This window comes from Oryctolagus cuniculus, chromosome 2 (assembly GCF_964237555.1).
Source record: "Oryctolagus cuniculus chromosome 2, mOryCun1.1, whole genome shotgun sequence".
NCBI lineage: Eukaryota > Metazoa > Chordata > Mammalia > Lagomorpha > Leporidae > Oryctolagus > Oryctolagus cuniculus.
In genome coordinates this window covers 140,987,232-141,124,601 of record NC_091433.1, presented here as the reverse complement: position 1 = coordinate 141,124,601, position 137,370 = coordinate 140,987,232, and the positions used below count along the sequence as shown (strand labels likewise).

At 45.4% G+C, this 137,370-nt stretch overlaps 3 long non-coding RNA genes and 1 pseudogene across 5 annotated transcripts; 1 reads left to right on the top strand and 3 right to left on the bottom strand.

Annotated features, from left to right (window-relative positions):
- Positions 1-17,443: 17,443 nt before the first annotated feature.
- LOC100353505 (translationally-controlled tumor protein pseudogene) lies at positions 17,444-19,328 on the bottom strand (annotated as a pseudogene).
- A 16,718-nt stretch (positions 19,329-36,046) lies between these two features.
- LOC138848612 (uncharacterized) lies at positions 36,047-37,371 on the bottom strand. 2 transcript variants are annotated; one of them, XR_011386627.1, is made up of 2 exons: positions 37,210-37,371; positions 36,047-36,373 (listed from the first exon to the last, which is right to left on the bottom strand). It is a non-coding gene; the product is annotated as an uncharacterized lncRNA (long non-coding RNA). The 2 variants fall into 2 exon arrangements; XR_011386626.1 differs by having other exon boundaries at positions 36,047-36,468; positions 37,210-37,345.
- A 22,132-nt stretch (positions 37,372-59,503) lies between these two features.
- Positions 59,504-127,278, bottom strand: LOC138848611 (uncharacterized). 2 transcript variants are annotated; one of them, XR_011386624.1, is made up of 3 exons: positions 127,143-127,278; positions 126,887-126,988; positions 59,504-59,609 (listed from the first exon to the last, which is right to left on the bottom strand). It is a non-coding gene; the product is annotated as an uncharacterized lncRNA (long non-coding RNA). The 2 variants fall into 2 exon arrangements; XR_011386625.1 differs by lacking the exon at positions 59,504-59,609 and adding an exon at positions 123,371-124,284.
- Positions 127,279-127,372: 94 nt separating this feature from the next.
- On the top strand, positions 127,373-136,010 carry LOC138848610 (uncharacterized). Its single transcript, XR_011386623.1, has 3 exons — positions 127,373-127,508; positions 131,871-131,996; positions 135,497-136,010. It is a non-coding gene; the product is annotated as an uncharacterized lncRNA (long non-coding RNA).
- The last annotated feature ends 1,360 nt before the right edge of the window (positions 136,011-137,370 follow it).

Sequence of the window (137,370 nt, the reverse complement as noted above, 5' to 3'; positions counted from 1 at the left end):
TTCTCTCTCATATCCTTGCTTTAAACAGAAGGCCCAACTTAGCAATGTTTTTTTAAAAATTTTCTTTAATAAAGCTTATCCTGGTATGCCAAGAATGTGTAGTTGAAAAACCTTTACCAGATAAGAGAGGTTGACTTATCATTGGGATGTTATACATTGCAACAGTTAATTTAGTCTTGTGCCTCCTGACTTGTGATTATTTTATAGCAAAAGTTCCCGGGGGGGGGGGGGGGGGGAGAACTTACTGAGTGATTTGTAGCAGGATTAGATCTGGTACTTAGTCCTCTGCACAGCTGTAGAGTTTGTAACGCAAGGCCCCTGGCGGAGTTTGGGGCCTATGACCCTACATGCATACTTAAGATGATATTAAAAATTAGGCCTTGAAATCTCCAGATAACTTTGCGGGAAAAAGTTTACTAGGGCCTAGTGACCCAAAACTTGATGCTATTGTCACTGTACCCTCCTTTCTGCCACCATGCAAAGGCAGAGGGACTTGGGCACAATAAAGAGCCCAAGCAGTGGCTATGGAGAGAACATAGAAGGATGGCACTTTTCTTCCTCCTCCTCCTCCTCTCTGCCTGTGGTGTGCAGAGGTCACTCTTTTTTCTTTCTTCTTCTTTTTTTTTTTTTTTAGTTAAAAAAAAAGAATTAATGTATTTGAAAGGATGAGTGACACAAACATCTTCCACTCACTTCTTCAGTCCCCAGATGCCCACAGCAGGAACTCCATCCAGGTCTCCCACATGGTGGCAGACACAAGTATTTGAGCCATCATCTGCTGCCTCTACGGTGCACATTAACAGGAACCTGGATCAGATGGGGAGTGGGACTTGACCCCAGGCACTCTGATGTGGGAAGCAGGTCAAGTGGGCTTAACTTGCCGCACCACAACACCTGCTCCCGAACGTCGCTTTTTCATTTGTTTTGTTTTGCTTTGTGATACTGATGACAACTTCTTTTACTCACCAGTAATTTCTATTTAGATATTACAAGTATGATACTTTGTAGCATTTTAAAAATATTCTGGGTCACCAATGTGTTTGTATATCATCTGATGTCTCTAAACATATTTAATTACAATTTATTCATGAACAGAACTTTGGGGCTGCTTCCAAAAAGGCTCAAATGCAGTGACCATTTATACTGTTAAACTCAGCAATACAAACCACATTTCCCCTTCAGGTACATTGGTGTATAAGTATATTACATCTAATTTACTTGAGTTAATTTCTAATTCTGAGCTGTGAAGAAATACAACCTAAGAGAGGACAATTGATGCAGAGATGTAGGATGTTCCTTCATGTACTAACGCCAAGACAAATACAAGGATGCAGACATTCAGATATTTGAAAATATCTGGAAGATTGCAATTTTCAGTTTTCAGTTAAGATCTTTGTCACTGTGTGTAGAGAACATTAAAAGGCAGCTTGTTCTCTCAGGAGGGAACTCACATTTGCTGAGCTCATCAGACTGATGTATAAAAACCAAACTCCAATATACTGATCTACGATGAGAAACATTGGTGCTCAGACCTGAGACCTTGCATTAGCATAATAATGACAGCATTTTCTCTCAGTAGCTATACCACATGTGTAACCATTTTCTGGGTCATAAAACATAAATTTAAGAAGAAGTAAGTCATACAAAGTGTTTTCTTTGTCTAAAATAGAATTAAATGACAAATAAATAACAGAAAGATCTCTGGAAAATTTTCAAATACTTAGAAACATACTTTATGTAACTTGTGGATCCAAAAAATAAAAGGGAAATTATAAAGTATTTTAAACTGAATATAAAGACAACATATCAACATTTGTGGATATGACTAAGGTGATGTTTAAAGGAAAATGTGTAGCACTAAACACCTATAGTAGAAAAGAAGAAAGGTCTCAAATCAATGACATTAGCTTCCACCTTCAGAAACCATAAACAAAAGAGGAAATTAAAACTAAAGTAGAGGGGCGGGTGTTGTGGTGCAATCATTAAGCCTTTGGGACATTTACATCCCATATTGAAGTGTGGTTCAAGTTCCCCTACTCTCCTTTTTCCTCTTTTTAAAGATGTATTTATTTATTTGGCTGGGTGATGGAGAGGGAGATACACACACACACACACACACACAGATCTTCCATCCAATGGTCTACTCCCCAAAAGGCTGTCACAGCCAGGGCTGGGCCAGGCTAAACCTAAGAGGCAAGAACTCCATCCTGTTCTCCAATATGGATAGTAGAAGCTTAAGTACTTGAGCCATCATCTGCTATCTCCCCAGGCACATTAACAAGAAGCTGGATTAGAAGTGGAATAGCCGGGACTCAAACCAGCATTCCAATTTGGGAATCTGGTGTTGCCAGCTTTAGCCGCTGTGCCATAGCACTGGCTCCATCCTGCTTCTCTGTTTCTGATCCAGTTTCTGCTTATGTGCCCGGAAGACAGAAAATGATGGCTCAATTCTGTGAGTCCCTGTCACCCACAAGGAACACCTGGATGGAGTTCCAGGTTCCAGACTTTGGCCTGGCCCAGACCTGACTATTGCAGCTATTTGGGAAGTGAACAAGCAGCTGAAAGATAACCCCTACCCCATCTCTCCCTCTCTCTCTGTTGTTCTGCTTTTCAAATAAATAATCTTTTTTTAAAAACCCACTAAAATACACAGTAGAAAGGAAATAATACAGATAAGAGCAGAGATGAAACAAGAAAATAGAAAGCAATACAGAAAATCATAAAACCACAAAACCTCTAGCCAAATTAATCAGGTAAAAAACAGAGCAGAAGAGAGCGGGATGACCCAAATTACCAAAATCAAGAATGAAAAAGAGACATCATTACAGACCTTACAAACATTAAGAGTATTATTAAGTAGTGTTCAAAACAATGTTTTTGCCTATAAATTTAAACTCCAAGTAGAAGGATGCTTCCCAAGCTTGGTGAAGGGAATCTGTGATAAACCTACAGCCACCATCTTGCTTGATGGCATAAAAGGAATACTTTCCCCGAAGATCAAGAATAAAGCGAGGATGCCCACTCAGCCCAGTGCTACTGAGCACCGTGCTTGACAATCCAGTAAGGTAAAATTTTAAAAAAGAAATTAAAGAAAAATAAAGTGAAAGAGAAAAAATGAAAATACTTTTATTCATATAATACATCATTATCTACATAGAAAATGTTTTAAAATTTAGAAAAAAGATATGACAAGTAATAAATGAGTTTATCAAGTTCGCAGGACATAAGGCCAACATGCAAAGTTATTGTATTTCTATGTATTATGTACTAGCAACAATGATCAAAATATTAAAAATTTAAAAATATTGTTAGGCATCAAAAATATCTATTCTTTAGTGAAAGATTTAATATAAAGTATATAAAACTTTACACGAAATTATCAGCATATTACTGAGAAGGAAAGAAGACATAAATGAACATCTTATGTTGATGGATTGGAAGACTTATATCATTAAGAAGGTAATATTATTTAAAGAAATCTGGAGCCAGTGCTGTGGCATAGTGGGTAAAGCCTCTGCCTGTAGTGCTGGCATCCCATATGGGCGCTAGTTCAATTCCTGGCTGCTCCACTTCCAATCCAGCTCTCTGCTATGGCCTGGGGAAACAGTAGAAGATGGCCCAAGTCCTTGGGCCCCTGCACCCACATGGGAGACCCCAAGGAAGCTCTTGGCTCCTGGCTTGGGATCAGCACAGCTCTGGCCATTACAGCCAATTGGGGAGTGATCCAGTGGATGGAGGACCTCTCTCTCTCTTTCTCTCTCTCTCTCTCTCTCTCTCTGCCTCTCCTTCTCTCTCTGTGTAACTCTGACTTTCAAATAAATAAATAATAAAATTTAAAAAAAAAGAAAGCATCCCATTAAAAAAAATCTACAGACACATGCAATCCCTTTTAAAATCTTAATGGCTATTTTTGTAGAAGTGGGAAGCTAATTCTAAAATTCATGTGGAATTGAAAGAGATTCCAAAAAGGCAAAACAATCTTGATAACTTCTTCTACAGGCAGATGTTTGGAGCAGCGGTTACAGACACCACGTGGGATGTTGGCATCCCACCAGTGGAGTGAATGGATTCAGGTACAGGCTACACTTCCCTTTCCAGCGTCCTCTAATGCATACCCTAGGGGGTAGCAGGTGATGGCTCAAGTGCTTGGGTCCCTGCCACCCTTGTGGAAAATCCAGACTAAATTCCTGGTTCCTGGCTTCAGCTTGACTTAGCCCTGTCAGTTGTGAGCATGTAGGGATTGAACCAGTGATGGAAGATCTGTTTCTCTTTTCAAAAAAATAGAAAAGAAATTTTAAGTTTTTTTTACAAAAGCCTATTCTAAAGCTACAATAATCAAAAGAGTGTAAAAATGGCATAAAGACAACTTACAAGTTAATGGAATAGAATTGATATCCAGAAACAAAACTTGTATGGTCAATAGTTTTGTTGTTGTTGTTTAGGGCTGAGAGAGACAGAGATCTCCATCCACTGTTTGATTCCATAAAAGCCTACAACAGCCAAGGCTGGGCCAGGTTGAATAAAGGAATCCAGAACCCAGTCTGTGTTTCCTACGTGGTTGGCAGAGACCCAAGTACTTGAGACATCACCTGCTGCCTCCCAAGGTGAGCATTAGCAGGAAGCTGGAGACAGAAGTAGGGGTGGGACCTCGACCCATAAGCTCCAGATATGGGATTTAGGCATCTCAAATGGCGCCTTAACCTCTGTACCAACTGCCCACCCCAGATCAAGTGATTTTTGACATGGGCATCAAGAGAATTCAACAGGGAAAGAATATTCTTTTCAACAAATGGTGCTAGACATCTGGATCTACACATACAAAATAATGAAGATGGACAATTTCGTCAAACCATAGACTAAAATTGACCCAAAATAGATCAAAGACCTAAACATCAGAGCTAAAATCATAACATTCATAAAAAAGTAAACAAAAATAAATCTTTATGACCCTAGAATTGCAGTTTCTTACACATCAAAAGTAAAAAGAATAAATTAAACTTCATTAAAATTTAAAATTGTGTGGTACCAAAGGACACCATCAACAGTGAAAAGATTTACCATAAAGCAGGAGACAAGGTTTGCAAATGATAAGGTAAAGGTCAGATAAAGGTCTCTTAGCGTTCATAAAAACTCTTAGAATTCAAAATGAAAGGATAGCCCAGTGTAAAAACGGGCAAAGAATTTGAATAGACATTTCTCAGAAAAGAGCTGTACAAATGGCCACTATGCACAGAGAAGGTGTCAAGCAGTACTAGACAGCAGATAAATGCAAGCTCAAGCCCAAGTGGTAAAGGAACCACTTTACACCCACCAGCCGAGCTATAACTAAAAACAAAACAAAGTGGAAATTCAAAAGGGTTGGTAAGGATGTGGAGAAAATGGAGATTTTGCACATTGCATGTGAGAGTGTAAAATGGTGCCACCTTCCTAAGCCCCGCCTGGCTTACTAGAAGTCAGGTGACCCAATAGCCCAATCACAAGTTCAGCTCCACCCTGTCCCTACTGGGATTTGCCGCTCCCACTTCCTACTCTGCAAAGCTATATAAGCCTGTTCTCCCTGTACCGGCTGCGTTCTCTCTGTGCACGGGGAAGCAGCCTGTTGGGTTTCCCCCACCAGACAATAAACTTTCTCCCTTCTTCCGGTGTTTGGTGTGTTCTGCGGTGGCCTTTCCTTTCAGAGTGAACCAGCAGATGGAAGATCTCTCTCTCTCTCTGTGTCCCTCCCTCTCTCTCTGTCACTCCACCTTTCAAATAAATAAATAAATAGTTTTTTAAAAAATGGCTTGTATCCAGATTATATAGAGAATATTTTTAAACCCATAGCAGTAAGACAAACAATCCAATAAAAATAGGGCAAAGATTTGGACAGAGAGTAGTGTTTGGCCTAGTGATTGAGGTGCCTGTAACCCACATCAGAATGCCCAATCTAATTTCTGACTCCAGCTTTCTTTTTTTTTAGGATTTTTTTTTGACAGGCAGAGTTAGACAGAGAGAGAGAAACAGAGAGAAAGGTCTTCCTTCTGTTGGTTCACCCCCCAAATGGTTGCTATGGCCGGCGCGCTACGCTGATCCGAAGCCAGGAGCCAGGTGCTTCCTCCTGGTCTCCCATGGGGTGCAGGGCCCAAGCACTTGGGCCATCCTCCACTGCCTTCCTGGGCCACAGCAGAGAGCTGGACTGGAAGAGGAACAACCGGGACAGAACCTGGTGCCCCAACTGGGACTAGAACCGGGGGTGCTGGCGCCGCAGGCGGAGGATTAGCCTAGTGAGCCACAGCACCAGCCCAGCTTTCTTCTAACGCAGATCCGGGGAGGCAGCAGTGATGACTGAAGTATGTGGGTGCTTGCCACCCAGGTGGGAGGTATGGATTAGTTCTTGAGTCCCAGCTTTGAAGCCTCGCCCCAACTTGAAACCAATGTATGCATTTGGGAAATGAACCAGAGGACGGGACACTGTCTCTGTCTCTCAAATTAAAAAAAAAAAAAAAATTAGACGGTAAATGCTACTCCTACCACTCCATCATTAAAAGAGAGATTTGAATATTTTATAAAAAATATACAAATGACAAATATGTTCATGAAAAGCTACTTGACAGTGTTAGTCATTAGAGAAATGCAAATGAATGTCTTAATGTGAGATATCACTGCACATCAGTGGCAGATTCAAAATACTCAGAAAAAAATGCCTCAGTACTAGACACATACAGATTCTTTTCTTGTCATTCCCTAAGCAGTGCAGTATGACAACTATTTTTATAGCATTTACATTGCATTAGATATAATCTAGAAATGTTTTCAAAATATATAGGAGGATATATGTAATTTAAATGTAAATACTGCAGCCAGCGCTGTAGCATAGCGGGTAAAGCCGCTGCCCGCAGCGCCAGCTTCCCATATCAACACCGGTTCAAGTCCCAGCTGCTCCACTTCTGATCCAGCTCTCTGCTATGGCCTGGGAAAGCCGTAGAAGATGGCCCAAGTCCTTGGGCCCTGCACCCGTGTGGGAGACCAGGAGGAAACTCCTGGCTCCTGGCTTGGGATCAGCTCAGCTCCAACCATTGGTGGCCATCTGGGGAATGAAACAGCAGATGGAAGATCTCTCTCTCTCTCTCTCTCTCTCTCTCTGCCTCTGCCTCTCAGTAACTCTGCCTTTCAAATAAATAAATGAATCTTTTAAAAAAAGCCATTTAATTTTAATAGTCTAAATTGGAAACACTTAAAATGCCTATCTCTGGTAAATGAATAGTGTGGGGTATTTGTGTCAATAAAATGAAAGGAACTACATAAATGTACAATAACATGAATAGTTCTCAAAAGAATGAATGCCAAAATAAAATGTCAGACATTAAAAAAAAAAAAAAAAAAAAAGAGTACCTATGGGGTGGTGCTATGGTGCAGTGGGTTAATGACCTGGCCTGAAGCGCCAGCATCCCATATGGGCACTGGTTCTAGCCCTGGCTGCTCCACTTCCTGTCCAGCTCTCTGCTATGGCCTGGGAAAACAGTAGAAGATGGCCCAAGTCCTTGGGCCCCTGCACCCACATGGGAGACCCGGAAGAAGCTCCTGGCTCCTGGCTTCAGATCAGTGCAGCTCTGGCCATTGCAGCCAGTTGGGAGTGAACCATCAGATGGAAGACCTCTCTCTCTCTGCCTCTCCTCTCTCTGTGTATTTCTGACTTTCAAATAAAAATTTTAAAAAAAGCTGCTTTTAAAAAAAAGAAAAAAAAAGAGTACCTACTGTATTATTCTATTATTCTATTTATATGGAATCCTGTAAAAGGCAAAGTTACAGTGATGGGAAGTCAGTCCCGGGGTTCCCAGTACCAGGGTTTGGGAGCAGAGTGTTAACTACAAGGGGCCCTTTTGTGAGATGCTGGAAATATTTTACATCATGATGTGGTGGAGAGTATATGACTATATACAAGCATCAACAGTCATCTAATTGTATACCTAGGAAGGAAGATTTAATAATATTTAAATTATATCTCAATAAAGAAGACCTGGGCCGGCGCCGTGGTTCAATAGGCTAATCCTCCGCCTTGTGGCGCCGGCACACCGCATTCTAGTCCCGGTTGGGGCACTGGATTCTGTCCTGGTTGCCCCTCTTCCAGGCCAGCTCTCTGCTGTGGCCCGGGAGTGCAGTGGAAGATGGCCCAAGTCCTTGGGCCCTGCACCCGCATGGGAGACCAGGAAAAGCACCTGGCTCCTGGCTTCGGATCAGTGCAATGTGCTGGCCGCAGCACACCGGCCACGGTGGCCTTTGGAGGGTGAACCAAAGGCAAAAAGAAGACCTTTCTGTCTGTCTCTCTCTCACTGTCCACTCTCCTGTCAAAAAAAATAAAAATAAATAAATAAAGAAGACCCGTCATGCTGAAACTTCAGAACTCTGAAGCTCCCACAGAGAGAAACAGGTACACTTATAGGTTTGGGCATCAGGACGACATTCTACTTCTCAGTAGCAATGCTGGAATCTAGAAGGGAAATAAGAAAATTCTTCAATATTCTGAAGAGCTTGAAGCCAGCTAAACTATTAAAAAAGTTTGAGAGTAGAATATAGCTATTTTCAAACATATGCAAGAATTTCAAAAAAGTGAATGAAAAACAGAATTGAAAGACAAGTTTATTCAGGTACAAAAAAGTGAAATTCATATATACTTTTTTCATAATATGCATTTCTTTATGAACTTTTAAAAGATCCCTTATAGGCATGGATTTCAAAAATTTCTTACACCAAAATAAGCTTCTTCTAATGCCATTTTCCCTGAAATTTTGAAGAACCATATTTAATGTTGACAGCTCTGTATAAACATCTGTTTTAATTAAGCCAACAAACTTGAACTAGCTTTCATATTTACCAAAAATTATCATATTTACCAGGTCATATGTACTTGAAAAACACTTAGGTTCATTTCAATTGTTCTGAGAAAAATGCCTTAAGTACTTATTTTCAACTTTTTAAAAATTTTTTCAATCTTCTCATAGATACAAAAAGGACAGTGTTGAGGTTGAGAGCACTCTACAAAACAAACACTTTTTTTTTTTTTTGGACAGGCAGAGTTAGTGAGAGAGAGAAAGAGAGAGAGAGAAAGGTCTTCCTTCCGTTGGTTCACCCCACAAATGGCTGCTAAGGCCAGTGTTGCGCTGATCCGAAGCCAGGAGCCAGGTGCTTCTCCTGGTCTCCCACGCGGGTGCAGGGCCCAAGCACTTGGACCATCCTCCACTGCCTTCCTGGGTCACAGCAGAGAGCTGGACTGGAAGAGGAGCAACTGGCACAGAACCGACGCCCTGACTGGGAATAGAACCTGGAGTACTGGTGCCACAGGCAGAGGATTAGCCAAGTGAGCCGTGGCGCCGGTCCAAACACTTTTTGATACAAAAGTTCAAATCTCCAAAGGCATACATGCTTCAGTACGAAAACTAATAAGCTTTCTTATGGCTTGACAAATGATGGATCAAGTATCCCCAAAGAGGATGCAAAAGATGCAGTCCCCTTCCAGATCCAAAGTTCCTCCCCAAGATAGTCCAAGAAAGCAAAGAACTTCTCTGTTAAGAAGGCAACAAAAGTTGGGACAATTAAACAAACTCCCCTGAGGGCTGGCTGGTCAAAGAGATACTTTCAGGACTTGGACTTCCAGCCAGCTGGCTAGCTGCCTGCCACCAGCCTGAGGACTTGTCCCCTCCCACCTACCCCAGCTGGCTGAGACCACAGAGAAAATCCTCACTGGTGAGACATAAAATTCAATGAAAGGAGAATCTTGGGATTTTTCCTTCTTATGACAAAGCACACAAAAGAGACAAGGAAAACAGGACTATTCCTGGAAGGCATAGGTCAATAACCAATGTGTACCCAGAACCCAGTTTGTGTCACAATTCACAGAACCAGTGCTTCCGAACCTTTTTCTCCCACCAACCCCAATGGAGAAAGAAAGGACAAAGGTGAAGCCTTTCACATTCTCTGCCTAACCGTGCTCTGTAGGCAGAGATCCAGGCGAGCTGACTTTGGTAAGATTCCTTACCTTCTGGCGGCTTTTGTGGGTCTCTCAGGATGCCATGGGCAAGCCCTGGGAGCGGGGTGGGATCCCAAGTTTGCAGGCAGAAAAAAACCACCTCCATCCTCGTTGGGTCTGGTGGATCTGCAAATTAAATGATCAGCACACAGATTAGCAGGAGAAAAACAGAGCACCAATTTTATGGGGTGGAGACCTTCATAAAGAAATGAAACCCTAAGGAAGCAGGCAGGCAGAAACAGTTATTTATATATTAATTGGACAAGAGTAGTAAACTGAAAATGTGATAAGGTGAGGGGCCTGTGGCTGGGGTAGAGAAGTGGCTCCCGAGATAAGGATTAACAAAGCATTTTGTGTACAGAATTCTTCAGCCTCAACTTTCCTGTCCTTGATGATAAGGATGTTGCTTCTTTCTAGTACAGGGAGGGGTCTTTCCCATGGGAATTTCATCTTCTGCTTTTAAGAAACAGTCTGAAGGTCACAGTGACCTTTTTGCACCTGGTGGTTTTTGTGTATCTCTTACTTAAACAGTCAACATGCCAGAATAGCATACTTGAATCTCTTCAGTGAGAATATATGAAGAATAACTGGTCTACGCTTTTTTTTTTTTTTTTTTTTACTTATTTATTTGAAAGGCATAGTTACAGAGATTACAGAGAGAAATGGAGAGAATGTCCATCTCTGGTTTACTCTCCAAAAGGCACCAACAAGTAGGTCTGGGCTAGTACAAAATCAGGAGCCAGAAACTCCCTCTGGGTCTCCCACGTGGATGCAGGGGCCCAAGCACTCGGGGCATCTTCCATTGCTTTCCTAGGTGCATTTACAGAGAGTTGGATTGGAAGTGGAGCATCGGGGTCTTGAATCAGCACTCCAATAGAGAACAGCAACACCTCAAATCTGCAGCTTAATTCACTGAGCTAGCATATTGACCTCATTGCTTAAATTTTCTTTTCTTTTTTTGACAGGCCGAATTAGACAGTGAGAGAGACAGACAGAGAGAAAGGTCTTCCTTCCGTTGGTTCACCCCCCAAATGGTCGCTATGGCCGGCATGCTGCGCTGATCCGAAGCCAGGAGCCAGGTGCTTCCTCCTGGTCTCCCATGGGGTGCAGGGCCCAAGTACTTGGGCCATCCTCCACTGCACTCCCGGGCCACAGCAGAGAGCTGGACTGGAAGAGGAGCAACCAGGACTAGTACCCGGCACCCCAACCGGGACTAGAACCTGGAGTACCGGCGCCGCAGGCGGAGGATTAGCCAAGTGAGCCGTGGCATCGGCCTTCTTTTCTTTATTTTTTTTTTTTTAATTTTATTTATTTATTTGAAAGGTAGAGTTACAGAGAAACAGAGAGAGAGAGAGAGATCCATCCACTGGTTCCCTCCCCAAATGGCAGCAGTGGCCAGAGCTGTAACATACAATTGTGTTTTTATTTGTGGGAAATAGATAATATTAAATAAAATATAATAATGGACTAATATTGAAACAAATATTGTCATCTGATTTGATATAAATATTTTATATATCTTATTCAATAACAACACATTTGAACGAGATTATGCAAAAGCTTTTTAGGTTTGTTTTAGCTAGTGTGTCATGAAAAACTCAGTGATCCTAAAATATTTTATTTAAGTTTAAACCACTCAATTGGGCTGGCGCTGCCGCTCACTTGGTTAATCTTCCGCCTGTGGCACCGGAACCCCGGGTTCTAGTCCCGGCTGAGGCACCGGTTCTGTCCTGGTTGCTCCTCTTCCAGTCCAGCTCTCTGTGGCCTGGGAAGGCAGTGGAGGATGGCCCAAGTGCTTGGGCCCTGCACCCACATGGGAGACCAGGAGGAAGCACCTGGCTCCTGGCTTCGGATCGGCGCAGTGCCGGCCGTAGCGGCCATTTGGGGGGTGAACCAACGGAAGGAAGATCTTTCTCTCTGTCTCTCTCTCTCTAACTCTGCCTGTCAAAAAACAAAACAAAACAAAACAAAACACTCAATTGCTTTGGCCATTTCAACATATTTCTTTCCTCTCAAAGACATGATTATGGGTTGAAAATTGAGAATAGCTGAAAATAGCTATATTTAGGCATGTGAAAGAAACTACTGATAGGAATTTTAAAAGACACTCTGTGTGTTTTGTTCCTTTAAGATCAGTGCTTTTGGATAATTCTTGGGGAATGAAAAAAGCTATATTCCCACCAGGCCACTGCAGTCATATATTTTATTCAGACCATTAGAATATGATCCCAACTACCTCCTTAATGTAGTCAAGTTTCCCTCTTAACCAAAGTATATAAAAGAGGGAAACGCTGGTTCCTTCTTAACCATTGCGGGAGATTTCTCCTTTGACTGATGCCTCAGTGGACATTATTTATGGCGCCATAAAATCAGACTGGGGTTGAATCAATGGGAACGCTTTTGTTTTTGAAAAGCTGGAGAAGGGCTGTTGTGAATATGGGTCCCTTCCCAAGCGGCTTAGCGTTAGGAAACGGGAAGCACAGAAGTTGAGGGTTGGAGCACTGATTTCCTCAAAGCTACCCGTAACTGAGCACCTCTTGGAAAGCATTTTGTAGTCCTGCTGGTATGAGAACCCCCGTTTGAAGACCACTAGGGGAGACTCAAAGATGGCTTAATGTGCCTTAAGAAAATATTGCCATCTAGTGGCAACTACTCAAGTCATAGACACAAGGACCTCAAGGTTTCCTTGACCCTTTGAGGGGCACCTCTGTTGGATTCAGCCCCAGGTAGAATACTGTGGGCTTATGTTGCATGTCATGTTTAGCATGGTGCTTTCTACATATATTATGTTTTTAACAATCCAAGCAAGCCCTTGGGGTGGTGGTGCTACTTTCTTCTCCAGATGAGATCCCTGAAGAGCAAAGAGGATAACTTATCTAAGATCACATATTCATTTATTCAATCCACACCTGCTTCTCAAGCACTATTGCATGACTGTCATTGTCCTAGGCTTGGAGGAGGGGCATGGGTTAGGGGTGAATTCAGATGACAAAGTCCCACATCCTTCGGTGATCCACAATCTAACAAGGACACAGAATTATGAATGGCGGACTCTGGATTTGCAGGTAGGACTGCTAATGTGGGTCAGTGTTCTCTCTACTCTCCAGTGGAACAGGCAGCAGAGGTGTCAGCAAGGTGCTTGGGTGAGCCCCGGAGTCCTTGCGGTATCAGATGAGGTCACTCACAGAGGAAGGTGGTTTCCAAGCAGAATGACTCACTGAAATAAAATGTCAACCAAGCAGAGGGCCTTCCCTTCCCCCCTCCCCCTTCTAATCTGTCCTGGGCTTGGAAGCCAGATAAGGACGTTTATTAAAAGGATATTTAATATGAAAGTAAATGAAAATCCCTGAAGCTTCTGCAGAGTGCCGTGCAAGAGCTCTAGAGCGCGGACCTCACCTCGTCTGTCTGGGGCACTCTTAGGTCTTTCTTCCGCCATCTGCGCTGAGGCTGGGCGGCCGAGTTAGCCAGGGAGCGTGAGTGGGCGGAGTGCCAGCAGAATGGGCAACCGTGCCACCGTGGGCATGGCGGGGGGGTCGGGGAGCGCCCCCAGCCTTCTCCTGGCCGCCTGCCTGTGTAGGTGCTCGGACACGGTGCGGGGCAGACGTGGACCTGCTTCCTGCTTTTGAGTATCCCACCTCCTTGCCTCACTGCGGCCTTTGTCACAGTTCTCCCTCTCCCCTGTTCTTCCCATGGCTGGCTCCTTATGTTCCAACGTAGGGTCCACTACCTTATCTACACCCTCTACCAACACCTCCTTTGTGTCCTAAAATGTCCTAACTGAAACTCCAGCTGTTACCACTTCCTAACGACTACCACGACTTTGTCTGTTCCCCACCTCTCTCCCCCTCCTAGAACGTGAGTTGTGTGGGGGCAGCCATTGTGCCTGCTTGGCACATTTCTCCAATCAGGCTTGGCATGTTGTAGGAGCTCACTAAATATCGGTAAATGAATGGAATTGAAACACTTGCCCTCTTTGTCTCAAATGGCCATTCTCAACAAACACAGCCAGGCTGGCCTGGTTTCCAAAATAGATCTCAACAGCTTCTCTTGGCAGCTCCGGCAGCGTCACTGCTGTGTGCCTTTGTTCCAGGGAAGGTGCTTCAAGTCACCGTCCCAGGCTCCAGGCCGTGGGACGTGATGTCAGCGGCAAGTAAGGGCACTAAATCCGGGCTTCCTTGGTCTACAGTGCCGTATCATTTGCTAACTCTGTTGGGCAGGATTAGCTTTTCACGGATCCTGACCACAGAGCGCACCCTGTGCAGAGCTGGCTTTCTGGCCCTGGAGAAATTGGAGCTTCCCTCCCTCACCCTGCTCACCCCTGAATAAAAAATGCCGAGTTCATCTCCCGCTGCTGTAGGTCAAGAGTGGGCGTGTATATATATATATATGTATATATTTTTTATTTTTTGACAGGCAGAGTGGACAGTGAGAGAGAGAGACAGAGAGAAAGGTCTTCCTTTTCCGGTGGTTCAGCCCCCAGTGGCCGCTGCGGCTGGCGCGCTGCAGCCGGCGCACCACGCTGATCCAAAGCCAGGAGCCAGGTGCTTCTCTTGGTCCCAAGTGGGCGTATCTTGTGAACAGTACCCATCTATCCTGCAAAGAGCGGAAAATGTATGGTGGAGTCTCCAACTTCCAGTGAGCGCCTCCCGAGCCAGGAAGGAGCCATGGGGTCTTGGAGGACAGTCACAAGGGTCCAGTTTGCCCTGGAGGAAGGGCCCATGGGAGGGAGGCAGGCTGGGGCCCAAGACTTCCCTCACTAAGGAAACGCTGGCTGGCGCCCCATTCCCATGGCCAGAGCCGCCGGTCTTCCTGACAGTGCTGGCTGCACCCCCAGCTTCTGAACTCACTGCCCTCGCAGGTTCACACCTCCCACGCCTTCCTTGCTTCCCACAGTCCACCTTTTGGTTCTGGGACCCGTGAGCAGCTCCCACCCCAGATCTGTCTCTGCCTCACAAAACCTCACTTCCCCTCAGCTACTATTCTCCAACTGCCTCCTGGCTTGGGCTGTCCCCAAGTGACTCAAACTACATTTTGCTCATGTAATCAAAGGTGTATCTGTTTCTAAATATGTAGCTTAAAGCAGGGAGAGTCAATGTCTTTACACATTTCTTGGCAAGTTTGTCCCTGAGAATTTGTCTTTTTTCTTGCCATTATAAATAGTGTCTTTTCTTCACTATACCTGATAAGAATTTGCATACATAAAAACTAGTTTAGCCGGCGCCGCGGCTCAATAGGCTAATCCTCTGCCTTGTGGCGCCGGCATACCGGGTTCTAGTCCCGGTCGGGGCACCGGATTCTGTCCCGGTTTCCCCTCTTCCAGGCCAGCTCTCTGCTGTGGTCCGGGAGTGCAGTGGAGGATGGCCCAAGTCCTTGGGCCCTGCACCCCATGGGAGACCAGGATAAGTACCTGACTCCTGGCTGTGGATCAGCGCGGTGCGCCGGCCGCTGTGGCCATTGGAGGGTGAACCAACGGCAAAGGAAGACCTTTCTGTCTCTCTCACTGTCCACTCTGCCTGTAAAAAACAAAAAACAAAAAAACCCTAGTTTTATATTTTATATCTATTAATTAAATTCTTTTTATTTATAGTGGATTTTTCCCTTTGATTCTTTCTGGCTTTCCACATACAGAATCATATCATCTATAAATAGTTACACTGTATAACTCCATCTTGCTGGTTTTGACACCATGAATTCCCTCCTCTTACCAACTGCAGTGACAAAGACATCGAGAACCACATGCAGTAACACTGGTGAGAGCAGACAGCCTTGTCTTGTTCCTGAGACACTGTTTCTCTGCCTCCCCACTAAGCAGGAAGCTGGGTTTTGGTTGTCCTTGAATCCCTCCACATCTTCCTTCCCCTTGGCTCTAGACACCACGGTCATTCACCTGGGCTACTGTAATTGCTCCCTAACTTCCACTTTCATTCTTGCCGCTTCCAATTCAGTCACCGTATAACAGCTGGAGTGGCCTCAGAAAAATGAAAATCTTATCATATTTCTCTCGAAAAACACATTCTGGTGCCTCCCACTTCTTTTAGGGAAAAGTATAAAATTCCAAAGGTGAGCCGCAGGCCCTGCATGATTCCGTTTCTGTGTGATTGCCAGCTTCGTCGTTTACCTCTCTGCCTCACCACAGTCTGGCTCGCAATTCCTTTTGTGTGATACGTATCTCCCACCTCCAGACTTTGTGTGTGCAAAGGTTCTGTCTCCATCTCTTTGCTTAGTTAACTTCATCCGACTCATTCTGCCCATTTCGGCTGCTCACGCCTCACAGCAGGTGTAACAGACATTCCCGCTGCCACTCTCTGTTCTTTGACAGTCCTCTTCCCTACAGCATGCTTTCACGCAACTTCGGATGTCATTTTTTTATTGTCAGGGCTTCCTGCTGGTCTGCAAAGTGTATGAGTGCCTGAAATATTGTCAGTTCTACTGCAAAGTATTTGGTACCTAAATCAATGAATGTAAATTATTCATACTGTGTTACAGACATAAGGCTGCATTACTGTGTTCTTATATAGGAACCTCTCAAGTTGAGTCTGCTGTCACCATGAATGAGCAGTGTCCTTGGAGAGGAAATATGGGATGACATCAAAGCAGACAGATCAGAAGGAAGGCAAGGAAACGATCAGCGACTTCTGCGGTCATGAAAAGAACCCCAGGGCAACCTGAAGAAAAGCCACTGCAGTAGATTGAAACGCATCACACACATTTGCCTCTGAGAACGACATTAAGCAAATAAAAACTCGCAGCAGTCAGGCGTTGTGCGGCAGCAGGTTAAGCTGCCGCTTGGGATGCCCACACCCCTGTCAGAGTGCCTGGGTCAGGTCCTGGCCAGGCTGCTTCCTTTCCAGCGTCCTGCTCATGCGCTTGAGACGCAGCACACGCTGGCTCTGAGGACTTGATGCACTTCCACCCGTGACTGAGACCCGGATGCAGTTCCCAGCTCCTGCCTCAGAGTTACACAGAGAGAGAAGCAGAAGCAGAAGCAAGAAAGAGAGAGAGAGAGAGAGAGGTCTTCCATCTGGTGGTTCACACCCCAAATGGCCACAACGGCCGGAGCTGCGCCGATTCAAAGCCAGGAGCTTCTTCTGGATCTCCCACGTGGGTGCAGGGGCCCAAGCACTTGGGCCATCGTCTACTGCTTTCCCAGGCCACAGCAGAGAGCTGGATTGGAAGAGGAGCAACCAGGACTAGAACCGGCGCTCATATGGGATGCCAGCTCTTCAGGCCAGGGCATTAACCCGCTGCGCCACAGCGCTGGCCCTGACCATGTTTTTTTCCTTAAAAACAACACTCCACTCCAAGTACATCACAGTCCAAATAAGTGAGGAGCACAAGATAACATCAGCCCCACTTCCTGTAACTCCTGGTGTTGTGTGGATGACAAGCAGCAGCCAGCTAGGATGAGCAGTGATAGACCCAAAGTAATTGCCAATTTTGTTAACAGTTTTCCATTTCTAAACCATCCCTAAAGAAAATCATGAATGGGGTCAGACCATCCTCACGGCAGTCCAGCAGAGCAACCATGCCATCTGGATTCACGTTTTCACCAATATAGAACTGGTCGTGTTTGAAATTAGCAAGGATGTGCTTGATTTGTTCTGCAGCCCCTGTTATTAGAGGTTTTACTCTTACTGGCCTCTGTTCTTCAAGGTTGCCTTTGACTGATTTCATGTAATCTTTGATGTACTTCTTGTAGGCTTCTCTTGTGAAGCTGTTTGCCTGCAGTTGATGGTTCATGACAATATCAACGCCAGCGATCACTGTGCGTTCAGTACCTTTGCCCTCGCGGCCTTCAGTGCAGGCATTTGCACCAACGAGCAAATCATCAATGTGACTCTCTGTCCTACTGATCTCCCCCTACCTCCAGGCACAGGTCGCCCGCGATCTCCCGAATCCTGTAAACGTCGGAGGACATCTCATCGTGGCTGATGAGACCCTGGTAGATAATCACGAAGGCGGCTGGCAGGAGACGACCTCGGCAGGGCTAGCTTGGCAGGAGCCTGGCGCTGGGAGCAGGCGCGGTACAGCCAGAGCAGCCCTTGGGGTAGGGGGAGCAGGCGGAGAAAGTGAATTTATAATTGTTAAGACTGCTTGAAGGGCCGGCGCTGTGGCATAGAAGGCTAAATCTCCACCTTCAGCTCTGGTTCGAGTCCTGGCTGCTCCACTTCCGATCCAGCTTCCTGCTTATGGCCTGGGAAAGCAGCGGAATATGATGGTCCAAGTGCTTGGGCCCCCGGAAGAAGCTCCTGGCTCCTGGCTTTTGGATAGGCCCGGCTCTGGCTGTTGCAGCCATGTGGGGAGTGATCCAGCTCTGTAACTCTACTTCGCAAATAAATAAATAAATCTTAAAAAGAAAGAAAGAAAGAAAAAGACTGCTTGATAGAGTACTTTGAAATTCATTATCTGAAGCCGGCGCCGCGGCTCACTAGGCTAATCCTCCGCCTAGCGGCACCAGCACACCAGGTTCTAGTCCCGGTTGGGGCACCGGATTCTGTCCCGGTTGCCCCTCTTCCAGGCCAGCTCTCTGCTGTGGCCAGGGAGTGCAGTGGAGGATGGCCCAGGTGCTTGGGCCCTGCACCCCATGGGATACCAGGAAAAGCACCTGGCTCCTGGCTCCTGCCATCGGATCAGCGTGGTGCACCGGCCGCAGCGCGCCGGCCGCGGCGGCCATTGGAGGGTGAACCAACGGCAAAGGAAGACCTTTCTCTCTGTCTCTCTCTCTCACTGTCCACTCTGCCTGTCAAACAAACAAACAAACAAACAATAAATAAATAAATAAACCTAACCTTCCTTAAAAAAAAAAAAGAAATTCATTATCTGAATCCATTCCTTTTATACAGGCTCAAAAATTTCAATATAACAGATCAAAATAATAATATTAATAGAAAAGAAAAGAACAGCATTTCCTCTGGTCTCTGACTCAGGTCTAATGCCTACATGCTAGGGGGTTTTTAAAAAGAACATAAATTTGGCGCTGAATGAGTAAAACTTGGACAGTTTGGGGTTTGAAGAGCAATTGCTCCTCAGTGCTGTGGGGAGCCCCACGGAGCCTCTCAGAAGCCCAGGGCCTTTCGTCCTGGCTCCATCCAGACAATCCAGATGGCAGAAACAGGGTGACAGCAAAGACTCACTCCACTTCAGCCTTGTCCTCTACTACTTACTACTTGGATTTCCAAGAAGAAACTTGGATTCAGGGTAATCCTTTCTGCCTAAGCCTTTTTAAGTTTCTGCCTTCAGTTCTAGCATTCTCACAACAATGAGCAGCAGAATTCATGAGAGTCAGGTTTTTACTGAATGGAGGTAAAGAACACAACCATTCCATGTAGACCAGTGCCAGTGACCGGAACTTCCTGCGATGCCGAAGAAGGTTGGTGTGTCTGCGCTGTTTGGTACAGCAGCTAACAGCCACATATGGCAACTTGGGACGTGAAATGTGTCAGAGTGATTAAGGAACTGAAGTTTAAATTTTATTTAATTCTAATACCTTTAAATGAACTAGTCTGTTGTGGCTGCAGCTCTCTGCTGCAAGCACAGTTTAATTCTAGGTAATACCTCTAGCAATTGCTTCCTTATACTTTTTATTTAACTCAACCTCAAGGAATGCCGCCTTTTTTTTTTTTTTAAGTTCTTTATTTGAAAGTCAGAGTGACACAGAGATAGGAGAAGCAGGCAGGCAGGCAGAGAGAGAGAGAAAGAGTGGTCTTCCATCCAATGGTTCACTCCCCAATTGGCCCCAATGGCCAGAGCTGCGCTGATCCGAAGCCAAGAGCCAGGAACTTCTTACGGGTCTCCCACGTGTGTGCTGGGGCCCAAGGACTTGGGCCATCTTCTACTGCTCTCCCAGGCCATAGCAGAGAGCTGGACAGGAAGTGGAGCAGCAGGGTCTCAAACCAGCCCCTACGTGGGGTGCCGGGCGCTTCAGGCCAGGATGTTAACCCGCTGCACCACAGCTCCGGCCCTGGAACGCCTTATTCTTTTCTAAGCAAATATTAATTCTTGTAAACATGTTCCCCTTATTCCTATCCCCTCTCCTTTATTTTAAACAACCTCAAACATCAAAAAACATCAAGGACCTTCACACATCACCTTCCCCACATACCCTCCAGGGAACAGATAAGTGCAATCTTGTGGCAAGGGACTACCTAACTCATCCTCTCCATTCTGATGCTCATTTGCGGATATTTCATGAGCCCCTGCCTTGTGTGGCACCGCAGTGACTATAGTGGAGGCCACAGTGAGCTGCCCAGGTCGTCTCCTTCAAAGTCAAGGTGCTCATTCTCTCAGTGCTGGGCCCATCTGCAGGGCCACCAGCTGGCAACTGAATCCCTCCGCAGGAATCACCTCACCCAAGCTGAAGGCGCCTTCCAGAAACTGATCGCTTGCTGAAATCAGTGACAACTCTGAAGAGCCACCCTGGTGATTCTAAGGGCCGGGGGCGCTTGTCACTGCGGCTTCAGCCCGGTTCCTGGTTTTCATCAAAGAAACACATCAGGGTCAGGAGCTGTGGCGTGGGAGGTTAAAGCCCAGCCTGTAGCACCGGCATCCCATATGGGCGCCATTTCAAGTCCCGGCTGCTCCTCTTCCGATCCAGCTCTCTGCTGTGGCCTGGGAAAGCAGAAGATGGCCCAAGCCCTTGGGCCCCTGCACCCACATGGGAGACCTGGAAGAAGCTCCTGGCTTCGGATCAGCTCAGCTCTGGCCGCTTCAGTCATTTGGGGAATGAACCAGTGGATGGAAGACCTCTCTCTCTCTCTGCTCTACCTCTCTCTGTAATGCTTTCAAATAAAATATAAATCTTAAAAAAAAAAAAAAAAGAAAGAAAGAAAGAAAGAAATCAGTGGCAAGCAAGGAAAGCCACAGCAAGAGAGTTTCCTTAAAGAAAGTGGCAAGCAGCAGCCCTGGGGTTGTTTCTCTTTTATGGAGTTTGACACGTGTATTTGAATATTTGGGCAGAATATTCTTTTTTTCTGGAAAAGAGGCAATGATTTTTTAGGAATAGGAATCCACCACTTTTCTGGCCTTATGTGGTCACTTCCATAGGTTTTCATAGCAATTATAAATTGCCTTAGTGGGAGGGGAAGTGATTTTTACTATGCTAATGCATTACAATGAGAGTATAGAGAGGTTGGAGGTCAGGTAGTGATTAATCTGGACACCATGTTGGGTCCAACTGATTTGCCTCCTATTATCCTGCAGTCTTTGCTAGACCTTGGTCTTGTGTGGTTTCTAGCAGTTTCGGGCTGGGGCTTGCCACATACTTTCTCACTACTGTGTAGTATTTGCAAGATTTTGGTCTGGCTTCTGATTTGTAGCAGATGGGGCTGGGGCTTGCCACATACCATCTCACTAGACCCAAAGCTCCCCATGGGACCCACTTAAGCTTTTGTTGCAACTGGGTCACAATTCAACTTGTTCTTTGCCCAACCCACCCTCTAAGGTTGTTCCCAAATGAGGATCAAATCTCTATTGCAAACAGCCCTGCTTCCTGTCCGCAGGGAGATTAGAGTATTCTGAAAGGGATGAAGAAGCTGAAATCCAGAGTTTTAAGAACTAGCCCAAGGGCTGGAGTTGTGGTGCCGCATGTTAAGCTCTGTCTAGTGTACCATATCAGAGCACTGGTTCAAGTCCTGGCTGCTCTATTTCTGATCCACCTCCAAGTTAATGCACTTGGGAAAGCAGCAAAAGGTGGCCCAAGGCTCCTGTCTTTGTCCAGACCTGGCTGTTGTGGCCATGTGAGGAGTGAACCAGTGGATGGAAGATCTATCGCCACCACCACATCCCTCCCCTGTCACTCTGCCTCTCAAATAAATAACTTAAACACAAAACAAAGCAAAGCAAAGCTGGGACTCGTCCAAGTCACATAGTTTATTCATAGCAGAGCCAGGACTCGAACTGACCTTCCTGGCATTCAGTGTAGTGCTCTTTCCCTATATGTTGCATCTGGAAATCTCAATCTAGCAGGAGTAGTGCTAAGTTTTCTAAAATGTTACATTAGATGATAGATTAATTTCAACTGGGAAATGCTTCCCTCCTCCTCTACACATAGGATCCCAATGGAAGTTAATGTCTTATATAGTCCAGATCTCTTGACAAGAGATTGGCTTGGTTGAGAGCCAAGTGCCAATTCCAGTGTTTATCAATGGTCCAGGGATGGGCATGTAACTCAGATCTGCAACCTTTCCCCCAGAGTTATGGTTTTGTTTGTTTTTAGAAAAGGGTTTTATAAGATATCCCTACTGTCTGCTTGTTCACTCATCAAATGACAACAGCCAGGGTTGGGCCAAGCTGAAGTCAAGAACCAGGAATTCCATCTGGGTCTCCCACATGGGTGGCAAGGACCCAAGTACTTTAGCCATCAGCTGCTGCCTCCCAGTGTGTGCATTACCAGGAAGCTGGATCAGAAGCAGAAGCAGGACTTGAGCCCAAGCACTCTGGTATGGGGATGTAGGTGTTCCGAGCAATGGTTTAACCAACTATGCTACAATACTCCTCCTCCAGAATTATCCTTAACCTGGAGCTGAGAGGTAAGCAGTTACCTTCATGGTTGGAAGACTTAGGAATGTGAGTTTAGAGCGAAGTGGAAAGAGAGGGGTAGGTGTGGGGCCCCATGGGCTGGCCAGCCATGGGGCCCCCACGTCAAGGTTTGGCCTGGCAGCTGTTGCTGTGTCGGCGGATGTTTTTTAGTTTTAGTTACCAGGTGCTTTCCAATGGGCAGGGCTTTTCCGGAGGAGCTAAGAGTGCTGTAAACAACAAGATGGCACCTGCTGTGTGATACCTCATTTGATTGGCCCAAGGATGCGTGTACACTGCGTGAACAAGTATTGGATTGGAGGACTCCGTGCATGGACTTTAGCCCGCTTGTGATTGGTTGGATTTTGTATATAAGCCGTATGCAGAGGAAGGAAGCCCTTTATTTTCTTCTTCTTCCTTCCTTTCTCTCTACCTCTGTCGCTGTTATTTTCTCTCTCATAATAAAAGTCTACGGAAGACCGATTAGCTGCGAGTAGCGTTGTTCCTTTGCGGGCAAGGGAGTGACCATAGGAGGTTCTGATGGCAATTTATATCCCTCTTTTGAGGCATCCTTTAGCCAATGCCACCCCTGGCCTGTATAAGGCTTGGTTTTCCAGCCAGATGCATTTGATCCCTTCTGATTAATCCAATTCAAGCTAGGCTTTCTGTCTTGTTGGCTTATCACTGTAAATATTGATTTCATTCTTCCATCTTGCCTTGTCATCTGTGGTTTGTATACCCATTTTTATGTAACTCTGTTTATTAGCATACAATGTTGTATTCTGCTTTCTCACATGCCATTCTTTCATTCATATTTTCCCACAGTTGACACAATGGCTACAAGTCAATAATTCCAGCGAGTTAATAATGTACCACAACTTACTTCACTATTTCCCAGCTGTAGACTATTTAGTTTGATTGCTTTTTTCTCTTTAATATTTTATTGGGCAACTGAGAGTATGTTAGTTTTTTCTTCTGTTGAATTCTTTTCCCTGATTATGTATTTATTTATTTGAGAGGAAGAGAGAGAGACACACACAGAGAGCACTCCCATCTGCGAGTTCACTCCCCAAATGCCTATGATGGCAGAAGCTAAGCCGGGGCAGAAGCCAGGATCCAGGAACTCAATCCAGGTCTTCCACATAGGAGGAACCACCACTGTCTCCCCAGGTCTGCAAGAACAGTCAGCTGGAGGGAGGAGCAGAGCTGCATCGAGCCTAGGCATTCTGATGTAGGACTTAATTACTATATGAAATGCCCAGCCCTGTTGGATTGACTGAGAGTGGCATTGCTGAGTTAAAGGGTATGAATGTTTTCATAGGTCTTGATGTGAAAGTATTTTTTTTAAAGATTTATTTATTTATTGAGAGGCACACAGACAGAGAGCAGGAGAGAGAGAAAGAGAGAGAAAGAAACTTCCGCCCACTGGTTCATTCCCCAAATGGCTGCAATGGACAGAAGGAGGCTGCTCTGAAGCCAGGAACCAGGAGCCTCTTCCAGGTCTCCCACACGGGTACAGGAGCCCAAGGACTTGGACCATCTTCTACTGCTTTCCCAGGCCATTAGCAGGAAGCTGGATAGGAAGTGAAGCAGTTGGGACTTGAACCAGCTCCCATATGGGAATGCTGGTGCCACAGATGCTTAACCTATTACGCCACAGCATGGGCCCCAAAAGTGAGTATTTTTTACATTTTGGAAAAATTGGAATCCTCAGAGCCTCTAACGATGAGCCATGCCCAGCTTTCAGTCCTGGAATAGCTGCTGGTGGTTGCTTATCCAGAACACATGCTGGTGGAAAGAAGTGCCCGAGGCCACAGTGGCTGGCTGCACTGGCTTTCTGCAGTGCCTGGGAATGGCGCTGCAGACTAGGGTGGAGGGTTCTCATAAAGGAAAGGGAGACTGGGAAGGTGGCCAGTAGCACCAGGAGGGGTTTCATAATACCCTGATGTGCCTACCCACAGCCAGATTCACAATCTCCTGAAAGTCAACAGCCCCTGCTCGAGAGAATCTGGTAACAAGTCCCTAATAAAGCCTTCTCTTGTTCTTATTTTTAACTTTAAGGATATTTATTATTTATTTGAATGGCAGAGTAATAGATGAGACAGAGATCTTCCATCCACTGGTTCATTCCCCAAATGGCTGCAATAGCTAGGGCTGGGCCAGGCTGAAGCCAGGAGCTTCATCCAAGTCTTCCACTTGTATGGCAGGGACCCAAGGACTTGAGCCATCTTCTGCTGCTTTCCCTGGCTCATTAGCAGGAAGCTGGATTGGAAGTGGAGCAGCCAGGACTTGAACCAGTGATAAAACTTCTTACAGGGCCGGCGCCGCGGCTCACTAGGCTAATCCTCCGCCTAGCGGCGCCGGCACACCGGGTTCTAGTCCCGGTCGGGGCGCCGGATTCTGTCCCGGTTGCCCCTCTTCCAGGCCAGCTCTCTGCTGTGGCCAGGGAGTGCAGTGGAGGATGGCCCAGGTGCTTGGGCCCTGCACCCCATGGGAGACCAGGAAAAGCACCTGGCTCCTGGCTCCTGCCATCGGATCAGCGCGGTGCGCCGGCCGCAGTGCGCCGGCTGCGGCGGCCATTGGAGGGTGAACCAACGGCAAAAGGAAGACCTTTCTCTCTGTCTCTCTCTCACTGTCCACTCTGCCTGTCAAAAAAAAAAAAAAAAAAAAAACAAAAAACAAAAAAAACTTCGTACAAGTGTCTCCTCATACCACCCTGGATTTCTGCTTTATAGCCTTTATTATTGTTATTGCAAATTATATTAATAATTATACTTAGATGCAATTCCTGGTCTTATTTCTGCTATTTAACTTAAGAGTCAATCTTTGGCCAGTGCCATGGCTCACTAGGCTAATCCTCCACCTGCGGCGCCAGCACGCCGGGTTGTAGTCCCGGTCGGGGCACCGGATTCTGGCCAGTTGCCCCTCTTCCAGTCCAGCTCTCTGCTGTGGCCTGGGAGTGCAGTGGAGGATGGTCCAAGTGCCTGGGCCCTGCCCCCACATGGGAGACCAGGAGAAGCACCTGACTCCTGGCTTCGGATCAGCATGGCACGCCGGTCGCAGTGGCCATTGGGGGGTGAACCAATGGAAAAGGAAGACCTTTCTCTCTGTCTGTCTCTCTCACTGTCCACTCTGCCTGTCCAAAAAAAAAAAGAGTCAATCTTTAAGAGGGCGTGAATATAAGAATTAGTTCAATAAAAGGAAAACACTTTGCACATCACTTTGTCAGCATGCATGCTCCAAGAGTTCAGGGTCTGTGTCCTGTTTGTTCATCCCTATACCCTAAGCAACCCAGTGCTTGACACACAATAGGTACTGAATAAATATTTCTTGAATGATCAAGCAGTTTAGCATAATAAAAGAAATGAAGAAGTTAACCATGTTTCTTAAATTTGTTTGATGATGGAAGCATTTTTTTAAAAAATATTTATTTATTTGAAAGAGTTACAGAGAGAGAGAGTGCTTCCATCTATTGGTTCATTCCCCAGTGGCTAGGGCTGGGCCATGCCAGGCCTAAGCCAGGAGCCTGGAACTCTAACTGGGTCTCCCACATGGGTGACAGGGGCCCCATTGAGGCCACCTTCTGCTGTTTTCCCAAGCACCTTAGTAGGTAGCTGGATTGGAAGTGAAACAGCTGGGACTCAAGACAGATTTTTTTTTTTAAAGAGTTATTTATTTATTTGAAAGGCAGAGTTACAGAGAGGCAGAGGCAGAGACAGAGAGAGGTCTTCTATCCACTGGTTCATTCCCCAGATGGCCACAATGGCTGGAGCTATGCTGATCCAAAGCCAGGAGCCAAGAACTTCTTCCAGGTCTCCCACGTGGGTGCAGGGGCCCAAGGACTTGTGCCATCTTCTACTGCTTTCCAAGGCCATAGCAGAGAGCTGGATTGGAAGTGGAGCAGCTGGGACTTGAACAAGCATATGGGATGCTGGTGCTGCAGACCAAGGTTTTAACCTGCTGTGCCACAGTGCCAACCCCTCAAGCTGTACTTGAATTTGTGCTCTTGTGGGATGCTGGTGGCACAGATGGCAGCTTAACCAACTGTGCCACAATACCTGCCCTGATGGGAGCATTTTTTAAAAACTGTTAACATTCTAAGAAACACCCAAGGAAATGCCAAGTCCAATATATTATGGAAAAATAGCAAAAGGAAGCGAGGGGGCCGGTGCTTTGGCACAGGGGGTAAAGCTGGTGCCTGCAATGCCGGCATCCCATCTGGGCATTGGTTTGAGTCCCGGCTGCTCCACTTCTGATCCAGCTCTCTCCTATGGCCTGGGAAAGCAGTAGAAGATGGCCCAAGTCCTTGGATCCCTGCACGCACATGGGAGACTGGGAAGAAGCTCCTGGCGTCTGGCTTCGAATCCCCCCACTTACAGCTGTTGTGGCCATTTGTGAAGTAAACCAGCAGATGGAAGGCCCCTCTCTTTGTCTCTGCCTCTCTGTAATAAATAAATCTGCCTTTCAAATAAATAAATAAATCTTAAAAAAAAAATAGGAAGCAAGCATACGTATCCTTGTGTGCTCCATGGAATATCCATGAGGATCTGCCTGTGGAGCTGTGGCACCCGTGTGGAGCACAGGGGGGAAGAGCTTGACGGGATCTGAGTAACGGGAGGGGGCTTTTGCTCAGCACTTTGACAGTTGGGTGGAAGACGGATGGCCCTCTTAAGTGTTTTCTTGAAAAATGGTCATTTGTGGAGCACAGAGTAGTAATACAGGCCAGTTCCAGTAAGTGCATGAGGGCTGGTGTTGTAGCACAGTGGGTTAACCTGCTGCACTGCTTTTATCACCGGCATCCCATATCGGAGCGCCAGGTCAGGTCCTGGCTGCCTCACTTCTGATCCAGGTCCCTGCTAATGTGCTTGGGAAGGCAGCAGAGGATGGTCCTGCCACCTCCCGCAGGAGACCTGGATTGAGACCCTTAGCTCTTGGCTTCAGCCTGGCCCAGCCCTGGATGTTGTGGCCACTTGGGGAGCGAAGCAGTGGATGGAAGCTCTCTCTCTCTCTCTGCCTTTCAAACCAACCAACCAACCAACCTTGAAAAAAAGAAAAAGCTCATGATGGGTCTTCAGGAAGCTCCTAGAAAATGCACATTATGAAAAACAATGCATAGATTTCAAATTGTTTTGCACCAGAATAAACTTATCATTGATCCCATTTTCCACGAAAGTTTTGAAGGCCTCTGTAATTTGTGAGCATTTTCCCAATGTGACATACGTTGAAGTGAAGTGAGGCTTTTGCCTATTTTACAAAACCAACATATCCAAAATAAAAAGATGAATTCATTCACAGAGACTTCTCCGACTGTGTAAGTGAAAAATTATTCTAGCGTCTAGTCACACTCTGAGTCTACAGGGCTCTGGATTAGGAACCTAGACCAGCTGAGATTCTTGGTTCTAATTCTAGCTCAGCCCCAGCAGCCTCTTCACTAAAGCAAGGGGACTGAATGGAAAAGAATGCAGTGTTCCTTCTGGCTGGGGTAGCCACTGGTGTACTAAAAACAGCACAAGGAGCTGCGAACGGGACGCGCTGGGTAGCGTGCTCACTGCGGAAGCTAACACCGTCTTAGAGACCATTACGGGGAAGTGGATGTGAAAATACAAAGTTCAAATTTCATGAACTTAAATCATGATTGCTCTAGGGCTGAGCGATTCAAACGGCTCTCCCGGAGCAGGCAGGGTAAAGCCCACTTCTGCGAATGCTGGGGAGGAGGAAGTGGAATGTGATGAAGAGGCACTGCGGCCACCCTGGGCAGACCCTGGCCACGCGCTGGGCTCTGGGAGGAGGCTTCTCACTGGCTTTGTTCTGTGACCTTCCAAGTGTCTCCTGAGCTTCAGCACTGCATGTCCCTCAGATCCATTTCCCCTGTGCTGCTTATCTCGTACAATTAATGACTGGGTAACAGATGTAGGAGCCAAAGCTAATTTTATATGAAATTTGAGTGAGAGGAAATCAATCTTTCAAGGTCCCTGAGATCATATAGAAAAGACTAAAGAAGAAATTTCTAGTTTTTTGCTTCTCATTTCCTTCTTGTTTTTTGGTTAATTTCCCAGATCTCCCTCCCCAGAACTTCCAGGGCTTACATAGATGCTCCTCAACAAAACAGTGGGTACCAGGCTGTCAGGAAGGTCCCAGCTGGCTGCTCGCAGACAGGGGGCATCTCCTTAGTGGAAATTCACAAAGGACGGGGGGACTGCCACGTTTGCTTTAAGAGCGACTCCCCTTTGGGGACCTGAAACTTGTGTGGTCACCAAATCTGCAAAAGTGGCTCCCTCTTTGAGTTACTGGAAGGAGCCCTATTGATCAAGATCATTTAAGGCTGCTAGTTCACGCTACACATTATCACAACTTATTTTTGGCAACCACAGACACTAACAGGGACCAAATTTAGTTATTGTTGAGTCTTATAAAAGCATGGGCTATGCCCATTACCGTAAGCCCAGGCTTAACTCATGTACAAGTTTAAAATTCTAAGAATTGTTTTCAGTTCTTCTGGTTATAAGATGTGTGTGTGTGTGTGCATGTTACGTAAAACGCAAATCTAATGCCTGTTTTGAAAAGATCTAGGCCAAGGGTCATGACAACAATTCAGCTATTTAGCACAACTCTCTGTAAACAAATCACCAGGGAAAGGCTTAAAGTGAGGTAATAATTCCGGCTCATTGTCAGTGAATAAACACCAGGCAACCACAGACATGTTTAATTAATTCCTGCACTGGCCTCAAATACAAATTAATACAAAATAGCATTTTGTGACTTGCAGGTAATTGCTCGCATGGCTGAGCTGTGTATCAACATGAGCTGTGCCATTTAAGTGTGGATTTAGGTGTGGGACATGTAAGACTCTGAATAAATATTTTCAAATGAACATTTCTTGCGCAGAAAAGACCAAAAGGTGGAGAGTAAGTGTGGGCAAAGGAGAAGCCAGACACAAGTAACAACAAAGCAAGGCCAAGCGTGCTCTCAAGAAGAGCTGTAAACAAAGCAGTCCCTCAGCGCCGAGGGGGGCCCTGTAGGGGTGTGTGTGTGTGTGTGTGTGTGTGTGCAGCTTCATCCCACAAGGAAGACTCCTGAGCTGGCCAGGTCCACACACACAGGAGGAGAGGAGGAAGGCAGTCCAGTTAAAGGGACTGAGAATAGGTGGGGGAGATATGGGAGGGAGTGATGGCAGGTGGAGCTGGAAATGTGAGGCTAGTGGTTCTTTTCTTAAAAAAAAAAAAAAAAAAAAAAAAAAAAAAAAAAGTATGTATTTATTTATCTGAAAGACACAGATACAGAGAGAAATCTTCCACCTGTTTGTTCACTCCCCAAATGCCAGCAACAGCTGGGGCTGGGCCAGGCCTAAGCCAAGAGCTAGAAACTCCACCTGATCTCCCAGGGTCCCAGGTACTTGAGAAGTCAGCTGCCTCCTCCCAGCATGCACAGAGGCTGGAATGGAAAGCAGGGCCAGGCTGGTGCCATGGCTCACTAGGTTAATCCTCCGCCTGCTGCGCCGGCACCCCGGGTTCTAGTCCCGGTCAGGACACCGGATTCTGTCCCGGTTGCTCCTCTTCCAGTCCAGCTCTCTGCTGTGGCCCAGGAGTGCAGTGGAGGATGGCCCAGGTCCTTGGGCCCTGCACCCACATGGGAGACCAGGAGAAGCACCTGGCTCCTGGCTTCGGATCAGTGTGGTGTGCCAGCCGCAGTGGCCATTGTGGGGGTGAACCAATGGAAAAAGAAAGACTTTTCTCTCTGCCTCTCTCACTGTCCACTCTGCCTATCAAAAAAAAAAAAAAAAAAAAAAGGCAGGGCCAGGACAAACCCAAGCACTCTCAGGTGGCATGTAAGTGTCCAAAGTGGTGTCTTAAAGGCCCCTCGAGGTTGACTTTGAAGGGCCTTAAATGGTGACATTAAAAAGAAAGTGACTCCATTAAAGAAAAAGAATTTCTTCCATTTGTGTGTCTTCATTTTTTTTTCTTTAAAGATTTATCTATTTACTTGAAAGGCCACAACAGTCTTTTATACTTCTACAATCTATTGTTAGGGCAAATGGATATTATTAACTTGTTACAGATACTACTAAATTACTCTCTAAAAAGTTTTTATCTGTTAAACCCCAACCAACAGTGGATGAAGTTGCTTGATTTCTGTCTTAATTTTTTTAAAGATTCATTTATTTATTTGAAAGTCAGAGTTACAGAGAGAGAGAGAAAGGCAGGGAGAGAGAGAAAAGTATCTTCTATTTACTGGTTCACTCCCTTGATGACTGCAACTGCCCAGGGCTGGGCCAGGCCAAAGCCAGGAGCTTCTTCCAGGACTCTCACATGGGTAGTGGGGCCCAGGCAGTTGGGCCATCTTCTGCAGCTTTTCACAGGCCCTTTAGCGGGGGAGCTGGATCGAACAGTCTCTTCTTTCTTAATTTGAAATGTCCCTTTTATCATAACTAACCACTGCATCCCCAGCAGCTAGCACAATGCAGATACCTCAAAGCCTACATGGAAAAGCAATTAAAAGCTAAGTTTAGTTTGGTGCAAAAACTTTTGAAATCCATGTATATAAGGATCTTTAAAAAATCCATGGAGGAAGTAGGAGGTGGGACAGGGGTCGGGGTGGGAGGGCAGGTATGGGGGAAAGAACCACTATATTCCTAAAGTTGTACCTATGAAAAATGCATTCATTAAAAAAAAAAAAAAAGCTTTAAAAAAAAGTCCATGGGAGGGGCCAGCACTGTGGCAAAGTAGGTTAAGCCTATTCCTGCAGTGCCAGCATCCCATATGGGTGCTGGTTTGAGTCCCAGCTGCTCCTCTTCTAGTCCAGCTCTCTACTAATGGCCTGGGAAAGCAGTGGAGGATGGCCCAACTGCTTGGGCCCATGCACCCATGTGGGAGACCCAGAAGAAGCTCCTGTCTCCTGTCTCTGGATTGGCCCAGCTCTGGCCATTTGGGAAGTGAACCAGTAGATGGAAGACCAATTTCTTCATGTAATTCTGCCTCTCAAATAAATACATCTTAAAAAAAAAGAAGAAGAAGGAAAAAGATACCTTATAAAAAAAAGTAGATATGTAATGGGAGTGAGAGGTATTATGTAGACAGAGAGAGAGAAGGTACCGGGCTGTCTTTACCACAACCCACTTTTGTGGTAATGAGTTCAGTCCCTTGAGAAAAACATCAATACCTCTTACTGCCTTAATCACTTTTTTTAAAAGATTTATTTATTTGAAAAGCAGAGCTACAGAAAGAGGTAGAGCAGAGAGAGAGTGGTCTCTCACCCGCTGGTTCATTCCCCAAATTGCCTCAACTACTGAGGCTGGGCCAGGCCAAAGCCAGAAGCCAGGAGCCTCTTCTGTGTCTCCCATGCAGATAAAGGGGCCCAAGCACACATCCTCCACTGCTTTCCCAGGCCATTAACAGGGAGCTGGACTGGAAGTGGAGAAGCTGGGACTTAAACCGGCACCTCTATGGGGTGCTGGTGCTGGTGCTGCAGGCCGCTGCACCACAATGCTGCCCTGATCCAATCCCCTCTTAAATCTGTCTTTCTTAAACTCTGCATTTCAAATAAATACATGCTTAAAATAATTAACAAAACAATACATTAACAATATCACCAAAAATATTTAGGGACAAATGTAACAGAAGAAGTGTGAAACTTACGCTCTGAAAACTATGAAATATTATTGAAAGAAATTACAGGTGATCTTTAGAAATGGAAAAACATGTTCTTCAATCACAAGACTTAACATTGCTGAGAAGGCAATACTCTTGAAACTGATCTGCCAGTACAATGCAATTCTTGACAGAATCTCTTCTGCCTTCGCTGTGGAAATCAACAAGCTGATTCTAAAGTATATAGAGGGGCCAGCGCCATGGTGCAGTAGGTTAATCCTCCGTCTGCAGTGCCGGCATCCCATACGGGTGCCAGTTCTAGTCCTGGCTGCTCCTCTTCCAATTCGGCTCTCTGCTATGGCCTGGGAAAGCAGTAGAAGATGGCTCAAGTCCTTGGGTCCCTGCACCCTGGCTCCTGTCTCCTGGCTTCGGATCAGCGCAGTTCCGGCCATTGTGGCCATTTGGGGAGTGAACCAATGGAGACCTTTCTCTCTGTCTCTCCCTCTCACTGTCTGTAACTCTGTCTCTCAAATAAATAAAATCTTAAAAAAATAAAAAATAAAGTGTATATAGAATGTCAAGGGGCCCAAAATAACCAAAGTAATCCTTAAAAAGACAACAAAGTTGGAAACTCACATTTTCTGATTTCAAAACTTACTACAGACCAAGATATAATGGTACTGGCACAAAGACAGACCTAGAGATCAATGAGAACAGAATTGATCGTCCATCAATAAACCCATACGGCTAAAGGAAGGTCAACTGATTTTTGACAAGGGGACCAAGACAATTGAGTGGAGAAAGAATATTCTTTTCCACAAATGGTGCCAGGACAACTAGATACCCATAGGCAAAAGAATGAAGTTGGACCCTTGTCTCACACCATAGATGGAAAAATCAGCTTAAAATGGATCACAGACCTAAAACTATAAAACACTTCAACAAAAACATAGAAAATCTTCATGATCTTTCACCAAAGGATTTTTTTTTTAGATTTTATTTATGGGGCTGGCTCTGTGGCATAGTGGGTAAAGCTGCCGCCTGCTGTGCTGGCATCAATATGGGCGACGGTTCGAGTCCTGGCTGTTCCACTTCTGATCCAGCTCTCTGTTATGACCTGGGAAAGCAGTAGAAGATGGCCCAAGTCCTTGGGCCCCTGCACCTGCCTGGGAGATCCAGAAGAAGCTCCTGGCTCCTGGCTTCAGATTGGACCAGCTCTGGTTGTTGAAGCCATTTGGGGAGATAACCAGTGGATGGAAGAGTTCTGTCTCTCTGCCTTTCAAATAAATACACCTTAAAAATGATTTTATTTATTTGAGAGATACAGTTACAGAGAGAAGGAGACACAGAGAGAAAAGTCTTCTCTCCACTGGGTCACTCCCCAGATGGCCACAATAGCTAAATCTAGGCCTATCTGGCTTCAGCCAGAAGCGAGGAGGTTCATCCAGGTCTCCCATGTGGGTGTAGGGGCCCAAGCACTTGGGGCATCTTTCACTGCTTTACCAGGCCATATGCAGAGGCCCCTTGGCAAAAGATTCTTAGATATGATACCAAAAGCATGAGCAACAACAACAAAAGAAAAAAATAGATAAACCGTGTTCACAATAAGAAACTTTTGTGTTACACAGGACATCACATGGATCTTCGAACTGGCTTCTCTGGACACTGCTCCAGCAAGAAAGGGTTGGGGAGGGAGTCTCGCAGCCTCCATGCAGCCTCTGGCCAGGCCCAGTACTGGAGGAGCTCTTCAGTACTTGTGGGTGGAGACGGGAGTTCCAGCTCTCCGTTAGGCTTCCACCGACTCTCGCCTGGCAGGGAGAGGCGAGAGGCCCTCCCTTGGCTCCCCACATGGACTCCACTGATATCACAGGGGTGGAGATGGGGCCCTGGTCTCATTACTGCTGGGTGGCCCCTTGGTTTCCTCTGACACTACACTGGTGGTGGCAGCGGGGAGACTGGGAGATGTCACCTCAGTCTGGCCAGGGTGGCTCCCCTTATTCCAGCTTTCTGCTAATGCGAACCTCGAGAGGTAGCATGTGATGGCTGAAGTACTCAGATTGCCCAGACCCGGCTGCTGCGTGTATTTGCTGTGTGAGAACTGTTTATGCCTCTCCAAAAAAATTAAGTATATAAATAAAAAGATGCATTAACATCTCTTCATGATTGCTACTGAGGAAATATTCTCTTGGAAAATATGTTTGTGAAGAATTCATAATAGTGAAATCTTCATCAGTCATAGTCTATTGAGGACCTGTGGAGTTTGTCATTATTGGAGAGCTGTTCAAGTGGCCAACACAGACATCGTATCTGCACCATGTAGGTGTGACATCAATTCAAGCACCCTAAAGTCAGTTGTGTCACTTAGAAGATTGAGTTATTTTGTGTCCTATTTCTACATGCATATGCATAACCATGATTGCTCACAAATCACAAAATATTTGATTTATACATTTTCACTAAAGCTTTTTTTTTTTTTTTTGACAGGCAGAGTTAGTGAGAGAGAGAGAGACAGAGAGAAAGGTCTTCCTTCTGTTGGTTCACCCCCCAAATGGCTGCTACGGCCAGCACTGTGCCAATCCGAAGCCAGGAGCCAGGTACTTATCCTGGTCTCCCATGTGGGTGCAGGGCCCAAGCACTTGGGCCATCCTCCACTGCACTCCCGGGTCACAGCAGAGAGCTGGACTGGAAGAGGAGCAACCGGGACAGAATCCGGCGCCCCGACCGGGACTAGAACCCAGTGTTCCGGCGCCGCTAGGTGGAGGATTAGCCTAGTGAGCTGCGGCACTGGCCTTCACTAAAGCTTTAAATTCAAATTATTTCTGCAACTGTTGAAACTTCAAAGTACAACATCATAAAATGAAAAACAGTAAATATATTGTTTTTGTATAAACATCCTTCAAACACAAAAGTGCTAACAACTGGTGCCTTGATTGTTTCAACAAACCTCATATAAATTTTCATTGAAAAACCTGTATGTTCTGCTGCACAGCTAAAAAGCACAGTGTCTACCATCATACAAAATGTAGGATGTGCAAAAAATGAGACTTTAATGTATGTCCAACAGCAACACTACCTGATCCTTTTAGTGTCCTACACTTTGAAGGTAAGTGTTAGATAGGTATCATATCACCTATACTAGATTGTCTTTTCCATTTATTTTTTAAAAGATTTACTTGAAAGGTAAAGAGACAGAGAAACACAGAGAGATCTTCCATCAGCTAGCTCACTCCCTAAATGGCCACACTGGCCGGGGATGGCCGAGGCAAAGCCAGGAGCCAGGCACTCCATCCTGTCTCCCATGTGAGTAGCAGAGGCCTAAGGTCTTGGGTGTCCTCCAGTGCCTTCCCAGGTGATCAGCAGGAAGCTGGATTGGAAGTGCAGCAACAGCACTGTGGCAGTTTGACAAGGGATGCCAGTGTCACAAGCAGTGGCATAACCCAGTGTGTCACATCACCAGTCCCTCTGCATGATTTTTAATTTGGTGACACGGGTGATTTTTGAGTTCTATCCAAAATTGCTAATTTACTAGCCATGTGACCTTGGCCATGACCCTACATCCTCAATGCCCCGGTTTTTCTGAGGGTAATGGAGACATCACAGAGTTTGGGGAGGTCAGTGAAATAACGAGCTACGTGTGTCCGGCTCACAGCCTGTGGCCAACACACCTTTTATTACTAAGTGGGATAAAAATAGGCTTCCTATTTCCAAATTCCCTCTGGGGGTTTCTCAAATAGAAACCCATGGACTCCTTCTTCTACTCATCATTTCTTCTTCAGTTGTTCAGCATCTTCATTCTCCTTGACACCAGAGGCAGAAGGAACACTGGACAAAGCGCAAGCTCCCGTATCCTGTTTGCCCGCAACTCTTGGGATTTTCACGGCATCCTTCACAGTGTGACAAGTACACACAGTTAAACCTGTATAAACCCCCTGTAACCAACTACTGCTGAATTTTTAAAAAAGATTTATTTTTATTTATTTGAAAGACAGAGTTACAGAGAGAGGTAGAGACACAGAGAGAGGTCCTCCATCTGATGGTTCACTCCCCAGTTGGCCGCAACAGCCAGAGCTGTGCCAATCTGAAGCCTGGAGCCAGGAGCTTCTTCCAGGTCTCCCACGAAGGTGCAAGGGCCCAAGGACTTGGGCCATCTTCTACTGCTATCCCAGGCCATCGCAGAGAACTGGATCGGAAGAGGAGCAGCCAGGACTGAAACCGGCATCCAGGCTGGCACTTCAGGCCAGGGCTTTAACCTGCTGCACCACAGCGCCAGCCCCTGAATTATTTTTGAAGGAAGAGAATGACTAGGAATAGCTAGTTATGAAATAAGTCTCATAACTACACATTTCCTTAGGTAAATATTCACAGCATCTGAAAAAAAAAAGCTTCTGTAATCACTCCAACTCAATGCCAAGCACTTGAAGCAGGCAAGTATCACCCCCCCCCCCCCGCCCCTCTTTAAACTCCCGAGGAAAAACGGGAAGGCAACACTCAGCTTAGGAGGAAACAGGCTAACAGCTGTGTGTGCTAAATCTTGACTTCATTTTGACCACAGGGACCTGACCCATCAATACTTGCTGTAAATACAACCACTTCCGATGCAAAGAAACTCGGATGATGGTGGGTCCGTGTCTTTTACTATTTCTGATACACATTGGTTGGAGCATTTCCCCTCAGAATCTCAAGGTACTGGAAATACCGATACCCCACTTTCCTGCCTCAAGTCTGCACTTCTGTGTAGACTGTCATCGGAACTCGGAATACAAGTATTAGGTGCTGTGACTCACAGGCACCCCAGAGCACCCTGCCATAATTCACGGCACTGCGAAATCAGGGACGCCTAGATGATGCTTCAGCCATCTGAATTTTCTGACAATGAATTCGCTTTAGTATTCTCATGTCCTTGCTCCCAGATTTTCTTCCGACGTAATTCGAAGACCACCCCCTTCCCATCACTTCCTCTTGGGTCTGTCAGGCAAGCCAACATGAAACAAGCGAATGCATCTCACGGAGGAGAAGGCGACTCAAGCCCCAGACCACCAGCCGCCACCCGACCCGCAGGCCTGGAGGAGACTCTGGGTTCAATCTGCCGCGCCCTCTTGATCCGGGTACCTGCGGAACAGCCCGATAACTCCAAGGACAGAGCGGAAGGAGAGGAGGAGGAGGATGAAGAGTAGGAGGAAAAGGAAGCGCGCTCGCGAGGCCCCGCCCGCGTAGCTGGGAGCCGGTGGAAGTATTGAGTGAGGCTGGGCTGGGCTGGGCTGGGCTGGGTCCAGGGGGCGTGGCCTCAGGGGCGGAAGCAAAGGGCAAGGCAGCGGCGCGGCTGCTGGGCGGAGCCTCGTGGGGGAGGAGCATCGTGAGGGCGGAGTAGACGAGAGCCGGGGCGGGGCCTCAGGGGAAAGGAACTCCCAAACGGAAGGCGGAGACAAAGCCCGGGCCCCTTGCCAACTCGGAAGCGCCTGGTTTTCTCTTCTCTCATCTGCCTTAAGGGACTGAAGGGACCCGTGTGGGTCGCCAACCTGAGGGGTTGTCATTCTTCTGTCATTCTCAGGGTCCGGTCCTGGCCGCCGACTTGGTGGCGCGGGGGTGGTGGTGTGCGGGCAGGTGGTCCATAGCTGCACCTTCACCATGCCACCAGACCCCGAAATTTCCACCAGGCAGCGGTCCGGTAGCAAATACAGATACACTGGGGTGATGATAAGTAACTGAAGTGTTGCCAGGCTCCGACTGCCTTTCTGGATAAGTGGTTAACTGCCAAATTGGGGCTATTATATTTGTTTTTTTTCTTTCACGTAGAAAGCCCCTGCTTGGGAAATAGCTAGCAGCTGTGGTGGCCAACAGGCCGTGGAACAATTTGGGGAGCAGACAGAATTCTTTCTCTGCTGGTGGTTACATGCGGCAGGGCTCCACTCAGAACTTCTCCATGCAAACGAGCTGTGCTTTCAGAATGAAAGTTCTGTGACAACTATTAACTGAATTCTTCACACTTCTGGTTCAACCTATGTCTTAATCGTGTCATCAAGCCCATTGCAGCCGAGTTAAGACTTGGAGAGAAGCAGCCTTTCAAGGAATGAAACATCCATGTGATGGCCAATACAGAGTGTGCTCAGCTTCCAATGACTGAAAATATATTTGGTTTAACCAATCACCTTGTGTGCTAGATTCTGGAAAAACAAATATGACCCAGAAAGTAATGGGGAAGATAGACAGATATGAACATGACCATCACTCAGTATTTCAAGTTTTATAATAAAACCTCATACTAGATGCAAAGGAAACCAGATGAAGGAGCGGCTGATTCTACGGCATTTGGGAAGTGGTTGCCCAAGTAGAGAAGCCATCTAGGACTGATGCTCACAAACAGGACCATAAGGAAAGAAAGGCCATGAGGTAGATAATACTAAATAACTACAGAAGGCTAACTGACAACACAGACAAAAAAGTGAAATGTAGAGGTGCAGAGTTCCTTAAAATTGTTAATAATTAATTGGAAGAAAGGGGTGAAGAGGTTGAGAATCCTTTCACTCAAATCATAAACATAGAAATAAAATAATAGCCCTCCATCATTCCTACTCAGGAAAAGACCAGTGTTGTCGTATTGGTATATATTGCTTCAGGTTCTGTACTTATAGCCAACACTGTTATGTACAGAAATGGAATTTTCATTCATGGCAGGGTGGGGGGTATGGAAAAATGGTCATGTGTGCTGGCGTTGGCACTCTGGTGTCGCCTGGGCTGGCCTGCCAGGTCCCCTGCTTCCTAATTGTATCACTGTGGGAAGTGAGTCCCTTTGCCCCCATTTCTTCCTCTGCGGGGCAGGGCTGTACCTGTACCAATTATAAGTAGAGACCTTAAATGTGGGAGGGCTTGTTGTGCATGGGCAGGAACTTATAAAGCTGTTTGTGTTTTGATATCTGTATGTTTCAGGGCCAATTGTTATTATGCATTTAACCACATTTCTCAATTTTATTTCTAAATCTATCAATTTCATGTTAAAATAAATCACCTTCACTTGTTCTCTGATTAATGTTCAGTGAGCTTATTGAGATATTAAACTTCCCATTTAAGCACTAAATAGTAATAGCATCTTCTTAAGCTATGCATATTAAAAGTCACAAAAGCATACAGATCTAACAAATCAAATTTGCTCTTAACATACTTGAACACGGTTTATGAATTTCATTTCTTAAATTCCCTTAAGTATGTCAAATAGCCACATGGCTGTATTGGTTGTCTCGGTACTTCACGGCCCTAACAAGGGTGACTTCGCGGTCTGTGCGTTGCCGTGGCCTGGTCCTGAGTACTCGAGTATCCTATGGGGCTCATTCTGAGCTCTAAGAGGGCATTGATCAAGAGCCTGTGCTCCCAGCCTCACTGCTGCGCTTTAGATTCTGGCCCTGCCGCTAATTGCTGTGGGACTTCGGGCAAGTCAGTGAGTCTCTGTGCCTCTGTCTGACCATCTGGAAAGGGGACAGACAGCAGCGGTAAGCATCCCACGGAGTTACTGCGACCCAGGGACTTCTGAACCTCAGAAGCAGGAAGACTCCTACAGAAAAGCTCTAATTGATCAAATCCTCAAGATTTCAATTAAAAATAAGTCTGTCAGATATTTTTCCAATCTGTGAAATTCTCTAAGACATCTAAAATATCTTCAACACAGAGAATGCAAACACAGGCAGCACAGTGAGATTATAGCTTTGCCATTACATCTGAGTAAATATAACTCGTGAATGGTATCATTAAAATTACGTGAGTTTCTTCTTTGTGGTCATTAGGGGTTGCAATGATTTTCTAATGGAAGAGAACAGATTTCTTTTGGGACTGTCACTCTGCTGTTGTATGTTCAAGCTTGTTGGTCACAGATTTGAGACTGGGGTTATGGATGTAGAGTTGTTGATCAATGATTCCAGGTAGCGGTGGGGAGGGGGAAGAAGGGGCTCACTCCTGGGGATTTCACCTGGGATGCAAGTAATCATTGGGATCTGTCTACCATTTAGTGGCAGCTCAAAGCCCAGGCATTTCCACTGGGATTTATTTTCACAACCTAAGGCATTGCCTAGCCTTAGGAATCCTACAAGTGTCACCTTTTCCTAATTCTTACAGTAAGTGCTTTCAATTTTTTCCTATTTGATTTGAGAGGCTGGAATTCTGCACCTTTCCACTGGAGAGTTCAGCTAATCTCCTTGCTTATTAAACTTAATTAAATTCTTTAATTCTTATTAAAGTTAATTAAATTCTTTAATATAAATCTCTTTTATATTTTACTTTCTCATCTCTCTAATAAAGAGATTAATGACACAGGATTGTGATAAGCCTTAAATGAAATTTTATAAATAATAATGCGTGATATATTCTAAGTGCTTGAGAAAGGTTAACTGGAGACGGCGCTGTGGTGTAGTAAGCTAAGCCTCTGCCTGTGGCACCAGCATCCCATATGGGCACCAATTCTAGTCCCGGCGCCTCCTTTTCTGATCCAGCTCTCTGCTATGGCCTGGGAAAGCAGTGGAAGATGGCCCAAGTCCTTGGGCCCCTGCACCCATGTGGGGAACCTGGAAGAGGCTCCTGGCTTTGGATCAGCTCAGCTCCGGCTACTGTGGCCATTTGGAGAGAACCAGCAGATGGAAAACCTCTCTCTCTGTCTCTGCCTCTTTCTGTCTGTAACTCTACCTATCAAATAAATAAATACAATCTTTTTTTTTTTTTTAAATGGGGTCGGTGCTGTGGCATAGTGGGTAAAGCAGCTGCCTGCAGTACCCACATCCCATATGGGCACTGGTTCAAGTCCCAGCTGCTCCACTTCCGATCTAGCTCTCTGCTATGGCCTGGGAAAGCAGTGGAAGATGGTCCAAGTCCTGGTGCCCCTGCATCCACGTGGGAGACCTGGAAGAAGATCCTGGCTCCTGGGTTTGGATCGAACTAGCTGGGAAATAAATCAGTGGATGGAAGATCTCCCTCTCTCTGCCTCTCTGTAACTCTGCCTTTCAAATAAATAAATAAATATATAAAAAAAGTTAACTATTATTGTCAGGTGTTACTTTTTTCAGCTTTTTTTCCCTTTAAACATTTTGGATTGTTTTTTTGTGTTAGTATGTAGGAAAGGACTTCAAAAGGTCCATTGAAGGGCCGGTGTTGTGGAGCAGTGGGTTAAGCTACATGTGTAACAACAGCATCCCATAAGGCACCACTTCTGATGCGGCTCCTGCTAATGACCCTGGAAAGGCAGTGGATGATGGCCAACCTGATGGAGTTCCTGGTTCCTGGCTTCGACGTGGCCCAGCACTCGCTGTTGTGGCCATTTGGGAAGTGAACCAGTGGAAGGAAATTCTCTCTCTCTCCTGTGTCTTTTAAATAACAATTTTTAGACAGTTCATGGAAAATGGGTATTAAAAATATATACGCATTTCTTTTTCTTTTCTTTAATTTTGGCACAGACATAAACCTCTTTTTTAACTTTTTTAATTTTTTTTTAAATTTATTTGACAGGTAGAGTTAGTAAGAGAGAGAAAGAAAAAAAGGTCTTTTTCCATTGGTTCACCCCACAAATGGCCGCTACGGCTGGTGTGCTGCGCCGATCTGAAGCCAGGAGCCAGGAGCTTCTTCTGGGTCTCCCATGTGGGTTCAGGGGCCCAAGCACTTGGGCCATCCTCCACTGCCCTCCCGGGCCACAGCAGAGAGCTGGACTGGAAGAGGAGCAGCTGGGACTAGAACCCGGCGCCTATATGGGATACTGGTGCCACAGGCGGAAGATTAACCAAGTAAGCCATGGTGCCAGCCCCCAACTTTTTCTTAAACTTTCTGAGGTGCCCCCATAGAGAGATTTCTTATTTTGTCCACTTAGCATTTCATTGGCTGTACCATCATTTACTTAATCTAAATCCTCTTTATTGGTATGTAGTTTCTAATTTTTTTGCTCATTTAAAAATATTTATTTTATTTATTTCAAAGAGAGTTACCAAGAGAGGGATAGAGTGAGAATCTTTGATCTGCTGATTCACTCTGCAAAAGGCTGCAATAGCCAGGGTTGGGCCAGGTTGAAACCAGGAGCCTGAAGCTCCATCTGGGTCTCCGACCTGGGTGCAGGGGCCCAAGGACTTGGGCCATCTTTTGCTGCTTTTTGTGGCCATTAGCAGGGCGCCGGATTGGAAGTGGAGCAGCCAGGACTTGAACCAGTGCCCATGAGGGTTGCTAGCATCACAGGTGGCAACTTTACCTGCTATGCCACAACACTGGCACCACGGATATATATACATATATTTTTAAAGATTTATTTATTTATTTGAAAGAGTTACACAGAGAGGGGAGGTGGAGGGAGAGGGGGAGGGGGAGGCGGAGGGAGAATAAGGTCTTCCATCTGCTGGTTCACTCTCCAATTGACCACAATAGCCGGAGCTACACCGATCTGAAGCCAGCAGCTTCTTCCAGGTCTCCCATGTGGGTGCAGGGGCCCAAACACTTGGGCCATCTTCCACTGCTTTCCCAGGCCATAGCAGAGAGCTGGATTGGAATAGAGCAGCAAGCACTCGAACCAGTGGTCATATGGGATGCCAGCACTGCAGTCAGCAGCTTTACCTGCCCCAGGATATATATATTTTTTCAAAGATTTTATTTATTTTTTGAGAGCTACAGTTACAGACAGAGAAAGAGACAGAGAGAGGTCTTCCACCATTGGTTCACTCCCCAGATGGCTGCTACAGCTGGAGCTACGCCAATCCAAAGCCAGGAGCCAGGAGCTTCTTCCCAGTCCCCCACATGGGTGCAGGGGCCCAACGACTTGGGCTGTCCTTCACTGCTTTCTCAGGCCATAGCAGAGAGTGGGATTGGAAGAGGGGCAGCTGGGACTAGAACCAGTGCCTATATGAGATGCCGGTGCTGAGGCGGAGGATTAACCCACTGTGCCACAGCGCCGTCGCCCCCCCACCCCGCCCAGGATGGTTTTTTTTTTTTTTTTTACAGATAGAGTTTGACAGTGAGAGAGCGAGACAGAGAGAAAGGTCTTCCTTCCGTTGGTTCACCCCCCAAATGGCCACTATGGCCAGAGCTACGCCGATCCGAAGCCAGGAGCCAGGTGCTTCCTCCTGGTCTCCCATGCGGGTGCAGGGACCCAAGCACTTGGGCCATCCTCCACTGCCTTCCTGGGCCACAGCAGAGAGCTGGACTGGAAGAGGAGCAACCGGGACTAGAACCCTGCGCCCATATGGGATGCCGGCACTGCAGGCGGAGGATTAACCTCGTGAGCCATGGCGTCAGCCCCAGGTTATATTCTTAAAAGTGGACTCAGGGAGCCGTCGATGTGGCATAGTAGGCTAAACCTCTGCCTGCAGTGGAAGATGGCCCAAGTGCTTGGGCCCCTGCACTTGTGTGGGAGACCCAGAAGCAGCTCTTGGCTCTTGGCTCTTGGCTTTGGATCTGCCCAGCTCCAGCTGTTGTAGTCATCTGGGGAGTGAACCAGTAGATGCAAGACTTTTCTCTCTGTCTCTCCTCTCTCTGTAACTCTACCTCTCGAATAAATAAAATCTTTTTTTTTTTTTTTTTTTGACAGGCAGAGTTAGACAGTGAGAGAGAGAGAGACAGAGAGAAAGGTCTTTCCTTTGGTTCACCCCCCAAATAGCTGCTACGGCCGGCACACTGTGCCAATCCGAAGCCAGCAGCCAGGTGCCTTCTCCTGGTCTCCCATGTTGGTGCAGGGCCCAAGCACTTGGGCCATCCTCCACTGCACTCCCGGGCCACAGCAGAGAGCTGGATTGGAAGAGGGGCAACTGGGACTAGTACCCAGCACCCCAACTGGGACTAGAACCCGGGGTGCCAGCTCTGCAGGCAGAGGATTAGCCAAGTGAGCCGCGGCACCGGCCATAATAAATAAAATCTTAAAAGACAAAGAAACAAACAGTGGACTCAGGGGCTGGCGTTGTGGTGCAGCAGGTTAAGCCTCCACTTGTGACTCTGACATCCCATTTTGGTGTGCCAGTTTGAGTCCCAGCTGCTCTGCGTCGGATCCAGCTCCCTGCTCACACACAAGGGAAAGTAGCAGGTGATGGCTCAAGTACTTGGGCCCCTGCCACCATGTGGGAGACCAGATGGAGGTCTGGGCTCTTGGCTTTGGCCTGGCCCAGTCCCTGATATCTCAGCCATTTGAAGAGTAAATCAGCAGATGGAAGACCTGTCTTCCTCTCTCTTTCTGTTGCTCTGACTTTCAAATAAATGAATGAGTAAATGAATAAATAAAATAAAAGTAATAAATATTGCCAGACCGCCCTCCAATTTATACCTCAGTTACAGCACACTCGAGAGGCAGTGGATTTCCTCACAGAGGGCTAGGGCCGTTCTAGGAAGGAGTCGTACCACCCATGTTACTCCACTGCTTTGGGAAAATCCCAGTTCTCATCCAGCTCCATTCCTCTCTACAGAGCAGGTAGAGTTGAACCAGACCTGGGCCAGGGACTTACAGAAATCACAGGATCCGCAGCCTTAGATTCATGAAAGTGGGGATCGCACTGGATTATGGCTGTGTGATCTATTTTGATTTTTTTTTTTTACACTTTCAAAGAAAGGGTAAGCATCTGTTTACATCAATAGACTTCCATGTAATTGTTAAGGAACACAGAATAAATAGTGTATTAATCTACAGTGACCTATGTAACCTGCTCCTTGACAGTAAACATTTAGAGTATTTGACAGAAACAGCGGTACAAAGGGCAGGCACCTTGCTCAGTGGTTAAGACACCATTCCGGATGCCCATGACTCATGTAAGCAGAGTGGGCTGCAGTCCTGGCCTCACTTTCTATTCCAGTTTCCTGCTGTGCACACCCTAGGAAGCAGCAGATGATGGTTCAAGTCCTCCCTGCCACCCATGGGGGAGACCAGATTGAATTTTGGGCTCCTGGCTTCAGCCTGACCCAGCCCTGGTATTAAGGCATTTGGGGGAGTGAACAAGCTCTCCAAATGGAAGCCGTCTGTTTCTTTCAAATAAATCTTAAAAATTTTAAAAAGAAACAACAACAGCAAGACTATCCTTGTAGTTAAATTTTAGTTTATTCCCTTAAATCATTTTCCTAGGATTTCCACTTCCCTGAAGTGGAATCCTGGCTGAACAGATACACCACATTTAGAGCTTTGGTCTGTATCCCAAGTTGCCCTCTGGGAAGGTTGATCCAGTTTATACTCCCAGAATCCAAGCATGAGAGCCCTTTGAAAACCTGGTGTGCTATGACTTTAAAAAAATCTCTGGTGACACCGTTTAAGGCCTTCAATTGTAGGTTTTATTTTTAAATTCCATATTTTTTTTCTAATTACAAAAATAATGTATATTAATTACAAAAATTCAAGTGTTAAGAAACATGTAGAAGGCCGGCGCCGCGGCTCACTAGGCTAATCCTCCGCCTAGCGGCGCCGGCACACCGGGTTCTAGTCCCGGTCGGGGCGCCGGATTCTGTCCCGGTTGCCCCTCTTCCAGGCCAGCCCTCTGCTGTGGCCAGGGAGTGCAGTGGAGGATGGCCCAGGTGCTTGGGCCCTGCACCCCATGGGAGACCAGGAAAAGCACCTGGCTCCTGGCTCCTGCCATCGGATCAGCGCGGTGCGCCGGCCGCAGCGCGCCGGCCGCCGCGGCCATTGGAGGGTGAACCAACGGCAAAGGAAGACCTTTCTCTCTGTCTCTCTCTCTCACTGTCCACTCTGCCTGTCAAAAAAAAAAAAAAAAAAAAAAAAAAAAAAAAAAAGAAAGAAACATGTAGAAAGGGAAATACTCCTCATCATCCCAAGATAGCCATTTATCTGTCAATGTTGATTTATCAGGTGTTTTGGATCTCAGTTTTTCTATAAATATGCTAACATGTACTCTAAGCATATGATTTTACAAAATTATGCATTAATACTTAGTGATGGGGGCCAGAGCTGTGGCATAGCAGGTTAAAGCCCTGGATGAAGCGCCAGCATCTCTTATGGGCACCGGTTCTAGTCCCGGCTGCTCCTTTTCCGATCCAGCTCTCTGCTATGGCCTGGGAAAGCAGTGGAAGATGGCCCAAGTCCTTGGGCCCCTGCACCCACATGGGAGACCCAGAAGAAGCACCTGGCTCCCGGCTTTTTATCGGCACAGCTCCGGCTGTTGCGGCCATCTGGGGAGTGAACCAGCGGATGGAAGACCTCTCTCTGTTTCTACCTCTCTCTGTAACTCTGTCTTTCAAATAAATAAAATAAATCTTTAAAAAAATACTTAATGACGTGCTTTTTCTAATTTTGGACATCTTTCTAGGATAATATAACTAGATCTATCCCATGTTTTTCTTGCTCTCCCTCCCCCTACTTTCTGAATCAGTGGTATGCTAGAACCTGTGGCTTGAGAGAACCAAAAACTTCAAATGTTTGTGGGAAAATGGAATTAAAAACTAAATTTATTTCAGTGCAAAAATTTTGAAATTCATCCATAGTCTTCTCAAAATATGTATTTTCCATGAATATTTTGAAGACTCCACATAGGCATCTCTTTTTCCAAGTTAAAGTTCAGTAACATCATCTTGGTAGCTCAAAACAGGCTACAGTGGGTAAATTTACACCATTAAAATTAATAAACACTACAGATCAAAGTTTTTGTTTATGTGTTTGCTTGTTTTGGAAATCAGTTTACTAGCTGAATATTATTCCATTCCACTGGCTAAAAACTACTCTATTAAGTGGAAGTACTATAATTTCTTTATCCAATCCCCTATGTTGGAAAATCAAGTTGTCTCTGATTTTTCTATTATTACAGGTAGCATTGTAATGAATGTCTTCAGGCATATATTTTTTCCATATATATGTGTGTTTTATAGAATGAATACTGGAATTAGAGTAGTTGGAACAAAGGGAAGGAATACTTAAGATGTAGTTAGATGGTATTAAAAAGCCCTCTAATAAGTTTTCACCAGTGTACATTTCTGTCAATAGTGTACAAGAATATAAATTTCCCCTCAGTATGGGTTTGAAAATTAAATGGAATTAGAAACACATGCCAAACTCCTTATCTTTCAGTAATAGGACTTTCAATAAATGAAATAATAATCTTATTATCTTTCAATCACATATTTAAAGCTAATCATTATGATTGTTAAGAGCAAGCCAGTATGACCATGCAGCCCTAGGGGAAACTGTGTCTTGTCCAAGTCAGATGTTTCCATAACTGGTGTTATGTTTTCATAGCTGGTCCATTTTGGTATTTGATCAATGTAAACAGGTCTTATTATTGGCCAATAAGCCATCAATAACGTTTGTTGAATGAACAAATGAAGCTCAGTGACTGGAAAACAACTTTGTATGGAAAATACCGTGCAAGATATTCTTAGAATAGGTTCCTGGAGGCGAGACCGCTGTATAAAACATTTCAGGCTCTTGATACATACTGCCAAAATGCCTTCCAGAAATTTTATACCAATTTATACTTTCCTCGAGATTATTTGTCTCTTTGTATTATCTTTTCAAAGCAAGTTAATTTGATAGTTAGAAATGTCACCTCTATTTTGTTAGAAGTATGACTTGTAAGTTGAACATTTTTAATGCATTTATCACCAATTTGTTTTTCCTTTATTCTGAATTAAACTTTTATGTTCTCTTAAAATTTATTTTTTTTTTTTGAGACACACACACAGATCAATTTTCCATCTGCTGCTTTACTCCTCAAATGCCTACAATAACCAGGGCTAGGATAGGCCAAAGCCAGGATCCAGGAACTTCATTTGGATCTCCCAAATGAGTGGCAGGGACCAGGACACTTGCACCATTACCTTGCTTCCCAGTGTGTGCGTTGGCAGGAAGTTGGACTAGAACTGGAGAAGTTAGGACTCAAACCAGAAACTCAAATAAAGGGATATAGGCATTTCAAGTGGCATCTTAACCACTATGCCAAGTGACCATCATTGACTCAAATTTTTAAATATTGTGTTGGGGCCAGTGCTGTGGCACAGCTAAAGTCTTGGCCTGCAGCACCAGTATCTCATATGGGTGCCAGTATGAGTCTGGCTGCTCCATTTCTGATCCAACTCCCTGCTAATGCACCTGGGAAATCAGTAGAAGATGGCCAAGCCCTTAGGCCTCTGCACCTGCGTGGGAGACCTGGAAGAAGCTCCTGGCTCCTGGCTTCAGATCAGCCCAGCCCCAGCTATTGTGGTCAACTGGGGAGTGAACCAGCAGATGAAAGACCTCTCTCTGCCTCTCCTTCTCTCTTGTGTAACTCTTTCAAGTAAAATATATAAAACTTTAAAAAATATATTTTATAGTATTTTGGGCATACTATATGTATACTAAAATATGAAGCATTATATGATAAAAATCAGTCATAATTATAATTGTTATTCATTATTATCACTTTTAGGGAACAAATATTGGTAATAATCATGATCATAAACTTCAATGATAAGCACTGCCTTGTACTTCTACAAATAGTTTGTACTTGCCAGGAAGACAGCAGTTAACTCTTTGGGAGGGAATAAAACTAGGGCACACCAGTAAATTCTCATGGAATATTATGTAAATATCCTGGGTTAAGTTACCACATACTCAAAAGATGTTTGTCCTGATTGAAATGCAAAAGAGCTGTTGTCATTCAATCAAAATTTAGACTGGCACTGGCTTATGGTGAAACATTGCATTAGGGGCTGGTGCTCTGTCCTAGTTGTTTAAGCTGTTGTCTGCAGTGCTGGCAACCCATATAGGCACTGGTTTGAGTCCTGGCTGCTCCATTTCCAATCCAACTCCCTGCAAATATGCCTGGGAAAGCAGTGGAAGATGGCCCAACTGCCTGGGACCCTGTGCCTATGTGGGAGACCCAGATGAAGCTCCTGGCTCCTGGCTTTGGCCTGGCCCAGCCGTGGCTGTTGCAGTCATCTGGGGAGTGAACTAGCGGATGGAAGACCTCTCTCTCTGTGTTTCTCCCTCTCTGCAATTCTGACTTTCAAATAAATAAATAAATAAATCTTTTTAAAAATGGTGTTATTTTTCTATTACTGCTGTAACAAATTACCATAAACTTAGTGACTTAAAATAACACAAATTTACTTACAGTTTTGGAGGTCAGAAATCCAAGATGGTCTCCTGGAGTCCCCCTCAGGGCACCAGCTCTGCTCTGCCTTCTTCTGGAGGCTTCCGTGCTTTCAGAGGCTGCCCCATGTTCCTGGGCTCCTGGGCTCCTGGGCTCCTGGGCTCCTGGGCCCCTGGACCCCGCCCCCAGCCCCGCCTCTCTCACTCTGATCTCAGCTGCCATGACCCTGGCTCACCTGACTCCCTCTCTCTCTTATAAGGAATTGTGATTACATTAGGCATACCTGGGGCCGGTGTTCGGGCACAGCTGGTTAAGCTGAGACACTGGCCTCCCATAAGAGCACTGGTTCCCTGCTGCTCCACTTTCAGTCCAGCTCCCTGCTAAATGTGCCTGGGAAAAGCAGTGGAAGATGATCCAAGTGCCTAGGCCCCTGCCACCCACGTGGGAGACCTTGATGGAGTTCCAGGCTTCTGGCTTCTGCCTGGCCCAGTCCTGGCTGCTGCAGTCATCTAGGGAGTAAAGCAGTGGATGGAAAATCTGTCTGTCTCTCTGCCTCTCTCTCTCTCTAACTCTGCCTTTCAAATAAACAAATAAATAAATATATTTTTTTTTGACAGGCAGAGTGGACAGTGAGAGAGAGAGACAGAGAGAAAGGTCTTCCCTTTTGCTGTTGGTTCACCCTCCAATGGCCGCCACGGCCGGCATGCTGCGGCCGACGCACCGCGCTGATCCGATGGCAGGAGCCAGGTGCTTCTCCTGGTCTCCCATGGGGTGCAGGGCCCAAGCACTTGGGCCATCCTCCACTGCACTCCCTGGCCACAGCAGAGAGCTGGCCTGGAAGAGGGGCAACCGGGACAGAATCCAGCGCCCCGACCGGGACTAGAACCCGGTGTGCCGGCGCCACAAGGCGGAGGATTAGCCTAGTGAGCCGTGTGCCGGCCCAAATAAATAAATCTTAAAATACAAAAACAAAACATTGGGCACACCTGTATGACCTGGGATACTCTCACATCACAAGAGCCTTCACATGGTCACACTTGGAATGTGCCTTTTGCCATGTAAGGCAATGTTCGCACGTGAGGACATCTTTGGGCAGCCATTATTTTGTCTGGCACAGGTATTATTCCTGAACTTTCTGATGCAAAAACAAAAATTGACATAATACCTTATCAAAGGGATGGAGAAAGGATTCTTATTTCACTGTTCTTTCAATACTGTTTGGTCAAATGCTAATAGTATTTGAATAAAAACACTTTGACAATTTATTTCCTAAGAACTTAGAAAGTTTTTAATTTAAAGGATTCTGAATACCTTCCAGGATTTATACATAGATAGACATGAGGTCAATATCATGTGTGTATATATCTCATCTCTCCAGAACACAACAACATACTAAAGCTTAGGAAGTTAAGTGTGTACACACAAGCAAGCTGTACTGAACAGCCAAAACACATTTCAAAATTCTTGTGTTTTGAGCCGGCGCCGTGGCTCAATAGGCTAATCCTCCACCTTGCGGCGCCGGCACACCGGGTTCTAGTCCCGGTTGGGGCGCCGGATTCTGTCCCGGTTGCCCCTCTTCCAGGCCAGCTCTCTGCTATGGCCAGGGAGTGCAGTGGAGGATGGCCCAGGTGCTTGGGCCCTGCACCCCATGGGAGACCAGGAAAAGCACCTGGCTCCTGGCTCCTGCCAGGATCAGCGCGGTGCGCCGGCTGCAGCGGCGGCCATTGGAGGGTGAACCAACGGCAAAGGAAGACCTTTCTCTCTCTGTCTCTCTCTCTCACTGTCCACTCTGCCTGTCAAAAAAAAAAAAAAAAATTCTTGTGTTTTACTCATAGGAAAACCTTAGACTCAGATCTTACCACTTGACATAAATTCTAATAAGCTTGGGTATTTTATTTCTGATCCTTGACTGATTTGAAGTAGAGAATTAGAAAGAGCAAGAAGAAAAACTCTAGGCAAGCAAACTGACAGAACAAAAAGACTTTAAGAAATCTAACAGCCCTCACTTACACGCTGTAGTCAAATGAAACAGCATTATCCTAAGTCTATGCACTCAGGTCAAGGAAGGAAGGTGGGGAAGAAGAAGTGTTTTAAGCAGAGTCTATAATTCTCAAACCTTTGGCCAATCACTGCTGCTCTGGGCTTTCATTTCATATTCAAAATATGAGATATTGATTATTTGCTGTCTAGGCTCCTGTCTTCTCTAGAAGTCTATGATTTCAGACGACAACAAATTGCTTGCCAGCAGAGACAAGCAAAAGTGTTATGTACTATTACTCCTTTTTAATTACGTTTGCTACTCCTACAGCTACAACCATGAACTAACAGTGTACTAGCATCTAAAAACCCAAGGCATCTGGGACTATTAAGAATGATGCATGGGGCCGGCGCTGTGGCGCAGCGGGTTAACACCCTGGCCTGGTGCACTGGCATCCCATATGGGTGCCGGCTCTAGTCCTGGCTGCTCCTCTTCCAATCCAGCTCTCTGCTGTGGCCTGGGAAAGCAGTAGACGATGGCCTGGGTCCTTGGGCCCCTGCACCCACATAGGAGACCTGGAAGAAGCTCCTGGTTCCTGGCTTCCAATTGGCGCAGCTCCGGCCATTGCGGCCATCTGGGGAGTGAACCAGTGGATGGAGGACCTCTCTCTGTGTCTCTACCTCTCTCTGTAACTCTGTCTTTCAAATAAATAAAATAAATCTTAAAAAAAAAAAAAAAAAGAGTGATGCAGGCAGGACAGTGTCAGAGGCATCACTTCTTCGCAGCCAGGACAATGACTAACATTTATGTAACCAGCAGTCAATGAACAACCAGTAATGCTAAGCCTTCATGAGAAATTAATTTTTATATGTTTCAGGAGACAAGAAAAGAGCAATTTGGCAATAACTAAACTAATACTGTCCAAATATGTAAATGTTTTGACCTAGAAATTCTTCCCAGTAGCCATCCAACAGCAACTTTTGTGCAAGTGCCCAGACATCTGTTCGAAGTCGCTCATTTCTGCGCTATGTGTAATAGCTGGTCCCTGGACGTGACCTAAATGCCTGCGCATAGAATGAGAAACACCAACATAAACCGACCTGAAAAGACGCAGCATATATAATGCTAAATGACAAAAGAAAGTTAAAGGCAGTATGTTTTCCTTTTATTGATGTTGTGACATAAGTATATGAATGCAATATCCAAAGGCATACACACAAGTAATGATTAATAAAGGACTAGATTATGGGGATTGCTGTTTTTTAAATAATATTCACTTAAAAATAAATGCATTATTACAGAAGCAAAACAATGTAGGTAAAAGAATTCACAAAGGCAGACATTAAAAAAGGTTTTAACAAATTTTTTATGCGGAAATATCAGAACTTCATTTATTTATTTTTTTCTTCGGGATGCCGGCGCTTCAGGCCAGGGCCACAGCGCTGGCTCCGCAGAATTTCATTTAAAACAATGCATTTTCTACGAACTGGGGATGGCTGTCATCCCCCGGCAGTTCTCTGAGTAGCTGAACACTGTGAACTTCCCCGTTAGCCCTCTTCATCCTGGCTGGGCTTTCCACAAAGCTTTTCACCTGACGCAGGACAATAGCCAGGGCGTGTGTGCCGACTTGTTTACTGCGAGTCCCTCCGAGGAAATCATGTGCATCTGTCTGTTTAATTTTCCGTGGAGCCTAGAAGGTCACCTCTAAAAATAATTTTGCTCGGTGTCAGAGCTTCTGTGACACAGAGGTACATACCTCACATGCTCTGGCATTTAGTGCGTAAGCCAGGCATATCCATGACTCAGATCAGAGAAGGAGGGGAAGCAGCTGCCAGCTAAGCTGTCCAGCTACTGACTCCATCTAATCATGGGTAGAGAGGAAGCCTTTTCAGACATGGCACACACCTTTTCTCCTGGCTAGGGACGTGAGCTTTTAAGTATGTCCACTTTCTGGAGTTCCTCAGAAAAAGAAAACTTCTGAGCCAGAGCTGACCTGTGGTTATCTGACTTCGCAGTGGGCACCGAGCAGCCTCTAAGCTCTCTGGAAAGGGCCTGATGCTCTCACTGAATGGATGAGCCTGGGGACCTACACCTGTAGCCAGAGTGCACACTCCACTGCCCCTGTCTCCACCCTCCTCTTCCCACGCTGGGCTGGGACCACATTGTGGAGGCCTTGAAAGCCAGACTCCAGAGTGTGAGCAAGGGAGCAAGATGATGAGAGATTGGCCATAAGCAGATTACCCTGGCGTCAGTGAAGGCAGACTTGAGTGGGCAAGGTGAGGAGGAGCAACAGCTCCAAGTCTTGTCATCCAGTCGGAAATCATGACAGTGGGTGTGTGCCCTCCTGGTAAAGCCATCACTGCAGTGCCTGGGTTCAGTGCCCAGCTGTAGCTCCTGACTCCAGCTTCCTACCAATGCAGGTCCAGGAAGGCAGTGGTGATGGCTCAGGTAGTTGGGTCCCTGGCACCCATGTTGGGTTCTTGGCCCCCAGCTTTGGCCTGGCCCAGTCCTGGCTGTTGTGGGCATTTAGGGAGTGAACCTGCAGATGACAGCTGTCTGTCTGTCTGTCTCTCTGCTTACTCTCATGCCAGGCACTTTCTACTGTGGCTCCTGTAACACTAAGCTGCTTGGGGCCTCCAGACTGGCCCCCGCACTGCTTCTCTCTGGCATTTGCACTCGCTGCTGGCCATTCTCTGCCTGAGGTCACCTTCCCACCTGTCTTCTCCTCCCGTGTCATTCCTACCAGTCTTCTCTGATTCAGCATAGATGTTTTCTCTTCCGTGGAGCTTTTTCTGGCCCCTTGACCCCAGCACAGCACTTTGCACGCTGCTGTATTCATCTGGACCTTCTGGGTCTGTCTCCAGAAACTATAAACCTGTGGATGGCAGGAGTACCTGGCAGACAGGGGAGGTCTGTTGCGTACATGAAGAGAGGTTGTCCTGCAGACCTGGATTTGAGCTTCTCCCCCTTCTGAATCTGGCTTTATTTTGTTTTTGCAGCAATTCCTTCCCACAGAGGTGTTGTGAAGGTTAAATGAGGTGGCTGCACAGGAGGGGGCTTGCAGTCACCGTGTGTTCCCACATTCGCAGCAAGGGTGAACTGGAGGGTTGGTGGGAGGTGGAGCAAGGCTGAATTCAGAGTTGGGTTGTACAGGAGAAGAGGCCAGCTGGGGACTTTGCACTGGGCCTGGAGCTGAAGTGACAGCTGGAGGCTTGGAGTCATAGTGTAGGGCACAGGCTGGGGCCCAGGAGTTGGGGGAGTGGTGCTTAGGAGAAGGCTCAGCCTGGGTGGTGGTGAGGAGGAGATGGGCCTCTGACAGAGCAGGAGCGGGGACGGTCTGCGGGGTGTCAGAGGGAGCAGGAGGAAGGGCAGTGGGTCACACACTCAGGGAAGTGGGGGGAAAGTGCCCGTGGCTTTGTGAGGTCACTGATGTCCTTGGAAAGAGGGTGGATGGTTGTTTTGTGTGGTTAATCATTTGTTCCAAGTCAGAGAAGGCAGAGGGAGCCACGTGGGACTCAGAGTTCCAGAGCAAAAGGCACCTGAACAGAAAAAGCAAGGCAGCAAGAGCTGCAGGTGGCGGGAGGTAACCAACCGCAGGGCTGCACGTGGGCCCTGCCTCGGGCCTCGCCACCCCCACTGACTCCTCCACATGGGCCCTGCCTCAGGCCTCGCCACCCCCTTGAACATCAAGGAAGAAGCAGGCATGGCTGGCAGGAGAACATGCTGTAGAAGCACACAGAAAAGCACACACAGAGGAGACTCGCATGTTTAATACTAACTACTGTGTCATTTTCTGTGTGGCAGGCATGATGCTAAATGTTTCATTTTACTTAATTTTTTAAATTTGTTTATTTATTTGAAAGACAGGCTTACAGAGAGAGAGAGAGAGAGAATCTTCCATCCACTGGTTCACTCCCCAAATAGCCAAAATGGCCAGGGCTGGCCAGACTGAAGCCAAGAGCCAGGAGCTTCATCCAGGTCTCCCAAGTGGGTGCAGGAGCCCAAACACTTGGGCCATCATCTTTCACTGCTTTTCCAGGTCATTAGCAGGGAACTGGATCAGAAGTGGAGCAGCTGGAACACAAACTGGTGCTCCTATGGGATGCCAGCCTCACAGATGCCACAACTCCGGCCCCTGTGCTAAATGCTTTACTCATATTACATCATTTACTCACAACAATCTTTATGGTTTAATGTCAATTTCTCAACAAGAACACTAATGCTCAGAGAAGGTAGTTAACCTGTTAGAAGTCAGATAACAGGTGAGTGAGCAGCTGAGATTAAAGCTAGGGTTCTTGGGGCAGGAGTTGTGGTACACAGGTTAAGCCACCACTTGGGATGCCTGCAGTCCACATTGCAGTGCCTGGGATCGAGTCCCTCCATAGCTCCTGACCCAGCTCCCTGCTCATGCACACCCTGGGAGGCAGAAGATGAGGGCTTGAGTCCTTGGGTCACTGCCACCCACCTGGGAGATCCAGATGGAATCTGGGGCTCCTGGCTTCAGCCCAGCCATTGCTGTTGTGAACATTTGGGAAGTGGCCAATGGATGGAAGATACCCCCCTCTCTCTGTTGCTCTGCCTTCCAAATAAAAATAAATATTTTTTAAACTGAAAAACAACCCCCCCCACCACCACTGGGACCCCTGTGAATCCAGAGCCCATACTCTTTACCGTTCAGTGGAGCAGCAACGCGGGGGATCGACCTGCAGAAATCTTAGTCTGGAGTCAAAGGAGAGGCATGGAAAGGCCTCCTGGAAGCTGGGGGACCTCTGTTGCATACACAACTCACTTCCACAAACTGCAGAGCCAAGTGTGGAGTGCATGAAGCTTCCATCGTCACCAAAAGCTGGGACTGTCAGGAAGGTGTAGTCTGAGTGCTTTCCGTGCCGGTGGAATGTTCTCCCTGTGCTGTCCATGACAGTGCCACTGACCAGCTGAGCCCACAAGCACGAACTGCGGCTACTGCAACCAAGAAACTGAGTTTTTGCTTTGTGAATTTTAGTTTACATTGAAAAAACTAATATTTGATTCAGTTATTGGAAAGTTTGAAGAGTTTTGAGCTGCTTGCTATATGAAACCACTTTTCCATTTATTTTATTTTATTTTTATTTTTGACAGGTAGAGTTACAGACAGAGAGAAAGGCCTTCCTTCCCTTGGTTCACCCCACAAATGGCCACTATCCGAAGCCAGGAGCCAGGTGCTTCTCCTGGTCTCCCATGCGGGTGCAGGGCCCAAGCACTTGGGCCATCCTCCACTGCCTTCTTGGGCCACAGCAAAGAGCTGGACTGGAAGAGGAGCAACTGGAACTAGAACCTGGTACCCACATGGGATGCCGGCACCACAGGCAGAGGATTAACCACATGAGCCATGGCACTGGCCCTCCATTTCAAATTTTATGAAATCTAGGTACAACTCAAGTATTTCAGTGAGAATTTACCATCTGAATTGAGATGTTTTAAGTATAAAATATACTAGCTATCAATGTCTTACATAAAATAGAACACATAACAGCTCTTTTGACTACTACCTGGAATAGTCAAAATTACTTGGAATATTATTTTTTATATATTTGATTAAATAAATACATTATTAAAATTTATTTCATCCATTTTAGAAAAAACATTTAGTGTGGCTATTAGAAAAACTGGAATGAAATATGTGGCTTGTATGAGATGCCTTTGCACAGCCCTGCTGTAGTGGCAGAGACCTGGTGCTAACACAAGTCCCAGGGAAGCAGTGGCTGAGAGCGCCCTTCCCTACCTTTTACTAACTACAGGCCTCTCCACTCTTCCTTCGTCTCCATCCTTACTCCTCTCACTCTTGAGGCAGGTATCTAATTATACCTCTTCAGAGTATTTGGGGGTTTTAATATTGATTTGTTTAAAAAGGCAGAGAGAGAGAGAGAGAGAGGCAGACAGACAGACAGACAGATCTCCCATGTACTGGTTCATTCCCTAATCCCCAGGATCAGGCTAGGGACTGAATTAGGAGTGGAGCCAGAACTCCAACCCTGTCACTCCAATATGGGATGTAGATGTCCCAAGTGGTGTCTTAACCACTGTACCAAATGCCTGCCCAAGTGTTTGTTTTTGAAGATGAGTTTAACAAATATTTAAATAGCCAGCGCTGTGGCTCACCTGGTTAATCCTCCACCTGCGGCACCAGCATCCTATATGGGCACCGGGTTCTAGTCCCGGTTGCTCCTCTTCCAGTCCAGCTCTCTGCTGTGGCCCGGGAAGGTAGTGGAGGATGGCCCAAGTGCTTGGGCTCCTGCACCCACGTGGGAGACCAGGAAGAAGCACCTGGCTCCTGGCTTCGGATCGTGTAGCGCTGGCCGTAGTGGCCATTTGAGGGGTGAACTAAGGGAAGGAAGAACTTTCTCTCTGTCTCTCTCTCTCACTGTCTAACTCTATCTGTCAAATAAATGTTAAAAAATCCAAATATTTAAATATATATATATGTATATATCAACTTATTTGAGAAGCAAAGAGAGTGACAGAGACAGAGATCTCCCATCTATTGTTTCATTCCCCAGACACCTACGACTGTCAGGTCAAGGTCAGGGCTGGACCAAGGCCAGGAGCCAGGAACTCAATCCAGGTCTCCATGTGGGTGTCAGGGACTGAGCCACTTGAGCCATTACCTGCTGCCTACCAGAAAGCAGTAGCAGGAAGCTGGAAATGGGAGATGAGCCAGAACTCAGACCTAGGCCCTCCAATACAGCACACAGGTATCCTGACCAGCCTCTTCTTTTCTTTTTTAAGATTTATTTATTTATTTGAAAAGCAGAGTGAGAGAGAGAGAGAGAAAAGCAGAGTGAGAAACAGAGAGAGAGAGAATCTTCCATTCCCTGGTTCACTCTCCAAATGGCACCAACAGCAAGGGCTGGGTCAGGCTGAAGCTAGGGAGCCAGAAAACTCCTCCTGGTCTTCCACATGGGTAGTAGGGGCCCAGGCACTTGAGCCGCCTTCCACTGCCTTCCCAGGTACATTAGCAGGAAGTGGATTGGAAGCAGAGTAGCTGGAATTCAAACTGGCCCTCTGATATGAGATGAAGGAGTTGTAAGTAGTGGCTTAATCTACTGTGCCACAGTGCTGGTCCCTCAACCAGTATCTTAATTATTGTGCCAAATGCACACTCCAGAGCATTTAGTTTTATTTATTTATTTTTATTTGGAAGACAGAGTTATAGAGAGAGGTAGAGACAGAGAGAGGTCTTCCATCTGCTGGTTCACTCCCCAGATGGCCGCAATGGCCGGAGCTGTGCCGATCCAAAGCCAGGAGCCAGGAGCTTCTTTCGGGTCTCCCATGTGGGCACAGGGGCCCAAGGGCTTAGGCCATCTTCCACTGCTATCCCAGGTCATAGCAGAGAGCTGGATCGGAAGAAGAGCAGCTGGGACTAGAACTGGTGCCCATATGGGATGCTGGTGCTGCAGGCGGAGGATTAACCAAGTGAGCCATGGCGCCGGCCCCCCAAGCATTTAGTTTTAAAAAAGAGTAGAATCACAAGGATGCTTCCCATAAGATATGACCCACTGGCATCAGAGTTCAGGCTTCTGGGAGGGAGGTCTTTGGCTTTGCAGGCATCTCTATTTATAGGTGCCTGTGGCATCCTTATTTCTTGAATTTCCAAGTTTGTCCCCATTATGTGTCTTAGGACAAGTTATACTGAAACTTACCCCTAATTATCAACCGTAACTGGCAGAAGAGGTGGGCATAGCTCTTGCGAAGAGCTCTTGGTGCCTGGAGGGGAAGGGAGCTTCTGCAGTGTTTTCCTGCACAGGGAGGGGTGGGCCACTAACACAGATCCTCGGGGTTCCCAGGAGTCTTCAGAGACACTATCTTTGAAGGTCTCTGCCCAGATGTTCCCACTCCATGCATCAGGACCGAGATTTTCTCAACTAGGCTACAACCCACATACCTTGGCTGAGCATTCACTTATTTGGCGGGGGGCCTTTGATTCTATTATATCCTGAGTTTTTCCTCGGTTGCACTAGCTCTCCCATCCTATAAGCTACTGGTGAGACCCTCTAACACTTATGCTTAGCCATAACTACTTGTTAACTGCCCTTTATTTCCAATTATTCCTCTGTGGGGTGTCAATTCAGTTTTTTAATAATCAGTCAATTGCACTGTCATTGTATGTGCCATTTCACCCTCCCCTTGATCCCATGCTTTTCAAAGGCTTGAATTATCACATAAGCCAATGCATTCTCCACCTGCTGTCCCTCTCAAGTCCCTACTACTGATATTTTTAGCAATTGGGCAAGCACTTATGACCAGGATTGTCCTTGCTCACATACCACTGGGGATGGGGTTCCCCTGGCCAGCTGGCAAGCATGTGGCCCCGTCCCCACACTGAGCTTGCTGTTTCAGTACCAACAGTATTGACTGGGTTCTTCAGGAAGTAGCCATCAAGGCAAAGTCAGGAGTGCAAGAGTTTATTGTGGGTCATACTTGTTAGAAAAACACAAGAAATGGAGCAGGAAGTAGTCACTGAAAGTCTCTAGGCCACAATGCAGGTCTGACATCTGTAAAAAGAGAGGAGAATGGAAGGAGGACTGAGAGGGAGGAGTCTCAGACTGAGAAATGACTCTAAGAAATCTTGGCCCACCCCTAGATTTGAGCACCCGGGACACGAACCAGTACCCAAATGGGATGCCGGTGCTGTAGGTAGTGGCTTTAGCAGCTATGCCACAGCGCCGGCCCCCCAAAATGATTTTAAAATAAATAAATTTGGTCTATGATATTAAATAAGTAATCCAACTGTCACTCAAGGTTCACACTGAGCATCTCAGAAAGAACAGAACTTTTATGGCCGGCGCCGCAGCTCACTTGACTAATCCTCCACCTGCGACGCCGGCACCCCAGGTTCTAGTCCCAGTTGGGGGAGCCAGATTCTGTCCCGGTTGCCCCTCTTCCAGTCCAGTTCTCTGCTGTGGCCCGGGAGTGCAGTGGAGGATGGCCCAAGTGCTTGGGCCCTGCACCTGCATGGGAGACCAGGAGGAAGCACCTGGCTCCTGGCTTCAGATTGGCGTAGTGTGGCGTAGTGCGCCGGCCATGGTGGCCATTTTGGGGGGGGGGTGAATCAATAGAAGGAAGACCTTTCTGTCTCTCTGTCTCTCTCTCACTGTCTAACTCTGCCTGTAAAAAAAAAAAAAGAAAAGAAAAAGAAAGAAAGAAAAGAACAGAACTTGGTGCTAAGTCTTCATTAGAGTTTTTACAAAGGAGCCCAAGACAGTGTCCTTTATTTTGGGAAGCTGACCTTTTCCAGAGACATGAGACTCAGACACACATGGAATAGAAAACCAATCAGTTGAAAATGAACAGCCAGGTTATGAGATCGTTTAGGGTAGAGAACCAAAGCTTATTCATCTATGTATACCCAGAGTCCTTAACAATATCTAGAATATCATTTACTGCTCCATAAATATGACTTGGTCAAAGGAAGAACGAATGCATGAACAACACTTAATGAAAAATGATTTCTGGGTGAGCACAAGGGAGTTGAGACTAGGGAGTAGTGTGGGATAGCCACAGAACTGGCAGTGCCATTTGTAAGTGTTTCAGCTATAAGACGATGACACCTGGATCCTTACCTCATTTGTTCATACTTCAGACAAATATTTAAAAGAGCTAACTTGATATGGACACCCAGGTAGTTCAAAGGCACCCCAAAAAGAATGCTCAACTTTGAACTCATTTTCTTCTTCCTTTTTTATATAAGATTTACTTGAAAATCAGACAGACAGAGAGATACAGACACACACACACACACACAGAGAGAGAGAGAGAGAGAGAGAGAGAGAGAGAGAGAAATCTTCCATTTGCTGGTTCACTCCCCCAGAAGGCCACAATTGGCTCGGGCTAGACCAAGTCTAAGCCAGAGCCAGGAGTTTTCATCTGGGTCTCCCACACGGATGGTAGGGGCCCAAACACTTGGGCTGCCTTCTGCTACTTGCCCAGGTCATTAGCAGGGAGCTGGATCAGAAATGAAGCAGCCAAGCGTCATACGTGATGCCTGCATTGCAGGCAGCGGCTTTACCTGCTGTGCCACAACATCAGCCCCTGAACTCATTTTTTTTCCCACTAATGTCTTATTCTTTCTTCATCTGCTACTGCCACCCAGGTCAGAAACTCAGAAGGCATACCAGACTTCATCTTCTCCTTCAGTCTTAACATTCAATTTGCTACTAAATCTTGTTATTTCTGGTTCTTCAATAGTTTCAGAATTTTTTTTCTGTCCTCTGATCTGCTTCCTTCCTGCTGTTTTTCCTTACCATCAATCTTCCTTATCACTGGCAAAATGATTTTGTTTCCAAAATGGAAATTTAATAATGCTCCTCTCTTCCTTAGATTATCTAATAGCTCCTCGCTGGTGTAGGGCAAAACTCATACTCCTTGGTTAGCCAAGCTGACGATGTCTTCCACGACCTGGTCCCGCTTTCTTCCTTTTAATTCCAGGAGTTTCTGGGGATGAAGACTGTATTCTCTTCATCTGTGGAGTTCTGGGGGCTAACACAGTTTGGGGAATTCAATACCATTTGCCTAAGTGAATGATTGAGGAGACAATACCTGAGTGGGCTGGAAGATGGATAAACTATGATAGACAATCTACTCTGGATTCCTAAACTATTACTGGATTTCTATGTTGAGTTTATCGATGAAAGACACTCCTTGGCCAGTGCTGTGGCTCAATAGACTAATCCTCCACCTAGCGGCTCCGGCACACCGGGTTCTAGTCCCGGTTGGGGCGCCGGATTCTGTCCCGGTTGCCCCTCTTCCAGGCCAGCTCTCTGCTGTGGCCTGGGAAGGCAGTGGAGGATGGCCCAAGTGCTTGGGCCCTGCACCCCATGGGAGACCAGGAGAAGCACCTGGCTCCTGCCTTCGGATCAGCACGGTGCGCCGGCCGCAGCGCGCCAGCCGTGGCGGCCATTGGAGGGTGAACCAACGGCAAAGGAAGACCTTTCTCTCTGTCTCTCTCTCTCACTATCCACTCTGCCTGTCAAAAAAAAAAAAAAAAAAAAAAAAAAAGAAAGAAAGAAAGAAAGAAAGACACTCCTTGTTATTAATATTTCTATCTCCATGGCTTGTCAAGTTCTTGGCACAAAGTTCGTATTCAAAAGATATTGGATTAATACATTAATGAATGGTGTTATAATGTAGTCAGCCAAGCAAACACTTATTTTGGAAAATGTAATGCTCAATTAATTACAGAACTCCTTATTTCATGAAGAGATGAACGCTCTTAATTCTTTGTGAAGGGGTCACTACGCTGGCCACATATCTGAGCAGAGAGAACAGGGCTCACGGCAATTTAATCAAGTACATATTTTATTGCCAAGAATGCAGACCTGCTGGGATGAGAGGACACCTGTCTTCTAGAGGTCAGTGGCTCTGGCCCTAGATTTATTAACTGTAACCAGATCTAGCCAACATGCTGCCAAAACAGGGATATCCCAAGGTGCTATTACCGGATGCTAATTTTGGATAAATACCTCCTTGAGGCTTTAAGTCTTTCAAAATGAAGACTGTATGCTCTAATCATAAATATTATTGGAGTTTCCATGTCTGGTGAATAATTAAGCTCATGTTTTGCAGTTGGGATGTGTACCGGACATGCTCCATTTCTGTACTTACACTGAGGTTCAGAAATCAATATTTTACAAGATCCCAGGAACTTGTTTGCAAAGTAGCATATTTTGAAAAAGCAACTCTGGTGCAATATGATCACTCCCTTCGGAGAAACTGCAAGTAAATTTAGTAGTTAAAGCTCCTGCCAGCATGTTTCTGGCCAATAAAAAAGGATATCTCCCACTGCCAGTTACTCTTATCTGGTGCTTTTCCCAATGCCTAATTTGAAGAAACTGCATTTTGCTGCAGGTTCAGGCCTCTGGCTAATCTTACCCTTGAACTTTTCCCTAACTGTTAAGATCCTCCCAAGCTTTTGAGGAAACTCAGTGGTTCATCACGTAATTAGTGCTTTTTTCCTGAAAACACAGAAGTTACAGCTGGTTAAACTATCAATAGTCAAGACTGTACAACATCTCTTTTCTTGACAGGAAGGGTATTAATTGACCTTATTAGTTAAATGAGGAGGCTAAAAATAATAATCTTCCATCATTAAACTGCAATGCGGCTAAATGCCTTCTGCTATCATGCCAACGCGGAAGGATTTTTCTTGGTTTCAGTTCAACTTGTGAGAAACTTCAACAAGCAAAGCTTAAGTCTGAAAGTGAGACGGTTTCCTTTTGACCCTCTCGGGCAGAGAATGGAGAGGTGAAGAGGAAGGAGGCCACACATTCATCCTGATCAACACGAGGCATGGCTCTTTAGGGAAAGATTTCCCCAGAGATCACAGAGTGTTGTCTACAATTCTCTCTCTCTCTCTCTCTTTCTCTCTCTTTTTTTTTTTATTTGACAGGCAGAGTTAGACAGTGAGAGAGACAGAGACAGAGAAAGGTCTTCCTTCTGTTGGTTCACCCCCAAAATGGCCGCTGCGGCCGGAGCTACTCCTATCTGAAACCAGGAGCCAGGTGCTTCCTCCAGGTCTCTCATGTGGGTGCAGGGGCCCAAGCACTTGAGCCATCCTCCACTGCCTTCCCAGGCCACAGCAGAGAGCTGGACTAGAAAAGGAGCAGCCGGGACTAGAACCCGGTGCCCATATGGGATGCTGGCACTGTAGGCAGAGGATTAACCAAGTGAGCCACAGCACCAGCCCCCTATAGTTCTCTAAGAAATTTATTAGGCAATTTGATTTTTAATACTTCTGCAATCTTGGTGTAGTGGCTTTTTATAGCTCTATGTTTTGTGTTTAAATGCATATCTCCACATCAAAATGGGTAGCTGTACATATCACCCTGTCCTGCTGTTTCCAATATGAGTTATTTCTTAATTATTTGCAAACTTAGGATTCCATTTGAGAACAATTAGAAATGTCCCTAACTGTGAGCAAAGCTCCTCACCTGGTACCTTCAGAATCCGTCAGTAGCAAAGGCAGCCTGACAGATTTTGGTACCTAGGGATACTGAGGAGGGCAGGGTAGCCTGGGCTCTGGCAGCTGCTAAGTTACTTAGATTATTACCTGTGGACAAGGAACAGAAACAACACCTACTGAATGCAACACAGTGCTTTTAAATCTAACAGGTTAAATCTAAAGGTTAGGTAAACTTTGTCAGCTAAAAAGAAAATTAGCAGCAGCAGCAACACCTTGTGCCTACAACTTTTTGTTCTAGGCCCTGATGACATAACAGTATGTAACACACTGCCTGCTCCACCCTGCCCAGGCTGGCTGCAGAGAAAGGATATGTGCATACAAGTTGCTGTCGACATAGATGATGAGCTTAGGTGGCACATCTTTGAAGGGATGTGGAGTCAGGGGATCAGGGAGATTTGTCAAGGAGAAAAGCTGGAGCTTAGTCCTGGTGGAGGGGCAGGTAAGCTGACCAGTGGGCGGAGCAATCTCAAAGCCGTCACAGTTGCAAAAGCCACTCTTACTGACTTCACTGAACATCTTGGGTCCTCAGTGATTAAAAATTCATGGGGTAAGGAGTTGGGAGAGGACTTAAAAGTTATTGACTGGAGGCTGGCGCTGTGGCATAGGGGGTAAGGCCACCGTCTACAGTGCTGTCATTCCATATGGGCACCAGTTTGAATCCCACCTGCTTCACTTCCAATCCCACTCTCTGCTATGGCCTACGAAAGCAGTGGATGATGGCCCAAGTCCTTGGGCCCCTGTACCCATGTATGAGACCTGGAGGAAGCTTCTGGCTCTGGGCTTTGGATCAGCCCAGCTCTGGCTGTTGCAGCCATTTGGGGAGTGAACCAGTGGATGGAAGACCTCTCTCTCTCTGCCTCTGCTTCTCTGTAATTCTACCTTTCAAATAAATAAATCTTTTTTTTAATCATTGACCTTTTTTTTAAACTGAATATTTTCATTCTGGTCATGTGAGAATAAAAATTTGTTGCTTGTTTTAAAATACTTGTTTCGGAGGCAGGTGTGTGTGTCATAGCCGTTAATATGCCAGTTGGAATACATCCCTTATCAGAGTGCCTGGGTTCAAGTGCCAGCTCCACTCCTGATTCCAGTTTCCTGAGAATGGTGATAGCTGCAGTGATGATAGTTCAGGTAGTTGGGCCTGAAGTGGTGATGGTTCAAGTAGCTGGGTCCCTGCTACCCATCTGGGAGACCCGTGTTGAGTTGTAGCTCCTGGCTTCTGCCCGGCCCAGCCCTGGCTTTTGCAGGTATTTGGGGAATAGGCAACAGAAAGAAAATTTCTTTTTCCATATGCCTCTCAAAATAAATAAATAAATAATGCTCATTTTCTTTGACTAAATCAAGTACTTTGTGAAATGCAGAACAGAAAAAAATCTGGCATAAGACTAAAAAAAAATTTCTGCACCTATCTGTGCCTACCTTTCTTTTGGAATAACATAATAGACTTGATATTTGGCCTTAATATTTAATCATAATTCTGAACTTCCCAACTTTATATATAGTTTAACAAATCATACTTAAGGGAAGGCATTTGGTCCAATTTAGTAGATCAGGCATTCAATTAGGGTGGTGGAAATGAGGAGGGGGAGAAGTGTATAGATTCAAGATCTTCATAGGCCATTTAGTTTAGACATAACCTATTATGTGAAGAACCAGTGGGTGGGTAAATAACATCTTCCACAAGACACCTACCTACAGAACATAAAGGGATTTGATGCCCTATTGTAAGTAGAAATTATGAAAAGAGAGAAGGAAGACCAGCGCCGTGGCTCACTTGGCTAATCCTCCACCTGCGGCGCCAGCACCCTGAGTTCTAGTCCCAGTTGGGGCACTGGGTACAAGTCCCAGTTGCTCCTCTTCCAGTCCAGCTCTCTGTGTGGCCCAGGAAGGCAGTGGAGGATGGACCAAGTGCCTGGGTCCCTACACCCACATAGGAGACCGGGAGGAAGCACCCGGCTCCTGGCTTCGGATTGACGCAGTGCCAGCCGTGGCAGCAATTAGGGGAGTGAACCAACGGAAGAAAGACCTTTCTCTCTGTCTCTCTCTTACTGTCTATAACTCCCTCTCTGTCTCTCTCACTGTCTAACTCTGCATGTCAAAAAAAAAAAAAAAAAAAAAAGAGAGAGAGAGAGAAAGAGAGACAGAGTAGGAAAATAACCTAGTATTGACATACTGGGCATAGAGCCGCTCCCTTGGGACCCTACCTGTTCTTTATTCTTTCATTCATTTAAAAAATAATTTACTGTATTTCCCACTATTCACAGGTACTACCAGTTAGGAACTATATATACAGTAGTGAACAAAACAGGTATGTTTCATGCTTTCATTAAGCTATAGGAAGACAGATAATAAGTAGATAAGTAAAGTGGTATATAATTATGCATTCATTCATTGCAAGAAATAATTATTGCGGTCCACGTTGTAGCTAGTGGGCTAAGCCTCTGCCTGTAGCGCTGGCATCCCCTATGGGCACTGGCTCTAATCCTGGCTACTCCTCTTCTGATCCAGTTCTCTGCTGATGGCTGGGAAAGCAGTAGAAGGTAGCCCAAGTCCTTGGGCCCCTGTACCCCTGTGGGAGACCCAGAAGAAGCTCCTGGCTCCTGGCTTTGGATCAGCCCAGCTCCAGCCATTGCAACCATTTGGAGAATGAACCAACGGATGGAAGACCTTTCCTTTTCTCCCTCTCTGTGTCTGTAACTCTACCTACCTTTCAAATAAATAAATAAAATATTTCTTAAAAAAGAAATAATTATGGAACACATATGTGTTGGAAAATATGTTGGGTTTTGGGAACACAATGAGAAGCAATAAACAAAAACAAATAAGTCTCTCTCTTCCTAGAGTTGATTTTCTAAGAGGAGAGCAACTTACCCAGAGCTACACTCAAAAGGGTAATGATGTGGGGCCAGTGCTGTGCCACATGCTGAGTCTTTACCAAACTCATATCAGTTATTTGAAATGATAATGTATCTAGATTTCTCAAATTATAACGCACAGACTTTGCCAAGGAGATTTAACTCCATAAACTCAAAGTATCTCCCTAAGACTCAGTGGAATATGCTTAGATTTTTAATTATGAGACACCTCCAGACTTTCTGTTATAAGTTCAAGTTGAATTGGTATTTGTTAGAATGTAAGAAGATGCAAGTGATTTATATACATGCGTGCCAGTTAGAAACTCCAAATATATTCTTTATAGATTAAGAGGTGGGGCTATTTATGGCTTTAGAAAATTGTTGCAGGATTTATGATTATTTTGTTCCATTCTAATTTGTCCCTATAGTTGTGTGCTTCACATACTAACGCAAACTTCTTCAAATTTTTTTCCTAATTTCTCAGAAATCTAAAGATTTTGTGTATGTTTACAGCTTGTCCCTCAATTTTATGACTTTTCATTTTTTATTATGTTTTAGTCTGTATGAAAACATTACCCTAGCAATTGAGAGTCGCTAAACACTGCTTCCCTAATCAACATGGAGAAATTCTTTCATTTAAGAGGCTAGACAGAGCATGGAAAATTCACTATGTTCAATAAGTGCTTGATTCCATCAATTAGGCACTTTTGAAGACAATTGCCTTTCATGATCATCGCTGGCCCGTGACGATTCATATCATCACCAGCACAGAAACGTGTCCTGCTCTATTTCTCAGATCAGATGACTCATTCACTCTCGAAATGGCTATTTCAAACCTTGACTTCTGCAACCTCTGACCACTCCCTCCTGCCCTCTAATTGGCAACAGCTTACGTCACCTACATTGTAAAGAGAAGTCCCATTTCTCAATATAAAACATACAAGCCTACTTTTTCTCCTTCCTGTGCTACAGTACAGTGCATAGCCTCACTGCCCTTTAACGTTATTCCCTCTTTCCTCATTTAGATTCAAATCCTCCCTCCTCCTAAGGAACATGACACGACCACAGTATCAGCTGCCTTTTCTTCCTTTGTATACTCATTCTCCCTCCCTCTCTCTCTCTTTCTCTCCCTCTCTTGAGGTTACATCCTTCATATCAAGCTCTACATATGTTCAAGTCACTCCCAATTTTTTTTAATTTTAATTTTTTTTTTTGACAGGCAGAGTTAGTGAGAGAGAGACAAACAGAAAGGTCTTCCTTCTGTTGGTTCACTCCCCAAATGGCTGCTACAGCCAGTGCACTGCCATCCAAAGCCAGGAGCCAGGCGCTTCCTCCTGGTCTCCCATGCGGGTGCAGGGCCCAAGCACTTGGGCCATCCTCCACTGCCTTCCCGGGCCACAGCAGAGAGCTGGACTGGAAGAGGAGCAACCAGGACAGAATCCGGCGCCCTGACCCGGGACTAGAACCTCAGCACCGGCCAGATTGCAGGACTTTTTAAAAATTGGGAGTGGTGGCACTGTGGATCACTAGGCTAATCCTCCACCTTGCGGCGCCGGCACACCGGGTTCTCTGCAAGGGAGACCAGGAGAAGCACCTGGCTCCTACCTTCAGATCATCACGGTGCGCCAGCCATAGCGGCCACTGGGGGGTGAACCAATGCAAAAGGAAGACCTTTCTCTCTGTCTCTCTCTCTCTCACTGTCCACTCTGCCTGTCAAAAAAAAAAAAAAAAAAAAAGTCATGCAATCCCAATCTCCTCCAGCGATCATGCCCATCCCCCCTCTTGGGCCCTGATTTTAACTGTGTGATTTGTTCTTGCTGTGCTGCTGCTGTAGATGCTTTTCAAACAGCCATCTCCTCCTTCTTTCTTTCCTTCCTTCTTGCCTTCCTTTCTTCCTCTCTCTCTCTCTCTCTTTCTTGATGTATTTATTTCAAAGGCAGAATGACAGAAAGATGGAAAGAAAGAGAGATCTTCCATCTGTTAGTTCTATCTACAAGCGGCTGCAACAGCCAGAGGTAGGCCAAGCCAAAGCCAGGAGTGGCAGGAGCTCCAGTGCCTGGGCCATTATCTACTGCCTCCCAGGCATATTAACCAGTAGCTGGCCTGGAAGCACAGAGTAGACAGAACTTGCCCAGGTGTTCTGATATGGGCTGCAGTGTCACAAACGGAGGTTTACCCTGCTGTGCCATTATGCTGGCCTCTCTGCTTCTAACAGAAGCTGATTTGGCGGTGGAGCAGCAATGGATCTAGTCAAAGAGCTATATTTCCTAGACTCCTTTGCAGCTAGGAGTGACCAGGTGACACAGTCGTGGCCAATGATGTGTAAACTGAAGCCAGACAGGGATATATAGCGAAGTTTTGCTTTCTTGATACAGGCCCCAGACCTTTTCCCCAGATCTTTTCTCCTTCTTCCTATCTGCAACACTGATGCGAGAATGGGCAGACATCTTGAATTCACCATGAAAAAAAAATAAAAAGCCATACATTGTGGATGACTGAAGAGAAAGACCAAAGGATGATGTCATCATGGAGCCACTGCACTGACTCATCCTCCATCATTCTTGTTTTGTGAGAAAAACAACCCTATTTGGATAAGCCACTGTCATCAAATCCCCTCACAGTTGACCAAATACAGTTTCTCATTGATGCTCTTGCTCCCTCCATTTCCTTACCTTCCACTCTTGCTCAGACCATCCAGTTCTGCCTTCTGGCCCATCACCAGTGACGTACATACTGTCAAATCCAGGAGATATTTAGCAGTTCTCATACCACTTCACCTCAAAGCAGCATTTGACTCTTGTTGCCCTTGACCTCCTTTTTGAAGCACTTTCTGTCCATGGCTTCCAAGACCAGTACATTTTGAGCTTTCCCTTTCACCTCATACAAGGGACTCCCCCTGTCTCCTCCATGGGTTCTTCCTCTTACAGCCTCTAGGACAGGCCATGGCCTTTGCCACGTGCTGTTCCCTCTGTCTGAATGTTCTCTTTCTCCTCTAGTTCTCCATCCCTTCTTGGCTTTCTCAGGGAATCCTCCCTTGGTCTCCTTTTGAGATCATATTTCCTTATTTTCTGTTCCTTCATAGCTCTTAGCACAGTTACAACTTTAACTTATTTAAATTTAAATTTTTTTTAAAGATTTATTTATTTATTTGAAAGGCAGTGTTACACACAGAGAGAGAGAACAGAGAGAGAAAGAAAGAGATCTTTCATCCACTGGTTCACTTCCCATTTAAATGGCCACAGTCTGCTTGAGCCAGACTGAAGTCAGGAGCCTGGAACTCCATATGGGTCTCCCATCATGGGTGGTAGGGCCCAAGTACTTGGGCCATCATCTGCTATTTTCCCAGGTGCATTAGCAGAGAGCTGGATTGGAATGGGGAGCAGCTGGAACTAGAAACAGCACCCGTATGAGATGCTGGTGTCCGCAGGCTACAGCTTAACCCACTGGCACAATGCCAGCCCTGTTCTATTTTATATCAACACATAACATTCTCTGCTGCTAGAAATGGAATCTTATCTAGGTTTAATTTGTAACTTTAATAAATTCTAGCATTAGGAGCTCCATCTGCAATATTTAAAGAAAATTCTACTTTTGCTGTTATGTTGTAAGAATTTAAAAGTTCAGGGCTGGTGCTGTGGCGCAGAGGGTTAATGCCCTGGCTTGAAGTGTCGGCATTCCATTTGGGCGCAGGTTTGGGACCCGGCTGCTCCACTTCCAATTCAGCTTTCTGCTATGGCCTGGGAAAGCAGTTGAAGATGGCCCAGATCCTTGGGCCCCTTCACCCACATGAGAGACCTGGAAGAAGCTCCTAGCCTCTGGCTTCAGATCGGCACAGCTCTGGCCATTGCAGCCAATTGGGGAGTGAACCATTGGATGGAAGACCTCTCTCTCTCTCTCTCTCTCTCTCTCTCTCTCTGCCTCTCCCCTATGTAACTCTGACTTGAAAATAAATAAATAAACCTTAAAAAAAAAAAGAATTCAAAAGGTCAAGGCTTCTCAACCTGTGTTTTCATTTGTTGTTCCCTTTGATTCACACATCTGTTGGTAATGGTAGATCTGAATACCTTTCAGTTAAGTACTTACCCTAACAACTAATCATGATAAACATCATATTGTTACAATATTAGACCAGGTTCATGGAAGGAGTGGGGTGTTGCCCAACTGAGGAAATTTCTTCTTGTAAGGTGTTGTTAAAGTCACAAAACATAGGACTTTAAGCTACTTCCATTTTAGAAAGATGAAGGACATGTCCTGGATACAACTGGAGAATAATTTGAGGGAGACCTCTCCATCCATGGGAGATGAAGGTGGACCTCTCCCTATTGCCTTTGCCAGCTCACCTGGATTCCTGTCTTTCTCACTAACAGTATGCTGAGACACCTTTGGGAATAGGAATCCATCCCTTTCTACTCTCATTCCATTTGGCTTGGGTGGCACATCCACTCTTTAGATCCAGGATGAACATGCAATTCAAGCCTCGCTCATCTTTGCATTTCATCCACCTTGCAACAGTGACTGACTCAGAGGGAGAACTTAATTGAATACTCCAACCAGAGCTAAGATTTGCTGAAATTCTTTGGAAAGGAAGACTCTCTTTTGGTATTATTAAGCTAGAAGAATATAATCCTGGAGTCACTGGAGACATTTTCTCTCTGTTCAAAATTTCATGAAAAAAAAATGGAATTTAAAAATAATGCAGAGGGCAGGGATGGCATTGTGGCATAATGTGTTAAGCTGCCACCTGCAAAGCCAGCATCCCATATGGATGCCAGTTTGAGACCTAGCTGCTCTACTTCTGATACAGCTCCCTGCTATTGCATCTGGGAGAGCAGCAGAAGATGGCCCAAAAGTGTCTGGGCCACTGCACTTGCGTGGGAGATCCAGAAGAAGTTCCTGGCTCCTGGCTCCAGCCTAGCCCAGCCTTGGCCATTGCAGCCATCTGGGGCGTGAAGCAGCAGGTGGAAGATCTCTCCCCCTCTCTGTCTGTAACTCTGACTTTCAAAATAAATAAATCTTTAAAAATGCATATTTTCCATGAATATTTTGAAGCCCCCTTATATATCTAGCAAAACTAACTCAAGGGACCGTTGCTGTGGAGAAGTGAGTAAAGCTGCCACTTGCAATGCCATGTGGACACTGATTCAAGACCCAGCTGCTCCACTTCTGATCCAGCTCCCTGCTAATGGCCTAGGAAAGCAGCACAAGATGGCCTAAGTGCTTGGGCCCCTGTGACCCACATGGGAGTCCCAGAAGAAGCTCCTGGCTCCTGGCTTCAGCCTGGCCCAGCCCTGGCTGTTTTGGTCACCTGGGAGGAGTGAACCAGCGGATGGAAGATCTCTCTGTAAACCTGACTTTCAAATAAATAAATAAATCTTTTAAAAAAGAAAAGAAAAGTTGGACCCTCTGTTAGCTGTGAAGACTAGAAATCTTAAAACCCAGCCGTAGGGAGAGTGGCTAAATTCCATGTAGGCAATGGCATGCAAGGATGGTCCGATCTGAGGTCTCTCTTTGGGAGCTCTAGGTAATCGTCATGAGCCAAAGGCAGATCTGGACTCAGAACAGTTGGAAATAAAGGGACCAGGAAGAGCAATCTAGCTGGGAAGGCTGTGGATGCAAAGTGAGAACACAGGACAGGCTCCCGCAGGCTGTCCTACTTCACCGACTCCTCAAAACACCAACCTCAAGAAGCTACAGAAATCTTAGGTGTTAGTCCCTAATCATAGGCTGCTCAAGGAAAGAGAACCCAACTAAAGCTGCCATGTCAAGAGCTAAATTTTCTTGTGTATGTTTATCTTAGAATGCCTACTGCAAAAAAATGATATTTCTATTTCTGTATTCTATTACCCATTGGAATAGTTCTATATTCTAATCACCACTTTGGAGACAGCATTATCATACTCACTGGGGCAGATGATGGTAATAACACTATCATTTATTGCTCATTCTACATGCCCAATACTGTTCTAGATAAACTAAATCTCATTTTATCCTTTCCTTCAGCAACCCTCTGAGTTAGTTATTATTTTCCATTTACAGAAAAGGAAACTGATCCTATCCTAGAAAATTGAAGTTAATTTGCCCAGAATTCCACGGCTGATAAATGGCCAAGCCAGGACTGTAACCCTGGGCCACACTGTCCCAGTAAGGTGTTGAGTTCTTTAAGCAGTGTTGCTTAAATCATGATTGAATTAGTCTGCTTCTTCAGTAAGCAAAACTGAGATCACAGCCCATTTCTCAGGATCTGTTTCTAGACTGAAAGGATCATGCTGCCCCCTATCACCTATGGTGACTTTGCCCGCTGTTAATTTTGAGAAAAAATAATGTCTGCATTTATATTGTAATATACACTTCCAAAAACGTTTTACCCCAACTTACTACCTGTATTATAAGCATTCTAGCCCACCTATATGTGCACAAAAATTACTGCAAAAACTTTTGTGAATATGAATTCAATTTGTGGTTAAGGCTAGTTACACTCACGGTAATTTTACTCACTTTTCCTATGACCTATCTTGTAAAAGTTCAGGTCTTTTTCCTATAGAAGTAAAAAAGTGAGTTAATTTTTTCCATTCTTTCTTTTTCAGACCACTTCTTTTACTGGAAATTTTCAAGCGTACACAAATGCCAAGAGAAGAATGAGTCTCCAAGAATTACCCAGCTTCAATAATGATAATTTTTCCAGTAAGTTTGATTTTATGACTTCTGGTAGAGTTCTTTCTTAAATAGTCTCTGATCTAGTTATTATTTCATTCAGATGATATCTTCTTTACACTGATTAACCATGATTGACATAGGAGACATTGCATACACTCTTAGATGCTATTGTTGGAGTAATTCATCAGAGGCCACGTAGTATTTCTGTTTTAAGTGGGAGCATGAGTGCTTTAAGTGTTGGCTTAGCTTGGGTCTGAAAATGAATGTTTGGCATTTGTTAGACCCTTGAGTTGGTCCATACCGATCCTTTTATTTTTATTTTTTAAGATTTTATTTATTTGTTTGAGAGGTAGAGTTACAGAAAGAGAGAGGGAGAGACAGGTCTTCCATCTGCTGGTTCACTCCCCAAGTGGCACAATGGCCGGAGCTGGGCAGATCTGAAGCCAGGAGCTTCTTCCGGGTCTCCCACACGGATGCAGGGGCCCACGGACTTGGGCCATCTTCCTGCTTTCTCAGGCCATTAACGGGGAGCTGGACTGGAAGAGGAGCAGCTGGGATATGAACCAGGGCCCATATGGGAGGCCGGCGCCGCAAGCAAAGGCCTAGCCCACTACACCACAGCACTGGCCCCAGTCGTTCATTTTTTAAAAGCATTTATTTTTTTTAAAAAAATATTTATTTAACTTTATTTGAAAGGCAGAGGGACAGTGAGAGAGAGAGAATCTTCTGTCCACTGATTCACTCCCTAAATGCCTACAACAACCAGGGTTTGGCCAGGCTGAAGTCAGGAGCCAGGAGCTCAGCGTGGGTCTTCCCCGTGAGTGGCAGAGATCCAAGTACATGAGCCATCTATCACCTGCTGTTTCCCTAGGTGTTTGTCAGCAGGTAGCTGATCAGAAGAGCAGTGGCTGGGACTTGAACAAGGCATTCTGATATGGGATGTGGGCATCGGGTTTTTTTTTTTTTTTTAAATTTTTAATTAAAAAGGTTGATTGCATCAAGTGCACAGATAAATGAATTAAAATAGTACATGAACAAGTTTTAAGTTTCCCACACGTTGACATTGGTATCCATTCAACTGATCAAAAACAGACAGTCTATGGAGCCGGCATTGTGGCACAGCAGGTAAAGCTGCCACTTGCAGTGCCGGCATCCCATGTGGGAAGAGTCCCAGCTGCTCCACTTCCGATCCAGCTCTCTGCTATGGCCTGGGAAAGCAGCAGAAGATGGCCCAAGTGCTTGGGCCCTTATACCCACATGAGAGACGTGGAAGAAGCTCCTAGTTCCTGGCTTCAGATTGGCTCAGCTCTGGCTGTTGCGGCCAACTGGGGAGTGAACTAGTGGATGAAACACCTCTCTCTCTGCCTCTCCTTCTCTCTCTGTATAATTCTGACTTTCAAATAAATAAATTAATTTAAAAAATGTAGACAGCCGGGCCGGCGCCGCAGCTCACTAGACTAATCCTCCGCCTAGCGGCGCCGGCACACCGGGTTCTAGTCCCGGTCGGGGCGCCGGATTCTGTCCCGGTTGCCCCTCTTCCAGGCCAGCCCTCTGCTGTGGCCAGGGAGTGCAGTGGAGGATGGCCCAGGTGCTTGGGCCCTGCACCCCATGGGAGACCAGGAAAAGCACCTGGCTCCTGGCTCCTGCCATCGGATCAGCGCGGTGCGCCGGCCGCAGCGCGCCGGCCGCGGCGGCCATTGGAGGGTGAACCAACGGCAAAGGAAGACCTTTCTCTCTGTCTCTCTCTCTCACTGTCCACTCTGCCTGTCAAAAAAAAAAAAAAAATGTAGACAGCCCATCTATCTCTATTAGTAAGTTTTGAATAATAACAAATTCTCAAATTTTCTCCATTTTCAAACATCGTATCACTTAAATTTAAGCATATTGCAATCTTGCTTCCAAGATTTAGGGTTTGCCAAACTTTAACATTTAAAAATTAACATTCGGGGGGGGGCACTGTGACTGACAAAAAAATTTTTATGAAAATATTTCCTCTCCCAAAGCATAATTAAAACAAACAAATGGGCCAGCGCTGCAGCTCAATAGGCTAATCCTCCACCTGCTGTGTGGGCACACCGGGTTCTAGTCCTGGTTGGGGTGCTGGATTCTGTCCTGGTTGCTCCTCTTCCAGTCCAGCTTTCTGCTGTGGCCCAGGAAGGCAGTGGAGGATGACCCAAATGCTTGAGCCCTGCACCTGCATGGGAGACCAGGAGGAGGCACCTGGCTGCTGGCTTTGGATCGGTGCAGTGCGCCGGCCGTAGCAGCCATTTGGGGGGTGAACCAATGGAAGGAAGACCTTTCTGTCTGTCTCTCTCTCACTAAGTCTGCCTGTCAAAAAAAAAAAAAAAGAATAAATGATTCACATTAAACAAGAGAAGTTAAAGTCTTTTTCAATTTAATGATGAATGTATGCATGAACAAAATATTCTCCAAAGTACATTTTATTAAAAAACATGGATATTTAAAAGAATTTGGGGGTCACTTTATATTCTTTTTTAAAATATTTTTTGTTAATTTTTAAAAATTTATTTGACAGATAGAGTTAGACAGTGAGACCGAGAGACAGAGAGAAAGGTCTTCCTTCCCTTGGTTCACTCCCCAAATGGCTGCTAAGGCCAGCGCTGCACTGATCCGAAGCCAGGAGCCAGGTACTTCCTCCCAGTCTCCCATGCAGGTGCAGGGGCCCAAGTACTTGGGCCATCCTCCACTGCCTTCCTGGGCCACAGCAGAGAGCTGGACTGGAAGAGGAGCAACCGGGACTAGAACCCAGCGCCCATATGGGATGCTGGCGCCGCAGGTGGAGGATTAACCAAGTGAGCTACGGCACTGACCCTTTATATTCTTTTTAAAAAATATTTATTTATTTGAAAGGCTGAGTTACAGAGAGAGAGAGAGAGAGAGAGGGAAGGAGGGAGGGAGAGAGAGAGAAGGAGGAAGAGAGAGAGAGAGAGAGAGAGAGAGAGATCTTCCATCTCTAGTTCACTCCCCAAACGCCTGCAATGGCTGGAGCTGGGCTGAAGCCAGGAGCCAGGAGCTTCTTCTGGATCTACCTCATGGGTGGCAGAGGCCCAATTACTTTGGCCATCTTCTGCTGCTTTCCCAGGCACATTAGCAGGGAGCTGATCGGTGCCACAGGCAGAGGCTTTACTTAGCTATGTCACAGTTCCAGCCATATCTATACACACACACACACATACACACACACACACATACATACATACCTACATAGATATATATTTTAATGGACAGCCACCTCTAGTTAAGAACCATTTTAACAGCTGTGCCAAATGCTCACCCTCCATTTTGTTAACCATCCAGTCTTAACCTTTCTATTTACACAGAAAATGAACAGAAATTTATCCTCTGCAAAGATAATCGGAACAGAAGATTCAGCTGTCTACATAATGATAGTGTGCATGAAAATATAACTCACAGCTCTTTGCAGGAGGCCCTGGCCAAGCTTTCTGATGCTCACAGCCCTCTGGTGTGATGCCAGCATGCGCCTCCCTGGTTCTGTGGTCACAATTAAACCTGAATAAAACCTCCCTGGTTCTGTGGCCACAACTTATGACTCCTCAGCCAATCTTCTTCAAGATGTGACAAAGTGGGCCAGATAAGAGAGACTGAATATTTCAATCAAAACCTATCCTGCTATTGGATAATACAAAAATATCAACAACAGCAAAATTACACTACTGCCGTATATGCCTGACAGTGGTACCATATGATCGTAGTTTGATACAAATACAACTGTAGTTCAGGGTTTTCTTTTAGAAATTTAAAAAATGAGGCTTTCCAGGGCCAGTGCTGTGGCATAGCAGGTAAAGCTGCTGCCTACAGTGTTGGTGTCCCATATGCATGCTAAGGTCTGAGAAAGCAGAAGATGGCCCAAGTCCTTGGATCCCTGCACCTGCGTGGGGCGTGGGAGACCTGGAACAAGCTCTGGGTCCTGGTTTCAGATCAGCCCAGCTCTGGCTATTGTGTAAATCTGGGGAGTGAACCAGAAGATAGAAGACCTCTCTCTCTCTCTCTCTCTCTCTCTCTCTGCCTCTCTGTAACTCTCTGCCTTTCAAATACATAAATAAATCTTAAAAGACAGAGAGGGAGAGAGAGAGAGATTTTCCCCATCTTTTAGCTAGAAGATAGTATCTCATTTGATTTATAAAATAATTTTTCACAAATAAAAATTTCAAGCTAATTCTCTTCCCTAGGCCCTCAAATGTTTTTTAAATAAATCATATATATTTTGAGCATTTTTTTCTCTTGATTATACATGGTGTAGTTCAAGTCCCCAGTAACCTGGAGTTGGTTTAATATGATCTGATGGCATTATTTGCTCCCTTTACCCTTTCTTTTATGGTTAATTACTGTGAAGTAATTATAATTTCATAGATTGAGATTTTCTGATTTGTCTTCCAAGCCAATTGGCAAACTGATTTAACCCACTTGATTACATACTTAATATTTTAAAATATTTTCTTGGGGCTGGTGCTGTGGTGTAGCAAGTAAAGCTGCGACCTGTGGTACCATATCCCATATGGGTGCTGGTTTGCGTCCTGGCTGCTCCACTTCCAATCCAGCTCTCTGCTAATACTCATGGAAGACAACAAATGATGCCCCAAATCCTTGCATCCCTGCACCCACGTGGAAGACCCAGAAGAAACTCTGGTTCCTCGCTTGAGGCCGGCAGTATTATGAGGAAAAACAGGTAAGAGAGATGATTTCCTAAGACCACTGCATTATCCTTGCCTATTTCTACCTTACTGCCCCACAACGCAATAATTCCAAGTGTTTTCCTAACCATTTCCAGTGGACTCCTCCAGGCACATCCTCTTGAGCCTCTGTGTTAAAATCTAGCCCTGAATAAAACCAGCTACATCTGCAAGCAGGGCTCAGTGAACTTTCAAATCAACACCTTCAATCTACCCCGACATCCAGTGATATTTCTGTGCTTAGTCCTTGCAAGCTTGTCCATTCCAGCTGGACTCCACCACAGGTCCAAGCTCAGGCTGAATCTCCACTAAGTGACAGGCTGATGGGATCCCAGGTCTCCAACCCATTCTGTGGAGACCCCCAGGCCCCACCTTCTGGCCTCACCATATTTATCATTTAGCTGATTCTTTCCCCTCCTCTGAGAGTTGTGCAAAGGCCAGCCCAGCTGTGGTAGTCCTCCTTCCTCCTCTATCCTCCTAAACATGTGTCATGTTGAATGTTCTACTCTGACTCCTTGCTGGGTACTTGGGCACCAATTCTAGTTCAAAAAGTTTTCAACTGGCCGGCGCCACGGCTCACTAGGCTAATCCTCCGCCTTGTGGCGCCGGCACACCGGGTTCTAGTCCCGGTCGGGGAGCCGGATTCTGTCCCGGTTGCCCCTCTTCCAGGACAGCTCTCTGCTGTGGCCAGGGAGTGCAGTGGAAGATGGCCCAAGTGCTTGGGCCCTGCACCCCATGGGAGACCAGGAGAAGTACCTCGCTCCTGCCATCAGATCAGCGCGGTGCGCTGGCTGCAGCACGCCGGTCGCGGCGGCCATTGGAGGGTGAGCCAACGGCAAAGGAAGACCTTTCTCTCTGTCTCTCTCTCTCACTGTCCATTCTGCCTGTCAAAAAAAGAAAAAAAAAGTTTTCAACCATGATCCACAGTGGAAAAAAAAAAAAAACATTTGTATGACAAGTACATACAAAGTTCTTCCTAGACAGTACTTACTTTCTTGCCATGTGGCAATGCAATGTAATATTTCCTTTCACCTTCTATTAAAAAACTCAGCCACTAAATTGATTTCACTAAACACTAATGGGTCAAGATCCTCAGTCTGAAAAACCTTCATTTAGAGAGCACCCCCCAAGACTCTCAGCATTGTATTTATCAAATTCAAGTTAGATCTTACGAAAGCATATCTACAATCACCACCTTGTTTCCTGAATCTCCTAAGGAAGGGAAAGAGACCCCAGGATGTAAAAGATGTACTTGCAGCGCAATTTTGTTGGTAATGGTGGAGATCCATTTAAAGCCTTGTAGAAAATCCTCACAATTTATAATTGTATTAAAGAACACGGGGGGGGGGGGGCGGCGCCGTGGCTCAACAGGCTAATCTTCCGCCTGCAGCGCCAGCACACTGGGTTCTAGTCCCAGTTGGGGCACCGGATTCTGTCCCATTTGCCCCTCTTCCAGTCCAGCTCTCTGCTGTGGCCTGGGAGTGCAGTGGAGGACGGCCCAGGTCCTTGGACCCTGCCACCCGCATGGGAGACCAGGATAAGTACCTGGCTCCTGGCTTCAGATCAGCGCGGTGCGCTGGTCCCAGTGCGCCGGCTGCGGCGGCCATTGGAGGGTGAACCAATGGCAAAGGAAGACCTTTCTCTCTGTCTCTCCCTCTCTCTTCCTGTCCACTCTGCCTGTTAAAAAAAAAAAACAAAAACAAAAACAAAAACAAAACAAAAAAAAAAAACACAGGGGGAAGGCATTGTGCTACAGCAGAGTAAGTCCTTAAGTCACCACCTGGGATGCTCACATCCCACACTAGAGTGCCTGATACTGAGTCCCACCTCTGCTGCTGACCCAGCTTCCTGCTAATGCACACCCTGGGATGCAGCTGATGATGGCTCAACTACTTGGGTCTCTGTCACCCCCACAAGGAATCTGGAAACCTGGATGGAGTTCCTGGCTCCTGGATTTGATCTGGCCCAGTTCTTGATGTTGTAGGTATTTGAGGAGCAAACCAGGGAATAGAAGATCAATTTCTCTCTGTCCCTGCCCACCACCTCATTATACCTTTCAAAAAATTAAAATAAATAAATTTGAAAAAATGGTATATATGTTAGGCTTTTAAAAAATTTATAAAGAACACAAGATTGAGCCCTTGTCTCTCCTGCCACTGATCATTTGCAGCAAAATTATTCAATCCCTCTGAACTGAGGGGTCTTGATCTAGAGAATGATATAAAAACCTTATGATTCATTCACTCATTCATTTGTTCATCATTCAACAACTACTTTATGAAGTATGTGCCAGGCAGGCAGAGGGCTGGTTCTTGCTGCTCATATGTCAATTTAAGCTGGGAGGGCCAACGTTATAAATTTATTACACGTTACATCTGATCATATACAAGGGTTCTTCTTCCATCAAATTCATGCTTCATCAGGCCCACAGGGAAATGAGCTGCTTCATATAAGCACATTACCCAGAAAAATTATGCTAATTTATAAAAACCGTGTAATAAAAAATTTCTCTAAGCTATTTAGAGACCATACTATACTTAATTGCACTAATGGTTCAATTAATTAACTCTAAGAGCAAGGAGCCTAATTTTATTTAAATTTTATGAATTCTTACTCAAGTTTAATTTTAAATGTCCAAAATGTAATTTTTGCTCTAATTGCCTCTATTTTTCCTTCTTCCCCTGTTTTTAACTCTTTTAGTTTAACTGTCACAACACCAGGTAAGCGAGTGCACTGAACAGTAACAGTATTACTAAAAGTCCTTCCTGCACCAGCAAGAGTAGCAATGACTTAACTGAACACAAGAGTGATGGTGAACTACATGAACTATCACACACAATCCAAATTAAATGTGCTCCCAAATCCTCAATTCAGCACATTCCCCAAAATGCCCACAGCACTCTGTGACACCTGACAGTCTGGTACATGGCAAGCCCCAGCCCCTACGTGCAGCAAAACCAAGGTTTCTTAAAGACTGCACAGTGACAGGAAGTGGCACAGAGATAGGTCAAACTGGCTGGATCATTCAGATTTTTTTTTTTTTTTTTTTGACAGGCAAAGTGTACAGTGAGAGAGACAGAGAGAAAGGTCTTCCTTTGCCGTTGGTTTACCCTCCAATGGCCGCCGCGACCGGTGCGCTGCAGCCGGCGCACCACGCTGATCCAATGGCAGGAGCCAGGTACTTATCCTGGTCTCCCATGGGGTGCAGGGCCCAAGCACTTGGGCCATCCTCCACTGCACTCCCTGGCCACAGCAGAGAGCTGTCCTGGAAGAGAGGCAACCGGGACAGAATCCGGCTCCCCGACCCGGACTAGAACCTGGTGTGCCAGCACCGCAAGGCGGAGGATTAGCCTAGTGAGCTGCGCCGCCGGCTGTTCATTCAGATTCACCTCTGCCTGAACTTCAGTCTCATTATGCCCTCATTGGGATACATTAATGTAGTAACATCATGCACCCTAGCATCATGACACTTTGCAACCTGCAGAGGTAACCCTTGAAGGATAGGAAAGGGGTATTTCCTGGTTCTTGGAAATTGCTACCCCTTTCGCAAAGATGAAATATATATTCTTCTCCAATTTTAACACACATTTATCAAATTCCCATAAAAGAGGAACTAAAACAACTCGCAGGGGCCTGCTCCTTGTCACTTTGGTTAATAAAATTCCCTTGCTTTCACTTGGCTGGCTCACAAGTGATTTCATTCTGTTGATGAGGCCAAGAACCATTGGGGATCACAGCTGGTTGCTGCTTTTACAAAGACATAGGACTACGTGAACACACCATCAGCCAACTCTGGAAGGGCCTTGGACAAGTCAGGGGCCAGGCCCTTTGGCCTCACTAACTTCATGCTAGACCAGCTTCTGTGGAAATCAGATACTGAACTGAGGAGTGAGCATGCTGAGGCAGTTATGACCATGAGTATGGCTCAGGGGGTAACTGAATCTGTGTTGACTTTTTAACTCCACCATTTCCTAGTCTGTGGCCATGAGTAAATTACTTCATGTCTGTGTGCCTCCGTTTTTCAAACTGAACAAAGAGGAAAACAATACTTAACACACAGGGCTGTTACTGAAAGAGATAACGTGGGGCCAGTGCTGTAGCTGGGCTGGCATCCCATATGGGTTCCAGTTCGAGTCCCAGCTCTCTACTTCCTATCCAGCTCCCTACTAATGTGCCTGGGAAAGCAGTAGAAGATGGCCCAATCCTTGGGCCCCTGCACCCACACAGGAGACCCAGAAGAGGCTCCCGGCTCCTGGCTTCAGAGTGGCCAAGCCTCAGCCATTGCAGGCATTTGGGGAGTGAACCAGCAAATGGAAGACCTGTTTCTCTCTGGCTCTCTGTAAGTCTGCCTTTAAAAAAGGAAGGAAGGAAGGAAGGAAGGAAGGAAGGAAGGAAGGAAGGAAGGAAGGAAGGAAGGAAGGGATAATGAATAAAACTGTAGTATGGTTCCTGGCACATGGCTAATTCTAAAAATAAGAACAAGGATGATGTATATACAAAGACTATATACACAGTTATACAACGACAGTGGTGATGATCATGATGACCATACTGTAGTGAATACAAGAACTCAGAAGCTATAATCCCTCAGAGTTGAGGGATATAATGCTTTTTAATTCTATAATAAATGTTCCTGTTAAACAACTGTGTTTTTTAAGTTCCTTTGACTTGGTGTTAGTTTCCAAACTTTTTCCTGATTCTCTAATGAAATCTGGTGGAAATGACTTAAAATTTTTCTAATTTGAACAGAGAAGTAACACAAACAGGAGGATCAATGCAGAAAAAAAATGGCAAAAACTCAGAAAATGTTTTCACATTTCCAGGATCCAGAGATGTAACTAATTGCAAGGAAGACATCACTCAACACTGTCAATTGATTCCAGGAGTTGTGACTCCCTCCTTCTTAGCTCTATGGTCTCCTTTCCATCTTGCAACCCCTAGAGTTCTTTGCACAGGGTTAATCCTAATTTCTATTAATTTTCCTGTTTCATGCCTCTTAGTCTCTGTGTAACTAAAGGTTTTGGCAGCAGGGATAAAAGTAGGGATGGGAAAAACATTCTGCCAACCTCTTCTCCGCTTGGATTAGAGTGGCTCCCTTACTCCTCTCTCAAAGTGTACCAGCATCTGGAATGGCTACACAGACTTACAACACCCCTAGGAGCATTAACAACCCTCCATGCTGCTTGCTCAATGACCCAGAAAAGGAGAGAGGTGTGTGTATATATACATCGCATATACTTATTCTATTGTATATAAATGCTACTATATTATAGATTATTACATACTATATTATACTTTATTATAGATTATTACATACTATATTATACTATATTATAGATATTACATACACGTAATAGTGCCCAGTGTTTTGAGAAGCAGAAGTGACGTTTACTACTATTCTATTTCTAGAAGCAGATTAAAAATATCCACTTCCGGGGAAAGTTGCCAAAATGGAACCAACAAAATGCAAACAGTGAGCAGGAATTCATCACGGTCCCTGAGGACAAGCTGTAAGCAATCAAGGGCTTAAGATATTAAGACTCCCATTCGGGACAGAAACTGGAAAGATCATTGGCAGCACCATGCGCTTTCAGAGTAAGAGAATTTTTTTTTTCTTTTTCGATTGTGAATGTAGCCTGGAGTATCCCTGAAAGTAATGGTTCTTGGAAGATGTAGTACATTTTTGTTGAAGCATTTGATCATGGGAGATTGTAAGATTATACCAAAAACTGGATTATGTCTGAATTATTCTTTCCCTCTGCTAGAAGAAAATTTTTGAAAAGAACTTACTCATCTGACTTGGTCAGGTGCTCCAAGGACCACAATTTGGGAAGGAGTGTCTCACACCCGGTATTATTCAAGGATGAGTAACTGGCTTTGACCCTTGTGAGGTGACTACCTTATCTTGGTCACTTGGAGTCAGATCATGTTTTATGGTCTGAATAGGATTTAGCTCCCCAAACTCATGCAGAAATTTAACCTCAAAGTCTTACATTAACAGTTAATGGGTTAATAGTGGGTGAACTGAAGGCCGGCGCCGTGGCTCAATAGGCTAATCCTCCACCTTGCGGCGCCGGCACACCGGGTTCTAGTCCCGGTTGGGGCGCCGGATTCTGTCCCGGTTGCCCCTCTTCCAGGCCAGCTCTCTGCTATGGCCAGGGAGTGCAGTGGAGGATGACCCAGGTGCTTGGGCCCTGCACCCCATGGGAGACCAGGAAAAGCACCTGGCTCCTGGCTCCTGCCATCGGATCAGCGCGGTGCGCCGGCTGCAGCGGCGGCCATTGGAGGGTGAACCAACGGCAAAGGAAGACCTTTCTCTCTCTGTCTCTCTCTCTCACTGTCCACTCTGCCTGTCAAAAAAACAAAACAAAACAAAACAAAAAAAATAGTGGGTGAACTGAAAGGGCCGAGGCTTGAACCAACTATGGTGTCTAAATGCGGAGTCTTTGGAAAGTGGTAAGATTGGATGAAGGAGCTGGAGTGCAGCCCCATAAGTGGATCAGGGTGGCTCTATAAGGAGAGAGCACGTAAAGGGTAGACAAGAGCGTCCATCCCTCTGCACCTGTTCTACCACCAGACACCAGACTCATGGGGCTGCCTGACCTTGGACTTCTCCAAACTATAAGCTCAAGTAAGCCTTCTTCCTTGCCAAGAAGCTCTTATCATTAGTTACAGTAATGAAGAGCTAACTAATAGACCATGTTTGAGGGTATCTCAAATAGATAAAAGAACCCCCAAACCTAACAAGAAAATAAACAACCCAAAATTCTAAGAAATGGACTAAATATTGGAAAAGGCTTTTCTTAGAGAAGATATAGAGCTAGGAAACAAGTACATGTATCTTAAAATTACATTAAGATTCTACAGCACTTATTAACATGGCCAAAATTAAGACTTACCATACTAAGTATTGACAAAGATAGGGATCAACCGAAACTTTCACACATTGCTAGTAGGAATGTAAAATGATACAACTACTTCAGAAAATTGGGATGTTTCTTAAAAGTGAAATATTTATCACACATGATCAGGCCATTCTACTTCCAGTAATCTACCCTGGAGAAATGAAAGCATATGTCCATACCAAAACTTGCACATAGGGGCCAGCGCTGTGGTGCAGTGGGTTAACACCCTGGCCTGGAACGCTCGCATCCCATATGGGCACCGGTTCTAGTCCGGCTGCTCCACTTCCAATCCAGCCCTCTGCTATGGCCTGGGATAGCAGTAGAAGATGGCCCAAGTCCTTGGGCCCCTGCATCCACATGGGAGACCTGGAGGAGGCTCCTGGCTCCTGGCTCCTGGCTTCAGATTGGCGCAGCTCCAGCCGTTGCGGTCATCTGGGGAGTGAACCAGCAGATGGAAGACCTCTCTCTCTCTGTCTCTACCTCTCTCTGTAACTCTGTCTTTCAAATACATAAAATAAATCTTAAAAAAAAAAAAAAAACTTACATACGATGGTCATAGCAGCTTTATTTGTAACAGCCCCGAACTGGAAACAATCCAAAAACCTTTCTGCCCATTAACTGGTAAGTGAGTTGTGGCCCATCCATACACAGAATGGTATGTAGGAATAAACTACTGGCACACACGACAACATGGATAAATCTCAAGCTAACTATATTGCGGGGGAAGCCAGACAGAAAGGCGTGCACACGGTGCCACACTACGTGTAGAAAGTGGGAACGAATGTACACTGACAGAAAGTGGATCAGCGGCTGCCCCCGGGGGGTGGGGGGGTGGGGGGTGGGGTGTGAGGGCAAGAGGACGGTTTTGCAAAGAGGGATGAGGGAGTTGTTGGCTGTGTTCCTAATCTTGATTTGGAGGTGATTTCTCTGGTGATATTTAAGTGCAAACTCATCGAATTGTGCACTTAAAGTATCTATGTCAAGGATACTGGGGTAAAGCTCTTAAAGATGATGTATCTTCAATTTCCTCTTTTTTTTTTTTTTTTTTTTTTTTTTTGACAGGGAGAATGGACAGTGAGAGAGAGAGACAGAGAGAAAGGTCTTCCTTTGCCGTTGGTTCACCCTCCAATGGCCGCCATGGCTGGCGCGCTGCGGCCGGCGCACCGTGCTGATCCGAAGGCAGGAGCCAGGTGCTTCTCCTGGTCTCCCATGGGGTGCAGGGCCCAAGCACTTGGGTCATCCTCCACTGCCTTCTCGGGCCACAGCAGAGAGCTGGCCCAGAAGAAGGGCAACCGGGAAAGAATCTGGCGCCCCTACCGGGACTAGAACACGGTGTGCCAGCACTGCTAGGTGGAGGATTAGCCTATTGAGCCATGGTGCCAGCCCCAATTTCCTCTTATTTTTGGGGGCTGGTGCCATGGTGCAGTAGGTTAATCCTCTGCCTGTGGCGCTGGCATCCCATATGGGTGCTGGTTAGAGTCCCAGCTGCTCCTCTTCCAATCCAGCTCTCTGCTGTGGCCTGGGAAAGCAGTAGAAGATGGCCCAAGTCCTTGGGTCTCTGTACCGCATGGGAGAGAACAGGAGGAAGCGCCTGGCTACTGGCTTTGGATCAGCCCAGCTCCGGCCGTGGCAGCCATTTAGGGAGTGAATCAATGAAAGGAAGACCTTTCTTTGTCTCTCCCTCTCACTGTCTGTAACTCTACCTCTCAAATAAATAAATAAAATCTTTTAAAAAAATGTATTTTTAGGCCTAACTTGTAAAGCACTCACTCTTAACCAATCATGTAAAGAGGCCCACACTCCGACAGACAGGGAGAGTGTAAAGCAGTGGAAGCAGCAGAAGTCTTAACTGAGGATGATCACAATTGCTATAAATTGTATGAAAACATATGCCCATTTGAGTGCACAGCTAGGGCTCCCCTCAAGGCCTTGGAAGGAGCCTGTGATGGGAGATGACAAGCTACTGCCAGGGGGAGCTGGGGAGGAGGGCGGAGGGCGGAGGGAGGAGGGTGTGGATCCAGCAGAGGAGTGGCTCGGAGCCGTGGTTTCCCACTGATGTGAGCAATGAGAATCTCTGTTTCTAATCCTGTTTTTTTTCCCGCACAGAAGTGAAAGTTTTAAGCAGAGACTAGAAACGTGCGCAGATGGGAACAGCATTTAACAGGGAGGGAATAAACACACATTCGCACATGAGTGTGGTCCACTCTCCCTCCAACACAGAAATTGACGAGTGGGCCAGAGGGTTGCCCATGAACGAGGAAAAAAAAAAACCACCAAAACAAAAACGAGAACAGTACCTCTGAGGAGCATGGTGGTCGGTGTAAAGGGCCTCTCCCCTACTCTCCACCTCTTTTTTTGAGGTAGAGGGTGGATTCCACTCAGAAAGACAAATGGGGTGGGGTCTGAGCATGCGCCCTGGTCCTGGAAGCAACAGATGCATCCTGGGAAGGTGGGTGCATCAAGTCCACGGTTAAAGAAACAAACTTTACTTTGCAGCGACAGAAAATTCCTGCTCACCTAAAGTTCTACCACCTGCATAGTTACACCATATCACTAACAGAAATCAAAAAGAAAAACAAGGTCTCTAGTGTTTGAATAGCATTTGAATTAATTATTTCTCTTTAATAGTTTTTAGGGATGCTTTGTAGAGCCACCGACTTAAATAGCCTGTGAATATCCTAAACTTGCATTGCCTACCTCGATGATGGATAGGTAATCAGCACTAGGGGGATAGGGTGAAGAAATGTTTTTTCCTTCAGTCCCACTGACTCTATCTGCATTTCTTCCATATCGAAGGGAACAAATAAAGCCCTTACAAAACAGGTAAACTGATTGTCTCAGAATGATTTGGGGCATCACAGTGGGACAAAAACTGGTTGAATTACTGCAGGGTGACAACCAACCACATCCAACCCTTCGTCTTGTTCCATCCTTCAAATCACAACCCAAAATCCTAACAACAATAAAACAGGGACACATGAGGCCGGCGCTGTGGTGTAACGGGTAAAGCCACTGCCTGCAGTGCCAACATCCCATATGAAGTCCAGCGGCTCCATTTCCGATCTAGCTGTCTGCTACTGTGCCTGGGAAAGTTTTTGGGCCCCTGCCACCCACATGGGAGACCCAGATAGGGCTCCTGCCTCCTGGCTTTGGCCTGACTGAGCCCTGGCAGTTGCAGCCATTTTGGAAGTGATGAAAGATCTCTTTCTCTCCCTGTAACTCTGACTTTCAAATAAAGAAACAAATATTTTTGAAAAATAAAAATAAACCTTAAAAACAAAACAACGGGAGGGGGGGGCGGCACTGTGGTGTAGCAGGTTAATGCCATGGTCTGAAGTGCTGGCATCCCATATGGGCACCGGTACAAGACCTGGCTGCTCCTCTTCTGATCCAGTTCTCTGCTATGGCCTGGGATAGCAGTGGAAGATGGCCCAAGTCCTTGGGCCCCTGCACCTGCATGGGAGACCCGGAAGAAGCTCCTGGCTCCTGGCTCCTGGTTTTGGATCGGCGCAGCTCTGGCCGTTGTGGCCAATTGGGGAGTGAACCATTGGATGGAAGACCTCTCTCTCTCTCTCTCTTACTCTCTCTCTGCCCCTCTCTCAGTGTAACTCTGACTTATAAATAAATAAATCTTTAAAAAAAACACAAAGACATAATTTGGATTTACAGTGATGGTTGTTTTATGGATGAATACTTTCATTGACAATATTGTAAGTGTAAGAAGATATTTTAACAAACGTAAAAGGAAACATTAGATGTGAGCTATGTACTCTAAATAGAGTGCTTGGCAGCCCTCTTGGTTTGAAAACAACTCCTTTGTGTTTATACAACACTGTGTTTTCATTGGAATTTTACCACAATCTTTAGAGTAAGCAGAAAGATATTACAGAAAGGGAAACTGAGGCACAGAGAGGGACTGTGGCTGGTCCTCAGGAAGGCCAGGCTGGATTCCCAGAGCATGTCACCTTTCTGTTGTGGGGTCCCTGCTGTGCTGCCAGCTGTGTTGGTACAGCTGGGTCCCACACTGGGCTAGAAGCCTTTTCAGGGCTGTCAATGGGAGCCAGGCCCAGTGCCAGCAACCCTGTGTCCATTTTTAGCAATTTTATCAAAGTATAAGTGACTCTGAAATAATAAAAAATATGTGTACTGGGGCTAGCACTGTGGTGTAGTGGGTAAAGCTACCGCCTGCAGTGCCAGGTGGGCACCAGTTGTTCTACTTCCCATCCAGCTCTCTGCTATGGCCTGGGAAAGCAGTAGAAGATGGCCCAAGTTCTTGGGCCACTGCACTCACATGGGGGACCCAGAAGAAGCTCCTGGCTCCTGGTTCTGGATCAGACCAGCTCCAACCATTGCGGCCACTTGGGGAGTGAACCAGCAGATGGAAGACCTCTCTCTCTCTCTGCCTCTCCTTCTCTCTGTGTAACTCTGAATTTCAAATAAATAAATCTTTAAAAAAAAAAAGAAAGAAAGATGTGTGTTGATCTCTGATCTCTGCCCTGGTTCCAGAAGACTTAAAGGTGCTTAAATTCCTTGTAGATAGGGTTACCAGGAGACTCTTGCTCTAATGTTAGGTCTCAGGTTCTTAAATCCCTTGGAATATATTTCAGGTGATAGGAACATCTTGTCTTTTTTTAAGATTTATTTTATTTATTTGAAAGACAGTTACAGAGAGAGGTAGAGACAGAAAGAGAGAGGTCTTCCATCCACTGGTTCACTCCTCAAGTGGTCACAACAACAGGAGCTGGGCAGGTCCAAAGCCAGGAGCTTATTCTGGGTTTCTCCAAGGGTGCAGGGTCCCAAGGACTTGGACCATCCTCCACTGCTTCCAGGGAGCTGGATTAGACGTGGAGCTGCCGAGACGCAAACCGGTACTCATATGAGATGCTGGCGCTGCACGCTGGGGCTTTAACCCACTAAGTCAAGGCGCAGGCTCCAGAGCATCTTTTTAATGAGGTCACTCTTGCAGGGCTCCTGGAGAGTCTTGGGATGGGGCTGATGGCCAGGAGAACCAGCCTGGTGATTACTACTTCATGACCTCTGGGAAAGGGAGAGGGGCTGAGGTTTGAGTTGACCTCCAATGGCCAGTGGCACAATAATCGTGCCTACATAATGAAATCTCTATAAATACCCATAGGATGGGGTTGGAGAGCTTCCAGCCTGCTGCACATGTGGAGAGCAGGGCACCTGAAGACAGCCTGGGAGCCCAAGGCTCCTGCCTCCATGCCTCGACATTGCCCCTTCATCCAGCTGTTCATCTGTAACCCTCAGTGCGCCCCTTATTAATGTGATCATCTGGTAAGTGAGCTTCCCCGGGTTCTATGAGCTGTCCAAGCAAATCAGTCAAATCCAAGGCAGGGATCAGAAGATTTACAGGTCAGAATTAGAGGTGACAGCTTACTACTTGCAATTGGCACCTGAAGTCGGGTGCTATCTTATGGGACCCGGCTCTTAAGCTGTGGGATCTGACTCTAACTCCAGGCAAGAGGCGGAGAATGGAGCTAAGTTTTAGGGCGCTCAGGTTGGTATCCACTGAAGAACTGCTTGGTGTGTGAGGAAATCTTCCACACCTCTGGGTCAGAAATAAAGTACTGGCCAGCGCCACGGCTCAATAGGCTAATCCTCCACCTAGAGGCGCCGGCACACTGGGTTCTAGTCCCGGTTGGGGTGCCGGATTCTGTCCCGGTTGCCCCTCTTCCAGGCCAGCTCTCTGCTGTGGCCTGGGAAGGCAGTGGAGGATGGCCCAAGTGCTTGGGCCCTGTACCCCATGGGAGACCAGGATAAGTACCTGGCTCCTGCCTTCGGATCAGCGCGGTGCGCCGGCTGCAGCGCACCAGCCATGGTGGTCATTGGAGGGTGAACCAACGGCAAAGGAAGACCTTTCTCTCTGTCTCTCTCTCACTGTCCACTCTGCCTGTCAAAAAAAAAAAAAAAAAAGAAAGAAAGAAAAGAAAGAAAGAAAGAAAAAGAAATGAAGTACTGTGTTGAGTGTGTGGATTCTTCTGTTGTTATAGAGACATGCCATAAAGTGCATATATTTAAAATTTTTTAAGACTAGTGAATACATGTCCAATAAAACACTACCACAATCAAGATATTGGACGTATGGAACATATATATCACTCTCAAAAGTCTCCAGAAACATTTGTAAATGAACAAAAATCAAATATTCAGACTCCCAGACTGGTGCTGCTTTTCTTGTCCTTTGAGAAAGTCTATGTTTTTGTACATTGTCTGAACTTGATGTCCGTACATGGAAAAAAATCCATCACATTTTACCCATAGAAGCCGCATGCATGTACTGTGTTGATACTATGCATGCACTCTGCCTGTGGAAACGGGAACATCCAGGATGCTTCCTGGAGGAATTCCCAGTCCTTCCAGATACCAGGCCCTGGGCCTGCTCTGTGTACTGATACACACTCAGGTTTGTTGTGTCTTTATAATAGCTTGCCTTTCTGCTTTCTCCTCACCAGCTTTGCACTGTACTTGATGTATAGTCTAAGCAGTACACTTGCCATTGCTTGTCAGCTTCTTTCTGTTTAGCACCTGGGCTCCTAAACCAGATTGCTTGGGTTCAAATTCCAACTCCACTGCTTCTAACCTGTAGAGGCAGTTTACCCTTTTGCACAGAGCCTAGTGATCTGAAAGTCAATTCTTTTTTTTTTTTTTTTTTTTTTTTTTGACAGGCAGAGTGGACAGTGAGAGAGAGAGACAGAGAGAGAAAGGTCTTCCTTTTTGCCGTTGGTTCACCCTCCAATGGCCGCCGCTGCAGCCGGCGCACCGCGCTGATCCAATGGCAGGAGCCAGGATCCAGGTGCTTTTCCTGGTCTCCCATGGGGTGCAGGGCCCAAGCACTTGGGCCATCCTCCACTGCACTCCCTGGCCACAGCAGAGAGCTGGCCTGGAAGAGGGGCAACCGGGACAGAATCCGGCGCCCCAACCGGGACTAGAACCCGGTGTGCCGGCGCCGCAAGGTGGAGGATTAGCCTATTGAGCCACGGCGCCGGCTTGAAAGTCAATTCTTGATAAATGTTGCATATTGCCTGCTTTAAAAAGTATCTTAGACTGGGTAATGTACAGATGATAGAAATTTATCGCTCACAGTTCTGGAGGCTGGAAAGTTCAAAATCAGGGTGCCAGCAGATTCAGTGTCCGGTGAGGGCTTGTTTGCTTCAAAGATGGTGCCTTACTACATCCTCAACTGGCAGAAGGAACAAGGCAGCTCCTTCCAACCTCTAATAAGGGCATGAATCCCATCCATGAGGGCAGATTCCTCATGATGTAATCACTCCCTCAAAGGCCCCTTTCTTCCTTTTTTTAAAAATTTTTAAAAAAACTTTTATTTAATGAATATAAATTTCCAAAGTGCTTATGGATTACAATGGCTCCCCCCCATAACTTCCCTCCCACCCGCAACCCTCCCCTCTCCCGCTGCCTCTCCCCTTCCATTCACATCAAGATTCATTTTCAATTCTCTTTATATACAGAAGATCAGTTTAGTATATATTAAGTAAAGATTTCAGCAGTTTGCACCCACACAGAAACACAAAGTGAAAAATACTGTTTGAGTACTAGTTATAGCATTAAATCACAATGTTCAGCACATTAAACAGAGATCCTACATGAGGAGTAAGTGCACAGTGACTCCTGTTGTTGACTTAACAAATTGACACTCTTGTGTCAGTAATCACCCTAGGCTGTTGTCATGAGTTGCCAAGGCTATGGAAGCCTTTTGAGTTCGCTGACTCTGATCATATTTAGACAAGGTCATAGTCAAAGTGGAAGTTCTCTCCTCCCTTCAGAGAAAGGTACCTCTTTTAAACTTTTTTTTTTTTTAAGGTCTTCCTTTTCTGTTGGTTCACCCCCTAAGTGGCCGCTATGGCTGGCGCAATGCGACCTGGCCAGCCCCGGCCCTTTTGGCCATTTGGGGAGTGAACTAATGGATGGAAGTTTCTGTTTTTCCTTCTCTTTCTCTGTAACTGGCTTTCAAATAAATACATAAATCTTTAAGAAAAATATTGATGGACACTAACATTCAGCAGTAGCAAATATTTTATCTGCATACTACCTCTGCTACCATCCAGCCCACCTAGCACAAATGGTTAAAATTCAGGCCTCACAGGATCTCCCCTTCCCCATCTCTGGTTTTTAAATCCATAGCTTTGGGGGCTGGCATTGTGGCATATCAGGTAAAGCCACCACTTGCCAGGAAGACCTCCCATTTGGGAGCCGGTTCATGTCCTGGCTACTCCACTTGCAATCCAGCTTCCTGCTAATGGCCTGAGAAAACAGTGGAAGATGACCCAAGTGTTTGGAGCCCTGCCACTCACATGGGTGGCCCGATGGAGCTCCTGGCTCCTGGCTCAGCCCTGGCCATTGCAGCCATCTGGGGCATGAATCAGAGATGGATGATCTCTCTCTCCCTCTCCTTCCTCTTTCCCTCTCTCTACTTCTCTGAGATGCTGACTTTCAAATAAATAAATAAATAAATCTTTAAAAAAAAGTTTTTTTTAAATCTGTATCTTTTAAGAGACTAATCCATTAAAAACAATTCCAACCAATAATATAATGGTCTAATTTGGAAAAATTACTAAAATCACTTTCACTTCTCCTGTATTTCCTTCTGGAACTGAATACTATTTTTAGCATTAATCCACATTAAAGGTGGTTTTGTGGAGTTTTTTTTCCTAGCAAATACACAGAGACTATATCTATTGTTACTCAAAGCAGACAATCAGCATCTAACATTCAGTATTCTTTAGAGAGTTAGCTGCTTTCAATATGTGCCTCGTGGCACATAGCATTAAGATGCTGTTTGGTGTAATCCCTCTGGCGTGAAGTGGCTGATGAAGACACATTCACAGAGTCACATCACATGCTGTAAACAGTTCTCAAGAGAGGACACACCTAGAGTTCTGTGCTGAGTCTCCACTGCTGTTAGGACAAAGACACTGCCTCTTCTCTTTACACCTCCTTGCCCTGATCAAATTCTCCCAAAGCGGTTAAATAGTTAACACTGTTTGGAATACCAGCAACCCATACCAGAGTCCCATCTCTGCTCTTAACTCAGCTTCCTGAAATGCATATCCTGGGATGCAGCAGGTGATGGCTCAAGTACTCAGGTCCCTGCTACCCACATGGGAGACCCAGACTGAGTTCTGGGCTCCTGGCTGTTGTGGCCATCTGGGGAGTGAACCAGCGGATAGAAGTCTTTCTCTGTCGGCCTTTCAAATAAAATGAAAAAAAATTTAAATCTTCTAATAATTTTCTATATTTGATTTCCATTGTCTTTCCTCTGTCTTCTGAATCTGCTCCAATCAGTTCTTTTTCTCACAGCTTCATCAAAACTGTACTGATCAAAATCATTAATTATGGGGCTGGCACTGTGGTGTAGCAGGTTAAGCCACACTTAAGTCTGCAGCACTGGTATCCCATACATGCGCTGTTTCGAGTCCCAGCTGCTCCATTTCCCATCCAGCCCCCTACCAATGCACCTGGGAAAAGCAGCAGAGGATGGCCCAAGTGCTTGGGCCCCTGTACCCACATAGGAGACCCAGAAAAATCTCCTGGCTCCTGGCTTTGTCCTGGCCCAGCTCCAGTCATTGTGGCCATTTGGAAAGTGAACCAGCAGATGGAAGCTTTCTCTCTCTCCTTCTCTCTCTCTGTAACTCTGCCTTTCAAATAAATAAATAAAATATTTTTTAAGAATCACCAACGACTTCTACACAGGCAAAAGGACCAGTCTCAGCTCTTACCTTTTTCCACCTGTTAGTAGCATTTGCTGTATTTGTTGGTTCCTTCTTCCTGAAACACATTCTTTACTTGCTACCTCCAAGTGAAGCTCCACCCTTCCTTGTTCTCCCCAGTCCTCAGTGGCCATTCCTTCTCTTATTTGTTGAGTTCCCCTTTATTTTCCCAATCTTGAAAATTTGCAGCACCTGGGTCTCACTTCACAGCCCTCTTCTCTATCTGCAGTAACTTACTCTTTGGTGTTCTCAAACAGCCCATGACTTTAAATACCACTTACAATCCACCACCTCCCACGTCCACATATCCAGCTATCTTAGTCCACTTCTGCTATTAAAAAACACCACAGGGGACGGTGCCATGGTGTAGTGGGTAAAACCGCCGCCTGCAGTGCCATATGGGCGCTGGTTTGAGTCCTGGATGCTCCACTTCTGCTCCAGCTTTCTGCTGTGGCCCGGGAAGGCAGTGGATGATGGCCCAAGTGCCTGGAGCCCTGCACCTGCATAGGAGGCCCAGAGGAAGCTCCTGGCTCCTGGCCTGGGGTCACCTCAGTTCTGGCCGTTGCGGCCATTTGTTGAGTGAACCAGCAGATACAAGATGCCTCTCTCTCTGTCTCTCTCTGCCTCTGCTTCTCTGTAACTCTGCCTTTCAAATAAATAAATTAAAAAAAAAACCATACACACACCACAGATTGACACTGATGGTCAAGATACACAGCATTTTCACAGTCCCATCAGCACAGGACCCCTCATACTACCCTTTTACAGCCACATCTGCTTCCCTCCAACCCCAGCTCCACTAACCTGTTCTCTCCCCACAGTTTTTTTTTTTTTAATTGCAGGAATATTATATGATGGAATCATACAGAATTAATCTTTTAGTGTTGTCTTTCTCAAAAGTTGGTTTACTTGAAAGGCAAAAAGAGATTTCTTCCATCTGATTGTTTACTTTCTAAATGCCCCTGAAATCCAGGGCTAATCCAGGCCAAAACCAGGAGCCCAGAACTCACTAATCTAGATCTCTTCAAGTACTTGAGCACCTGCTGCCTCCCAGGGTGTGTATTGGCAGGAAGCTGGATCAGAAGCAGAGGGTAAACTCACATCCACAGTTAAATGAGATGTATCTTAACTACTGAGCCAAACGCATGCGCTGGGATTCCATTTTGTACACTATATCTATAACACAGGCATACAATAAGTACTTATTGAATGAACTCCTAACTCTTTCACATAACCGTTAGGGTCCTCCAAAAACATGCTCACCTTTCAATCCTCATCTATCATTTTCATGACCACCATCCCACTACTGTGCTCTGCTGGCATCCAGACCCACCAAACACCTTGGCATTTATGGCAAGACTGCCTACTCTTTTTTTTCGCATATTTGCTGTTTAGAGCAGTGATTCTTTAATATGTATCAGAATTGTCTGGATGACTGAGTTTATGAAAACACAGATTATTGGGCTCCCACCCCCAGAGGTTTTGGTCCAGGGCAGGGCCAGAGAATTTGTGTTTCTGGTTAGTTTCCTGGTGGTGTTGATGCTGCCGGTTCACAAACCACACTTTGGAAATCATGGCCTTAGAACACTGCATTATTTCCCTCCTTCCTTCATCTGCCTGACTTCGTAACCTCCAGTACTTAGCACACCCAGAACAAGGTGTTCCATAGCATCCTCTGCTTTCCCTGTCACTTCAACTATGACATGGCACCGTGATGTTCTCAATGTTCTCACCCACCAGAGTGTATCCTAGGCACCGAGCACAGTGTGACACAGAGGAGGCATTCACTTTGTCTGATGACTGAGTGAGCTCCTGAATTCTGACACTTAAAAAGACCCAACAGAAACAACACCAGTACAGTCACAGGATATCTAGAAGGAATTGCTCCAATGTGTTAGCAGTAAAAAATGAAAACATAAAAGCAGGGATTTCTGTATTGACAGGTTTAAGAAAAACAAACAATAAAGTCTTCTAGCTGAAGCGTTTCTGGGAAGTTTCTGTGTTGATTGCAATGCTTTTCACCTGAAACACCTCACTGACATACTGCCTGACTACAAAGGTCAAGAATGCAAGTTGACAAGAAACCTCACCTCTCAAAATCTGTGTTTTGTTTTTCCAGAAGTATATTCATTGTTTTCAGACCAAACACCTCAATCACAAGGCTAATGCAGCCAGGATTTTGAAGCTCTTCAGAGGACCCCGAGAGCCAGCCAGCCGTTGCCATCTGATTGGACTTGCTTGCACCACAGACCACTGCCTATACTTCAAAAGCCTCGGTTCTCTGGAAACCTAGGGCTGCTGCAAACTCATTTGGCAGCAAAACCTGACCTTAACAGATGTATGGATGTTCCTAGGCTTTATCTATCTTCATTAGGATTAATATGTGTTCATTTTTGTATGAAAATTAATGTTTGATTACAAGATGCTGCTCCAATCTTACCCCCAGTGTAACAGATTATATGGTGTTATTTTATATTTTTGCCTAAAATCGCAAGAATTCTGAGTTCTGCCACGCATCTGGTAAGAAAGTGTGGGGAGCAATCCGGACTGGACTGAGTTACTGGAATTAAGACTTATTCTATGCATCTGCTCTCCCACAATATGGCGCTGGGAGAGAAGTAAACAGCTTCCGCACAGCTGCCTCCAGTTCAACTAATAAACTGTAGGACTTGCTCCTGATTGGAGAGCAGCGTACTCAGCGTGTGGGCAGCCGAGTTGGGATTGGCAGAGGAGGACTATAAAGGAGGAGAGAGACGGCATGCACCAGGAACATCTATGGGGAACATCTAGCTGAAGGAACACCTGTGCAGCCCCCGAGAAAGCCGGCCGGCGGTGTGCCGCTCCCCTGCGGAAGTGGGGAAGGTGGCCAGGAGGAACTGCCCTTCCACGGAGGTGGAAGGGATAGTAGCCAACCCGGGAAGAACCAGCAGCAAACCCGGGGAGGGCCGAGCAGACGAAAGAACAGCGCAGGGTTCAGTGTCGTTCCTCCACGAAGAGGGGGAGCGACATAATGGTGCCGTGACTCGGATAGGAAGCCTAGGCAGGACTTAGTGTCGTTCCTCCATGAAGAGGGGGAGCGACAGAAAGGATAAAATACTATGTGCCTGTGTTGAGTGAAATACCAACTTCTCTTAACCTCTTTGTTTTCTTCACTTTAATATCAGTTAAATGCATTGGAAACTCAATGTTCCTATCCACATATGACTTTCTTTTTAAATCAGTTTATGGGAAATTCTATACTTTGGGATCCTGTGGCTCATTTCCATCAGATGAATCACCATCACACTCATATGAATCATCCCCAGAACAATTGAAAGTATAGAACTAAAAAATACATCTGGTGGGAAATACGACTTTGGACTGCATTTCAAAGACTAAATGTCACATTTACAAGCCACCAACATTTGGCAGTCTCAAGCGGTCACTGTAGAATGTTTGGAGTTGAAGGTGAAAAGGGAATAACGACAAACAGGCATTACTATTGTATGGAGCAAAGAAATATCTAAAATATTTCTAGCAGTGAAGAGGAAATACATAGGATCTTTAAAGAAAATGCTACAGAGAAGCTTTAACACTGGGGTAGAGAGCCACATGTTGTTGGATGGTGTATTTGATTTGAAAACAGGGAAGTACTTCAGGTGAGCTTAAACTGAAAGGGGTTTATTTGAAGAAAGAGGAAGAGGTTCCTTATACCCAAGAACAGACAGGGCAGCAGAGCCATGGCAGAGGTAAGGCGGCGCCGGAAAAGCCCCAGGACCCTGGGCAGCTGCTCCACCACTCTCTTCTGGCCACATGGCTTAATTCTGCTTCTGTCTGTGCATCTCCTGATAGCTGTCCCCTTCCTTTCTCTGTCTTGTCTGCCGGTGAAGTGTGCCTCCCTGTTTTGTCCTTGTATCATTCACTTTTTGGACAAGAGACAAACTAAGGGTATTTAATTGCAAAGTTCTAGGAGAAAGAATCTGATTGGATCATTTTGAATCAGTTTTCTGCCAAATAGGTATCTGGTTTTGAACAAAGAATAAGGATGCAGACTGGGATGGGGGGTGGGTGGAGGCAAATCTACTGGCGTGTTCATTACAGATGAACAGATTCGCCATGTGGAGAGGCAATGTATCACACATGGTTGTTAGCAGCACAGATCTGAAGCCAAAACACCTGTGTTTGACTTTTGCCTTTACTACTTACTAGCTGCTTGACCTCGGGCAAATTTTTCAATTTTTCTATGCCTCAGTTTCCTCATTTGTAAAATGCGAATGGTAATAGAGTTGCTATATGGATTAAAGGAATTAACACAAGGCCCTCAGTAAAAACTATGGTTATTACTTTCATGGATATTAATTTCTCCTAAATCATTCTATAAAATTAATGCAATCCCAGTCAAAATCACAACTCCTTTTTAACTTGACAAAGTTCAAAGTTACTATGGGCAAAGTAATGTATCTCTGAAGAGGGCGCCAGGAATACAATGGGAGAAGCATTCAGGCTGATGCAAGTTATTGGTAATGTTCTAGATTTTAGGTTGGGTAGGCTTCATATTATTATGTTTTTAAACCTCCTTTATACTGCACAATTTTCTCATACAGATATCAAATGTACTCTAAAAAGACAATTAAAAAAAAAGGTTGGTTTATTTACTTGAGAGGCAGAGTTACATACAGAGAGAGAGAGACACAGAGAGAAAGGTCTTCCATCCGCTGGTTCTCCCCAGATGGCTGCAACAGCCAGAGATGAGCCAATCTGAAACCAGGAGCCAGGAGTTTCTTCCGGGTCTCCCACATGGGTTCAGGGGCCCAAGTACCTGGGCCATCTTCTACTGTTTTCCCAGGCCATAGCAGAGAGCTGGATCAGAAGTGGAGCACCCAGGACATGAACTAGTGCCCATATGGGATGCCAGCATTGCAGGCAAAAGCTTTACCCATTATACCACAGTGCCAGCCCCAAAAGACACAATTATTTTTTTTTAAGATTTATTTATTTATTTGAAAGTTGGAGTCATACAGAGAAGAGAGGCCGCAACTGGCTGCAATGGCCGAAGCTGGGCCGATCCGAAGCCAGGAACCAGGAGATTCTTCCGGGTCTCCCACGTGGGTGCATGGGCCCAAGGACCTGAGCCATCCTCCTTTGCTTTCCCAGGCCACAGCAGAGAGCTCGATTGGAAGTGGAGCAGCCAGGTCTCAAACTGGTGCCCAGACGGGATGTAGGCACTTCAGGCCAGGGCTTTAACCCGCTGTGCCACAGCACCTTCCCCAAGAGACAATTCTTAAAGAAAACTACTAAGGAGGAAATTTCACCCCATCAGAAATTCTAAAATAATTTAAAGACACATTAATACAGTATCACTATCCAATAACAAATACATCAATGGAGTAAAAATTAAGTACATATGGTAACTTAGTATTTTATAAAGGTACCACTTTAAATCAGTAGGGAAGATAAATGGTAGGAGGCAACCAGCAAGTTATTTAGAAAGCAAAACTACCACATTGGATTCTTCCCTTACTCCTTATAAATAAACTTCAGAAAAGATTGAAATATGTATAGTAAAATGCTAGAATACACAAGCATGCCATCAAAGCCGGAAAAGACCTACCTACATAAAAATAGAAAACTTCCTCAGTAAATAAACATGATAGACTCTATTAAATGATGAAAGTAAAGAAACAGAACACAGAGCAAGCATTTACCCTAGCAGTTAAAATGCCTTGTCCCTCATTAGAGTACTTGGTTTTGATTGCCAACTCCAGGGCCCAGTCCAGCTTCCCACCATGCAGACCTAGTGAGGCAATTGTGATGGCTCAGGTGACTGGGTTCCTGCCGCCCAGGTGCACTTCCTTGTTTCTGCTTAGCTATTCTGGGCAGAGGAGCAGTGAACCAGTGGATGGCAACTGTTTCTCTGTCTTTTAAATTTTTTCAAAATTAAAAGCCAAGAAAAATATTTCAGGAAAAAAAGTTAATATTTCTAATACACGAAAAACACTTGTAGGGGCAGGCATTGTGGCACAGTGGGTTGGGCCACCATTTGAGCTGCCTGGTTCCAGTCTCAGCTACTCCACGCTTTTCATCTAGCTTCCCGCTAAGGTGACTGCGAGGCAGTATATGGTGATTCAATGTGTGTCTGGGATGAGTTCCTGGCTCCTGACTCCAGTAGCCTAGCCTTGATGTTTGAGGATTTGGAGAGTGAACCAGAGGATGAAAGATCTCCCTGTCGCTCTGGTTTTCAAATGATTATACCTTTTCCTAAAGAAAAAAAAGGGGGGGGGGGCAGGGGCTAGTGCTGTGGCATAGCCAGTAAAGCCGCCACCTGCAGTGCCAACGTCCCATATGGGTGCCGGTTCAAATCCTGGCTGCTCCACTTCCTATCCAGCTCTCTGCTGTGCCCTGGGAAAGCAGTAGAAGATGGCCCAATCCTTGGGCCCCTGCACCCACATAGGAGGCCCAGAAGAGGCTCCCGGCTCCTGGCTTCAGATTGGCCCAGCTTCAGCCCTTGCAGCCATTTGGAGAATGAACCAGAGGATGGAAGACTTTCTCTCTCTGCTTCTCTGTAACTCCGCTTCCAAATAAATAAATAAATCTTTAACAAAAGAAAGGGAAAAAAACCCTTGTAATTTAAAAAAATGAATAGTTTGATTAAAATGCAGAAGTCATGAACCAGCAATTCATAAAAGTAGAGCTAAGAGATAAGCATACAAAAGATGTTTTTATACTTATCTAACAAAATGCAAATTAAAACAGCATTTTTATTTCTATGTATTATTTTTAAGAGATGATAAAGGTAACACAAAAACTGACAACACACAAATTAGCAATGCAGACACCCCACTCTCCTACTCCGTGGGTGGCAAGGTACTAAATACATTTTTACGAAGTCTGGTGACATCATTCAGAATCTAAAAAATGTGCACTCCTCTTTGATCCAGTGATTACATTTCTATGAATTTCTGTTAAGGCAATAACCAGAGATGCACAGATTTATCTATCAATATATTCGTGCTTCAAAACCGTAAATGCCTTTAAAGTGGAACAATTTAGGATTTGATTGAACAAATGATTATGTAATCTATTTTAATTTACCTGGAACGTTGTTGGGAGATCATAACATAGTCACATTTTTCTATTTAAAAGAGCACCCTTCCATGTGTTTACGAAAACTAAATTTATATGGCAATATTATCCCTGCTATATTGTTATATTCCTTTGTGTACTATTGGACTATTACTCCTACAAAGACATGGCATAAAAAAGGGCAGTGTTATCGCAATAAGAAAATACAAAAGCACTGCCAGTGTGCAGGAAGAAATCGGTTCTGCGCGACAATCGCGCCCGGGAGGCGGCGAGGTGAGGAGAGGGGCAGGGGCCGGAGCGACCGGGAACACGCGCGCCGACGGGGAACTCGGGGCCACGGACGGCCCGAGAAAAACCACCTCCTCTTTCCTCTCGCGCAGCCATCGCTCACGTTTCTACCCCGAGCTATGCCGCGGGAAGGCAGAAGCGGCAGGCTTTGGCTTAAAAATGAAGAGCAGCGTTTGCCGCTGCCCGCTCGCTCTCACGCGCGGGGCCTGGAAGCCGCCCCCGGCTTGGCCGTGCCTGTGGTGACGACTGGCGCGAAGGCGACGTGCGGCACGTCGGCGCGCGGCCTATTGTGTTCGCACGCACGCCAGCCAGCCGTCGTGTTCAGGGGGCGTGGAGCGGAGGCACGCTCCGATTGGCCCGCGGCTCCGCGGCGTGCGCGTGCGCATAGGCGTCCTGCCGGCGCCTCTCCTCCACGCCCTTGCGGGGGGCGCGGGTCGCCGAACTGGGCGGAGTGGGGCAGTGTCCCAAGGCTTGCGGTTGGGTGCGCGTGAAACTGTGATACCCGTGTGTGACATGTTTCCTCCGAGGACTGAGGCGGAGGAGGGAGGGTCAGCTGCCTGCAGCTGGAGACCTCGCTGGATGGCGAACCGCTGAGAGGCTGATGGGAGGTGGAGAGGCCTTTCCTCTTGAGGGTCACCGTCCCGGTTCACTGGAAATCGGATGGACCTGTGCTGTGGTTGGGGAGCAGGTTGATAACCAGTTTTTGAGTGATTACCCTTAAAAACGAGTGGTCGCTGGGTTTGAGTTAGCAATAGGGCATTGGGGTAGAAGTATTAATGTCGGATCGTTTATGGCAATCTTTGAATTTCCTGTAGAAAGCACAGGTATTGATCTGTTGACTTAGGATATTATAAACAATCGTAGACAATGTAAAATGCATTCTGTTCTCTTGGGCTAGTCATCTAACCTTATGTTGATTAATTACTAACTTTGCTGTAAAAGTCCAGCGTTCTGAATCCCAGAGGATGGACAAGAATCTCGGAGTGCTGGGAGAGTACCAGCTCCACCGGAGTCTGGAAACCCGCCCAAGACTTCCTGGCTGGCGATTTCTAGACCAACTGGTGAATGGTGTTCAAAGGAAAAGTTAGGAGAGTGAGGGAAGTGTGGTAGTCTTTTTGGAACTGCACCTATGGAATGCATAAAATCTGTTATCTTTGCATTAATAAAAAAGTCTTTTAAAAATTTCATTTGCGATGTTCTTCAAGCTTAAGCACTGTTTGGCTTAACACAGATGATACAATTGTTAGAAACTTTAGGTAAATTATATTGGCCACTACTTTTAAAAGTTTCTTAATTATTGGCATTAGAGAACTTTTTATTTTCTTCTGAGAGAATTTTGTTTTAAATTAAATGAAAAAGTTGTAAAAAGAAGGCACATTTGAATGATTACACAAAATATCTGATATTTTAAGACACAAAAATTGCAACTTTTTCAAATAAAAGTTGATAAATAAGTAGGTGTTTATGCACACTACAAAATACAGATGAACAGAATGGGAGAAAATCACTAATGTCACTGACTGGAGTTGCCTTTCTGTTTTTTCCCTATTGTGTTTGTTTTACAAATATAGAATATCTTAACATAAGAAAGAGGAATACCAACCTGTGGCTCCTTCTGGCAGAACCATGAGAGACTTTCGCATACATATTTAGTATTATTTTGATTATTATAAAATGAGCACACATTACTTTTCTAATCAGAAAAACCAAAGGTATTGAAAATATGTCATGAACATTTTTTGTCACTTAACTATAACTGCAACATTGATTTTAAAAATTCATTATTTTGGGAGCTAGTATGCTACAAAGTAGCTTTTGATTCAGCGTGATAGATTAACCGTTTTCCTAGGAAAGCATGCTGAAATGAGAAAATGCAAAAACCCATAGGGACTAAAGGAGTGGGAGAATAACAACAGTGGATGAGAGATGTTGGCACGTTCCTGCTGGAAATAAAGGGGCCCTAAATGCAGAGGGCAGTGCCAATTGAAGTAAAACAACTGATGGTTCTGGGGCTAAGTTGGGGGTACCTCATCAATGCAAAGGGTGTGAAAGAAAGGCCAGGGGATTGAAAATTGTACAGAATAGACTTTGGATCAGGTCATCATGCCTATGCCAAGTAGTCAAGAGATAGAGGGTTTAGTCAGTAGAGAATCTGAATAGAGAGGTGCCATATTCAAAGACTCCAGGCAAAGCAAAAAAATAGATGAAGAATCTGTATACTGAATAAGACCTCCTCCTAATCCCTTCCACTGTTTGCTCTCAGAATGCTGACAGCCATGTATGTACACCAGGCAAGAGACTGTTTAGGGGCCACTGTTGTGGTGTAGTGGATTAAGCCACTGCCTATCGCACTGGCATCCCATATGGGGTTTGAGTCCTGGCTTCTCCATTTCCTATCCAGCTTCCTGTTAATGCACCTGGGAAAGCAGCAGGGAATGACCCAAGTGCTTGGACCTCTGCACCCACATGGGAAACCTGGAAGAAGCTCCTGGCTCCTGGCTTCGGATTGGTTTGGAGAGTGAACCATGGATGAAAGGTCTCTCTCCTGCCCCACTCTGATAACTTTGCCTTTCAAATAAATCAATATTTAAAAAAAAAAAAAAAGATATTTTAGGGGGCCAGCTCTGTGCTTTAGCAGGTAAAGACACCACCTGCAGTGCCAGCATCCCATATGGGCACCAGTTCCAGACCCCGCTGCTGCACTTCCAATCCAGTTCTCTGCTGTGGCCTGGGAAAGCAGTAGAAGGTAGCCCAAGTCCTTGGGCCCCTGCACCTGTGTGGAAGCTCCTAGCTCCTGGCTTCAGATCTGCCCAGCTCCAGCCATTTCAGCCATCTGGGGAGTGAACCAGCAAATGGAAGACCCCTCCCCCCCTCTGCTTCTGCTTCTCTGTAACTCTGCCTTTCAAATAAATAAATCTTAAAAAAAAAAAAGGGGGCGGGGGAGTCTGCTGGTTCACTCCCCAGTTGGCCACAATGGCTAGAGCTGAGCCAATGGGAAGCCATGAGCCAGGAGCTTCTTTCGGGTCTCCCACGTGGGTGCAGGGGCCCAAGGACTTGGGCCATTTTCTACTGTTTTCCCAGGCCATAGCGGAGAGCTAGATTGGAAGTGGAGCAGTTGGGACTTGAACTGGCACCCAGATGGGATGCTGGCACTGCAGACAGTAGCTTTACCTGCTATGCCACAGCGCTGGCCCTAATAAAGCTTAAAATAAAAGATTTTTTAGATAAAATCCCTTTACAAAATACCTCAAGGTAACACTTTGGGAAACACCCAACAGAATGGCCTGGTCCTTGTGCCTCTCCCCATCTTACAGTGAACTCTCTTTGTTGGTAAATTCTGCTCTGCAGTCTCTCTAGCTCTCACCAAAGACCTTGACCTCTGACACTCGAGAGAGGAAGCAGCCTTGCCCTGGGGTCTCTCGAGAGAGTGAAAGCCTTGAAGATGGCTGATTCACCTTTGGGGTCATTCTTCCCTTTTCTTGACAGGTAAAGCATATTGGCAGCTGAATTATCTGCTTTTGCTTCCTGAAGTTTTAGTTACCTGCAGTCAACATAGTGTAGAAATACTAAATGAAATCTTCCAAAAATAAACAATTGTAAGTTCTCAAATGCACCGGCTGAGAAGTGCACCGGCTGATGAACTCTCAGACTATGCTACGCCATTCCAGTGAGAATGTGACCGTACCCACGCAGTACCTGCCAGCTGCCCGTTAGTCACTTGGTAGCTGTCTAAGTTATCAGATGGACTGCTGAGGTATCACAGCCGGCTGGCAATTCAGAGTACACCAAAGAGAAGCTGTACAGTATTCCTTCAAGAGAAAAGGTGAAAGTTCTTGACTTAAGAAACAAAACTGCTGAAGTTGCAAAGACCTATAGTTAGAAGGACGGGTCTTCTGTGAAACTGTGAAGATAGAAAAAGAAATCTGTGCTACTTTTACTGTCACATCTCAAACTGCATAAGTTACAGCCACAATGTGTAAGTGCTCAGTCATTCACCTCACTTCATCACATAAGCAGTGTATCATCTCACATCACAAAAAGGGTGGTACAGAACAATAGGATATTTTGAGAGAGACCACATAACTTGTGTTATATTGTTATTCTGTTCGTTACTCTTAACTTCTTACTGTGATTTATAAATTAAGTATGTATGAGAAAAAGCATAGTGTACATAAAGTTTGGTATTAGCTGTAGTTTCAGGCATCCACTGGTGGTCTTGGAACATATGCCCCAGGTGTAAGGAAGGACTACCGTATGTGTGTTTTAACAATGGGCGCTAATTTACACTCTCCTAAGCAATGAGTTATTATAGGCTGCATGTGTCAATAGGAGATAAGAATTCCACAGAAATCCTAGAACAGAAATTAAAACACATGGCCAGCGCCGTGGCTCAATAGGCTAATCCTCTACCCTGCGGCGCCGGCACACCGGGTTCTAGTCCCGGTCGGGGCGCCGGATTCTGTCCCGGTTGCCCCTCTTCCAGGCCAGCTCTCTGCTATGGCCCGGGAGTGCAGTGGAGGATGGCCCAAGTGCTTGGGCCCTGCACCCCATGGGAGACTAGGAGAAGCACCTGGCTCCTTCCTTCGGATCAGTGAGGTGCGCCGGCCGCAGCGCACCAGCTGTGGTGGCCACTGGAGGGTGAACCAACTGCAAAAGGAAGACCTTCCTCTCTGTCTCTCTCTCACTATCCACTCTGCCTGTCAAAAAAAAAAAAAAAGAAATTAAAACACAGCCATGTCTCACAGAGACAAAAGTCATGGGATCCATCTCTGAAGCCAGATTTTTTGCACAGTCCCTCAGCTGCTCAGTTTGGAGACTCACAAGGTTGGGTTTCCACCTGTCACATGATTCTGCCATTGGCCCCTACTTCCCTGTGGAGAATTTTCCCCTCCTCTCAATGCCAACCACATTTTCTCTATATTTTTAAGTTCCACTTGGCAAAATTGTAAAGAATCCTGTTGTATTAGTCACCATTTGTGTCCCCTGCTGGGCAACCTAGCTTCCCTTGGTCTGGTACAGTGAGAGAGGAAAGCAAGGCATTGGGGAACAGTGTGGGTGCACAAGGAATTGCTGAGCCACTTCTTTATTTAAAAAAAAAAAAACTAATTTACTTGAAAGCAACAGAGAGGGTGAGAGAGAGCTCTTCCATTTGCTGGTTCACTCCCCAAATGCCCACAGCAGCTAGGGCTGAGCCAGGCCAAAGCTAGGTGCCAGGAACTCTGACCAGGTCTCCCACGTGGGTACAGGGGTCCAAGTACTTGTGCCATCATCTGCTGCCTTCCAGGCACATTAGCAGAAAGCTGGATTGGAAGTGAAGCAGCTGGAATTCAGACCAGCACTCTGATAGATAGATGACAGCATTGCAAGCTGTAGCTTAACCCACTGCACCACATTGCGGGTCCCAGAGCACCTACTTCTTACTTTAGGGATATTGTGTCCTCTGGGTTAATTTGGGGCTTCAACTTTATAAATACTAAGCTTTTCTAATGTTACATTGACTGCATCTTGTTGTGGACGTTGTGTGTTTCAGCAACTATTTAGCAGCCATATATTTATGGGGCAGGGAAGACTGAATTCTACTTATTTCTAGAGATAAGTTCTGGCTTGCTTAATCATAGAATTCTACCCCTCTTGTGACAATAATTGCCAAGTCCAAGTAAATTGGTGCCTGATATTCCCCTGACTAAAGGGTAATAAGTCCCAATTTCAGCCAATGAGGTATAAGAGGTTACCTAAGGGACTCTCAAAAAAGAAGGTCCTGAATCTTGAGAGAGCTACCAGGTGGATGTCCACTCGTCTTGGTTTGCCTGAAACAGAGGGGTTTCCCTGAACCTGAGTAATTTCAGTGCTAAGTCCAAGACAGTCATGGGAAATCTGTGATGGTTACCATAGTTACCATAAGCCAATCCTTTCTTTCAGAGCAGAGAGATGTAAGAATGTGATGCTTGCAATGTATGAAGACGTCTTGCCATAAAGAAAGAAGCTAGCCTTACAATGAAGTTGACTGAGCAGTTGGCTAGCAGAAAAATGCAAAGAAATTTAATCCATCATAGAATCAAAAACCCCCTGAATCTAACGTGAAAGCTCCCTGTCTTAGTCTGTTTTACGTTGCTATAACAAGGTGCCGGAAGCAGTCCACGATCTGGCAGCTGGACACCATCACAAAGTGGGAGTGTGTGCAAGAGAGGCGACCTGGCGCATGCAGAAGGGAGCGCCTAAACACAGGGGCAAACTTGCTTTATAACAGCTCACGCTCATGAGTCCCAAGAGATCCAAGTCACGCCCATGAGATCTAATCCCTTCTTGAGAGCAAGGTCCCCATGACCTTCCTAATCACCTCCCAATGGCCCCACCTCCTGACCTTGCCACTTGGAGGTTAAGGCTCAACATGAACAATGGAGGGTGCCAAACTGCGTTCAAGCTACAGCACTCTGTTTACTGCTGGTCTTTCTAGTTGAATAGCCAATCTACCTTCTTCTTTATGCTCATTTGAATTTAGTTTCTATTATAGCATTAAGATTTTTTAAGGATACAATCCTGTGACAGGGAATACTAATTGACTTTAAATAGCTGTTCTCCCTCTTTCACCAGTAGCAGAACTTTCATTGTGTAGATGCAGATAACTGCTCAGTATCAATACCTTTCCCAACCTGTCTGTGGCAAGGTGTGGTCTTGTGACTGTTCCAGCCGAAAAGATGTAGGCAGAAGTGCTGCATGCAGCTTCCAGTAAGAAAAGAACTGTGTGCCTTCTTTACCTTTTCTTGTGATGGCTGAACCACTTATAACCATTTGGATCATGAACTAATTATGAGGGAATCAAGGTCATACATGGCAGAGTATTAAGAAAGAAGGAACTTGGGTTCTTGACACAAAAAAACTGGCACCGTATCAACCCTGAACTTTTTACTTCTTGCTTTATATGAGGGAAAAACAGACATATATTATGTAAGCTACTGTTATTTTGGGATTTTCTTTTTTTGGTCATTCTATCTGAACCAAATCCTGACTAACACTAAGCCTTATATACATTACCCTGTGTGCTTCCTTTTAAATCACACTCTACCATGTGATTTGTGAATCAGAAACAAATCCCACTGCAAAGTTTTGAATTACTTGGATTTTTACGAAACACTTTTGAGGTGATAAGTTGAGTCTTAGCAATGTGTTACACTGAAACTAGAAAAACACATAATGGAAAGATCAGCATGAATCTGTTTTTCTTCTAATATATTGAATGTTCGAGTCTAAAATCCTCCAATTATTATTAGAAGCAATTATGGATTCAAGAGTTCAAATTATGATGTTAACTCACATGGGTCTGGAAATAGATTTTAAAATTATTCATAGTTATTCTGGTTTGAAATATTAGGAAACTACAAGTACAATCAAGTTATCTTCTCATAATGTCACGACTTCAGGACATTCCCAATTCCAAGTAAGGTGAGACAAGGACATCTCATCCTGTCTGTCCCACCGAACACAGGCACAGACCTGAAAGAATGTATGGACAGGTTATTTGAAGATTCTTCGGGGCAGGCCTTTAATGCAGTTATTAAGACATTTGGAAGTGCCTGGGTTCAAGTTCCAGTCTGCTCCCAATTGAAGCTGCCTGCTGGTGCACACCTAGGGAGCCAGGAGGTGAAAGATCAAGTACTTGAGTCCCTGCCACCTGTGTGGGAGACCCAGACTGAGTTCCTGGCTCCCAGTTTTGGCCTGGCTCAGCCCTGGCTGTTGTAGGTATTTAGGGAGTTAACTGAAGGATGGAAGACAACATGTTTTTCTTCTTTTCAAATACATAAAAATTAATTAAAACAAAAAAGATTCTGCAAAGTAAATGGAAGCAGAGATGTTGGGAAAGAGGCCACCAATCTGAAGGACCACCGACTCTGCAGAGAGCTTACTATTTTCCCTCTGATTTTGCTATCCAGAACTCAGTGCAGCCCAAAACCCTAAAGCCAGATCTTGTGTCAGAAAGAGTTCAAGAGAAGTCTTCTGGTTCTGGCTTGAGGAGTGAGAGAGGAGTTTCCTAATATACAGAGAATGGGGGAATCCTATGTGCTTTGGTTGCTTCCTTTTCTCCATGCAATAAGACCCAAACCCCAAATAATCCTGTAACAGCAGAAGTGAAATTGACAGTAATGGTATAAGGTGCCAGCAAGTGACTACAATTTTTGAGAAAAGGTAATTTTTCTTTCTGATCAGAGGAGCTGTGCTCACCCAAAAATTTTTTTAAAGATTTATTGATTGATTGATTTGAAAGACAGAGCAACACACAAACAGAGAGACAGAAAGCTTCATCCTCAAATGGCTGCAATGTCCAGGCTGAAGCCAGGAGACAGGAACTCCAACTGTGTCTCTCACATTGGTGGCAGGGGCTCAAATATTCCCAGGTACATTAGCAGGATGCTAGATTGGAAACAAGGTAGGTGGGAACTGGGAATCACAAACAGTGGCTTAATCTGCTGCACCACAATGGCAGTATCTCAAAACTCTGAAAGTAGGTCAGAGGGCAAACCCCTTTTGAATTTTTATTTCTGCCCTCCCAGTGCTTGGCACAAGACATGGGCACAGTCACAGGAAGTGAACAGCAAAGTGGGGTATAGAGACCCAAATTTCTCATCAGAGAACTATGAAAGGGGGCCTCGGGTAACTGGAAAAAAAAAAAAAAAAGGAGATAAGTAGAGGGGGGAGCTCCAGAAAGCAAAAATTGTTTAGGATTTCTAGACTAACCCCCAGCTGTGCATGTGCAGATGAGACCTTCAACACCTTACTGTTGGCTCTGAGAACTGAACTTGGTTCTTTAAGAACCGAAAAAGGTTCCTGCCCAGGAGCTTGACAGACCACTGTATGGTAAACATGTGGGACAGACCTGGATAACCTGCAAAGCTTCTGAAAATAGAACTGACATGGAAATCAGAACATAAAGAAATCTAGTTGGATATTACAGTCTTATCCCTATCAGACTGACTGCCTGCTAAAATAAGAATATCAATATTCTTTGTGGTGTTATAGCACAATATTAAAAATGTCCAGCTTCTTGCTAATACATGCCCTGAAGACAGCCAGATGCTTGGGTTGCTGCCATCCATGTGGGAGGCCTGGAATGAGTTCCAAGCTCCTGGCTTTGGCCTGGCCCAGCCACAGATATTGTGGACACTTGGGGCGTGAACCATCAGATGGAAGATTCTCTCTCTCTCTCTCTCTCCCTTGAAAATAAAACTGGAATGGTTACATTGGCAAGATATATTTCATAGTGAAGACAGTGGGGAATAAAGGTCAGTTCCTAACAACTAAGGAGTCAGCTCTTCAAGGGAGCACAAGAATTTCAATTTTTTATATACCTAACAACAGAGTTTCCAGGTACATGAAATAAAACACATAAGAGGCTGGCGCCGCGGCTCATTAGGCTAATCCTCCACCTTGCAGCGCTAGCACACCGGGTTCTAGTCCCGGTCGGGGCACCGGATTCTTTCCGGGTTGCCCTTCTTCCAGGCCAGCTCTCTGCTGTGGCCCGGGAAGGCAGTGGAGGATGGCCCAAGTACTTGGGCCCTGCACCTGCATGGGAGACCAGGAGAAGCACCTGGCTCCTGCCTTCAGATCAGCACGGTGCGCCGGCCTCAGTGCGCCGGTCGCGGCGGCCATTGGAGGGTGAACCAATGGCAAAGGAAGACCTTTCTCTCTGTCTCTCTCTCTTACTGTCCACTCTGCCTGTCAAAATAAAATAAAATAAAATAATTTAAAAAATTAAAAAAACACATAAGAAATGAAAAACAAATCCACCATTATGATTGGAGACTCTTGGTAATAGATAAATCAGTAAAGAGAAAATTAACAAGGACATAGAACACACACACACACACACACACACACACGAAGAACTGAACATCATCACCTAGATCTAATTGACACTAATAGAATACTCCGTCCAACAATAGTATAATACATTCTTTCCAAATGCACAGGGAAAACTCCCTAAGATAGACTACATACTGAGTCATAAGACAATAAAGTTAAAGAAAGGAAAATAATACAAAGTATATATGCTGACCATAGTGGAATTAAATTAGAGATCAATAACAGAAAAATAACAAAAAAAAATCCCCAAACACTTAAAAATAAAACAGGAGGCCAGCATCATGGCTCAGCAAGTTAAATTGTTGTCTATGACACCAGCATCCAGTATGAGTACTGGTTCAAGCCCCATCTGCTCCACTTCTGATCCAGCTCCCTGCTAATGTGCCTGGGAAACCCACAGAGGATGGTCCACGAACTTGGACCCCTGCCACCCACATGGGACAACTGGATGGAATCCCAAGGCTCCTGGCTTCAGCCTAGCCCAGCCCTGGCTGTTCCAGCCTTTTGGGGAGTGAGACAGCAGATGAAAGACCTCTCTCTCTCTCTCTCTCTGGAGCTCTGGAGCTCTGCCTTTCAAATAAGCAAAATAAATCTTAAAAGAAAAGAAATAAGGCTGGCGCCGCAGCTCACTAGGCTAATCCTCCGCCTGTGGCACCAGCACCCCGGGTTCTAGTCCCAGTCAGGGCGCCGGATTCTGTCCCGGTTGCTCTTCTTCCTGTCCAGCTCTCTGCTATGGCCCGGGAGTGCAGTGGAGGATGGCCCAAGTCCTTGGGCCCTGCACCCCATGGGAGACCAGGAGAAGCACCTGGCTCCTGCCATCGGATCAGCGCGGTGCTCAGGCTGCAGCGCGTCAGCCACGGTGGCCATTGGAGGGTGAACCAACGGCAAAAGGAAGACCTTTCTCTCTGTCTCTCTCTCTCTCACTGTCCACTCTGCCTGTCAAAAAAAAAAAAAAAAGAAAAAAAAAAGAAAGAAAGAAAGAAAGAAAGAAAATGGGTTGGGGGCCAGCACTGTGGTGCAGTGGGTTAACGCCCTGGCCTGAAGCGCAGGCATTCCATATGGGCGCTAGTACAAGACCTGGCTGCTCCGCTTCCAACCCAGCTCTCTGCTGTGGCCTGGAAAAGCAGTAGAAGGTGGCCCAAGTGCTTGGGACCCTGCACCCATGTGGGAGACCCAGAAGAAGCTCCTGGCTCCTGGCTTCGGATCGGCACAGCTCCAGCCGTTGCAGCCAATCGGGGAGTGAACCATCAGATGAAAGACGTGTCTCTCTCTCTCTCTCTCTCTGACTTTCAAATAAATAAATAAATAAATATTAAAAAAAAAAAAAAGAAAATGGGTTAAGACCATATTGGAGTATTGGTTCCAGTCTTCTCACCTTATGATCCAGCTCCTTGCTGATACACCTGGGAGGCAGCCAGTGATGGCTCAGGTACTTGATTCCCTGCCACCTACTTGCGACCAGGACGGAGCTTCTGGCTCCTGGCTTTGGTCTGTCCCAGCCCTGGCTGTTGTGGCATCTGGGGAATGAACCAGCAGATGGAAGATATCTCTTTCTCTCTTATTCCATCTCTCTCTTCCTCTCTCTCTTTCATTCTGTCCTTCGAGTACATAAGTAAATAATAATAAAAAAGAAAAATATACTACTTTAAAATTTATGAAATGCTCCTAAAGCACTGCTTAGAAGGTAGAGCATTAAATGCTTTACACTAGTGAAAAAGGAAGTTCTCGAATCAGTGACTTGATTTCTTCTTAAGAAAACCAGAAAAAGAAGAGGAAAATAGTGGTCAGGATTGTGGCACAGCAGATTAAGCCTGCACTCGCAGTGCCGGCACCCCACAGCAGAGCACCATTTTGAGTCCCCATCGCTGTGCATTCAATCCATCCCCCAACTAACGCACCTAGGACAGCAGCAGGTGGTTCAAGGACCTGCCCCCTCTACCCATGTTGGAGACCAGTTCCTGGATCCTGGCTTCTGCCTGGCCTAGCCCTAGCCAGTGTGGCCATTTGGGGAGTGAACCAGTGGACTGAAGATCTCTGTCTCTCCCTCTCCCTCTGTTACTCTACCTTTCAAATAAATAATTATGAAGAAAAAGAAAAAGAGAAGGTTAATCCCAAAACAAGCAGAATGAAAGAAATAATAAAATGTACAAAAATCAGCTAATTTGAAAATAGGAGGGGCTGGTGCTGTGGTGTAGTAGGCTAAACCTCTGACTGAGGTGCTGGTATCCCATATGGGGGCCGGCTTGAGTCAAGTCCCACTTCATCCCTTCTAATGGCCTGGGAAAGCAGCGGAGGATGGCCTAAGTGCTTGGGCCCTTGCACCCATGTGGGAGACCCAGAGGAACCTCCTGGCTCCTGGTCTGAATCAGCCCAGCTCTAGCCATTTTAGCCATTTGGGAAGTGAACCAGTGGATGGAAGACCTCTATGTCTCTTGCCCTCTCTGTAACTCTGCCTCTCAAATAAATAAATCTTAAAAAAAAAAAAAAAGATAATTGAAAATGAATCTTGATGAAGAATGGGGTGGGAGATGGGATGGTTGCAGGTGGGAAGGAGGTTATGGGGGGGGGGAAGCCGCTATAATCCAAAAGTTTACTTTGGAAATTTATATTTATTAAATAAAAGTTAAAAAAAAGAAAACAGGAAAACAATAGGGCAAATTAATAAATCTAAAGTTGATTCTTTGAAGCAATCAATAAAACTGATAAACTAACAGCAAGACTGACAAAGCAATAAAAGGAAGATTACACAAGTTACCAACATTCAGACTGAAAAGGAGAATCTCTCTCGAGACTCTATCACATACTCTGCAGACATGAAAAGGATAAGAAGAGAGCAATATGAAAAAGTCTACATACATAAACTCAACAAGTCAGATGGGATGAAGCGATTTCTTGCAAACCACACACTACCAAAACTCACCCAAGATAAAATCAAAAGTTTAGGGGACGGTGCTGTGGAGCATTAGGTTAACGCCCTGGCCTGAAGTGCTGGCATCCCATATGGGTGCCGGTTCTAGTCCCGGCTGCTTCTCTTCCGATCCAGCTCCTTGCCATGGCCTGAGAAAAACAGTGAAAGATGGCCCAAGTGCTTGGGCCTCTGCCCCCTTGTGGAAGACTGGGAAGAAGCTCCTGGCTCCTGGCTTTGGATTGGCCCAGCTCTGGCTGTTGCAGCCATTTGGGGAGTGAACCAGAAGATGGAAGACCTTTCTCTCTGTCTCTCCCTCTGTCTGTTAACTCTACCTCTCAAATTAATAAATAAAATATTTTTTAAAATGTGTGGAATAACTGGGACTCAAATCTTTAATATGGAATGCAGGTATCTCAAGCCAAGGTTTAACCTGCTATGCCACAACACCCACCCATGTTAGTCCGTTGTCTATTTCTACAACAGAATATTACAGAGAGCACAATTTGTTTTTTTTTTTTTTTTTAGATTTTCTTCTTCATTCAAAAAATTTTTATTTATTCATTTGTTTTCATTTGATTTGAAAGTCAGACAGAAAGAGAGAGGAGTATAAGAAGAGATCTTCCATCTGCTGGTTCACTCCCCAAATGCCTGAAACAGCCAGGGCTGGGCCAGGCCTAAGCCAGAAGCCTGGAAATCAATCTAGTTCTCCCAAGTACTTGAGCCATCTGCTGCCTCCTGGTGCATGAAGCTGGATTAGAACTGAAGTAGCTAGGACTCAAACCTGCACCCCAATAGGGGATGCAGGTGTTCTAAGTGGTGTCTGTAACCACTGTGCCAAATGCTGGTCTCAAAGCACAGAAATTTGTATTGTAGATTTCTGGAGAGCAAGACATTCAATATCAGGGGTCAGTATCTGGTAAAGGTCTCTCTGTTTCATTGTGACATGGGAGGAGGCTTCACATGGAGAGAGAGCAAGCCTGCATGCACAGGTCTCCCTTCTTATTTAGCTGTTAATGCCATCATGGGATCCCATCCTCATGCTCTATCTAACCCTAATCACCTTTCAAATGGCCCACCCTCTGGGGCCTGTGCTGTGGTATAGTGGGTAAAGCTGCCACCTGTAGCACCAGCATCCCATATGAGCACTGGTTCGAGTACCAGACGCTCCAATTCCAATCCAGCTCTCTGCTATGGCCTGGGAGAGCAGTAGAAGATGACCCAGCTCCTTGGGGCCCTGCACCCATGTGGGAGACTGGAAAGAAGCTCTTGGCTTCTGGCTTTGGATCGGCACAGCTCCAGCTGTTGCAGCCATCTAGGGAGTGAACCAGTGGATGGAAGACCTCTCTCTCTCTCTGCCTCTGCCTCTCTGTAACTCTGCCTTTCAAATAAATAAATAAATCTTAAAACAAAACAAAACCAAAAAAACAAATGGCCCATCTTCAAATACCATCAACATCTGACTTTGGGGATTAGGTCTCCAACACATGAATTTTTGGGGGACAAATCCAAGCCATAGTAACATTATTTTGTTAATGTTAAGAGCCATCAGTTGTTACGATTGTGAAAAAAGTAATATAAGTGAGATAACTTCTTTTTAAATATTTACTTATTTTACTTATGTGAAGGGGGGAGAGAAAGAGAAACAGAGGCAAATAGAGTATTTCTATCTACTGATTCACTCCCCAAATGGCTGCAACAGCTAGGGCTGGGCCAGGCAGAAGCCAGGGGCTGGGAGATCAATCTAGGTCTCCCATGTGGGTAGCAGCTACCCAGCTACTTGAGCCATCATCTGCTACTTGCCAGCATGCTCATTAACAGGAAACTGGAATGGAGAGCCGAGCCAGGACTTGAAGCCAGGCATTCTGATACCAGATGCAGGTGTTTCAAGTGGTGGCTTAACTGTAGTGCCAAAAAGCTGCCCTGAGATACAACTTCTGTATCTTAATAGACTTTGTGCACATTTATATGGAAAGGAATGTACAGCTTTTGCAATTCTTTTCCTTTTTTTTCTGGTTAAATTCATTCTGATTATATTTACTGAAATGTAAAAATAAAAGCCAACAGTTGATAATGCATGAGAACCTAAAGTTGGCTCTTAAACATTTTGAGTTGTTTGAACATATGTCTAAGAATTTTGATTTACAAAAATACATTAATAGGGGCCAGCACTGTGGCATAGCAGGTAAAGCTGCCACCTGTAGCACTGGCATCCCATATGGGTGCTGGTTCAAGTCCCTGCTGCTCCACTTTTGATCCAGCTCTCTGCTATGTCCTGGGAAAGCAGTAGAAGATGGCTCAAGTCCTTGGGCCCCTGCAACCATGTGGGAGACCCGGAAGAAGCTCCTGGCTACCAGCTTCAGATTGTCCCAGCTCTGGCCATTGAGGCCAGCTGGGGAGTGAACCAGTGGATGGAAGACCTCTCTCTCTCTCTCTCTTTCTTTCTCTCTGCCTCTCCTTCTCTCTGTGTAACTCTGATTTTCAAATAAATAAATGTTTAAAAATGCATTAATATTCCAAAGACAGGATAAAGAAAGATCATTTTTTAAAAGATTTATTTATTTACTTGAAAGTCAGAGTTATACAGAGAGATTAGTAGAGGCAGAGGGAGAGAGAGAGAGAGAGAGAGAGAGAGAGGTTTTCCATCTGCTGGTTCATTCCCCGATTGGCTGCACGTCCAGGGCTGGGCCAATCCAAAGTCAGGAGCCAGGAGATTCTTCCAGGTCTCCCACGCAGGTACAAGGGCCCAAGGACTTGAGCCATCTTCCACTGCTTTCCTAGGCCATAGTAGAGAGCTGGATCAGAAGTGGAGCAGCAGGGATTCAAACTGGTGCCCACATGGGATGCCAGCACTGCCAGCTCCAAGAAAGAATTGTTAAGATAAAATATTTTTGGTGATTTTAAGTTCCTGAGTTAAGTTCTTATGGTGCTTAGGAAAAGAATTCATTGCTCATTTCATAAAGGCCTACAGCACTATCTAGTGAGTGAAAAATATTTTCACCTTATAGTTTTTGTATGCATATTTTAAACAACCTGTCCTTATTTGGTTAGTCATATTTGGAATAAAAAATGTTAGACAGCTCATGGGGAAAGAATGAATGTAGACATCCAGGACAAATTATTTTATCTGTAGACCCAAAACAGCAACACTCCCCTTTCCAGGCTGAGCTCTTAATTTCTTTTCCTTTTCTGAACTAGCAAGGAGGCAAAAAAGTATTTTATTTGGTATTTAAGAGTATGATTCAAGAAATGTTCACAGTTCTTTTCATCTTTTCTCTACAGACTAATCCAAATCTTTAAAATTAGCAGCAGACATTTGCAATTTTAAAAGCATTAAGTCTTCACTTAGGTGATTTTAAACTATTGCTTCCCTGAACACTCAAATATTTAGCACAAATAGCTCCACAGAGATGACAAAATGCATCTCAAACACAATTCAATTCTTTTCTTCTCCAGTGTGTGTGATCTGTTTCCATGGAAATTTCATGTTGACCAGGAATTGTAAAAGTGCTATATGCAAACATGTCTCAGAAGCAAACCTTTTTGAAGAATAATCGTGATTTAATTTGAATCATTCCATTAAAATTGTTGAAATAATAGAGAACTGTATTCTTCTTTAGCAGAGACCATTCTGCAATTTCCCTTAGCTTAATATATTAATCTAATAGAGTTGGAGATACAAGGACTTTAATTTGCCTTTTGATGAGAGTAAAATTAAATTTTAATGATTTAGGTAAATTTGTGCATTCCAAAAAAGATTAAGGACTTAGTCTGAGCAAGATATTGTTGGAGGTGCTGAAAGGAATGCAAAGACATCTACCAGTACAACACTTGACTACAGAAAGACTGACAGTGTGCTCTGGGAGTGAAGAGGAGGGAGTCAAGGAGGAAGGTCAAGGAGGAAGAGGAGGAAGGTCAAGGGAGTCTTAGATGATGTGGCATCTGAACTGGGCTTTGAAAAAATGAGAGTGTGAGGAGAGGGCCTTCCTGCTGAGGTCAACCATCAGAGTAAAGACACAGAGGTAGGAAAGTCAAGGGCAAGCTTAAGACATGGTGAGAAGCTCAGCTGATTGATGGGTGAAGGAAGCAGTGAGCTCAGAGGAAAAGGTGGGCTGAGTTAGGCTTTGCAGGACCTTGAATGTGTGCTAACTTGGATATTGTGCTCAGTAGCAGTGGTGTTCAGTAAGGGGATACAAATCTGAACTTGCTTTTGTATCCTTTTTTAAAGATTTTACTTATTTGGCCGGCACCACGGCTCAATAGGCTAATACTCCACCTAGCGGCACCGGTACACTGGGTTCTAGTCCCGGTCGGGGCACCAGATTCTGTCCCAGTTGCCCCTCTTCCAGGCCAGCTCTCTGCTATGGCCCGGGAGTGCAGTGGAGGATGGCCCAAGTGCTTGGGCCCTGCACCTGCATGGGAGACCAAGAGAAGCACCTGGCTCCTGGCTTTGGGTCAGCGCAGTGCACCGGCCGCAGCGCGCCGGCTGTGGCGGCCATTGGAGGGTGAACCAACGGCAAAGGAAGACCTTTCTCTCTGTCTCTCTCTCTCACTGTCCACTCTGCCTGTTAAAAATAAATACATACATAAAAATTAAAATAAAATATTTTACTTATTTATTTGAGAGATAGATTTACAGACAATGAGAAGGAGAGTCAGAGAAAGGTCTTCCATCCGCTGCTTCACTCCCCAAAATGGCCCCGACAGACAGAGCTGAGCTGATCCGAAGCCAGGAGCCAGGAACTTCTTCCGGGTCTCCCATGCCATTGCAGGGACCCAAGAACTTGGAAGACCTGGATGGAGTTCCAGGGTCCTGGCTGTGGCCTGGCCCTGCCCTAGCTGTTGTAGGCATTTGAGGACTAAACCAGCAGATGGAAGATTTCTATCTCTCTCTTTTTCTCTCTGCCTTCCAAATAAAGAAATGACAACAAATGGATAAAAATGACATATAATTTATTCATGGGATACAGTGCAATATTTCAACATATGTATACAACGTGCAATGATCAAAGCAGAGTGATTAAGCATAGCCATCACTCCATTTCTCATTTTTTGTGTTGAAAACATTTTGAAATATACAATATTGTTAGCTATTTTCACTGTAGTATAGAGTAACAGAATTTAATCCTCCTGATTCTGTGTGTGTATATATATACACACACACACACACATACACAGGCACACACGCACACAATCTAAACATTTATCATTTTGAAAGGCAGAGTGCGGGTGAGAGAGAGAAAAAGAGATCCTCCATCTGCTGGTCCATTCTTCAATTGGCCACTACATCCAGGGCTCAGCCAGGCCAAAATGAAGAGTTAGGAACCCTATCCTGATCTCCCACATGGGTGGCAGGGCCCACACACTTGAGCCATCCTCTGCTGCCCTCCCAGGTGCACCAGCAGGAATCTGGATCAGAAGCAAAGTTGCTGGGATTGAACTGGCCCTGAAATGGGACACTGGCATCACAAGCAGTGGTCTAACCCACTGCATCACAATGGCAGCCCCTCAGACTATATTTCTGAAACATTAACCAGCTCTTCTAAGTCTCCCTCGCCTCTCCCATTCCCAGCCTCTGGTAACCATTATCCTACTCTCTATCACAGCAACTTTTTAGTGTCTACATAGGAGTGAGCACTGAATTTGTCTTTTTGTGCCTGATTTATTTCACTTAACACAATGTCCTTAAGGCACATCCATGATGCTGCAAATAATAGAATTTCATTCTTTAATTTTTGTGGCTGAATGATACTCTATTGTGTATATATGTCACATTTTTATTTTTTTATAAAGATTTACTTATTTGAAAGGTAGAGTTACAGAGAGGCAGAGGCAGAGAGAGTGAGAGAAAGAGAGAGAAAGAGAGAGGTCTTTCATCCACTGGTTCACTCCCCAAATAGACGCAACAGCCAGAGCTCTGCCGATCTGAGGCCAGGAACCTGAAGCTTCTTCCAGGTCTCCAATGCAGGTGCAGGGGAGCAAAGACCTAGGTCATCTTCCATTACTTTCCCGGGCCATAGAAGAGAGCTGGATCAAAAGTGGAGCAGCCAGGACTTGAACCGGCACCCATATAGGACGCCAGCACTGCAGGAGGCGGCTTTGCCTGCTATGCCACAGCACTGGCCCCTACATTTCCTTTACCCATTAATCAATCCACTGAGGGACACTGAAGTTGATTCCATGTCTTGGCTACTGCAAATAATGTTGTAGATATCTCTTTGACATGCTGATTTATTTTCCTTTGACTGTATAGTACTTCCTTGTTCAGTGTTTTAAGAAATTCCCATATTGTTTTCCTTATGAATGTACTCTGGTTGACATCTTGATAAGAACCAGAATCATCACCAGCCAAGCTGGTCTCGTATTCCTGGCTTACAGACACTGCGAGATAGTAATGTTCATTGTTTTAACCTGCTGCATTTCAGAAAAGGGTAGTGAATGCTAGAAGTTTGAAATAGAAGAATCTTAAACATGTTTATGAGTTAAAATAAAGGAGCCAGTGGAGATTGGAGAATGAGGATTCCACAAGGAGAATGGAAATCATAGTTAGGTTAAGTGCTGGAGGAAGTTATCATGGGAATCTGTCACCCAGAAAAGGCGAGAAGCTGCTTTAGGACAGGAATTATATCAGGAAAATGTTCAGGTTGACAGAATGGGTGGTGAAATCGAGTCAGGTGTTTTTTTATTATTATTATTATTTGACAGATAGAGTTAGTGAGAGAGAGAGAGAGAGAGAGAGACGGAGAGAAAGGTCTTCCTTCTGTTGGTTCACCCCCAAATGGCTGTCACGGCCGGTGCTATGCCGATCCAAAGTCAGGAGCATACTCTGGATCTCCCATGCGGGTGCAGGGCCGAAGCACTTGGGCCATCCTCCACTGCCTTCCTGGGCCACAGCAGAGAGCTGGACTGGAAGAGGAGCAACCGGGACTAGAACCGGCGCCCTTATGGGATGCCGGCGCCGCAGGCGGAGGATTAACTAAGTGAGGCACGGCACTGGCCCCGAGCCAGGTGTTCTTGATTCCTTCGGTGAAGAAGAGCAGGTCATCTACAGAGATGACGGAGCCTTTGGGGGAGTAGACAGGATGGGAAGAGCTACTGTGAAATCAGTAAAGCAAAGGATACACCCTGGGGGAGTAAGCTGAGAAAGCAGACAGTGGCTGTTGCGGACATCTGGGGAGTGAACCAGCGTTTGGGAGATCTGTCTGTCTGCCTCTCTCTCTGCCTCTCAAATATATTTTAAATTTTTTTAGGAAAAAGAAAGAAATCAGACAGTGGAACACACCCAAGATTGGCAATTGATACGGTAGATGTGAAGATCAAGTGGACAGTTTTCTGAGACGCTGATGTATTCGCAGTGGCTGACCATTAAGTCCAGGCTGGGAACAAGGACACATGAAACTAAGAGGGAGTTAATGAGCTGAGACTATAAAAGGGTAGAATTTCTATAGCAACTATGTGTGTTATACAGCTCACATTTTATTCACAAACTGCCTGATAAGCTTCATGTAACTTTTTGGGTGCATATACCTAGTTGCCCTGGTGAGACTGTAACTCAGGGCACTGATCATGGTTTATTCGTTTTGTACCTTAGCAGCTAGCACACTGCTGCACAGGAATGCATGTATTTGTTGGATCACTGTATATAAACATACGGGCACTTGCTGTGTTTCTGTTACTGGGTTTTTCCTTTCTTCATAACAAGCATCCAACTGAAACTGAAGATCTGCTCCTTGTCAGCAGACAAACGTGTTCCAGCCTTGTCTTTAAGAGCCAAGATTTCTGGGTGCCTTTGAGAAGCATCATACAAAAGAGGGACAATACCTGATTGGCTAAAAATAATAACCTAATTATCCTATCTGAAGCAACCTTGAAATAAACCTTGGATGATTTCCCTTCAGCACGACAAGAGCCAGAATAAAAGTGAAAGGGTTTAGAGACAAAGGAGAGACTGGCATTCTCCAGGAAAATCAGGGGACACGGAGGCCTTCATTTAGAGGATCTCACAGAAGCTTGCGTCTGGGGCGAGGGCTCTAACACCGGTGCCAAGTCTTTGAAGATAACTGGGACAAATGGCTCCCAAGCCCAAATGGACATATATGTGTTCTTATCTGGTGTACTCTTCTATATCATGGCCTGTATATGTCTGATGAAACTCTTTTAAGACAAGGCTGAAAACTGGCATTTCTGCCTCTGAATAGGGTCAGTGATGGCACAGATACATAGGAGGGCCTTCAAACTTCTGCTACCTGTCCTATGTACTACACATTCACACCCCAGCCTCCATGTCAATCAGTTCAGACTTTATGCAGCAGCTTGTGAGGTAATATTTTTTTTGTAAGATTTATTTATTTATTTGAAAAGCTGAGTTACAGGGAGAAAGAGAGAGAGAGAGAGAGAGAATCTTCCATCTCCTGATTTACTCCCCAAATGGCTGTAATGGCCAGATCGAAATCAGGAGACAGGAGCTTCTTCTAGGTCTCCCACGTGAGTGCAGAGGCCCAAGCACCTGGGCCATTTTCTGTGGCTTTCCTAGGCACATTAGCAGGGAGCTGAATTGGAAGTGGAGCAGCCAGGACTCAAACCAACACCCACCTGGGATACTGGCATTGCAGGCAGAAGCTTTACCCGTTATGCCACAATGCTGGCCCCATGAGTTAATAATTTGAACTATGATACAGCCAAGAGTTTCAGTTCCCTTTTAGCAGTCACTATCTAGGTTGAAGAGTTTATCTATGCACTTATTTGAGGGGATTTTTTTTTTTTGCATTTTGTCCCTTTCGTATTAAAACAAAGAGAAGCAGATATGAAAGTGCTGACATCAGTGATCACAAGTTTAGGTTTCACACACTTGGTGCAATTAAGATAAAGATGTAAATCATTCTCTTCCCAGCCACAATCAGATGCTCATTGTAAAGGAAAAGAAACCAACACAAAAAAAAATATACAAAGTGCTGGGACCAAATAACTGAAAATTGCACTTGAAACTGAGGTGTAATTAGGGACTTTATAATAATTTTTAGATATTAAATCATGTTAGTTCTGTTGTAAGCCAGTCGAATGTATTTTAAGAATACATTATATTAGAAAGAAAAGAACTGCCTTTTGAATTGCGCTCCAGGAAGCAATGGGGAGTTTTCACAAGAGTTAAGAGAAGGGCACTGCAGGCCTTTAATCCTGTATTGGCTTCCACGAAAACCAAGTCCTTTTATTGTTTTACATTCAGAATTCTGAAAATGAATTCATTAAAAGAAAGGGTTACTACACAACAAAAGACTGAAAGTGACTGTCCAACCCTAAAACAGTGTTTATACAACAATGTAAAGTAGTTTGACTTTTGGGGGGATGATTTGCCTTACCAACTTTACCTCTAGCAATTGATTCTATACAAACAATCATTCACAAAAATATACACAGACAGGATTTATTATAGCATTGTTCATAGAGCAAAAGACTGAAAACAATGCAAATATCCATGAATATAAAATTGGCTATAATAATATCTGTATTAGGATCTCTACAAACTTCTTTTTTTAAAACATTTATTTATTCATAAGAAAATCAGAGTTATAGGCACAGGCAGATGCGGAGAGAGAGAGAGAGAGAGAGAGAGGGAGGGAGAGAGAGAGAATCTTCCAACTGCTGTTTCATTCCTCAAATGGCTGCAATGGCCAGAGCTGGGTTAATCTGAAGCCAGGAGCCAGGAGCTTCTTCCAGGTCTCCCAAGTAGGTGCAGGCGCCAAAGCACTTGGGCCATCCTCTGCTGCTCTTTTAGACACGTTAGCAGGGAGCTGGATCAAAAGTGGAGCAGTGGGGATTTGAACCAGCACCCATATGGGATACTGAGGAGGGCAGCTTTACCTACTACACCACAATGCCAGCCCCAAACTTCTTTTAATAGAATAGAATGGAAATATGTACAAGATACATTGTTAAGTGGAAAAAAGCAGGTTACAAACAGTATGCTTTGGGTCAGCATTGTGGCATAGCAGGTAAAGCTCCTGTCTAGGATACTGGCATCCCATTTGTGGACTGGTTCATGTCCCAGTTGCTCCACTTCCAATCCAGCTCCCTGCTAATGGCCTAGGAAAAGAAGCAGAGGATGGCCCAAGTGTTTGGGTCCCTGATGCCCACGTGGGAGACCCAGATGAAGTTCCTGGCTGCCAGCTTCTGGCTTTGGCCTGGCTCAGCCCTGGCGGTTGCAGCCACTTGGGGAGTGAACCAATGGATGGAAGATCTTTCTCTCTGTTTCTCCCTATAAATAAATAGATAAATCTTTTTTTTTAAGAAAAAAAGTATGATTCTATTTATAAGCCAAATAGTAAGTCAATAAGTTAAAAATATGCAAATAGCTGTTACTTTACTTATTAAAGGTATTACTAGAATTCATAGGTTTGTTTTAGTGTATATATAAAATGACATGATCTTTATTTAAGTACAAGATTAGCTTTGGAAACACTTTGGGGTTTTCCATAATTATTATGCCTGAAAGTCTAATTCCTTGTTCTGAAGAATAATTACATTTATTGTGTGAAGAGTTTTGGAGAGTGGAAAACACAGCATGTAAAGGCTTTGTGTAATTTTACATGTTATGAAGATTATTAGTAGCAATTTATGGAATTTACTCACATATATAACTAAAAAACAAGTTGAGCTCTCAAAGTCACTCGCAAACACAGTATCTCAATCACACTCAAGAGAACAGTCATTTTTGCTTGTTGGTATAGTAAGGGTTTCCATAATTTAAACTTAAAGAGCTGTTCCTCTTATTTTTCAGTATTAGTTGGGTGAGCCAAAGAGAAAAGATTGTGTTTACAGAAACACATTGCAAGGATCTGGTGAAATCATGGCACTTCACTGTGGTGGTTATCACTGACAAGTCCTGGCTGGCTTGTTTCCAAGCATGGCTGACTCGAGATGTCACAACAGAGGACATCTTTTCTTCAGGACCTCTATCAAATCCATAGAAAACGGGGGTGTTCAGCAAACTTTGTATTTCCATAGACACCGGGAAGAAAATGCCAGGGTGAATTTTACAAGTCAACTGAACTGATACTGTTATAAATAAGAGCTGAAACATGAAAATCATAGATTCCTTAAGTCTTATATCAAATCCTAACAATGATGTTTTTCAGTGTTTTAAAGACATTCCACTGGGAAATAGAGCACGGCTTTATTTGCCCATTTTTAATCAGAAAGATTGCTCTCTCATTCCTTAAATTGACCATCCCCAGAGAGCTCACACTGGCAAGACTGGAAGGGAGGAGGGACTCAGGACCTGGAAAGCAACTCAAGCATATGTTGTTGTGCAACAGGGCTCAGGCACATTCACAACCTCGCAGATCTGCCCTACAGGAGAAGGCACAGGGGACATGCTAGGGCCAGTGGGCTGCGTTGGCCACGTCATCAGTGAAGCATCGCAGCAAAAAGACATCCCTCTCATTTGTCTATCTCCTTCGAGACCAAACCTGGACATCCTTGTCCATGGGGTCCACACACACAACTTGGTACCAAGCTGTCTGGGTTCACACGCCAGCAGCCAGGAGTTGAGAAAGTGCGCCTCCCATCCTGACACTTGTGCTATGGGAAGCTGACTCTGGGAGAAACATTAAGGGCGAGGGTCACAGCTGGTCCGTTGTCCTGGCATCCCTGAGTTATCTCCGGGGGTCTGCCTGACGGTGGGCACTGATCACCGCCATCATTTTGAATATGAAAAGCCATCAAACTAGGGATTCCTTTTTTGTTAACATTTTAAGATGCCATAATTGTGTGCAAATTTTAGGACCTTTTGTAGGCTTTCCACCACTTTATGCCAGTTTAAACAAAACTTACATATTTTAAAAGCAGGCATTTTAGTAGACGTCTACGTCTTCGTGCCCTTCCGGCGTTGGCAGCGGAGTTCCCCGGGATTTGTCACTTACTCGTTGCCACCTGCTGGAGAACAGGAGAAGTGCTGCTGAGCGCTTCTTTCAAACCTGTTACCGCGCCGCCGCCATGGGATCCCGCGGCACCCTCCGAGGCGCGCCCCTGCCGCCCCAGGTGAAGGCCGAGGGCGGTGTGAGGTGTGGAGTGCGGAGAAGTTCCTCACCTTTCCCTCTCCGAGGTGTGCCTGCGGCCTGCCTCCATCCCTGGCCGGGCGAGCCGGGAACGCGCCGCGGGCGGGCGGCCTCACCTCGCGACGAGAAGGCGGCGGGAAGGCGCCCGGGGCCAACATGGCGGCCGCCCTTCCCGCGGCTCTGGGGCCTGAGCCGCTCTAACTGCTTCTATGCTGTGCGCGCCGGTTGGGTGTACTTATTCAGGCTATCGTCAGATGACCTTAGGAATAAAAATGAGGGAATGCTGCTTCGGTCCTTCCTGGGAGGTGTAAAATGAGGCGTCTACACAGGCAGTTTGGAAGCTCTCATTCGCCCAAGACCAGTAACATTTTTTTATGGCTCCAGGAAGGCATTTAACGGTATTGTTTCAAAAATAATGCTAGGGGAAGGTATGTGCCAAATATGTGCACTTTTCTCTCCCACTGGTCAGGTAACCCCGCCCCCAACCAAGCCTGACCCAGCTCTGCTTCCAGTCTTGCCGGCCTCCAAGCGAGCTCTCCCTGTGAGGAGCGTTAGGTGCTGCTTGCAAATCTTCCCATGGATTTGGGGGTCACTCAGAGGCTGACCAGCCTCTTCCCTGTCTAATCGGCCTCCGTTTCCCTTTCTTATACTTCTGGTGCCTCCTCCCCTCTTTCCCTCCCTCCCTTCTCCCTGGTGCTCCCTCCTCCCTCCCCCCCTACACACACACACCTTATTTGTTGGAGCACCTGGCTCCAACTCCTTGTTTAGATGTTAGCTTCCCCTTTTCAGAAGCGATCCTTAATAGGCTGGTGGGCCTCCACCTGCCTGCCTCTCCATGGCTCCTTGTTCTCTCTCTTCGCCTGCACTGCAGGCTTCCTGAGGCCAGTGTCTGGATCTTATTTTGTTGCCCAGTGCCTACTGTGTCTAGTATATATCCTGTATTTAGAAAAATACACGTTGGGGCTGGTGTTGTGGCTTAGCAGGTTGAGCCTCTGGTATCCCATATGGGCACCCATTCAAGTCCTGGCTGCACCACTTCCAATCCAAGCCCAGCTAATGTGCCTGGGAAAGCAGGGGAAGATGGCCCAAATGCTTGGGCCCCTGCCACCCACATCAAAGAACCAAATGAAGTTCCTGGATGTGGTCTTTGCCAGCCTGGGCATTGGGGGCCATTTGGAAAGTGAACCAGTGGATAGAAGATATCTCTAATTCTGCCTGTAAAATAAATTATTAAATAAATAAATCTTAAAAAAATGTGTTTCATAGACAAATGAAATAGCCTATTAGAAGCATTTGCAATTGCCAAGAAGAAATTTGAAACTATTTCAACAAGTGTGGAAATGGAATTAAATTATAAATGTATTTGGTGCCAAAAAATGGAAATTCATGCATAGGTTTTTCATAGTATGCATTTTCCATTTTTGATAAAAAAGGACTTCCATTTACTCTCACAATTTGATTTACTTAAAGAATTACTTTTATTTATTTGATATAGAGACTGTCCATCTGCTGGTTAAGCCTCCAAAAGTCTATCTACAACAGCTAGGGCTGGGCCAGGCCAAAGCCATGAGCCAGGAATTTAACCTGGATCTCTCATGTGTGTCACAGGGACCCAATCACTTGAGTTATCACATGCTGCCTCCCAGGGTGTGTACTAGCAGGAAGCTGGAACCAAAAGTAGAGCTGTGACTCAGACTCAGACACTCCAGTATAGGGGTTTGGGTGTGCTAAGCAGTGACTTGACTACCATGTCAAATGCATTCTCCTGACTTATTTTTAAAAATTACTAGCATTAGGAATGTAAACTGGTAAAAACCACTATGGAAATCAGTTTGGAGATACCTCAGAAATCTGAATATAGACCTACCGGATGACCCAGCCATCCCGCTCCTGAGAATTTACCCAAGGGAAATGAAATCAGCAAATAAAAGAGTTTATTACAGCTCAATTCACAATAGCTAAGACACGGAGTTAACCTGCATGCCTATCAACTGAAGACTGGATAAAGAAATTATGGGATATGTACTCTACGGAATACTACACAGCAGTAAAAAAAAAAAGAAGAGAGAGAGAGAGAGAGATCTGATCATTTGCAACAAAATGGATGAATTTAGAAAATATCATACTTAGTGAAATAAGCCAGTCCCAAAGGGACAAATACCATCTGTCCTCCCTTATCTGTGATAGCTAATAGAGTACCTAAAAGGAAATCTGTAGAAGTGAAATTGACACTTTGAGAAGCAATAACCTTAACAGCCCTTGTCTTGACTGTTGTGGAACAGTTTTTGTTTTTGTTTTTCTTAATGGAGAGTGGGATTGGGAATGGGAGAGGGAGGAAGAGGTGGGGTGGGAGGGTGGGTATGGTGGGAAGAATCACTATATTCCTAAAGTTGTGCTTATGAAATTTGCACTCATTAAATAAAAGGTTTCTTTGGGGAAAAAAGCTACTAACATGGAAAATAAACTGTTCACCCAAATGTGTTGGAAATTAAATAAGACTGGGCCGGTGCCGCGGCTCACTAGGTTAATCCTCCGCCTACGGCGCCAGCACCCGGGTTCTAGTCCCGGTTGGGACACCGGATTCTGTCCCGGTTGCTCCTCTTCCAGTCCAGCTCTCTGCTGTGGCCCTGGGAAGGCAGCGGAGGATGGCCCAAGTGCCTGGGCCCTGCACCTGCATGGGAAACCAAGAGAAGCACCTGGCTCCTGGCTTTGGGTCAGCGCAGTGCGCTGGCCGCAGCGGCCATTGGGGTGAACCAACGGAAAAGGAAGACCTTTCTCTCTGTCTCTCACACTGTCCACTCTGCCTGTCAAAAATAAATAAATAAAAGAAAAAAAAGAAATTAAATAAGACTGAAGAAAACCATTCAGCTCTTTTATTAGGCCTTTCTCAGAATATGTATTACTTGAGAATGGGATTTTTCAGGCCAGCTTTGTGGCACAGCAGGTTAAGTCAACACCTGCAACGCCAGCATCCCTATGAGTGATGGTTCTAGTCCAAGCTACCCCTCTTCTGATCCAGCTCCCTGCTAATGCTTCTGGGAAAGCAGCAGAAGATGGCTCCAATACTTGGGTCCCTGCCACCCACATGGGAGGCCCAGACGGAGTTCCAGGCTACTGGCTTTGGCCTGGCAGAGGCCCAGATGTTATGGCTATTTGGGGAGTGAACCAGCAAATGGAAGATCTTTTTGTGTAAAAAAAAATCTTTTTTTCATTATTTTCTATCACATTTGGCTATATGTGGCTATTGCTTTTTAAAATTTTATTTACTTATTTCTTTGTGAAACATTATTCAAGAAACCTCCCATCTTCTGGTTCACTCCTCAGGTATCTACAGCAGCTGGGGCTGGGCCATGCTGAAGCTTAGAGCTGAGAACTCAATCCGGGGGTGCCTAAGTAGGGAGTGAACTTCAATCCAGGTCTCCTGTGTGAGTGACAGGAACTCAATTACTTGAGCCACCACTTGATGCCTCCCAGACTGTGCATTTATTGTAGGCTAAAATGGGGAGTGGAACCGGGACTTAAACCGCGTCACTCCAGTATGGAATGCTAGAGTCTTAGCCACTAAGCCAAATGCTTACCCCAAGAATGAGCTTCTTTTAGCGGGGAGAGACAGATATCTTCCAACTACTGGCTTACTCCTCAAATGGCCATAAAAACCAGGGTAGAGCCAGGACCAAGCCAGGAACTAGGAACTGCATCTGGTTCTCACATTGTAAGTGGTAGGGACCCAAGAACATGGACCGTCATCTGCTGCCTCCCACATCAGTGGGAATCTGGATTGGAAGCAGAGGAACAAGGCCTCAAACTGGCACTCATATGGAATGCAGGCATCCATGCTGTGGCTTAGCCCACTGTACCACAATGCCCACCTCCAAGAATAAGACTTTTTTTTTTTCTTTTTAAGGCAGAGGAGAGATCTTTCATCCACCAGCTTACTCCCCAAATGCTGTAACAGCCAGGGAACCAGGAACCCCATATGGATCTCCCACATGGGTGGCAGGTACCCAACCATCATCTCTTGGTTTCCCAGGTGCATTAGCAGGAGGTTGAATCAGAAGCAGAGCAGCCGAGACTCAAACCACACTGCAACATGAGATGCTGCCTTCATAAGCAGTGGCTTAACCTGCTGTCCCACAATGCTGTCCTGAGAATGACATTTTTTTTTAAGACTTATTTTGCTTATCTGAAAGAATTACAGAGAGAGGTAGAGCAAGGTGGAGGGGGGGAGAGGGAGGTCTTCCTTCTGCTGGTTCTCTCCCCAAATGCCTACAATACCAGAGCTGAACTGATCTAAGGCTAGGAGCCAGGAGCTTCTTCCTGGTCTCCCACGTGGGTGCAGGGGCCCAAGTACTTGGGTCATCTTCCACTGCTTTCCCAGGCCATAGCAGAGAGCTAGATTGAGAGTGGAGCAGCTGGGACTCGAACTGGCATCCATATGGGATGCCGGTGCTGTAGGCTGGGCCTTTAACCCACTGTGCCACAGCACCGGCCCCAAGAATGACATTTTTTACAAGACTAAAATACTATTATGAAGGATAAGTGTGACTTTGCACTGATTAAATATGGCCATATTTAAATAATCTATAATATTCCTTCCTGCTAAAGAATGTAGACTGTGGTGTGTTTTTTTTGTTTGTTTGTTTTTCTAAAAAGGTAAAAACAAGGCGTTTAAATTCTGGGCTTCCACACCAAATTCCAGACAGGCTTAATAAGTGCCAAAATGACCTTGTTAATGATGCCGGTGTATCACTTCACTGTAGGTGCTCAAAGGCTGTTGGGGCTGCAGCTCTCCCTATGAAACCAGATATTACCGTACTCACTGGCACTTGGCAAGGACCCTGAGGCCACAGCCTTGTTTTGAGATTCAGCGATAATGGCTTTAAGTGGTGAGTGCTAACAATTTTATATTCTGTCTGCAAATTATGATGGATCTAATGATACCAGATATAAAAGGGTTTGTTCTTAGCTATTGCTGTGCCACCTCCACTGCTCATTAACTTAATTTTGTAGGAGTTTCTTGATGGAAGACAATCAAACATTTTTATGAATGAGTCACAAATACTATTACACTGATTCTTCAGAAAATACAATTCTTATTTTATAAGAAAATAGTCTTTGCCTGCAGTAGACTGAATGTCACTCCCTCCTCCAAAATCTTGACTTGAAGCCCCAGTCTCAAATGTGATGGAATTAGGAGTAGGGCTCTTTGGGAGTGATTAGGTTATCAGAGTACAGTTCCCTTGGAAAAGGAACTCCAGGGGCTGTGGCACAGTGGTTTGAGCCATGGCCTGTGGTGCCATCGTTCCATTTGGGCTCAGGTTTGAGTCCTGGCTGGTCCGATTCCAATCCAGCTCCCTGCTAATGCACCTGGGAAAGCAGCAGAAGATGGTCCAAGTGCTTGGGCCCGCTGCACCCATGTAGGAGACCCGGAAGAAGCTCCTGGCTCCTATCTTCGGCCTGGCCCAGCCCTGGTGATTGTGGACATTTGGAGGAGTGAACCAGCAGATGGAAGACCTTTCTGTCTCTCCCTCCCTCTGCCTATAAATCTGCCTCTCAATTAAATAAATAAAAGCTTTAAGAACAAAAAAAGTTCTAATTAAGTGATTCTTTGATATGTCCAGGCTACTAGTGGCAATTCTGGCAAAGGGTAATACCTTTGTGTCTAAGAATCAGACATTTCTGCTTCAATGGATTATATGCATTCCTTTCTATTAAAATCAATTTTGAAAAATTCATGCTCTAAAATCAACTGGACTTTGGAGGAAATATGCCTAGAGAAAACTGTTCAAATTCTATGCACTGTTGTAACAAGAGAACTGACAAAAACAATAATTCTGATCAAAATGGTATCATGTTCAATCTGCACTTGGAGGCTGGCGCTGTGGCATAACAGGTAAAGCTGCTGCCTGCAGTGCCAGTATCCCACATGGATGCCAGTTCGAGTCCCTGCTGCTCCACTTCCAATCAGCTCTCTGCTATGGCCTGGGATAGCAGTGGAAGATGGCCCAAGTCCTTGGGAGACCCAGAAGAAGCTCCTGGCTCCTGGCTTCGGATTGGCACAGCTCCAGCCATTGGGCCATCTGGGGAGTGAACCAGCAGATGGAAAGACCTCTCTCTCTCTCTCTCTCTCCTCTCTCTCTCTCTGCCTCTCTGTAACTCTGCCTTTCAAATAAATAAATCTTTTAAAAAAAAATCTGCACTTGATCTGCACCACCTTCATGGCCAGTCTTTGCAGTACCAAGCCCATCAAACCAGAAGGCTCACACTGCCCCCTTTCAGAAGCAGAGACGTGAGGGAATTTGAGGTCATTGTCGCTGGGGGAAAAAGTCTTGTGGAGCTAAATGAATGCTATGTACATCCAGCTACTTCAGCTTCTCTTTGGTTGCCTTTTGCCAGATGGCTTAACATTGGTGGAAAATATTGGTGGTGGTGCCTGAAGCCAGTAAACTACCACTTCGTGTACTAAAGGCAGGCGTTCCTGCAAGATTCTCAGTATGTTTCCTGTTAAGATCTTCATACATTGCTTCAAAAGTATTAATGTGCTGTGAAAAACAGCGCATCAACCAATGCGACTGCCCTGTTGTGCCGCCCCCCCATTTGCCAGTTGTACATTGTCACGGAAACGCATGTCGCAGAAGAATGAACTGTATTCAGCAGGGCAGGCAGGGGAGGATTTTGTGTTGTGTGGTCTTATTGGAGCTTTAAAGAATGTACAAAAATGGAAATACTGAGTGTAGCAGTCAGCGTTGCATCTGGATGCATGTAAACATAAGGCCGATTACAGCATTTTTACCAAATAGGGGTTTTGTTTTCTTCACATGGGAAGAGTCAAAAAGGTGGGCAGTGCAGGCTGCTGTGGCTGCTCAGGGCACCCAGGTGCATCCCAGCATCCTCTGCCATCCTCAGCTTGTTGCTTTCAGCTTCACTGTGGCAGGAAGGCTCCCCTACCATCAAGCATGCTGTGCATGAGTGAAGCAGGAAGAAGAATGCGCTTGTTCCCTGAAGCCCCACCAAGCCACTGTTCATAGCACTAAGAATTTTCCAGAACCAGGCTAAGTGACCATGACAGCAAGAGGGACCAGAGGTTCCATATTCTAATCGGGCACGTGGTACCCAAAATAAACTCAGATTCTCCCATCCAGTTCCCTGCTAATGCTCCTGGGAAAGCAGTGGAAGATGGTGCAAATGCTGGGCCCCTGCCACCCAGGTAGAAGACCTGGATGAAGTCTGGCTCAGTCCCAGCCTTTGCAGGCTTTTGAGGAGTGAAACAGCAGATGGAAGTTCTCTCTGTCTGTGACTCTCCCTCCTTCTCTGTAACTATGCCTTTCAAATAAAGTAAATCTTACAAAAAAAAAAAAAAAATTACCAGGGCCAGCACTGTGGCATAGTGGGTAGGGCCTCTGCCTGTGGTGCTGGCATCCCATATGGGCGCCAGTTCGAGACCCGGCTGCTCCACTTCTGATCCGGCGCTCTGCTATAGCCTGGGAAAGCAGTAGAAGATGGCCCAAGTCCTTGGGCCCTTGCACCACGTGGGAGACCCGGAAGAAGCTCCTGGCTCCTGGCTTCAGACTGGCACAGCTCTGGCCATTGTGGCCAGTTGGGGAGTGAACCAGTGGATGGAAGAACTGTCTCTTTCTCTGCCTCTTTTCTGTCTGTGTAACTTTGTTAAGTACATAAAAATCTTTAAAAAAAAATTACCTGTTGTTAAAGAAGAACTTGGCACTATTGAAATACTCAAAAGAATGCTTTCCAAGCTAAGAAATCAATTTCAATCCAGAAGGGTGGTTCTTTATACTCTCACGGTGGCTCACAAGATTTAGAACCACTCTGAAGGAGTCATCCCTGCTTAAATAAGTGCTATTGACATTGTTTAAAAACTCACATGATTCTTCAATCCCAGCTAAAGAATCTAGCGATCCTTCACGCAGTGCACAGTCCTCAGATGAGGCAGTGATGGGGGGGGGGGGACTATTATGCTGTCACTCTCCTAGTGAAATGTTCATTTTAAACACCAAGGAAGGGGAAAATCGACCATGCTTTAAAATCAGATAAAGGATTAATGGTCTTGAAACTTTAATATTAACTCTCAGTTTTTAGTTTTCATGCAGATTAACCTTTCTTATTTAGGAGTAAATCTAGGGAAAGAAGATTTTATGAGTAATTGATATTAAAAGTTTAAGTCATGTGTGTGCTCTTTTTCTTTTTTTCACGTGAAAGCAATTTTGCCCTCCACGTCTTTTTATTTGAAAGACTCAAATCTCACTTTTGTCAGATGAAATTGCTGCCTAAATGATCTAACATGATTTTCACATTCTTTTGTGGAAATCAAATTTTCTAAGGTGGTAGAATTCACTTAGAAGTGACAGCAATGTGCTCTTTCTCCCAGGGGAGCTGCTAATTGACGCTGAACCATTAAATGTCCTCCTGAAAGCACTCAAGCTAATGAGGTAACAAAACCCCAGAGGACAAAAACGAAGCAAAGCGAGTTAGTTCTTGAAATGAAACTCTTGAAATCCCAACTTGAGAAAACAAGGAAGCAGGAAGAAGGAAGGAAAAATAAACAGAAAAAAAGTCACACAATTAAAAGTATGAAATGAAAGATTATTCTGTTTAATTGGGTAGCTTTTCCAGTTATGTGCGTTGTGTCAATTGTACTGGACTTCGAAGTTGTAAAATGTATGTGTTGTGTGTCTCTTCTCTCACTACTGGAAACAAAGGAGAACTCCCTTGTATTTCACATGGGCAGGATTGCAACTTCAGATGCTGTGGGGCCACCCCCAGAGCAGGCTGTGCAAAGATGAGGGGTCCCATGGCTGTGAGGTGCGTTCGTGCCTCTGCTTTCCAGTCATTGTGTGCTAGGCAAAGTCTGGGCTCAGTGCTGCTAGACATTTTAGTATTTTGTGTTTTTTTTTTTTTTTTTTTTTTTTTTTTAAAGAGAAACAGAGACAGAAAGAGATCCTCAATCTGCTGATTCATTCCCCAAATGCCTGCAATATCCAGAGCTCTAGGCCTGGCGGGAAGCCAGATCTTTCATGTGAGTGGCAGGAACCCTGGTAGTTGACCTGCCACCTGCTGCCTCTCAGGGTGTACATTAGCAGGAGGCTAGAATCACAAGCAAAGTCCAAGTCTGGACGTAAACCCAAGCACTCTGAGATGTGTTGAGGACATTACAAGCCCCTGTACCCAATATGTGCCCCAACATCCAGGCATTTGGAAGAACACTGTCTTGGTTTGGCTGGATTTGGGTGCAGGTATTTATTTGGGTGATGATCACAGGAAGTTCGGTGAAGGAGTGGGAGTGACCTGATCACCTGCCACCTGCCACCCACCACCCGCCAGCCTTCAGGAGGGGAGTGAGGAAATTGCCTAATCTTTTCGAAAGAATTATTCTGAGCCTTCAGTTATTAGCGGTAAATGTATTTAAAGCTTCTTAGTAATTAGTTACAGACAATGATAAAATTTTTCTAATTATGAGCTGAACCCAGGTTTTTAAGGTTGATTCTTTTTCTTTCTTTTAGGCATGGAGTGTACTATTCAGGAAATTAATAGCATTATTATGCTCTGGAATGCATGATAAGAATAAGTTCAGGAAATCTTGGAGGGAAAAGGCAAATTGTCACCCTTGGAGGAAAGGAGGGGACCAAATCATTCTGGGTAAAAAGAAAATGAGGCATGGATGGTGTGCACAATACCCAATCACAAGCCAATTATGCACGAGCATTAATGCTGACTTCCTTGTAAATATGAATTGTTTTAGGATTTGTTTTTATTTATTTGAGAGGCAGAGAGAGGAGACACACACACACACACACACAGAGCGAGCGAGAGAGAGAAACATTCCTAAATGCCTGCAACAACAGCTAGGACTGAACCAGGCTGAAGGCAGGCCTAGAATTCAATGCAAGTCTCCCACATGGGTGGCTGGGACCCAATTACTTGAGCCATTACTGCCACCTCCCAGGGTCTGCATTAGGAGGAAGGTGGAATCAGGAGCCAGAGCTAAGACTCAAACCCAGGTACTCTGATTTTGAATGCAGACATCTTAGCCATTAAACTGAATGTCCAACCATAAATATGAATTTGAAAAGAGCTTAAAATTCCTAGTTTTTTTAAAAAAAATATTTATTTTATTTATTTGAAAGACAGTTACAAAGAGAGATAGAGACAGAGAGAGAGGTCTTCCATCTGCTGGTTCACTCCCCAGATGGCCGCAACGGCCGGAGCTGCACCGATCCGAAGCCAGGAGCTAGGAGCTTCTTC